Below are 101,164 nucleotides of genomic sequence, written 5' to 3'. Positions count from 1 at the left end.
ATGATGATGATTGAGCGCTTACTGAGGGCAGAGCACTGTACTAAGCGCTTGGGAAAGTACAATATAGCAATAGAGACAATCCCTGCCCAAGATGAGCTCACAATCAATCAATCGTATTTATTGAGTGCTTACTGTGTGCAGAGCACTGTACTATGCGCTTCGGAAGTACAAGTCGGCAACACACAGAGACAGTCCCTACCCAACAGCGGGCTCACAGTCTAGAAGGGGGAGTAATAATGGCATTTATTAAGCACTTACTATGTGCAAAGCACTGGGGAGGTTACAAGGTGATCAGGTTGTCCCATGGGGGGCTCACAGTCTTAACCCCCATTTTACAGATGAGGGAACTGAGGCACAAAGAAGTTAAGTGACTTGCCCAAAGTCACACAGCTGACAATTGGCGGAGCCGGTATTTGAACCCATGACCTCTGACTCCAAAGCCCGGGCTCTTTCCACTGAGCCACGCTGCTTCTCACAGACTAGAAGCGTCGCTCTCCCCTAAGTCCAGCACAACCTTTAGAAGCTTTCTGGGCCCAGAGACCCCGGAGTCCTGGGGCGGGCGAGGGAGGGGACCCCTACCCTCTCACCCTCCCACCCCCCCGCCCCGTGCCCGAGCCCCAGCCCCCTTAGGTTAAAGCGGCCCCGGGGCATTGAGAGAAGTGACCTCAGGGGCCCCGCAGGCAGGGCCTCCCCTGGCGAAGAGGCAGCCTCTGCAATCTAAGGAAGAATCAGCCTCCACAAGTTGAGGAAAGGTCAGCCTCCTCAGTCTGAGGAAGGGTCAGCCTCCACAATCTGAGGAGAAGTCGGCCTCCGCAGTCTGAGGTAGGGTCAGCCTCCTCAGTGTGAGGAAGAGTCAGCCTCCACAGGCTGAGGTTTCAGGGAAGACTTTTCCTGGCAGCCTGCCCCTGTCTGGGCTCCTGTCAGCCCATCCTGCTCTCCAAGATGCAGCTGGGCCGCTGGCTGGGAGGCAGTGGAATTTAGGAGACGCTTCTGGGCCTCCCTCACAGAACAGTCCCTGCCCCTGCGGCTGTGGAATGATACTACTGGTAATTATTATTAATAATAATAATGACATTATCAGTGACAGTGAGAAGCAGTATGGTCTATTGGCCAGAGCATAGGTTTGGGAGTCAGAAGGTCCTGGCTACTGATGTCTGTCTGTCCGCCTCTAGACTGTGAGCTCATTGTGGGCAGGGAATGTCACTGTTTATTGTTGTATTATATTCATTCAATCGTAATTATTGAGCGCTTACTGTGTGCAGAGCACTGTACTAAGCGCTTGGTAAGTACAAGTTGGCAACATATAGAGACAGTCCCTACCTAACAGTGGGCTCACAGTCTAGAAGGGGGAGACAGAGAACAAAACAGAACATATTAACAAAATAAATAGAATATACATGTACAAATAAAATAGAGTAATTAATACGTACAAACATATATACATATATACAGGTGCTGTGGGGAGGGGAAGGAGGTAAGGCGGGGGGGAGGGGGAAGGGGAGAGGAGGGAGGGGGCTCAGTGTGGGAAGGCCTCCTGGGGAGGTGAGCTCTCAGGAGGGCCTTGAAGGGAGGAAGAGAGCTAGCTTGGCGGATGTGCGGAGGGAGGGCATTCCAGGCCAGGGGAATGATGTGGGCCGGGGGTCGACGGCGGGACAGGCGAGAACGAGGCACGGTGAGGAGATTAGCAGCAGAGGAAAGAGCCCGGGCTTTGGAGTCAGAGGTCATGGATTCACATCCCCACTCCGCCAATTGTCAGCTGTGTGACTTTGGGCAAGTCAATTAACTTCTCTGCACCTCAGTTACCTCATCTGTAGAATGGGGATTAAGACTGTGAGCCCCACGTGGGACAACCTGATTACCTTGTATCTACCCCAGCTCTTAGAACAGTGCTTGGCACATAGTAAGCGCTTAACAAATACCATAATAATAATAGCTATTATTATTATTATTACTGTGTGTAGAGCACTGTACTAAGCACTTAGAAAGTACAATTTGGCAGCAGAGACAATCCCTACCCAACAAGGGGCTCACAGTCTACAAGGCGGGAGACAGACAACAAAACAAGTAGACAGGCATCAATAGCATCAATATAAATAAATAGAATTAGATATATACACATCATTAATAAAATAAATGGAATAATAAATATGTACATATATACACAAGTGCTATGGGAAAGGGAGGGGGTACAGCTGAGGGGGGGAGTAGGGGTAATGGGGAGGGGTGGAGGATCAGAGGAAAAGGGTAGCTCAATCTGGGAAGGCCTCCTGGAGGAGGTAAGCTTTCAGTAATAATAATAATAATAATGACGGCATTTATTAAGTGCTTATGCTTACTATGTGCCAAGCACTGTTCTAAGAGCTCTTTCCACTGAGCCAAGCTGCTTTTCTAGTTTCTGCTAGTTTGGCGGATGTGAGGAAGGAGGGTATTCCAGGCCAGAGGTAGGAAATGGGCCAGGGGTCGATGGCAGGACAGGTGAGAATGAGGCCCGGTGAGGACGTTAGTAGCAGAGGAGCAGAGTGTGTGGCTGGGCTGTAGAAGGAAAGAAGGAAGGTGAGGTAGGAGTGGGCACGGGGATGGAGAGCTTTGAAGCCAATAGTGAAGAGTTTTTGCTTGATATGAAGGTTGACAGATAAATAGAATTATAAATATATACATATATACACAAGTGCTGTGGGGCGGGGAGAGGAGGTAGAGCAAAGGGAACGAGTCAGAACGATGCAGAGGGGAGGGGGAGCTGAGAAAAGGGGGGGCTTAGTCTGGGAAAGCCTCTTGGCGGAGGTGTGCCTTCTAGGGCTTTGAAGCGGGAGATGTCTGATTGTTCTGTGCAGTCAGGCAGGACCTGGAATTTTCAATGGGGAAATGACCTTTTTTAGCTTCTCCAGGCCTCTATCCTGGTTGGGATTTCAACAATAAGTGAGTGGTATTTATTGAGAAGCTACTCTGTGCCGAACACTGGCACATAGTAATTGTTTAACAAATACCATTAAAAAAATTCAGGTCAGTTTATTGCTATTTAGGGTGCTTAGGGGTCAGGCATGGCACCTCATTATATCCCTCTTGAATGCCACTTCAACACTTCCATGGCCCCTAAGCACTTGGACCCTGTTGTGGAGAAAATCAATCAATCATTGGTATTAGTTCCTCAAAGGTCAGTTCTTGGTCCCCTTCTGTTCTCTATCTACACTTACTCCCTTGGTGAATTCATTCGCTCCCACAGCTTCAACTATCATCTCTATGCTGATGACACTCAAATCTACATCTCCACCCCTGCTCTCTCTTCTCACCTCCAGGCTCGTGTCTCCTCCTGCCTTCTGGACATCTCCATCTGGATGTCTGCCTGCCATCTAAAAATATGTCCAAGACTGAACTCCTTATCTTCCCTCCCAAACCCTGTCCTCTCCCTGACTTTCCCGTCACTGTAGACGGCACTACCATCCTTCCTGTATCACAAGCCCGCAACCTTGGTGTCATCCTCGACTACGCTTTCTTGTTCACCCCACACATCCAATCCATCACCAAAAACTGCCGGTCTCACCTCCACAACATCGCCAAGATCCGCCCTTTCTTCTCCATCCAAACCTCTACCCAGCTGGTTCAATCTCTCATCCTATCCCCACTGGATTACTGCATCAGCCTCCTCTCTGATCTCCCATCCTCCTGTCTCTCCCCGCTTCAGCCTGTACTTCACTCTGCTGCCCGGATTATCTTTGTACAGAAATGCTCTGGGCATGTTACTTCCCTCCTCAAAAATCTCCAGTGGCTACCTGTCAACCAACCAATCAAGCAAAAACTCCACTCTCAGCTCCAAGGCTCTCCATCACCTTGCACCCTCCTACCTCACCTCCCTTCTCTCCTTCTACAGCCCAGCCCGCACCCTCCTCTCCTCTGCCGCTAACCTCTTCGCTGTACCTCATTTTCGCCTGGAATGCCCTCCCTCCACACCTCTGCCAAACTAGCTCTTTTCCTCCCTTCAATGCCCTACTGAGAGCTCACCTCCTCCAGGAGACCTTCCCAGACTGAGCCCCCTTTTACCTCTCTTCCTCCCCATTCCCTCCACCATACTTCCTTCCCCTCCCCATAGCACTTGTATACATATTTGTACAGATTCATTACTCTATTTTACTTGCACATATTTACTATTCTATTTATTTTGTTAATGATGTGCATAAAGCTTTAATTCTATTTGTTCTGACGATTTTGACACCTGTCTACATGCTTTGTTGTCTGTCTCCCCCTTCTAGACTGTGAGCCCGGTTTGGTAGGGACCGTCTCTATATGTTGCCGACTTGTACTTCCCAAGCGCTTAGTACAGTGCTCTGTACACAGTAAGCGCTCAATAAATGCAATTAAATGAATGAATTGAGCGCTTACTATGTGCAGAATACTGTTCTAAGCACAAGAGAATTAGCAGACACGGTCCCTGCCCATAATGACTGTAAAATCTAGAGGGATAAGGAATGAAATGGCTGCTCCAGAATAGCAGGTGTTAAAAAGAACACTGTGACTCTGTATTGCTGAAACTGTTCAACATTTCCTGGTATCAGGGAGCAATAATAATAATAACTGTGGTGTTTGCTAAGTGCTTGCTGTGTGCCAGGCACTGTACTAAGCACTGGGGTGGATACAAGGAAATTGGTTTGGAAACAGTCCCTGTCCCACATAGGGCTCACAGTCTTAATCGCCATTTTACAGATGAGGTAACTGAGGCCAGAGTAGTAAAGTGACTTGCCCAGGGCCACACAGCAGACAAGTGGCAAAGCAGAGATTAGAACCCGTGACCTTCTGACTCCCATGTCCATGCTCTATCCACTAGGCCATGCTGCCCAAACAAGATGCCTGCCAAAATTGCTCAAGGCTCAAAACTGCTCCCTTTTACTATGATTAATCACCGGCTGAAGTTAGTCAGGATGATCATGTGACCCAATGGCCATCGAGTCCCCCCCAACCCCCCTCCGTGAACAGCGCTAAACCCTCAGCACAAAACCCACCGCTAGGACTGTATATAAGCCCCAAGCATGATGTTCCCGGGGTGATTTTCCACTTTTGCCGTGGCTGGGTCTCGTGATGCTCACGGAAAAGACTGACCCCCCCACCCCACCGAGGGCTAAGCTCGTTGTGGGCAGGGAATGTATCTAACAACTCTGTTACCTCGTATTCTCCCAAGTGCTCAGTACAGTGCTCTGCACACAGGAATCGCTCAATAAATACCATCGTTGATTGACTGATTGATAGATAGTGGCCTGTGCTCTGACAGTACCAGGGATGTCCCTGCCCACTGAATGTACAAGCCTCAGCTGAAGAGCCGGTGTTCCTCCGGAGGACCCGGAGACCCGAGAAGCCCCAAGTGTGACTCGGTCAGTCCAACTTTCCACCATCACCTCTCTTGATTACTCTCAGATTACTGCTCTCAACTCTACCCTTTCTACTCAGCTAGACTCACTCGCTCCCCTTTCCCTTCGCCGCTCTCGTACCACTAACCCACAGCCCTGGATCACTGCCACTGTCCGCCTCCTTCACTCTTATGCTTGAGCTGCCAAACGCTGCTGGCGAAAGTCTAAACACCATGCCAACCTCGTTCACTTCAAGTTTATCCTTTCCTGCCTTAACTCAGCCCTCTCCTCTGCCAGACAAAACTATTTCTCCTCCCTTATTGACATCCATGCACATCATCCCCGCCAGCTCTTCCGTACATTCAACTCCCTTCTCAGGCCCCCAGTTCCTCCCCCTCCTCCTTTCCTCACCCCCAACGATCTGGCCTCCTACTTCATTAACAAAACTAAATCCATCAGGTCCGACCTCCCCAAAGTCACTCCCCACCCTTCTCCAACCCCCTGGCTCTCAACACTCTCTGCTACTCTCCCATCCTTCCCAGCAGTATCCTCAGAGGAGCTCTCCTCCATCCTCTCAAGTGCTACTCCGGCCACCTGTGCTTCTGACCCCATTCCCTCTCATCTCATGAAATCTCTCGCTCCATCCCTTCTCACCTCCTTAACTTCCATCTTCAACTGCTCACTCTCCACTGGTTCCTTCCCCTCTGCCTTCAAACATGCCCATGTCTCTCCCATCCTAAAAAAACCCTCTCTAGACCCCACCTCACCTTCTAGTTATCGCCCCATATCCCTCTTACCATTCCTTTCCAAACTCCTCGAACGAGTTGTCTACACGCACTGCCTCGAATTCCTCAACAACAACTCTCTCCTCGACCCCCTACAGTCTGGCTTCCGTCCCCGACATTCCACGGAAACTGCCCTCTCAAAGGTCACCAATGACCTCCTGCTTGCCAAATCCAACGGCTCATACTCTGTCCCAATCCTCCTCGACCTCTCAGCTGCCTTCGACACTGTGGACCATCCCCTTCTCCTCAACACGCTATCCGACCTTGGCTTCACAGACTCCGTCCTCTCCTGGTTCTCCTCTTATCGCTCCAGTCGTTCATTCTCGACCTCTTTTGCAGGCTCCTCCTCCCCCTCCCATCCCCTTACTGTGGGGGTTCCCCAAGGTTCAGTGCTTGGTCCCCTTCTGTTCTTGATCTACACTCACCCCCTTGGTGACCTCATTCGCTCCCACAGCTTCAACTATCATCTCTACGCTGATGACACCCAGATCTACATCTCTGCCCCTGCTCTCTCTCCCTCCCTCCAGGCTCGCATCTCCTCCTGCCTTCAGGACATCTCCATCTGGATGTCTGCCCGCCACCTAAAACTCAGCATGTCCAAGACTGAACTCCTTGTCTTCCCTCCCAAACCCTGCCCTCTCCCTGACTTTCCCATCTCTGTTGACGGCACTACCATCCTTCCTGTCTCACAAGCCAGCAACCTTGGTGTCATCCACGACTCCGCTCTCTCATTCACCCCCCACATCCAAGCCGTCACCAAAACCTGCTGGTCTCAGCTCCGCAACATTGCCAAGATCTGCCCTTTCCTCTCCATCCAAACCGCTATGCTGCTCGTTCAAGCTCTCATCCTATCCCGTCTGGACTACTGCATCAGCCTTCTCTCCCATCCTCGTGTCTCTCCCCACTTCAATCCATACTTCATGCTGTGGCCCGGATTGTCTTTGTCCAGAAACGCTCTGGGCATGTTACTCCCCTCCTCAAAAATCTCCAGTGGCTACCAATCAATCTGCGCATCAGGCAGAAACTCCTCACCCTGGGTTTCAAGGCTCTCCATCACCTCGCCCCCTCCTACCCTTCTCTCCTTCTCCAGCCCAGCCCGCACCCTCCACTCTTCTGACGCTAATCTCCTCACCGGGCCTCGTTCTCGCCTGTCCCGCCGTCGACCCCCGGCCCACATCATCCCCCGGGCCTGGAATGCCCTCCCTCTGCCCATCCGCCAAGCTAGCTCTCTTCCTCTCTTCAAGGCCCTACTGAGAGCTCACCTCCTCCAGGAGGCCTTCCCAGACTGAGCCCCTTCCTTCCTCTCCCCCTCGTCCCCCTCTCCATCCCCCCATCTTACCTCCTTCCCTTCCCCACAGCACCTGTATATATGTATATGTTTGTACATATTTATTACTCTATTTATTTTACTTGTACATATCTATTCTATTTATTTTATTCTGTCTCCCCCTTCTAGACTGTGAGCCCACTGTAGGGTAGGGACTGTCTCTATATGTTGCCAACTTGTACTTCCCAAGCACTTAGTACAGTGCTCTGCACACAGTAAGCGCTCAATAAATACGATTGATTGATTGATTGAGTTGTCTTGAGTCTGCCCTTCCCTGCCAGCCGAATAGGGCGTGCACCAGCCACTCGAGACCTTGAGATCCACCATGATTGATGGTGAGACGCTCCACAGCCTGCCTGGAGACCTGAGATGGCTGCCTTCATAATAATAATAATGATGATGGCATTTGTTAAGCGCTTAACTATGTCCCAAGCACTGTTCTAAGCACTAGGATAGATACAAGGTAATCAGGTTGTCCCATGTGGGGCTCACAGTCTTAATCCCCATTTTAAAGGTGAAGTAACTGAGGCACAGATAAGTTAAGTGACTGTCCCAAAGTTACACAGCTGATTAGTGGCAGAGTCGGAATTAGAACCCACGACTTCTGATCCCCAAGCCATTGCTCTTTCCATTAGGCCATGCTGCTTCTATGTGCAGCATGTGCAGGGGAAGCAGTTTAGCCTAGGGGGTAGAGCGCCAGCCTGGAGTCCAAGGATCTGGGTTCTAATCCCAGCTCCGCTGCTTACCTGCTGTGTGATCTGGGTCAAGTCACTTCACTACTCTGTGCCTCAGTTCCCTCATCTGCAAAATGTGGGTTCAATACCTGTTCTCCCTCCTACTTGGACTGTGAACCCCATGTGGGATCTGATTATCTTGTATCTACCCCAGCACTTAGTACAAAGCTTGGCATCTAGTATGCACTTAAGAAATACCACAATTATACATGAAGGGGGAGGGGGTTCCAAGTCAGAGGAGGTGGGGAAGGGGTCAGCAGTGAGCAAGACAAGATCAAGGAACAGAGAGTAGGTTGGCGTGAGGAGGAGCCAAGTGGGCTGGGTTGGAGTCAGAAATCCAGAAGGTAAAATAGGAGGGGGTGGGATGAAATGAATGCTTTCAAGTCAATGGTAATGAGTTTCTGTTGGATGCAGAGGTGGACTGGGGACATGTGGATTGAACTTTTTTTGGAAAAATGATCCGGGCAGCAGAATTAAGCAAGTCCTGGAGAGGGGAGAGAGAGGAGTCAGGTCTGCGAGGAGGCTGATGCAGTGGCCAATCAATGGTATTTACTGATCACTTCCTGTGTGCAGGAAGTACTCAAGGGCGGATATAAGAGTTTGGCTCAACAAGGTGGTAACTGCTTAATAAATGCCATAAAAATTAAGGTCATCAGCAGCCCAAAGCGTTGTCCATGGGTGACCTATTTTTTTTTCTTTTTTTAATATGGTATTTGTTTAGCACTTATCACATGCCAGACCCTGCACTAAACGCTGGGGTAGATCAATCAACTACCCCACTGTACTGTACTAAGCGCTTGGGAAGTACAAGTCAGCAACATATAGAAACAGTCCCTACCCAACAGCGGGCTCACAGTCTAGAAGGGGGAGACAGAGAACAAAACCAAACATACTAACAAAATAAAATAAATAGAATAGATATGTACAAGATAAATAAATAGAGTAATAAATATGTACAAACATACATACATATATACAGGTGCTGTGGGGAAGGGAAGGAGGTAAGATGGGGGGATGGAGAGGGGGACGAGGGGGAGAGGAAGGAAGGGGCTCAGTCTGGGAAGGCCTCCTGGAGGAGGTGAGCTCTCAGTAGGGCCTTAAAGGGAGGAAGAGATACAAGCTAATCAGTTTGAATATAGTCCATTTCCCACATGGGGCTCACAGTCTTTATTCCCATTTTACAGATGAGGTAACTAAAGCAAAGCAAAGTGACTTACCCAAGGTCAATACAAGATAATTGGGTTGGACACAGACCCTGACCCACATTTAGGGCTCAGTCTTAATCCCCATTTTACAGATGAGGGAACTGAGGCTCAGAGAAGTGAAGTGACTTGCCTAAGGTCACACAGCAAATAGCAGAGCTGGGATTAGAACCCCTGACTTCTCTAACTTCCAGGCCCATGCTCTATCCACTAGGCTATGCTGTTTCCCTGCTCCTGCCCGTCTCCGCTCCAGCCACCCTCTCCTTCCTGTCCCGGCCGCTCTCCGCTCAGGCGGCCGTTCCGTCCTTCCCCTGCAACGTGCAATTAGAGGGGCCGAGGCCTCGCCACCTCCGGGGCAGTCGGTGGAGCTCCACGGCGGCGGGGGCGGAAGGCTGCTAATTACACAGCCACTGCCCCGCTGCCCCATCGCATCCTCTGCAGGAAGTGACCTCGGGGCTGGACAAGCAGCTGCCTCCCTGGCAGGGATTCTCATTGCAAAACCGAGAGGTGAGAGAGGGCTAAAGGTGAGGGGTTCTTCCCCAGGTGGGCACTGCCCATTTAGCGGGCACCTGCACGGGCCAGGGAAGATTTGGCACTCCCTTCAACCACTTCTTCCCTTCCCCAAAGCACCTGTATATATGTATATATGTTTGTGCATATTTATTACTCTATTTATTTATTTATTTTACTTGTACATATCTATTCTATTTATTTTATTTTGTTAGCATGTTTGGTTTTGTTCTCTGTCTCCCCCTTTTAGACTGTGAGCCCACTGTTGGGTAGGGACTGTCTCTATATGTTGCCAACTTGTACTTCCCAAGCACTTAGTACAGTGCTCTGCACACAGTAAGCGCTCAATAAATACGATTGATTGATTGATTCTTTAAACCAGGGATCATGGCCTTGTTCAAAGACCCCTGACCTGGGAGTCACACAGACCTACCTCTGACTTGTAATAATGATAATAATAATAATAATAATAATAATAATAATAATGGCATTTATTAAGCGCTTACTATGAGCCAAGCACTGTTCTAAACGCTGGGGAGGTTACAAGGTGATCAGGTTGTCCCTCGTGGGGCTCACAGTCTTCATCCCCATTTTACAGATGAGGTAACTGAGGTCCAGAGAAGTGAAGTGACTTGCCCAAAGTCACACAGCTGACAATTGGTAGAGCTGGGATTCGAACCCATGAACTCTGACTGGGCTCTTTCCACTGAGCCACACTGCTTCCCAGTGACTTTGGACAAGTCACTTAATAATAATAATTGTATTCGTTAAGCACTTACTATGTGCCAAGCACTGTTCTAAACACTGGGAGGGATACAAGGTAATCAGGTTGTCCCAGATGGGGCTCAAAGTCTTAATCCCTATTTTACAGATGAGGTAATTGAGGCACAGAGAAGTTAAGTGATGTGCCCAAAGTCACACAGCTGACAAGTGACGGAGCCGGGATTAGAACCCATGACCGCTGACCCCCGAGCCTGTGCTCTTTCCACTGGCCTCTCTAGGCCCCGGTTTCTCTATCTGTGAAATGGGAATAAGCCTGGCAGTGAATCCCATGTGTGACAGGGACTGTGCCTGATCTGACAACCTCGTATCTGCTCCAGGGCCTCTTGGCACCTAGAAAGTACTTAATAAAGACCATCGTTAAATGAATCAATGGTGTTGCAGAAGCTCCCTCATCTGTAAAATGGGGATTAAGACGGTGAGCCCCACATGGGACAACCTGATTACCTTGTAACTATCCCAGCGCTTAGAACAGTGCTTGCTACATAGTAAACGCTTAACAAATACCATTATAAAAATAGAAGGGGGAGCGGGCTGGGACCAGGGCTTGAAAGGGAGGGGGGAAGGGCTGGGGCGGCTAGAGGGGAGGAGAAAAGGGAGGGGCTGGGGCCTGGAGGGGAGAGGTTGGGTCGGGGGCAGCCTTACCCCCAGGACAGTGCCAGGCAGTTTCCAGGCGCAGCTCCGACTGAAATCCGGTGGCACCTGGGTCTCCAGGGCCCCCGGGCCGATTGCCCGGCCTCATGGAGCCATGCAGCCACTCCGTCCTTCGGTCTTGCCTGTCTGGTTCCATCAGATCTCTATAGAGCACAGTGCTCTGCACGGAATAAGTGGTCAGTAAGTACCATTGGTTGCTAACCGCCCCACTTTTAATCATCCTCTACTGCCACTTCTGCATGGACCTTTCAGTCCATGTGTCTCCACCCCTCAAAAACATCCAGCGGCAGCTGCCCATCCATCTCCCCATCAAATAGACACTCCTCACCATCGGCTTTAAAGTTCTCAGTTTGGGCCCTCCTACCTCACCTCATCTCGCCTCTCTCCCACTACAACTCACTCCTCTAATGTCCACCTACTCAGTGTAACTTGATCTCATCTATCTCGCTGCCAGTCCCTCGCCCACGTCCTTCCGCTGGCCTGGAACCCCCTCCCTCTTCATAGACGGCAAACCACCACTCATTTATGCATTCAATTGTATGTATTCAGCGAGTACTACGTGCAGAGCACTGTAGTAAGAGCTTGGGAGACTATGCTATAACAAAAAACAGATACATTCCCTGCCCACAAGGAGCTTACACTCTAGAGGGGCAACAGACGTTAATATAAATAAATATATTACAGTTATGTACATTAGTGCTGTGGGGCTGGGACTTTTAAAACCCTTTTGAAATTACACCTCCTCCAAGAGGCCTTCCCTGCTAAGCCCTCGTTTCCCCTACTCCCTCTCTCTTTTCTGCATCACCCTTGCACTTTGATCCGTAAGTACCCTTTAAAGCACTTGATATTCACCCCACCCTCAGCACCACAGCATTTATGATATACAAATCCGTAATTTATGCTACTTACTGTAAGTTCCTTGTGGGCAGGAACGTGTCTATCAACTTTGTTATTTGGTACTCTCCCAACCACTTAATACAGTGCTCTGAAAACAGTAAATTCTCGATAAGTCAGTCACTGGTATTTATTGAATGGTTATTATATGCAGAGCACTGTACTAAGCACTTGATAAATATAATTGTTTGATTCAACTGCACGTTCAGTTATTTATTTTGATTATTGTTTGTAAATACTTTTATGTATACCAAGAGGCTCCCCGTAAGCACCTTTCTCTCCCGCCCCACCCCCAGGGCTCAGGGCTGCAGGGAGGGGCATACTGATTCTGATAACCATCCCCATCCTCCCTGGACCCCACTCTCCCAGCCACCAGCCCCCATGGAGCTGGGGAGCCCCTCAGAGTGGGCGGACAACATGGAGGTGGGGGAGGAGTTAGTGCTCTGCACAGAATAAGCGCTCAATAAATACAATTGAATGAATGGGAGGGAGGAGGGCGAGAAAAATAACAATTGTAGCATTTGTTAAGTGCTCTACACTTACTATCTAGCTGCCTACTAGAGAAGCAGCGTGGCTCAATGGAAAGAGCGTGGGCTTTGGAGTCAGAAGTCATGGGTTCAAATCCCGGCTCCTCCAATTGTCAGCTGTGTCACAACTTCTCTGGGCCTCAGTTACCTCATCTGTAAAATGAGGATTAAGACTGTGAGCCCCACGTGGGACAACCTGATCACCTTGTATCCCCCCAGCGCTTAGAACAGTGCTTTGCATATAAAAAGTGCTTAACAAATATCATTATTATTATATGCTAATCACACAAAAGCACACAGAGAACCTGAATGGTTAAGTGGACAGAGTCCGGGCCTGGGAGTCGGAAGGCCCTGGGTTCTAATTCTGGCTCTGCCACGTGTCTGCTGTGTGGCCTTGGGCAAATCACTTCACTTCCCCGTGCCTCACTCCCGTCATCCGTAAAATGGGGATTAAGACCATGAACCCCACGTGGGACAGGGACTGTGTCCAACCTGATTAACTTGGATCTACCTCAGTGCTTAGAACAGTGCTTGGCATATAGTAAGCACTTAACAAGTACCATTAATAATAATAATAATAAAACACTGTAATGCTGAGGTACAGTATATGCAGGCAGATCAGAAGAAGGCATCCAAGGGCTGGGTAGGCCTTGAAGCTTGTGGTGGCAGAGGAGGAGAAGGGCCAGGGCCTGAAGGAGCCCATTCCCCTTGACTGTTCTGGGGTCCCAAGATGCCCAGAGAGGGAAGGGGGAGGTGGAGGGGGAGAGGAGGGCATAAAGCAAGCAGGGGTTGACCCCTGCTCCCCTCTTTCCTCCCATTCAAGAGGGCTTGATCCCAAATGGGTGGGGGTGGGTGAGCCACTAGGCAGCAAGAACCTTCCCAGCCCCCCAGCCCCTCCCCCTTGCTCCCCCTCCCACCCCTCGCTTTCCCAGTACAATCAAGCCCTTGTACTTCCTGCCTGTTTGCTTAGCCTCTGGCCCTGCTTAGCTCCCTTCCTGTAGCCAGCAGAGCCCACCCGCCCTCTCCACACCCATGTCCCTTCACCTCCACATCTCCCCACCCCCAACTCTCCAACCCTCACAAACACAGGCCCTGTCCACTCCCTTCTCTGCCCCAGGAGAACCGTAGACTGCCCTGAGGAGAATCAGGTTCTGAAGAGGCCAACAGCAGTGGCTCAGTCCCTTCAGAGTCCTTGGAAGATCCTAGCCCCTCCCAGAGTTCCCCTTTCCTGCCTCCCTCAGAAATCAATCAATCAATCAATCAATCAATCGTATTTATTGAGCGCTTACTATGTGCAGAGCACTGTACTAAGCGCTTGGGAAGTACAAATTGGCATCACATAGAGACAGTCCCTACCCGATAGTGGGCTCACAGTCTAAAAGGGGGAGACAGAGAACAGAACCAAACATACCAACAAAATAAAATAAGTAGGATAGAAATGTACAAGTAAAATAAATAAATAAATAAATAAACAGAGTAATAAATATGTACAACCATATATACATATATACAGGTGCTGTGGGGAGGGGAAGGCGGTAAGGCGGGGGGATGGAGAGGGGGACGAGGGGGAGAGGAAAGAAGGGGCTCAATCTGGGAAGGCCTCCTGGAGGAGGTGAGCTCTCAGGAGGGCCTTGAAGGGAGGAAGAGAGCTAGCTTGGCGGATGGGCAGAGGGAGGGCATTCCAGGCCCGGGGGATGACGTGGGCCGGGGGTCGATGGCGGGACAGGCGAGAGCGAGGTACAGTGAGGAGATTAGTGGTGGAGGAGCGGAGGGTGCGGGCTGGGCAGTAGAAGGAGAGAAGGGAGGTGAGGTAGGAGGGGGCGAGGTGATGGAGAGCCTTGAAGCCCAGGGTGAGGAGTTTCTGCCTGATGCGCAGATTGATCGGTAGCCATTGGAGGTTTTTGAGGAGGGGAGTGATATGTCCAGAGCGTTTCTGGACAAAGATAATCCGGGCCCCCAGATTACCTCAGAGGGCATCCTGCGACTTCTTAGTCCCATTTCCCTAGCTGGGGATGGGTTTCCCCCTCCGGTAGGCAAGGCAGTCTGGCAGGCAGGTCAAACAAGTCAGTAGGTTGGTAAGTCTTGGGTGGATAAATGAAAGGTGTAGCTACCCTGCCTTGCCTAGAACAGTGGGGCCTCAAGACAGCCACCCAGCTGAGTGGGAGTCTTCCCGGCCCACCCGACTACCATTTCCCAGTGCAGAGAACGGCTGAGGCCCTGAGGGTCTGCCCCTGCACCCACTTGCCCGCTCCTTCCTAGAGTTAAAGCCTTGAGCCCACAGCCCACCCCTCAGGCCAGACTCATCCTTGCATGGCCTCAAAGCCTAAGCAGCCACCTGAACAGAGAAGCAGTTTGGCCTAGTGGAAAGAACATAGGGCTGGGAATCTGGAATCCTGGGTTCTAATTCCGATTCTGCCACCTGCCTGTTGTATGATTTTGGGCAAGTCACTTAACTCCTCTGTGCCTCAACTTCCTATTCTGCAAAGCGTGGCCTAATGGATAGAGAACGGACCTGGGAATTGGAAAGACTTGGGTTCTTATCCCAGCTCTGCTATGACCCTGGGCAAGTTACTTCACTTATGAGAAACAGCGGGGCTCAGTGGAAAGAGCAAGGGCTTGGGAGTCAGAGGTCATGGGTTCAAATCCAGGCTCAGCTGCATGACTTTGGGCAAGTCACTTCACTTCTCTGTGCCTTAGTTACCTCATCTGTAAAATGGGGATTAAGACTGTGAACCCCACGAGACAACCTGATCACCTTGTATCCTCCCCAGTGCTTTGCACATTGTAAGCGCTTAACAAATGCCATTATTACTATTATTCTCTGCGCCTCAGTTTCCTCATCTGCAAAATGGGGATCAAGACTGTGAGCCTCACCTGGGACATGGACTGTCCCCAAAGTGATTATTTTGTATCTACTCCAGCACTTAGTACAGTGCCTGGCACATAGTAAGAGCTAAAGAAATACCATTCAGAATGATCTGTTCTCCTTCCCTGTTAAGCCCAGGGTGGGACAGGGACTGTGCCTGATCTACCTCAGTGCCTCGCAGTGCCTGGCACACTGTAAGCACTGAACAATACTACAATTGAGAAGCAGCGTGACATACTGGATAGAGTACAGATCTGTGAGTCGGAAGGGCCTGGGTTCTAATCCCAGCTTTGCCACTTTTCTGCTGTGTGACCTTAGGCGAGTCACAAGTTTCCTGTGCCTGGGTTTCATATATAAAATGGGGATTAAAGCTGTGAGCCCCACGTGGGACATGAACCGTGCCCATCCTGATTAGCTTGTATCTACCCCAGCGCTTAACTCAGTGCTTGGCACATAGTAAGGGCTTAGCAAGCACCATAAAAAATATATAATTAGAGAATGTTTGGATTGGGGATCATCGCTCATGCCACCAATAGCTCCCAAGCCAGGAGGGAACTGGCTGCCTCCCTTCTGGCCCAGGATTCACCCACTAAAGCAGAACAGGCCAGGAGTCTGGCAGGCAGGGAGTCCCTGGAGAGGCAATTCTCTGGGCCAGGTCTCCCTGGAGACTCTCATTCCCAACCTGTCTGCAACTCCCGCAACCAGCCAGTGAGCTGGCACTTTGCCTGTAGTGCCTGGCTCTTCTCTTTCCCTCCCACCCACCACCCCTCAACACACACACCCCCAGCAGCTGGAGGGGGCAGCCTGTGGCGAAATCAAGAGGCCGGGAAATTCACTTCTTAAAACTTATTTTAATATCCATGTTTTCATCTGTTGGGTAAAGTCAAAACAGTCTGGCTGGGTTGAAGTTACAAATTAATACACATTTATCAGTAAATGAACATGGTGGCGGTAAGAGACTTTCCTGGAGAAAGTGAAACCCATATTAACCACGTCGCGGGCACAAGCTTGCCAGGGCCCTGGACTGGCTTCTCCATCAGTAGTGGGAAAGGCCAACAGCGTCCACACCACCTCTGGAGTGGATGAGGAGACCCATCCTCCCCACCCGCCGCAGCCCCGCCCACTACACTATCGGGGGAGGTTCGGGGGTGCGCCCCCTCCTTCCGGGGCCAATGGAAGCCCAACAATTGCCCTTCCTTCCTCCCTAGATACCCAGAAGAACACAACGAGAACCCGGACCTGAGCGGCGGGCTGGTTTTCTCTGGGGACACTGAGGAGGCAGAATGCAGAAAACCACAGAGGAGCATTCAGAGACATGGCCCTGACACAAACAGTTCAAATAAAGGGTGGACTATGGAGTCAGCTCCGCAGATTAGACACAGAAACTGCTCCTATCAACACCCCCGGGGCCAGCTCTCCTCCGAGCGTCTCCCCCACCCCCACCCGTTCTTGGGGGACCACGGCTCAGGTCTGCCAGGCAGCGACCAGAGATATCCGCTGGCCCCAGCACCATCCGGGGGAGTAGCCCCTGCCCCGGGGACCTGCTGGAATCTGGCGTCCAGGATGTGGGTTTCTCCTGTGTTGCCTGAAGCCCGGTCCCTGACGGCGGTGGACACAACACAGACAGTATGCTGAGGGAATCTGCCCCCAGCAGCGTCCTGCGCTCGCTCGAGGACCTGGGGGCTGGGCTCTGATCCTTCCCCCATTGGCCACTCTCTGTCTCTCTCCCCGTGTCTCCTCCCGCTCCCGACGTCCTTCCTCTCTCAGCTCCTCCGGGTAAGGTTCCTCTCTCCCCGCCCCCTCCTGAAGGCTGCATCTTTAAACATTTTTGGCCAAGCCTCTTTGCCACATATGAGCAGCATTCCAACCTGGCTGCCACATGTTCAGGCGCCAGGCGCCAGGCCCCCGGCCTCCCGCCTTGCCTCGGTCTCAAGCGGGTCACCCAACTCAGAGGTGACCGATTCAAAAAAGACAAACGCCACGGCCCCTCTCCTTCAGGAAAAGCCATTTCTCCAGGGCGTGGGAGTGGGGAGTTGGGCCTGGGGATGGGATGGGGGAGGGTCTTGGAGAATCAGCCGGACTAAGGCCAGTGAGTCAAGCCCACAGACTCACCGCCGCACCGGGCACATAGGCACACAAACCCCTCATCACCCCCGAAAGCCGAGTGAGTGCCAGGGAGGCGGGGGGAGCCCAGTTTCCCTGCCAAAGATCTCACAGAGGAAAGCTGACGCGCTGCTCAAGTTTTAATAGCGAAGTTAACAAGAAACGTACAATGTTTAGTGAGCACAGAAAGATCATGTATAAGAACTACTGATCTTTCAAACTAAATGTTGCTCCCAGCCCGTTTTCTGACTGCCTTTTGAATATTCAACAGATACTATACTCACAGAATTCAAGAGTACTGCATGGACAGACCAACCTTTATTTAAAAAAATAGCACTTCAAATAAATTAAAAGGGACAACCGTCATGTGTTCCAAGTTGTGGAGAAACAGTTGCAAACCCAGAGAGGCTCCACGCTGCGGTCTTCCAACCCAGTTCTCTGTCCGACGGCAAAGACCCTCCCGGGCCCTGCTACCTGTGCTTCAACCCAAATCCCACTCAACTCTTCCCCCGCCGAGAGGAAGGGAATCGATCGCACACAGGCCGCGCCAGATGGAGGACGATGAGGAGGAGGAGGAGGAGGAGGAGGAGAAAGCTGCATTTGACTGGAATGAACTTTGCCACGTACCTGCTAATACGGGTTTCACTTTATGACCAAAGTCTGTTTTTATTTTTCTTCAAAATAAAAAAAAGGGAGGGAAGGGAGGAGAGAAAGCTGCATTAAAAAAAAATTGAAATCATTTGAGGGGGTAAAACACTACCTCTAGTGCCTTGAACGGACGTTAGCAACTTTTTTTATTTTCCTCCAAAGGGTAGAGTCTCAAATGCCATCCCCAGCTGAACCCTTGTGCTGTGGGGCTTCCCCGGAGATGTTACCTCAACTTTATTAAAAGAAAAGACCCAGTTTAAATAGAGGCCCTGGACTAGCCCAGTCCGTATGCCAAGTCCACATTCTTCATCTGAAGCGCTGCTCGCTTGCTGTCAGTGCCCCCCAAGCCCACTGCTCTTCAGTTCACAGTCCGGGAATCCGGTAGCCTTTTCTCCCTTAGAGCAGCCGGCGCCGGCGATCTGGACCGGTAATCTTGACCGGCACAGAGGGTGGGGGGCCGGAAGTCCCTCCTCGGTGAGAAATGATGGCTGTCATGCTCTATGGATGGGAACAAAGCAAGGAAAGAAAGCACCTGGTGCAGGTTCCGGGAGGTCCAATGGGATTCTGCCGGCCGGGGGGGCCCCCACTGTGTCCCAAGTCCGTCTGGGGGCCTCGAGGCCCGGTGGTTGGTGGGGAGCAGTTTTTGGCCCAGTGTCCGCCTCAATTCGAAGCGCTGTTATTGGACGCCCCAGAAGTAGACGCCAGGGCAGCGCCCGCGGGGCTGCTGGTGGAGACAGATTTCCGGATGTGGGGCAGCAGGTACAGGTCGCACGCCAGTTGCTGGACGTCAATACGGTCCTCCTTGCGATACGCCAGGCAGCGTCGGATAAAAGCCTGAGGCGGCGAGGGCAGACAGGGGGGCAGCTCAGCGAAAGCAAAGGGAGAGAGGGAGGGAGCGCGGAGGGGGGGCCCCAGGGGGCCGGCTGGAACCGGCCCCGACCCTTGGTACGAGAAGAGGTGTCGGCCGCCTGGAATGGGAAGGCCAGGGGCAGTAGCCCCGCTCCAGCCCACTGCCCCCCAGCAGGCCGGCCTCTTTACCGCTCTTCCCAGGCAGAGCCGGAGCCAGGGCTGGTCCGCATCCCTCCCCTCTCCCTACCTTGGGCTCCCTCCCCGACAGTGCTGCTTCGTGGCAAGCCCCCCCACTGACGATGACAACAGGAATGGGTCAGTCCCCTGCCCGGTTCCTGCTTGGGGAAACACTGACCTTTGCCTCGGGGGTGACCACTGGCTTTGGCGGGAATTGCACCTCAGTAGCTTTCAGAATGGTGTTCTCCTGTAGAATGTCTTGCTGGGACTGGTTATGGCCAAAGGGCTGCAAGACAGTGTGGAGGAGGGAGCGGCTGAGGTTCGGGGCCAGACCCAGCAAGCAACGGGAAGCATCTAAGACACGGATGGGCGGACTGGTGGGGTGAGGGGTGGGACGCTCAAGGGGAGGGTTAGCACGGCTGAAGCCATATCATTATGGACCTGCCCCAGCTCCTGCCTCCTGAAGCTCCTTCTCCCCTAGCAAGGGAGGAAGGACTGGAGATGAGCCCTTGACATTGCTCCTTCGCTCCAGAGACCAGCAACCCTCCCAGGTCTGGCTCCTTCTCCGGGTGGCAGGGGACACAGCCCACACCAAAGAGGTAAGGCCCGCTTCTGGGCAGCAGGCCCGGCCCAGCCCCCTCAGCGTTCCTGCCGAACCCAAGACCACAAGGGGCAACAAGGAGAGACTGGGAGCCCCATGTGGGACAGGGACTGTGTGTCCAACCCTATTTGCTTGCATCCAACCCAGCTCTTAATACAGTGCCTGGAACACAGTAAGTGCTCAACAAATACCACAATTATCATTATTATTATTATTAACACAAAGATGTCCTTACCTTTCTGCCATAGAGGCACTGGTAGAAGATAACGCCGACAGACCAGACATCGACTTTATTGGAGATCTTTGGAGGTTCCTTTCCCACCACAAAACACTCTGGTGGTAAATACCTAAGGAGGAGAACAAAAAGGTTCTTAGGGCCACGACCATTCAGGACAAGGGCCCCCGAGAGATGAGGCAGGCCACCATGGGGTAGATGCCCTGCTCTGATGGGGCAGAGGACAGGAGACTTGGGCTTGTGTTAGATTAAGCCCCAGGACTTGTACAGCTCGGGGCTTTGCTCCTGCTCCATGGGACACTGGGTCACACCCAGAATAGCAATAATAATAATAGTATTTGTTAAGCGCTTACTATGTGCCAAGCACTGTTCTAAGCACTGGGGGGAATACAAGGTAATCAGAAGCCAGCTGATGTGCAGACTTCAGTTCCCAGTAGTCCACACAAGGTGGAAGGAAGGCTCGTGAGCAGGGGCCCGGTCACCACTGTGCACGCTCGAGCCCCGGGTCCCGAAAGTCCTGCCTTTCCCCAGCTATAGGAAAAGAACAGTCAAGCTGAGTTCAGGACCCACACGTGGAGAATTAGGCCCAGGCTGGCTCTGGCCTAGTGGAGAGAGCACGGGGCTGGGAGTCAGGAGACCGAAGCTCAAATCCCGGCTCCGCCCCTGGCCCGCTGGGCGACTTTGGGAAAGTCACAACTCCTCAGCTCTCCTCTCCCTCCTTCTCAGAACGTGAGCCCCAACAGAGGGCAGGGGATGTGTCCGACCTGATACTGGGGCACCTGCCCCAGGACTTGGCACAATGCTTACCCACAGATAGTAAGCACCAAACAAACACTGTTATAAATGAATAACAGCATCTAGGCACAAGTGAAACTCCACCTAGGGAAACGTGAGAGGTGGAATCCAGCGGTCTCGCCCTTAAGCCCCAAGAATGGAATCTCTCGTCCTGCAATCTGAGGCTACCAAAGAGCTTCGGGCCTGTGAGTCAGAGGGGCCTGGGTTCTAATCCCAGCTCTACCACTTGTCTGCCGTGTGACTTTGGGCTAGGCACTTCACTTCCCTGTACCTCAGTTACCTCATCTGTAAAATGAGGACTAAGACAGTGAACCCCATGTGGGATAGGGATTGTGTCCAACTTGGTTAACTTGTATCTACCCCTGCACTTAGTACAATGCCTGGCACATAGCGCTTAACAAATACCATTAATTAATAAAAAGATGAGATCCCCATCTGCACCCCCCACGCCACCAGGCTGTGGCTACATCCCCTTTTTAGGCTCTGCCTCGGCTTCCTGGGATCTTTGCCAAACCGGGGGTGCCGATGGATGGGGGTCCCACAGACTGACCCCCTGGGTGATCCTTCTCACTGACTCAGGCCAGCATCTGGGGTTGCGGCTCATCCTGAGAGGGTGAGGGCAGGGTATGCCACAACCGCTGCCACTAGAGCTCAGCCACTGCCAGCCCGGCACAGCATCTATTTATAAAGTGGCTCAGGGACCAGGTCAAACAGTTCCGGCTTCCCTTCTGAAATGAGAGTGCACTGTCACCCCCGGTCTGCCCCACTCCAGCCTCACTCAGCCCAGTGCTACACGACGTAACTCTCCCCATTTTCTTAAGGGCAGGGGGCAGACACCCCCCCAACCCAGGAGCTGCTTCTCAGAAAGAAAGACCCAGGGCTTGTGGGCGCAGCTGGGTTTTCCACTGACCAGGTGCCCACCCAGACTGAGGACTCAGAACTGTCTTCCAGGAGGGACAGACGCAGCCAATACTGCAAATCCATCAATCGCTGGTATTTACTGAGTGTTTACCGTATGCAGAGCACTGTATTAAGCCCTAGGGAGAGCACAATACAACAGAATTGGTAGACATGTTCTCTGCCCAAAAAGAGCTTACAGTCTGGAGAGGGAGACAGACATTAATATAAATTCAAGATTCAGACATAATAATAATAATAATAATGATGGCATTTGTTAAGCACTTACTACATGCAAAGTAGTGTTCTAAGCGCTGGGGAGGTTACAAGATGATCAGGTTGTCCCACGGGGGGCTCACAGTCTTAATCCCCATTTTACAGATGAGGTAACTGAGGCACAGAGAAGTTAAGTGGCTTGCCCAAAGTCACACAGCTGACAATTGGCGGAGCCGGGGTTTGAACCCATGACCTCTGACTCCAAAGCCCAGGCTCTTTCCACTTGAGCCACCTGTGGGGCTAAGTGTGGGACAAATGAAGCGTACAAATCCATGAGCAAGGGCGATGCATAAGGGTGAGGGGACAGAGGAAACGAAGGCTTGGTTGGGGAAGGCCTCTCAGAGGAGATGTGATTTTAATGAGGCTTGGAAGGTGGGGAGAGTGGTCTGTTGTGTATGAAGGGGGAGGGAGTTCCAGGTTAAAGGGAGGACTTGCGCATGGGGTCAGAGTGCAGAAGATGCCTCTGAAGATTTTTTTATATCCATGTCTCCCACTAGCTCCCAAGCACTTTTATTAGAGTGCTCTGCGCACAGTAAGCACTTACTGGTTATTAACAGCACTGATTGAGTGATAGGGCACGGGCCTCAGGTTTTTGTTGCCCTTTCCCAAAGACAGTGCATGGCACCCAGAGGACGTTCAGTTCAGAGGCCCCCACACCACCCCCCACCCACCCCAGAGGAGTGGCCGCTCCAGACCTCTGAACAACCTGATCCAAGGCTCTCGTCTGCTCATCTCCAAGGTGGATGAGGGAGGGACGGTTAGGCTCTAGTTAGTGGTAAGAGCATGGGCTGGGGAATTAGAGGACCTGGGTTTTAAGCCTGGAACTACCAGCTGTCTGCTGCGTGACCATGGGCACGTCACTTCACATCTTTGTGCTTCAGTTACCACCTCATCTGCAAAATGGGGATTCAATACTACTCCCTCGTATTTAGACTGTGAGCCCTATGTGGGACAGTGACTGTATCCAAACTGATTACCTAATATCTACCCCAGGGCTCTATTCCATGAGAAGCAGTGTGGTGTAGTGGATAAAGCATGGGCCTGGGAGCCAGAAGAAACTGGGTTCTAATCCCGGTTCCGCCACCTATCTGCTGTTTGACCTTGTGCGAGTCACTTAACTTCTCTGTGCCTCAGTTACCTCATCCGTAAAATGGGGATTAATACTGTGAGCCCCACTTGTGACAGGAACTGTGTTCAACCCAATAACCTTGTATCTATCCCCGTGCACAGAACGGTGCTTGGCACATAGTATTCATTCAATCGTATCTACTGAGCACTTACTGTGTGCAGAGCACTGTATTAAGCGTTCGGAAGTACAAATCGGCAACATATAGAGACGGTCTCTAGCAACAACAGGCTCACAGCCTAGAAGATGGGCTCACAGTCTAGAAGGCACATAGTAGGCACTTAAATACCACTATTATTAGTACTACAGTGCCTGGCACATAGTAAGCATTTAAGAAGCACCCTTAAAAATTAAATTTTTTTTTTTTTTAATTAACAAGCACAGCTACTTACAGCTAAACTCTGTCAGTAAAGTCAGTCAAGCCCCACTGGCTTTGTCAGAGCAACTCAGTTCTGATGCAAACACCCTCACCGGGCCCCTGTGGGGACAGGCCAGAAAACGTCCCCCAGCAAACCGACAGGGGCAGCCGCCCAGAACCCCCAGCCTGTCCGGAGGCCAAACATCCCCGCATCCCCTTCTTTCCCCGGGCCGGTCCAAGCCAGAGCACAACTGCAATTCAGAACTCACAAAATGACCCATCGACCTCTGCCGACAGCCAGCTGGGAGGCTGATTCTGCCAGAGCCGAGGCCACTCCCAGCCACGAACACCAAAATGCGCAGCTGGAAGGGCAGGGAAGCTGAGGGGCGGGAGCAAAGCCGAGCAAATCCCTCACCCTTCCCAAATCAGCAAACTCTTAACTCTGTCTCAGACGACCCTGGAACTTCCCTGCCCCAGGGCTTCAAATATTCGGGAACAGAATCTGGTCTCTTGCTTTTACGTGACTTTTTTTTTTTTGCTGACCGAGGTGTTCAACTGCAGAACTATTTCACAATGAAAAGCTTCAGCCAAGAAACATGCTGGAAGAAAGAAACCTTAGATGCAGGGTCTACGAAGGAGGAATGGGGGGAATGAGAGAGCAAGCGAGAGATAAAGAGAGAGAGAGCGCACACGCCACTCTTTGCTCTCATGCCTGTAACAGACGTATTTCGAAACTAAAACATTTTACGTCCAAATCTCCTGGTTTGCTATTCTTTAGGACACACAGCTGAAAGCCACATTAGGAAAAATGAGGACAGTGTAGCTGTTCAAATGGAACTTTTTAGAAGCAGCGTGGCTCAATGGAAAGAGCACGGGCTTGGGAGTCAGAGGTCCTGGGTTCAAATCTCAGCTCTGCCAATTGTCAGCTGTGTGACTTTGGGGAAGTCACTTAACTTCTCTGTGGCTCAGTTACCTTATCTGTAAATTGGGGATGAAGACTATGGGCCCCAACGTGGGACAACCTGATTACCTTGTATCCCCCCCAGCGCTTAGAACAGTGCTTTGCACATAGTAAGTGCTTAGCAAATGTCATTATTATTATTATTATTAGTAGTATTTTGGGGAGGGTGGGGGGAGTTCATTTATTTGCAGAAAATATCAAGGTTGGGGGAGGCAAAAAGGTGAACTTTAAAAAAAATTAATGGCATTTATTAAGTGCTTACTACCTGCTGGGGATTGTACTAAACACTGGGGTACATAGAAGATAATCAAGTTGGACACAGTCCCTATCTCACAGAGGGCTCACAATCTCAATCCCCATTTTCCAGATGAGGTAACTGAGAAACAGAAAACTTGGACTTGACCAAGTTCCCACAGCAGACAAGTGGCAGAGCTGAGACTAGAACCCAGGTCCTTCAGACTCCCAGGACCATGTTCTAGTCACTAATAATAATTATTATTATGGTACTTAAGCGCTTACTATGTGTCAGGCAGCATTCTAAGCACTGGGGTAGACATAAGATAATCAGGTTGGACACAGTCCCTGTCCCACATGGGACTCACAGTCTTAATCCCCATTTTACAGATGAAGGAACTGAGGCCCAGAGGAGTGAAGTGACTTGCCCAAGGTCACACGGCAGACAAGTGGCAGAGCCGGGATTAGAGTCCAGGACCTCCTGACTCTCATGCCCATGTTCTACCCATTAAGCCATGCTGCTTCTCTAACCAGAACATCTAACCAGAAAAGAGATGACTTGATAAATGGCCATGGACCAGACACACAAGGCGATCCACTGCAGCTATCTGGCAATGTCGCAGCACAATCAAGAATCTCTTCCAACTCTATTGTCCTCTCCCCAAGTGCTCAGTACAGGTTCCCATCCACAGTGGGTGTTCAGCAAAATCTACTGGTCAGGATGGCGACAAGCCTCCTAGGGACTCCATGGCACCCCTTACATCCTGCTTTGAAGTTTTTCCATTCCAAGGGGCATTTTAATCATGGAGAAGTCTGCTGCAGTTGTCCACTACACAGCCCCCACCTCCGGTTCCTTCCCAAACAAGACCCCTAATCCCCGATCCTCAGAGGATGAATCTAGGGTCTGGCTGACCTTCCTTGCAGCTCAGCCATGGTGTCCGTTCACGACACTGGCCATTAGCTTCTCAGCTGTCGGTGGTGGCCCTGGGCTTTTACCCTCTTTCCTCATTACAGCAGCAAATCAGAGAGATCCCCAGACCAAAATGGACACTGGGCTTCCAAAGAGTGGTGCAGGAGGCAGAGTACAGCGGACACTAGAGCTCAACACGCAGTAACACCACAGGGAATAAACACCCGAAGTGCAGTTTCTGTTTTTAACCTGTCGCTTGGCAGTTTTACTTAAGTAACACTTTTTACTGTCAATTCTACGCCCACAAACCCTTTAGAATCAAACCTTGGTTAAAAGAGCCTCCTGGGGTGGGGTCGAAGGGAAGCTGAGTGCACACTGCCCTGATTATCATCAACAGACACGTGTTCAACATCTGCCTGAGCGAAGCACTGAATGGAGCGCTGAAGACCGTGACAGCCTGTGAGCCCCACGTGGCACAGGGATGGTGTCCGACCCGATTAACTTGTATCTACTCCAGTGCTTGGAATGGGGCTTGACACGCAGTAAGCGCTTAACAAGTACAATAATGATACAATAATGATAAGAGCAAGTTAAACAGACATGATTGCTGACTTCTAGGAACATAAACAAAGGAAATATGATGGAGTCAGACAAGGGGAGAAAATCTGTGAACTCCATTTTAAGCCCCCTGGGGTCTGGGATTGTGTCTTCTTCTATTATACTCTCCCAGAGTGCTTAGTGCAGTGTTTTGCACAGAGTAGGTGCCCAGAGACTATTAATGGTGGACTGACAAGGGACATAAACTAAATATCTAAACTAGTGGAAGGAGCATGGGACTGGGAGCCAGGAGACCCAGCTTCTAGATCCAACTCTGCCAATCACCTGCAGGGTGACCTCTGGCAAATCACTTAACCTCTCGGTGCCTCAGTCTCGTCAACTGGAAAATGGGGATAACATACTTGCTCTCTCTATCTCTAAGGCTGTGAGCACTCCCCGGCGCCTTGCCTCCCTCAAGTGGGACAGAGATAATAATAATAATAATAATAATAATAATAATTATTATTATAATGGCATTTGTTAAACGTTTTCTATGTGCAAAGCACTGTTCTAAATGCTGGGGAGGATACAAGGTGATCAGGTTGTCCCTTGTGGGGCTCACAGTCTTAATCCCCATTTTACAGATGAGGTAACTGAGGCACAGAGAAGTTAAGTGGCTTGCCCAAGGTCACACAGCTGACAAGTGGCGGAGCTGGGATTCGAACCCATGACCTCTGACTCCCAATCCCGGGCTCTTTCCACTGAGCGACGATGCTTCATCGCAGAGATGAGTCTGATCTATTTATCTTGTCTCTTCCAGTGCTCTAGCACATTATGCATGTTTAATACCCACCATTAATATTGATGAGGAACATTAATATGCAGTTGGATTCTCCCCTTGAAACTCCACCGAGTACAAGCCAAGAACCCTTTGCTTCCTTTTGCATTGTCAGTTTAAACAGCAGAGATGCCATCTCCAAGGGCCCGGGGGACGGGGGGTGGGTGGTGTGCTGCATTATTCCCTGGGAGGCTGGCCAATGTAGCGGCAAAGATCGGACCCTGTTGGTCATTTAGCTTACTCCAGCCTCCAATGAGGACCTCAGCAAGGGGAAGAGGACAGAGAAATGGGGCCAGTTTAGGAATAATAATAATGATAATTGTATTATTTGTTAAGCACTTACTATGTGCCAAGCACTAAGCACTGGGGTAGATACAAGGTAGGCGGATTGGACAAAGTTCCTGTCTCACATCGGGCTCACAGTCTCAATCCCCATGTTACAGATGAGGTAACTGAGGCCCAGAGAAGTAAAGTGACTTGCCCAAGGTCACACAGGAGGCAAGTGGCGGAGAAAGGATTAGAACCCATGCCCTCTGACTCCCAGGCTTGTTCTCTTTCCACTGGGCCACGCTGTTTCCCTAAGCAGCCAGTTTATGGAGAGACAGGGGCTAAATGGAGGTCAATGGAGGCTTGAAGTTGGTAGAAGAGGGCCAAGTAACCAGCCAGCAAATCCAGAAGTCTGGCAGTCTCGGTGGCTAACGGGGCTTCCACTGAACGGAGGCACCCTGGCTACCTGAAAGAAGGTTCTAGGTTACATACCAGTAAGTACCGGCCCCCTGGGATGTCAGCTCCATGCCATCCACTGAATTGTAGCTATCGTCATCCATGATCTTGGAAAGGCCAAAATCGGTGATTTTTATCTCCCCGCATGCGGTACCATTGACTAGAAGAATATTACCTGGAAGGGCAAGAACATTAAAGATTGAGTAGACTCAGCTGCATGTGGGCATAGAGAGAGGAGAATGACACCCGAGCTCCCAACCCACGGAGCCTCAAATCACCTGGATGAAGGAGCAAGACAGCAGGTCAGATCATAGTGCCATGCTCCACACCTCTAATTTCCAGATATGATAGGTCCAAATGTTGAAAGAAACAAAAGAAATCAAAAAGTCTGGTACAGTTGTTCAGAAGTCATGGGTAGTGGGACTATTCAATCACATGGGTAGTGGGACTATTCAATCAGTCAATCAATTTGTATTTATAATTGCATTAAGTGCTTGGGACAATACACCTAGTACAGAGTAGGTAGACATGTTCCTTGCTATTCCAACCAAACCTTCCAGAGGGGCCTCCAGAGAAGATTCAGGGAAGACAGAAGTGAGAGGAAAGTCCAGTAAAAATGAGAGGTCAGCCAGAGCTGGGGTCAGGGCCAGGGCCAGGGCCAGGCTGATGTGGGGCCGTCCCAGGGCAGGAGCTGGCCAAGCCCGGACCACAAAGTCACCCGCTCCATGGAGGCATGTGGGACTCCTCCAGCCCCTGGGGTGCCCTTGACCGGGGCTCAGTCGTTAGGCCGCTGGCGCCACTTCACGGCTGAGGGAATTGGGCAGAAGAGGCCTGCGGCCAGGACCGGGAGTCCTCAGCCCACATCCCCAGCCAGGGACCCCCAACCAGCAGGGACCATAGGCTTAAGCTGACGGTCTGGGAGGTGGGTCTGGGGCACGGGTCAGTGATCCCAGAATGGGGCATCTATCAGCCCCTATGGACTGGCCAGTCCAGAAAGCGCAGGACACGGTGCTGCTAATTAGGTAGAGATTCTGAATAACTGAGTGCTTCTGGTAAAGTTAGGCATTCACACCATCTCGACTCAAGAATAAGATGCCCTACAAAACCAGGGGCCTGGGCCCTGCAACCAGCCCCCACAATACCTGTTTAATACCGTCTCTGAGCCTGGCATAAGTGTGCAGCTCCCTCCCCTGCCTTACAGTGCCTTTTCCCCACAGGCTCCCCGGGCATTTCCAGTGTCTTTTTCATTCATTCATTCAATCGTATTTATTAAGCGCTTACTGTGTGCAGGGCACTGTACTAGGCGCTAAATTCACCTCCATAACAGTTGAACATGTGGCTATCCCCAGAAAGGGCCGGGTACCTGGGCCGCCTGGACACCAGAGTTCGTTCGGGAGGAGCGAAGCCGGTGCAACAGTGCCATCTATGGCAACGGTGGGCAGGCTGGGCGCCAGGGAGCCGAGCCACGCACGCTCTCCGGCTCAACGGAAAGAGGCTGGGCCTCGGGCTTTGCGTAGGCCTGGGTAGCACTGGTCAGGAAGGGTGAGCTCCGGTCAAGGAGCCAGAGGACAGAGGGCTGCAAGTGACCGAGCAGAAGGTCACCCCACCCTCCCAGCTTGCCAGGTACTCGTGCCCGGGGCCCCGCGTGCAGATGGTGGATGCTGGGTCTCAAAGTGCAGAGACGTGGCTCACCTGGCTTAAGGTCATAGTGTATGATGGGAGGCTTGATTTCATTCAGGTACTTTAAAGCATTGACAATCTGCATGATGATGGACCGGGCCTCCTTCTCGGACATTAGCTTGTGCTGTTTCAGGTAGAAATCCAGGTCGTTTCCCTCACAGTACTCCAATACTGTACAGAACCTAGAGGGAAAAAAGGGAAAAGAACCTAAAGGCACCCGATACAACCCGGTTCTAGTCTTCGCCGACAAAGGACGAGGTAGGGTCAAGGAGGTGCTCAGCTGGAGTTCAGAAGAGAAGGCTTCCTACTCCTCTTCCTCTGTCTCTCCCTCTTTTCTCCTGTTCTTGCTGCTCTCCAGGCCCCGGACCAACTGGGGAAACCAGCACCCTGCCGCACCCTCGCCTTAATGGCTGCCACTAGAGTTGCAATCGTTCTAAAAATGGAGCTTTGGAAAATGCCCCTCATTAGGTGGCTCTTTGGAATCCTGCCTGAGAATTCTGATAAGACCACATCTGACTTTTTTTTTTTTAATAGTGTTTGTTAAGCGCTTAATATGTACCAGGCACTAAGCGCCGGGGTAGATAAAAGCTATTCAGGTTGGACACAGGGCATGTCCCACAGTCTTAATCCTCTTTTTTAGATGAGGGAACAGAAGTGAAGTGACCTGCTCAAGGCCACACGGCGGAAAAGTGGCAAAACTGGAATTAGAACCCAGGTCCTTCCGACTCCCAGGACCGTGCTCTTTCCACTAGGTAATGCTGCTTTTCGTGATCTGTTCTGTAACTGAGTAGTTGGGGCAGACCTGGGCCCAGAGCAGATGTCTGACAGATATATGAGACCACCACGCTCTGGGGCAGGACATGAGAGGGTGACACCCTCTGGATATCTCTCTGGAAGGTCCGCTCACCCCCTGAGGTTTAGCCTGTGGGAATGCCCCAATCTGACATAATCTTAGGTACCGACAATAATGGGAAGCATCTATGAGTGGAAGGGTTAAGCTGCCAGGCACAGGGAGTTTCTCCTAACAGCCTTGCATCGCCACTGGCATTTGGAGGACACAAGGGTTACGCCTACAAAAATATACCGAAGCTATAGATGGACTCTATTTGCAAAGCAGAAGGTTTTTTTGTGGTTGTTTTGGTCCAAGCGTCAGCCCTATTCCCAAGAGGCCATCTGGATGCCCCTGGTCCAGAGCGGCAGTCCTGAATGAACCTCCTCTGGAAGCCCCTGCAAAAGGACTCCTCCCTCCCCCAACACCCTGCCAAGCCAGATCCTCAGTCCCAGAGGAACCCGAACACCCAGCAGGCACCTGTGAACTCACGCCCTTTCCAGGCCGCTTCAGTTCCGCTGTCAGTTAAGATTCACATTCGTGCCCCGAAACGATAACGTACAAATGGAAATGACACTCCGCCCTCCTGTGAGCCCCAGAAACTTTGACCCCCTGAGATTAGCTCCTGAGGAAGGGTTGAAGAAAGAGCTACTGCCTGCCCCTGCCCCACACTGCACTCCCTGCCCTGCCTGGAGGTTACAGTCTCCATCTTGGGACTCAAAGCCCATAATGAAATGGCTTTCCTGGGTCACCTCTGGCCATGCCCCTGGAGAAGCTAGCTGGGAGTGGTCTGGGAGGCCCAGGACTTACGAGTCGGTGTCCAGTGAAAAGTAGTCGTACAGCTTAACGATCCGGGGATGGTCCAGCTCCTTGTGAATCCGGTACTCCCGACACGCGTGCCTGTGAATGACGCCGGGGATTAGCAAGGAACTTCCTTACCTGCGGTTTCAAGACTTCTCCTCGGTGCAGCCCCACCTGCCTGGTCTCCCTCTCCCAAAGATGCCAGCTTCCTTCACTCTGGGGTACCGTCTTCTGCTTACCTGCTTCTGCGTGGTCTCCTTTAGGGTTTAAATGCTCAAGGTCGGGGACCGGACCTTTATTTTCTCTTATGTAGTTTTTTTTTTTCTTTTAAATGGTATTTGTTAAGTGCCAACAATGTTCCAGGCACAGTACTAAGCACTGGGGTAGATACAAGATACTCAGGTTGGACACAGTCCATGTACCACACTGAGCTCACAATCTTAATCCTCATTTTACAGAGGAGGTAGCCAAGGTGCAGAGAAGTGACTTGCCCACAGCAGACAAATAGAAGGGCAGGGATTAGTAGCCAAGTCCTTCTGACTCCTAGACCTGTGCTCTATTCACATGGACAAATTGCTTCCCTAAGCATTCCCAGGTGCATAGTGCACTGTTATGCCCAATGATCGTTCCACACCTGGCACTGAAGTCTGCATATATATGAAGTTATCCTTCAATCATATTTATTGAGCACTTACTATGTGCAGAGCACTGCACTTGGAAAAGTACGACGCAACAGAATTAGCAGAAGAAATGTGGCCTAGTGGAAAGAGCACGGGCCAGAGAGTCGGGGACCTGGGTTCTAATCCCAGCTCTGCCACTTGCCTGCTGCGTGGCCTTGGGCAAGTCATTTAATCGCTCTGTGCCTCAGTTTCCTCATCTATAAAATGGGGATTAAATTCTACTCCCTCTACTTAGACTGTGAGCCTGTGTCCAACCTGAATATCTTGTACCTACCCCAGAATTTGATACAGCGGTTGGCAATCAATTAATCAATCAATGGCTTTTATCAAGTGTTCACTATGTGCAGAGCTATGTACGTATTTTTTACTCTATTTATTTATTTATTTATTTTTACTCTATTTATTTATTTATTTATTTTATTTGTGCATATCTATTCTATTTATTTTATTTTGTTAGTATGTTTGGTTTTGTTCTCTGTTTCCCCCTTTTAGACTGTGAGCCCACTGTTGGGTAGGGGCTGTCTCTATGTGTTGCCAATTTGTACTTCCCAAGCGCTTAGTACAGTGCTCTGCACATAGTAAGCGCTCAATAAATATGATTGATGATGATGATGATGCACAGCACTGTTCAACAGAATTAGCAGACACGGTCGCTTCCCATAACAAGCTTAGTAAGTACTTAATAAATACAATTATTATCATCATCATTAAAGACAACACTTACTAATGGACAAATAATCACGTTGATAAAAATGGTAGTTGTTAAATGCTTACTATGTGCCAAGCATTGTATTAAGCGCTGGGGTGGATCCAATTCAATAAGATCGGCCACAGTCTCTGCCCCATTTGGGGCTCACAGTGTAAAGGAGAGAGAAAAGGTACTGAATTCCCACTTTACGGCGGCTGAGGAAACAAGCCTAGGGAAGTTTCGGCAACTTGTCCAAGGTCACCCAGCAGGTAAGTGGCAGAGCTGGGACTAAAAGCCATGCCCTCTAACTCCCAGGTTTATGTTCTGTCCACTAGGGTCCACTCCTTCGCTGATGGTAACATTCACTCATGGGTGTGTGGATGTGACTAAAAAGGCCAGAACGGGAACCACAGTCCCATTTGTGCATACAAAAAGGGGGACCCTTACACTGTCCCATTTAATGTTTACAGTTACTGGTGCTGTTTTCTATTTTGCCTCATTTCTTAAGAAGCTTTTGCTTGCTTGGAAAGATCCCGCCCTTTTTTGACGGCAGTGCTCCTTGTGGGTCTGTCCTCAGCAACTGACTCCCATTTTCTGTCTGGGATGCAGAACTGACGAGCCCTCAACACGCTTCCTCTGCCCTCCTGGTTTTCGAGTTTCTCCACTTCAGCTGTCCATTCGGCTTGGGTATCTTGCCGTTGTCTGTTTTCCTCAAGTGTCCCACTCAGCATGGCTCTGCTGAAGTGGGCTTTGCTTCAATGCTAGGAGATGTACTCTGCTGCAGATCGTCATTGCTTGGGAACTTATCTTGCCACTGGCTACTGAAGGGCTAGTTGGATTTCTTTCTTTCACATGAAATGCCTGCCCTTCCAGCCCGATGACGATGTGGCACCAAAGTGGAATCCGTCTGGTATAGCAGATTTGGGCTCTAAAGTCGGGCTGCTGGGGCAGGATTGGCTTCATTGCTCCGTGAGCTTCGTCTTACGTTCGGGTTGTGGGAGGAAGAAGCCATACTACATTATTGCCTGCCTCCTCTTAGAGGAGATCAATTTAAATCCACTGGGGAAGGGCACCTCAGAGCCTGCAAAGCAAATGATCTGTTCGTCTTCTTTAGTGAGCAGAGAGGTCTGGGGATCCATGCCTCTAGGGCAACCAGCCCACCATGACTACGGATATCGTGCAGATGGGATGGAGGGGACACAGGAGCAGCACAGCAGGGTGGCCCTTTTGTGGTTAGCCTCTAGACTGTGAGTCCCTTGTGGGCAGAGAACATGTCTATCAGGTCTGTTATAATGCACTCTCCCAAGAGCTTAGTAGAGGGCTCTGCACCTAGTAGGAGCTCAACAAATTGATTAGAAGCCATCCTCTCTGTTCTTTTAAATACAGGGGAGGGTCTGCAGTGATGGGCAATTCGAGAGGGAAGAGAGGCTGCTCATCAGGAGTGCTGGGTAGGGAACTCATGGCCCGCCGGGCTTTCTTCACAGAACAGAACAGTTTAGCACGGAACACTAAACAGAACAGTTTAGCACGGAACACTAGTGAGTGAGCTGGAGGTATGGACACAGTAGAGGCCCTGGCCTGTCACATGGTGGCAGTCACATCTGCTGGGCAGCTGCTGCCCGGCCTGTCCTCACAACAGCTGGGAGAAACGGCTTCTCTGAGCCGCTGTTTTACGGTGTAGAAGCCCGACCCCCTCGCCCCCTCCCCACCCCGCCCCCAAATTTTAAGCTGGAATATAGTCCAGAATTTTATAAATTACTCACTTGTGGTAATTCTCCTTTTTCTCATCCCTCCAGTTTTTGTTTAACTGGTGAATTTTCACAGCTACATATCTCTGTTCCGTTAAATCGAACGCCTGCAAAGAGAAGGGAAAAATCGGGTCAAGTCGCTGACAGAAGAGTTCCGACAGGAGCCACAGGTGTGGGCAAGGGCTTCCGAACACCCTCTGGCAGATTGGTCTGGTCAGGACGGAGCAAAGATGGAACCAGAGCCAAGGAGCATGAGGTCCTACTTTATAATACTCACTTGTTTCCACACTGCAACAAACTTGAGATGTGATAACAATTCAGAGGCCTCCAGACTTACTGGCACCAAGGGGTTCAGAAAACACAAACACCACACACACCACAAACAGAAAGACAGGCCATGGCCAAACAGCTATTACAAAATAACAATCCCCTTTCTGTACCAACCACCCAACCTTTATTTTTAGGAATTTTTTTTAAGCAGCCTCCTCACTAGGCAGACAGCTGGGGGCAGGAGGCTGGGGGAGGGTGTCGTAGACATCCGGGAATTGCCCTGTGGCCATCACCCCATGCTCTCACAGGCGGGGTGCAAGTTCCCTATGACTGCGGACAGCCAGAAGCACCACTAACATTCCCGCGGGTAAACCATGCTGTTAGAAAACCTCCCCATCGGGCGCTGCTCTCTCCGGAAGAAAGTGAGACGTAAAATGACTCTGGGATCTGCTTTACCACAACTGAAAAATCACCCATGCAACTTGACCCCCAAACTTCATTCCTGAAAATGCCCACTGAACACTCCTAAAGATCCCAAATCAGACTGAGCATTGACCCTGTGGCGGCCTGGCAACGACCCAATGCCCACTTCACGACTGCTAAGGGCAGGCAGGCCCCAGCTGCCCAGGGCCTCCGGTGCCCTCAAGGAGGCCCCACGACAAAGCGATGAAGAAGAGTGGACCAAATGCCCTGGAACCATTCCTCACGGCCCAGCCGAAACTGGATGAGACCGTCTGCGACTGACTCGCGATCAGTCCGCGTCCATTCTGGAAGGGGCGAAGAAATGTCTCATCCCAACCCCTTGGTGCTGAGTCCGAAGGGATGCATTCTCCGGGCATTGTTTGACTAGCCAGTGGGTCTCGCATCCTGGTGGGAGCCCTCGGGCAGAAGGCACCCAGTGAGGAGAGGGGATGGGGTGTCCCCTGGCATGGGAGCAGGAATTGTGATGCCACTGTGAGGGCCCACCGGCTTCAGCAGCGAGCCACGTGCTCGGGGCCACTGGGGTTGCGGCTAATGAGCCGAGCTCAGTTCCGGGGGCCACTGCGGAGAACCCGCTCTCACTCTGAAGAAACAGAGGACCGGAAAGCTGTGGCCCGGCTGGCCCCGGTCAGGGGCTATCGAGTGGCACAGCGAGACTGAGCTGGCTGCCTTACCCCGAAGCAGCCAGCCCCTTTAAGCTGCTGCTCTAGCTCAATCCCTCGATACCAGGGCCCTGACCATCAGTCGTGGGTTTGCCAAACTTGGCAAGATGAACATGTGGCTTCTAAGTCTGAGCCAGCAGCCACACGCATTCCTGTGGCTTGGTCTCTAACAATCTCACGGAGTCAGATTTTATAGTGCTTCTTCCGGTTAAAAGGTTTGACGGCCGACTTACCTTGTACACCTCACTGAAACCTCCTCTTCCCAGAAGATGTAACAACAAATATCTGTCATTTAGCGTGGGGTGATCTTTAAATCTGTGGAAATAAAGAGATGGAGAGCTCTAGGAAGGCAGGGACCAGGGTCCTGTCCCCTTCTCAAACCCGGGAAAGCCCCAGACAGCAAAGAATGGTGACAACTCACCAAGTGACCGCTCAATGGACATTTGGGGACAACAGGGCTCCCTCCCCCACAATGATCAATTGTTTAATAGATCACAGTGGGAAGGTCGAATGCTCTCATGAGAAAGTCTCCTGGGGTGCACCCGCCCAATATGTCTGTGGACACCACAGTAAAGGAGACATACCCTGGCAACAAGAGGGAAAATGTCATTATTTCCCTTCTGATGGCCAAGAAGTAAGAGAGGGCGAGTGTAGCAGGAAGAGAAAAGACAGGACAACATAACTCCCTGGTGAAGGGCAGGAAAGCAAGCAGCTACACAAAAACTCTGCTTGGGATTCATTTACTTCAGGAGGTAATGGGTTCCTCAGAGGTGCCCACAAGTTATCAGGAAGTTGAGCTTCCTCTTTCATCATCAATGTTATCTATTGAACACTTATTGTGTGCAGAGCACTCTACTAAGTGCACTTGGGACAATACAGTAGAGTTGCTAAACATATTCCCTGCCCACAACAAGCTTACAGTCTTACAACGGAGCTTTCATTTCATATTCTCTACCGAGGACTATATGGTCTTATTCTATTTCAGTCTCTCACTGCGCCATGCCTCCAGGTATTTATTTGGTATATGGCACTTTCAAGTTCAAATAAAATACATTCTGAGGGGGTGACAAAAAAAATTAATCAAAAAACCAGGTTTAAATTGTGAAAAATTTCAGGTTTCATTTTCACACCCAAGATCTCCCAAGTCAGCGTTTCTTCAGTAACGGGAGTCTTGTCTGGGGTACGCAAGTGATATAAGTGGCTAAATAGATGCCGACCCAAGGTACCCACCGGCCTGGGTGCACAGTCAGGTTGTAGCACCCTGGCTTAACGAATCTTGGCTCCAAGCCCAATCTACACCTGGAATATTCAAGTCTTGTTTTGGGGGGCATGGGACTAGATGGGGGAGCACGAATAAAGACTACACTCCCATAAAGACAAGCCAAAACCGTCCCCTCAGCCCCACAAGGGCACTCTGGGGTTCACAGGATGGAGAGAATCTAAACCTTCCAGAACAAGACATTTACCATTTGATGATGACCAATCCTTCCTGCCATGGCATTCCCCGTACACAGTGCTTCCACTGTTGACAGGGGAGAAAACTGTCCATTCACCACCCCCAACAACCCTCACCCCTCCACCAAACGTGCTAAAATCTGACTGTGGCAACCGTGACGGAATTAGGACTGATTCTCAAACCAGGAATGCTCTGCCAGTTAAAGCATTAAGAAAATTTAAAAGTGTCTTTTTCAAACTTAATCCTACTGACAAAGAACGATCTACGAGGTAGAAATAAGATAGAATTGGATAAACCCCAAGTCATGTCACAAGGCATCACAGGTTAAATGGTGCGGCCTTCTGACAGGCCGGTTAGGTCTTCTAATCACCCACCATGGAGCAGACCAGATTGGCAGAGATCCCCCCCCAAGACACTGCAACCCCAAGGGGACCAAATCTTGAGAATCTCAGGGCAGGCCTGGAGCTCCAGTGCCTCTGTCGTGGTGACTGAGAGCTCTCAGGGAGCTCCCCACCCCCCGCACCCCACTGGTGGCTTACTGTGAATTATCTTCGTTGTGTATCCTTTTTAATTCCCTGATGTGTAGATTTCTAACCCTCTCTAGTCTCTCCAGCTCCGCCTGGATCTCGGCTTCTTCCTGAAACAAGAGACAAAAAAGGCCAATGTGATTCAGTACGTGGGGTTTTTCTCAGTCTAATTCCCTGAGGAAGCAGCAGACAATGGATGGCCTAAAGAGGCTGCAGAATGTCCATCTGTTTGATGGCAGAAAAGCCTAGGCTTAAGTCCCCAAGAAGGGACAAAAAAAGATCAGGGTATTCACAACTCAGGCCCTCATCTGGGAACCTGAAAATTCACCTGCTGATGACCTGTGCTTCTCAGACAGGCCCGGGGTCCTCAGGGAAGATGGGGCTGAGAAATTGGGGCCGGGGGCCACCAGCTGTGGGTGTTGGCCTCTTTCAGAAGCACCCTCCCCCACCAGTAATTACATTCAGACAAAGGAGAGAAGCAGTGTGGCCTAGTGGAAAGAGCATGGGCCCAGGAGTCAGAGGACTTGGGTTCCAATCCCAGCTCTACCACTGACAGCTGTATGACCACCGGCAAGTCCTGAACTTCTCTGGGCCTTAAAATGGGGACTCAATACCTGTTCTTCCTCTGTGAGGCCCAAGTGGGACAGCGACTGTGTCTGGCCTGATTATCCTGCAGGTACCTCCGCACTTAGGACACTGCTTGAGCAAATACCACAGTTGTTATTATTATGACCTCATCACTTTATTTGTAGGGGACAGAAGCACAAGCCCCTAGGGGGCAGGGAATGTGTCCCTTCTTTGTTTTGTTTCTTCCAGTGCTTAATTCACTGCATTGGCCACAGTGGAGACTGAATGAATACCTTTCCTACTGGTAAAGATGACCCTAAGGAACCTGGTAGCAATCAAAACATAGTGTAACACCTACCTCCTCAGTCTGGGTTACCCAAGGGGAGAGATGAGGGCTGCTACTCTTTCATGGGGGTTGAAGGTTTTTGACCCATTTTATCACTTCTACTCCTCCTGCTCGTTAATTATCATCGCAGAGTCAACTGGGGGAAGCCCATTGGCAGCTGGTGGTACCTACTTCCTGATGGATGAATTTAAGGCTGGTTTTCAAATGGGAAACTGTATGGGTGAGAATTGGCCAAGGCTCTCTCTGGAGCTAGGCCATCTGACCTCCACACTAATTGTTAGAAGGGAAGGGGAGGGAGGAAGGGGTGTCCATTTTGCTCCCTTAGGCCCTGGGATATAATGCCCAGCCAGGGTTCCACAGATTCAAGCCTAAGGTGAGCCCCTACCTACAAGATTCTTTACCTTTTTAAGATGACCTAATCTGAGTTTGAAGATTTCTTCTTGCTCGTGGTATTCAGCTAACGTTAACCTGGGAGAACAGAGAGCAGAATTTTAGCATACGCGTCCACTCGCTGTGAACCGAAGACAGGATGACAGTTTACCACAGGTGCCGGGCCAGGACAGAAGACACCCACCTGCCCCGGCCCAGCTTTGGGCTTAAATCAGGCCAATGAGGAAATGATTCTGCAACAACTTGGGGAAGTAAAGAAGCACTGGCTAGGTCCAGGATGGGGAGGGAACACGGACTTAGCCTGGGGAAATGGGCAGCCTTTGGGACTGGGCCAGCCGGGAGCCCAGTAATCTCCATCTCGTTGGGCAGCGATAGTCTCCACTTCACACTAGTGCAGTTTCAAAGAGAATAGAAGAGTCGGTCTTAGGGCTGGGACTGGCCTCACGTTGGGTGAATATCTGGGCAGTCCTAGGGTCTCCAGGGAAGTGCTCAAAATTCTGGACAACCACAGAGGCTACTCCTGACCCCTATCCCTACCACGGATAAGCACGGAGATGCAAACAGTACAAGATGGGGGAGAGGTGTTGGGCTCTCCCCTTCCAATGAACAGATCTACCATGCCTGGTCGACACTCAGGGCTGCCGAGACCAAATACACCATGGTGCTTGGAAACGGTGGGCCAGGAGGCTGCTGCTTGCATTTACGTAGGCCCTTTAGGGCCAAGGGGGCTCCCGTCACCACGTACGTTTCGTTTTCAGCTCCGTTGGTCTTGCTTTTGCGCTGTTTCTGCTCGTTGTTGGCGGGAGGGGTCTGTCCCATGGCAGGCGGTTTCCGTTTGGCTAACATTTTTCGTTGCCGCTCAATCTCTTCCCTCTGTGAGTTTATCCTCTCCTGTTGCCTAGAAAGAGGAGTGCGGTCAGGGAGAAAGAAGAAAACCTTCGTTAACACATCTACGGAATAGATCAAGCGGATTAGGAAGCTGACGCAAATGCTTAGACTTGTGTTACGTTACAGCAAAAAACATAGAAAAGCCAACACTTTAAATAGAGATTATGCTTGATTAGCCCCTGTAAAAGGCTGGGGGTTCAGTTCGGGAAACCTTTGTACTGAATTTGGGAAAAGTGCAGGGATTAAAGCTGACAGAAGGGATATTTGGATTTGACAACCACTTTAGAATGAGAGATGGGAGAAGGGATAAGGGGGCGAGAAGAGGTGTTGGTTGGGCTTTTGTGGAGAATCTTTTGAGAGAAGAGACTTCCAGGGACTCCTCCCAGGACCATTCTGCGATCCAGTAGATGAGCTCAAAAGACAAAACAAACATGACTTCTTCTCTCAAGTGGAATCATCCTGTGGTCACTGGAGATTACAGCATGCTGAGCCAGAGCTCTGGAGACATGGGGAAGAGGCCTCAGTTTTACCATCCCTAAATACTAGACAAGTCACTCAAGCTTCTGAGCTTCCACTTCCTTATTGGTCGATTTGCCTTCCTCTCCAGACTGTGAGCCCCATGTGAAATAGGGGACTGGGGCCCATCTATTTACCTTCTATCTGCCTCCGTGTTTAGTATAGTGAGTGGCTGGTAGAAAACGCTCAAGTGCTCATCTTTCCCACTGCTGATCCTTGCCCACACCCTCCCCCTTCATATAAGCCCTCTTTTCCCCAACTCCATCTCCTTTCTATGTCACCTATACACTTGGATCTGTCCCTTTAATGCACTCCTCAGCCCCACAGCACTTACGCACATATCCATAATTTATTTGTATTAATGTCTGTCTCCCATCTAGACTGTAGGCTCGTGATGGGTGGGGAACATGTCTATCAACTCTGTTGTACTGTACTTTCCCAAGTGCCTAGTTACAGTGCTCACCATGTGGTAAGTGCTCAATAAATACTACTGACTGACACATTCTGCTCTTTCTCCTGTAACTTAATGTTGATGTCAGTCTCTCCAACACAGACTATAAACTCCTTGTGGGCAAGGATTGTGTATACCAACTGCATGAATTGTACTTTACCAAGCACTTAGTACTATGCTCTGCACACAATAAGCACTCAAATACCATTGACTGATTAACAAATGAATTAGTGTTACTGGTAAGGACGGATTATCCTTTTTTATTATTCTAGTATTTGGTAAGCACTTATGGCAGGTTCAACACTGTGCTAAGCACTGGGATAGACGCAAGGTTGGGTACATTCCCTGTCCCACAAGGCGCTCACAGTCTAGATAGGAGAGAACAGCTCTCAAGTCGAGGTCGAGGTCGAGAGAGAGAGAGAGAGAGAGAGAAACACATACACTTCAGAGAGACTGGAAAAACAATTTATCTGGTGAAAATGAAGCATGCTTTCCCACTCCCTGCACCACTTGTCCCCTCCTAACTCATCTCACTACTCTCCTACTATAACCCAGCCCACAAACTTTGCTCCTCTAATGCTAACCTTCTCACTGTACCTCCATCTCACCGCCAACCCCTTGCCCATGTCCTGCCTCTGGCCTGGCGTGCCCTCCCTCCTCAAATTTGACTTATTGCTCTTCCCTCCTTCAAAGCCTTATTGAATGCCTATCTTCTCCAAGGGGCCTTCCTCAATTAAGCTCCCCTTTCCTCTTCTCCCACTCCCTGTTGCGTTGTCCCGACTTGCTCCTTTTGTTCTTTCCTCCTTCCCAGACCCACATCACTTATGTACATATCTCTTATTAATATATTTATTTATAATAATGCCTGTTTCCCCCCTCTACACTGTAAGCTCGTTGTGGGAGGGGAATGTGTCTCTTTATTGTTGTACTGTATTCTTCCTAGTGCTTAATACAGTACAGGGAAGCAGTATGGGATAGTGGATACAGCATGGGCCTGGGAGTTAGAAGGTCATGAGTTCTAATTCTAGCTTCACCATTTGTCTCCTATGTAACCTTGGACAAGTCACTTCACTTCTCTGGGCCTCTCTGAAAAAATGGGGATTCAGATTATGAGCCCCACTTGGGACAGGGACTGTGACTAACCCAATTTGCTTGTATCCACCCCAACACTTAGTACAGTGCCTAGCACACAGTGAATGATTGACAATTACCATTAATAATAATAATGGCATTTATTAAGCGCTTACTATGTGCAAAGCACTGTTCTAAGCGCTGGGGAGGTTACAAGGTGATTAGATTGTCCCACAGGGGGCTCACAGTCTTAATCCCCATTTTACAGATGAGGGAACTGAGGCACAGAGAAGTTAAGTGACTTGCCCAAAGTCACACTGCTGACAATTGGCGGAGCTGGGAATTGAACCCATGACCTCTGACTCCAAAGCCCATGCTCTTCTCACTGAGCCACGCAGCTTTTCTAACCATTATTATTAGTACAGTGCCTAGCACACACTAAATTACTGACAAATACCACTATTATTGGTACCGTGCTCTGCATAAAGTGAGTACTCCATAAATACGACAATGAATGAATGAACAAACTTAAAATGGAGATGCAGGCTGGCTTCCGGCCTAATGTATAATAATAATGATGGCATTTATTAAGTGCTTACTATGTGCAAAGCACTGTTCTAAGCGCTGGGGAGGTTGCAAGGTGATCAGGTTGTCCCACAGGGGGCTCACAGTCTTAACCCCCATTTTACAGATGAGGTAACTGAGGTACAGAGAAGTGACTTGCCCAAAGTCACACAGCTGACAATTGGCAGAGCCGGGACTTAAACCCATGACCTCTGACTCCAAAACCCGTGCTCTTTTTACTGAGTCACGCTGCTTCTCATGTCTTCCCTTTTAGACTGTGAGCCCACTGTTGGGTAGGGACTGTCTCTATATGTTGCCAACTTGTACTTCCCAAGTGCGTAGTACAGTGCTCTGCACACAGTAAGCGTTCAATAAATACGATTGATTGATTCCCTAGAGGCCACAGCCTCTCCCAAATGTGCAGGGTCTTGCCAGGGGTTGGGGCCAGCATCAGCCACGGCTAAAGAGAGCCACCAGGGCAGCATGAGAAGTCTAAGGCTCCTGGGGGTGCCCAGAAGAATTCCACGGAGCCGGCTACCGTGCCATGCAGACGGGCCACCAAAACGTTAACGATGGCTGATTTGGCCAGTGAGAGGTCCTGGCAGGAACATGGCCCCTGCAGAAGTCCCCAGACTGGGCTGACACGCACGGGGCTTTCGTTTCAATTTCACGCTTTATAAACGAGGCCATAAGCAATAACAATAATAATAATAATTATGATGGTATTTGTTAAGCGCTTACTATACGCCGAGCACTGTTCTAAGCACTGGGATAGATACAAGGTTATCAGGTTGTCCCATGTGGGGCTCGTAGTCTTAATCCCCATTTCACAGATGAGGTAACTGAGGCACAGAGAAGTTAAGTGACTTGCTCAATGTCACATAGCTGACTCATGGAGGAGCCGGAATTAGAACCCACGACCTCTGACTCCCAAGCCCGTGCTCTTTCCACTAAGCCACGCCGCTTCTGAAGACCTTATTTCTGATCGTGACTGAAGAACAGTAACAGCATGCAGCATATTTAAAGGCCAATATCTGAGTTTGAGAAAAGTGACACAAGAGTGGAGAAGTGGTCTAAATAAATACATCAGTGCTAGAGGTGGCGGAGGGGTAAATATGGTTGGGGTGCTGGAATTACCTGGAAAAGGCGAGGTTTCAGGAGGCCTTTAAATATGGGCATATGGTGGCCTGCTGGAAAGGGGAAGGAGGGGAGGTCCAGGCCAGGGGAGCAGCAAGAGAGAGGAGGCAAGAGGCAGGGGAGTCAACAGCGCGGAGGTGAACTTGTGGGGTCTGAAGAGGGTGAGGTGGAAAGTAGTGAGTGAAGAGGTCAAGTGGTGAGGGTTGATACGGAGCATGGAAGAGTCCGCCCAAACCCTAATCCGGCTTTGGGGAACCCGGATGTACATACCTGTAAACTATTCCTTGCTATGTCTGTCTTCCCCTTTAGACTGTCAGCTCCTTTTGGGCAGGGAACGTGTCTACCGACTATGCTATATGGTAATAATAATAATAATAATAATAATAATGTCATTTATTAAGCGCTTACTATGTGCAAGGCACTGTTCTAAGCGCTGGGGAGGTTACAAGGTAATCAGGTTGTCCCACGGGGGCTCACAGTCTTCATCCCCATTTTACGGATGAGGGAACTGAGGCCCAGAGAAGGGAAGTGACTTGCCCAAAGTCACACAGCTGACAACTGGCGGAGCAGGATTTGAACCCATGACCTCTGACTCCAAAGCCCGGGCTCTTCCTACTGAGCCACGCTGCTTCTCTAGTACTCTCTCAAGCACTCAGTACAGTGCTCTGCATACAGTAAGTGCTCAATAAATGCCACTGATTAGCCCAACAACTACTTTAATGCAACAAATAGCTTCAGAACCAGATTCTGATCACCAAAGTCTCCAGCAAAACACACCAAGGCAAGGTTTTTCAATATATACCTCTAATGCATTAGATCCCGAGACCAGAATCTGATATCCAAAGGGACAGACTGAATCCCTACCATTTGATTTAAACAAAAACAAAGAAAAACAGTAAGGCTTCTTGTGGGGACCAGACCTCTCTTGGCAGGAGCGGCTAATTACAGAAGTGACTACCATTTTCCTGATCTGATCCGGTTCATTCCCAGACATCGCCTGGTTTCTGGAAACTGCTGGGGAAAAGGCTGCTTCAAGAAACACTGCTCATCAGGGGTTGCTTCAACTCCCTGCTTGAAGACAAGTTGGGCAGTTTGACATTCAGTCGACTGGCAGAGTGGCTAAGTACACAGAGCTGGGAGTCGGAAGACCCAAGTACTAGTTTAGGCTCTGTCAGTCGTTTGCCCACTTTGTGACCTTGGGCAAACCAGTTAACTTCTCTGAGCCTCAGTGTCCTTGTCTGCCAAATGGGGATTAAAATCCCCATTCTCCCTCCCTCAGAACTGTGAGTCCCATGAGGGATGAAGACGGTGTCCCATCTGTATCTAGCTCAGCGGTAAGTACAGTGCTTGGTAAATAACGAACACTTAATAGGTACCATAATTATTATTCATGCACCTACTCCTGAAGTAATTAGGAAAACACACATGTCCACCAGTGGAAATTCTGGAAGAGATGTCACTTGTTCAGCCTGAGGAAAGAGCACTGGCAGAACTGTACAGTTGTTCAGTGCTAGTACAGTGCTCTGCACACAGTAAACGCTCAATAAATATGATCGATGGATTGATTGGCAGAGGGGAGAAGACACTCTCAATCGAAAGCCTAAGATCATCATCATCATCAATTGTATTTATTGAGCGCTTACTATGTGCAGAGCACTGCACTAAGTGCTTGGGAAGTACAAATTGGCAACATATAGAGACAGTTCCTACCCAACAGTGGGCTCACAGTCTAAAAGATGACAATAGCATCTAATAAGCACGTGCAAGGTGCTAGGTGCTGAGGTGGGTCCACTGTTATGAGCCCAGGCACAGTCTCTTTCCCACACAGGGTTCATAATCTATCTCATTCCCATTTAACAGATGAGGAAATTAAGGCCTGGATGTGTTAAGTGATTTGGCCAAGGTCACCCAGAAGGTCAGTGCTGGGCCTTGATCCCTGGCCTCCTGCTTCAGAGTCTACCCTGCCTCCTCTTTCTCCTGGTTCTGCTGGGCAGCCCACGATGATCCACTGCTGTCTTCAAACCGTGCAGCTCAGAAGCTAACTGCGGGGGATGGGAAGGAGAGTGAGCATCAGGGGCAGGGCTGTTTCCTCTTTTACCCCTCCAGGGGGAAAATGCCCAGGACTCCACAATGACCACGATTTGAAAACCACCATGTTAGTAAATGTTTACTATAAAACATCCGGAGAACAAGCATCACAGGCAAGTTATCCTTAGAACTGCAATCCTGCTCCAGCACCTCAGGGACAAAAGCCCTGAGCGAGCCTGGGCCATAAGATGCCTAGGACAGGCACAAGGGGATGCCCTTGTTGGTTCCAGACATCGGATAACAGGGCATTTCTCTCATTCCAGGGTCACAGCAAGGAGGAAGATCGGGCCTGGATTCTGTGCTGCCTTTTCCTTCCCTTTGGGAAAAAGGATAATGGAGTGGAGTAGCTTTAGGATAGGATTCCTTCATTTTCACCCTCCCTCACTCCAGCAAACAGATGCCAGAGAGCAAGAAGTTCATTTGCTTTTAGACAGGACATCTTATTTGCACAAAGATTAAGTCCAGGCTCTGAATTTGAAAACGTAGGGAAAAAGGCCAGAGCTCCGGCATCAGCCAATAAGGGCAGTGGATGCAGTGAATTTTACGGTTGTGGAACCATTTTATTACTGGCAGAAGCCACAGGCAGGCGTCGAGGACGCCAAACGACTGGCTCTGGTCAGCAAGTGGAAACGGTCAGCAATGGTTTCGCTCTCCGGCCATCGGGCAAGACACCTACTTACTTGATAAGGTTCTGGAAAGCATAGCCATCTGTCCACTGCTCGGTGAACGAGGCCCCGTGCCGGACCGTCGTGAAGTGACCCAGCCTCAGGCGATCCTGCATACTCTTGTCCCTGCAGGCCATCTTCTCTTGTTTCGACTAGAGAAACGGGATCACAATGGGTAAGAAAAAATAGTCGGTTGCAGTCCCCCCGCGAGGAGCGTCAACTCAGGGGGGTTGTGGGGTGACCATGATGCTGCCCCACCCAAAACTTAAAAGCATCAGGGGTGGGGCCCCTGGCTCCAGGAGGATCTCGGCCCAGCCCTAATATAAACCGGGGCCCGGCCAGCTGTCCGGGGAGGGTGGCTAGCTGCTGAGCAGCGGAGATCCCTTTCTGTGTCCCTTAAAATTAAGTTCTTTCTTCACAAATCACCCCAACCAGCAATTACGCTTATAGGTAAAAGTTCATTTGACTTTCTTTCCTCCTTGGCTGAGGCTGAAATACACATATTGGGATTCCAAGTGAGAAAGAGAGAGACCCTATTAATCTAGTTCATCCGGGAGTTGAATCTCTAAAATCACTGGCTCAAATCCTAGTCTCGAAGCGGTAGCACGCATCCACAGGTAAACTTCCAGACAGTCAGGGTGGGGGGGTGGGGGTCCCTTTCAGATGCAAAGTCCAACTTTTTATACTCCATGCCTGTCCAAAATCTTCACAGTTGCGATGAAACACGCCCTAAAGCAAATATGCAAACTGGGAATTTGTGCCGGAAGTAAAACGTATCTAAAAACTGCATGGGATCCAATCAAAGCATACATACACATCCCCGATGATTAAATTCATTTAAGAAATGAGGATTATCCAAGTCATTCCTGCAGCTTTCCAAGATGGGTAAAATTAGTTCCAATGGCTTCCTGCGCCATATCTCCCCATCCCTGCCTGTTGTGGGGAGGGAATGCATCTGTTATATTGTACTATCCCAAGTGCTTAATAAAGTGCTCTACACACAGTAAGTGCTCGATAAATACGATTGTTCATTGTTGGGTAGGGATTGTCTCTATCTGTTGCCCAACTGTACTTTCCAAGTGCTTAGTACAGTGCTCTGCACACAGTAAGTGCTCAATAAATAAGATCGATTGAATGAATGAATGAGACACTCCGTTCTACATGTAGCAAAAGCTTCAAAGCCCACAGTGTAGAGTGATGTCCTTCAGTTCAGAGACGCAGTTGCTGAAGGCAAAACTGCGCCTGTGGGGGTAGTGTCTCTAGGACAGAGACTCTCTTGCTCACCTTGTCCATGACAATATGGTAATTCTCTAAACACAGGATTATCTTCTAAAAACTGGCAAATGCCAAGGGATTAAAGGAAAACTGAATCCGCTCTGGTGCCCGAGCAGAAGGAAAGTTCAATGGAGGAAGAAACGCACTGTCAAAATAAATATCTGAACTTCACATGCCGCTCTCAAATGACATTTGACAAGCTTGAGACACTTATGCCCAGTATGTAGGGGTGATGAAAAAGACCAGCGTCCACTTTGGATGCCACATGGCCCCAAAAACCGTACTTTCCAGGGCTTCAGCTGATACGGTGTCGAGCGGGGTTCTGGACTCGGCATTGTGAACATGAGACGAAAGGAGTTGGGGCATCAAGAACAGAACGGACAACTGGCCTTTGTTCCTCACCACAGAGAGCAGTTTTTCTACAAAAGGGGAAGTATTCTGACGCAGCCTTCAAATCACAAGTTATTGTGTTTCACCATTTCAATTAGACAGTCTAAAGTGGAAGATGAGGCTTACCGGTGAAAGACCATTCTGAATTACTCTTGGCAGGACACCAAGGAATGAACACGATCTCATGGCGTTTCAAATACTAATGGGTCCAAGGTGTTATTGCATGAGGGGCTACACTGTGAGTCACACAAGACCCCAGAAAGGAGAGATGGCTTCCAACCACTGTGGCACAGTGCTGGGGGGCCTGGGTGGGGGTTGGGGAGGGCATAGTCATCCCGGAAAGGCCTTGGAAATCCCAGGAATCCCTATTAATCCGCTTAATTATTTATTAAGTGCTTAAACTGTGTGCAGAGTGCTGCACTAAGCACTTGGGAAAGTAAAATATAACAGAATTGGTAGACTCGTTGCCTGCCTATGAGGAGTTTAAAGTCCTACAGGGGAAGACAGATATTAAAATAAATTATGACTATGGATGTAAGTGCTGAGGGGCTGGAGGTGGAGTGAATAAAGGGTATAAGTCCAAGTGCAAGGGCAATGCAATGGTTGACCTTCCTGAGCATGTCTGCTGTCACGCATGACCTCTTCCTTTAAGCACTTGATAGTCACCCACCTTCAGCCCCACAGCACTTACGTAGAAATCTATAATTTATTTTCATGTCCGTCTCCCCCTCTAGACTGAAAGCTCCTGTATACACTTCGATGGTCACCCCAGCCCCACAGTAGTAATAATAACTGCGGTTTTTATTAAGCACTTACTAAAGTGCCAAGAACTGTGCTAAGCACTGGGCTAGATACAAAATCATCAGGTTTCGTGGTTGGGTAGGGACTGTATCTGTGGCCGAATTGTACTTTCCAAGCGCTTAGTACAGTGCTCTGCACACAGTTAAGCACTCAATAAATATGACTGACAGACTGACTGACTGAATGAATGAGGTCTCATATGGTGTTACACTCCAAGAAGGTGGGAGAACAGGAATTTCCAGGCCTGCACTCTTTCCAGTGGGTCACACTACTTCTCACTTATATAAGTATTCTTATACTTTACTTTCCATATCTATAATCTATTTTAATGTCTGTCTTCCCCCATAGACTGTGAGCTCCTTGGCAGGGGAGATCACATCTACCAGCTGTTGTACTGTACTCTCCGAAGCACTTACAAGTGCTCTGCACATAGTAAGCACCCAATAAATATGACTGATTGACTGAGTCCATCCTGAGACTCCACTAAAGACATGGTGGGGGTTGGAAATGTCCTCTGACCTCCACCGGCCCCTCCCCTTTAACCCACCTAAGGGGTGGGTACCTACAAAATCCTTCTCATGAGAAAAGCAGAATATTGCCACAGGCTTCAGAGACTAAACACAGTTATGGAGTACAGTCTAAGTAAAGGCCGACTCGCACTCCTCCAGCCCCCCATGCATTGGCCTTCACTAAGGAAGCATTATTCACGAGCAACCTGGAGTTAAAAGTGGGGCCCTGGAATTCCGTTACCAAAACAGCACAATCACCCAGTGATGCCACAGGAGGAAAGACTGAAGAAGAACCAAGCCAGAAAGCAGGCCAGCTGGGAGGAAAAACCAACAGGGAGAGCAGTATGGGGTGAACCAACAGGTCCAACTAAAAGCTTTCAGGGCAGTGATGTTGTCCAACTTTCTAAACCCAGAACTTCCTGTCCCCAGTTGCTATAACCAACACCTCGAGTTGAGCCTCCAGCTTCATTTCTGGCTTAAACTCGACATCAAATGGCAGGACAGGTCCCCAGTGAGGTTCTGAAGAGGTGTCAGTCTCCTAGCCTTTTCGACCACACCCTCCATTAGATTATAAACTTCTCATAGGCAGGGAATGTGCCTCTGCTTCTGCTCTATTTTCCCAAAGGTTTGTGGGGGCGGGGGGGGGGGGGGGGGGGGAGAAAGGGAGGGAGGGGGAGAGAGACAGAGACAGAGACAGACAGAGAGAGAGAGAGAGAGAGAGAGAGAGAGAGAGTGTGTGTGTGTGTGTGTGTGTGTGTGTTATGGTATTTGTTAAGTGCTTATTATGTGTCAAGCATTGTTCTAAGCACTACAGTAGATACAAGTTTATTAAGGTTAGAGACAGCAATCAAATACACAGTTAAGTGAGATAAAAGGAAATTCAAGTTGCAGAATAAATATGGGAAGAGAGTACTTAGCACTGTGAACCTGATTAGTAGCCAGAGTGGAGTGGTTGGGATAGTGTAACTAGTTCTGGGCCATGAGAGTCAGGCAAATTTTCAGACAGAAGGCCTGCTTAGTTTATGGCCAGTCTAGGCCTGAAGGCATTAATCAATGGTATTTATCGAGTTCCCGCTCAGGGCTGCTCCTGGAGAGTTTCCAGTACTCTGTCAGTCTTGGCTACAGGAGGGAGAGCCAAGCAGAGGCCTACCCATTCCATTTCTAGCTTGGGCAGTGGCTAGCGGATGGAAGGCAATCTGCTACAAGCAAAACTCAACCACGCTCGGCAGCAGCGGCACGGGAGAGTCAAGGGCAGAGACTCATGTTTACTTCGTGGAAGGTGGTGATGGTAAACCACTTCCGCATTTTTACCAAGAAAACCCTATGGATACACTACCAAAATGACTGCAGTTGGAGAGTGGAGTATTCTGGGAGAGGTGTGTCCGTGGTGTCGCTATGGGTCGGAAATGACTCAACGGCATAAGCTTTACTGACTGTGCTGACTGTGCACAGAGGACTGTACTAAGCACATGGTATTCACACCTCTCTTTCACCCTCTCCTGAGCAACCTAAGTGCTCCCCATCACTCACCAACAACCTTTCCCTCCTGACCCCAAGGGCCCCTCGCTTCACCCACATATCCCACCTAACCGTGATTTTAGTGACAGTTCTCTCCCAGTTCTTATCTTACTTCTCTGGCTACACCTCTGTCTCTTTTGCTGGCTCCTCTTTCGTCTCTCCCCTCCCTTAAAGCTCCGGTCTGGGTCCCTAACTTGTCCCACTTTACACTGACATCTGATCTTGTGGCCCTCTATCAGGACGACTCCCAGATCTATCGTACTAGCCCGACTTCTCACCTCATCACCAATCCTGCAGTGCTTTTTGCTTCCAGGATGTCTCCACAGGGACATCCTGCTGGAATCTCTGTGAACTCACCTTCCCTTCCCAAACTGGAGTAGTCCATCCAAAACAGTGGTTGCCCACCCACCTCCACATCAATCCTGTCCTTCCTAACTTTTCCATCAGAGCAGAAGTATTTATGAAGCGCTTACTATGTGCAGATCAGTGAACTGAGTGCTGGGAAAGAATATAGAGGTGGGAAATTAGACCTGGTCCCTATCCCTCTGGGGGCTCAAAATCTAAAAACAGAAAGGGGGAGAGGGGCCTGGCAACGGGTATATATAAGGGGAGATTTAAAAAACCCCACAAAAAACTTATAGTGTATACTGTGGCAACAGGAGCAGAATTTCAGGCTCCTAGCAGCTCAGAGATCAGTCACAATGGCGGGGAGCCACAGTAACTGCTTCAGCTGCAGCAGCTGTGGGTGGGTAAGTATCAAGTGCTTAAGTGCACAAGCAATGCAGAGAAGAGGCCAGGAATGGGAAACGAAGACCTCGTCAAGAGAGGCCTCTCAAATGTGGGATCTGTACCCGCTGGCCCCTTGATATTCACCCCACAATACCCTTACACTGTCATTTCCCCTATCTGTAATCTGCTTTAATGTCTGCCTCCCCCTTAAGGCTGTAAGTTCTTTGTGGGCAGAGATTTCACTGTATTGTGCCCTCCCAAGTTCTCAATACAGTGCTCTGCACACAGTGAGTGATCAATAAATATCAGTAATTGATTGACTGTCCCTATGGAAGAGAGTATGGATGACTGGGTCTCACCAGAACAGGTGGACTGGAGCAGAAACTGGCCTTGGGACACTCAGAAAGGCATCTCAGTGGTGCAGGGCTCCTGCCCATACACTCTGGCCTGAGGGGAGGTCCAGGAGTGGAGAAATGGGATGTGAAAGACTGGGGTTGAGAGTCCTTAAGGAGTCCACAGGAGGTAATCAGGAGGATGGCCCGGGGCCACAGAGATCCCTGATGGGCAGAGGTACAAAGTGTGACTGCAAAGTGGGCGTGGGGGTATAAAGGTGGGAAGCTAAGCCTGACAAACTTGGTGGCTGGAACCGTTGTCCTTCCTGTTCTGGCTGCAGCCAATGGTCCGGTGGTCCATCCCCATGTGGTCAGCCTGCTTCTTTTATTTAACCACAAGGCCCACTGGCCAGCAAATAAACCACACCAAAACTGAGTCCAAGTGTTGGGGGTTGCTGCCGCAGGCAGGGGATTCCTTAAAACAACTGAAATCATTTCCGCTCTCCCTCCCTTTCTCTGAAGTCTGTCACCTTGGCAATATCCTTAACTCTCCAATTTAGTCTGTTGACAAATCTGGTCAGTTTTTCCTCCACCCTATATCTGGGATCAGCCCCCTTTCTTTCCATCCAAATGGTCACTCCCCTAATCCAGGCCTCTGTCAATCTCCACTAGACTTAACTGCATCAGCCAAGTTAAGCCTGCTGGCCCTGCTCCATCTCCTCTGTCCAGTCCACTGGCTGGTCAGATCTTTTTTTCCTAAAACGCCATTCTGCCCATATCTCTCCCTCCAACCATTTCCTATTCGTCTCAGTCAATGGTATTTATTGAGTGCTTTCTGTACGCAGAGCATTGTACTGAGCACTCGAGAGAGTGCAAGACAACAGAGTTGGTAGACCCATTCTCTTCCTGCAAGCAGCTTACAATCTAGATGGGGAGACGGACATTAAAATAAATTATGGATACGTACGTAAGTATTTTGCAGCTGAGGGTAGGGTGAATATCAAGAGCTTAAAAGGGTACAAATCCAAGTGCATGGATGACACAGAAGGGAGAGGGAGTAGGGAAACCAGGCCTTAGTCACAGAAAATCTTCTCAAAAGAGACGTGATTTTAACAAGGCTTTGAGGAAGTGGAGAACAGTGGTGTGTTGGATATGATGGGGGAGGGAATTCCAGGCCAGAGGGAGGATGTGGGTTACGGGCCAGCAGCAAGAGAGGCAAGATCAAGGTACAGTGAATAGGCTGGTGTTAGAAGAGGAAAGAGTGTGGATTGGGTGATAGTAGAAAATCAGCAACATAAGGCAGGAGAGGGAGGATTAACTGCAGGCCTTAAAGCTGACTGTAAGGAGTTTGACGCTGAGGTGGATGGGTGACCATTGGAGGTTTTTGGGAAGTGGGGAGATGTGGACAATGTTTTTTTAGAAAAATGATCCAGGCAGCAGGCTGACGTAGAGTCTGAGGTGGAGAAAGCGAGGAGGCAGGGAGGTCAGCAGACGGAGGCAATAGTTGAGGCAGGACATAATAAGTGCTTGGATCAACATAGTAGCAGTTTGGATGAGAGGAAAGGGCAGAGTCTAGAAAAACATTTTAGATGTTCCAAGTCCTCCTAAACTTTTAAATTTGCTTTCCCATTTCGACCAATTTCAGATTCTAAAATCCAACTTGGGTAATGAGCAAGAAGTCCCGCCACACATACCATCCACCGTTCCCAAAAAGTCAGTCCCAAAGCACTTGCCTAGAGTCTTGAACGGCGTCTGTGTCTATTACACACCCCATATAGTCCGGGTATATTCACGCCTCCTCGTGGATGTACCTCTGCAATGATACCCAGCGGAGGCTGAGGAGCTGGTGACCGACGACATAGGAATCCCGCAGTAAACTGATAATGGTGGTGGGGGCGGGGGGGGGGGGGGGTTGTGGGGGGTTGTGGGGTGAGAGAACAACTTTTGAAAGGCAGGAATGGATGGAGTTCCCAAACTTTTGTTTATGAGAGATTGAAAAAAAGGCCCAAAATACAAAGTAAACACCAGTAAACACCAATAGTCAACCAGAGGAGAGAGTAAACACCTGGGCTAGGAAAAGCTGAGTAAGTGTTGGAAGGGAGAAAGAAGAGTTTTCTGCCTGTTTGTTCTAAAAGAATCACCCTGCCCTAATCCTGTCCAAGCAGCTGTTTAAAATCTTCCCATTCCAGCATCCAAGACTAAACCTCCTAAGGACTCTTGCTTTCCCCTCAGCTCCCACCCTTCCAGCGGACAGCCAGGCTCAGAAAAAAGGCCCTGCTTTCACCAAACTGAATCTGATCTGGACTTTGTGTCCCCGCCCAGTCTGAGACTGCTTGCCCACACCCTCGAGAGACCTCAAGCTTGCCGCCCAGGGGTGCTGCCTCTATAGACTCTCCCCAAAGAAGGACTCCAGCCTGCCAAATCACCTGGAGCGTTTTCAGAACCCCACAACTTCCTTGGAGACTTCCCACTTGGCTTTGTGCCAGAGAAGCCCTAGTCCCTGACACAGGGAGCCGTGCCCTGGAGCTACGGTGATCCGGGCCGGGGACCACAGGAACCGCTCACCTTTTCTATAAGGAGTTTCTTGCTCATGGTCACACATCTGTTCAACCGTTCCTTGTACTTCTCCAGCATCTTCTGCTGCTCGTCGATCTGCCGTCTCAAATCACAGTTTGCCTGGAGAGTACAAAGGAAAGCCAGTTAGTATCAGGCATGGGACTCTTTCAAAATCAACGGTTACCGAGGAAGGAGAGTGCTGAGGGAGGCCGGATTAAATTCTGGCAACTCAAGCAAATCATCCTCATTGCCATCACGAAAGCATCTCTTGAGCATTTCCCGTTTACAGAGCACTGCCGAACTAGGCATCCAGGCCACAGCAGTTAAGTATCTGAGACAGAGACAGACAGTCTCTGTCTTTGAGAAACTTACTCAGCTATGGGTGTAGGGGGTCCCCCCTCATCTGCCACCCTCCCAAAATCACCTCTGCATTTCTCAATGCGTTGGATCTCTTCCCCCCCACCCCATCCTGCCCAGCCCCTCCTGGCCCAACCTTCCTCATTCGCAGCCAAAGGTGCTCTTGCTGACCCAGACTAAGCCCCCCTTTTCCTCAGCTCCCCCTCCCCTCCCCATCGTCCCCTTTGCTCTACCCCCCGCCCCACAACACTTGTGCATGTATGTACATATTTATAACACTTTATGAATATTAATGTGTTTACTAGTTCTGATGTGCATATATATCTATAATTCTGTTTATTTATACTAATGCTATTGATGCCTATTTACTTGTTTTGATGCCTGTCTCCCCTCCCCGTCTAGACTATGTGCCCGTTGTGGGCAGGGATTGTCTCTTGCTGAATTGTACTTTCCAAGCACTCTGTACAGAGTTCTGCACACAGTAAGAGCTCAATAAATATGGCTGACTGAATGAATGACCGGTCCCAGTCCATCGCTTCCACTCACGCCTCCACTCTGCTGCCCCCAACACACGTCCCTCCCAAACCTATGTGCCTAACGTGGCTCTTGGATTACTGACCCCGCTCTCAAAGACACCACCCCCGACATCGGCAGCCATGAATCACTGCTCTCATTTGAACATACTTATGTTCCCCATCCCTAAAATTCCCTCCCGCTCCAAAATGTCTCCAACCATTCTGGAACCTTCCAGTCTTGGGACCCCTTTCACCTGTCCCGGCTCTTCTAACAAATCTCAGCCCCTCCTCTTTAGATGCCGGGGTCTGCAATAGAGAGGGCAGCCCCCTTTAACTCTCTCCCGGGGCCTCCTGTTTCTTACCCCTGGTAACCTTGCTAACTATTTTGCTGCTGAGACAAGCTTGTCAGACAACAGCTTTCCCCAACCCTCTCTTCCTTTGCCTAATTCTCTCCCCAACCTTCCCTGATGACCCCACACAAGGAGCTCTCCCTCCCGCTCATAATCTAACCCATCCCCTCTCACCTCTTTGCAACTCTTGCTCCCGACCTACCCACTTTTCTTATTTCAACCTCCTCACCCTGGCACCTTCCCCTCCACCTTCGAACCCCTCCAAGTCTTTCCCTGACTGAGAAGCCACTCCTTTGGCCTCTCAAGTTCTCCCACTCTCCCCGCTTCCATGCCTGCGTATACACCAGCTGGCTCCATGACCTCTGGACCACTACTCTTTGTGACCCTTGCAATCTACACTTTGACCTCTGTACTGTGAAACCACACTCCTCATGGTTTCCAAGGACCTCCTCCTTCCCCTCAACTCTACTGGTTAACCTATTCTACCTTAATCCTCCTCGACCTCTCAGCTGCCTTTAGACATTCCTAGAAACTCGCCCGGGCCTTGGGATTACTGGTTCTCTTCTTACCTCTCTGCTCCTTCTCCACTTCCTTTGCTAACTCTGCTTTCCCCTAACTCTTTAATTGTGGGTCTCTAGGCTCTCTTTCCCTCTCTCTGGGAACTCACCTGCTCCAGGAGCTAAGATTCTTACTGTGTGCCCTTCTTCTGAATTAAACCTCCTTCCCACTCAACCTCACCAGAATGATGATGATGATGGAATTTGTTTAGCGCTTACTATGTGCCAAGCACTGTTCTGAGCACTGAGGTAGATACAAGGTAATCAGGTTGTCCCATATGGGCCTCAGTCTTAATTCCCATTTTACAGATTAGGTAACAGGCACAGAGAAGTTAAATGACTTGCCCAAAGTCACACAGCTGATAAGTGGCAGAGCCAGGATTAGAACCCACGACCTCTGACTCCCAAGCCCATGCTCTTTCCACTAAGCCACGCGGCTTCTCAGAATGTAGCTCCTGCCATCTTCAAAGCCCTCCTGAATGCCCAACTTCTCCAGGAAGCCTTCCCCAATTAAATTCCACATTGACAGTCTTGTCAATCCAAAAACCAGTCTTGACGCTAATGTGCTCAAAGACTAGCAATAACTCACGTAACCTGCCAAATTCCTACTATCAACAGTTGAAATGTTATGCTTTCTCCCGCTATTTGTAATTTGGGTCTGCCCATCTCCCACATTAGACTGTAAGTTCCTTGAAAGTGGGAATCATGTAGTTTCCTGGGCTATGTCAATCAATCGATGGTATTTATGGTACCTTCCCAAGTGCTTAGTACAGTGCTCTGCCCACAGCTGCTGCTCAATAGACACTACTGATTAACAGATGGCTCCCAGATCTTTATCTCCAGACCTACCCAGGCCCTTGCACCTTCACAATCAAAGGCAATTATTTATTTATTTTTAAATGGTATTTGTTAAGTGCTTACTATGTGCCAGGCAATGTTCTAAGCACTGTGGCAGATACAAGCTAATCAGGTTGGACACAGTCCTTGTCCCATATGGGGCTCACAGTCTTAATCCCCATTTTACAGATGAGATAACTGAGCCCCAGAAGTTAAGTGGCTTGCCCAAGAAGACACAGCAGACAAGTGATGGAGCTGGAATTAGAATACAGATCCTTCTAATTGTCAGGTCCATGCAATATCCAGTAGGCCACACTGCTTTCTGATTGCAGAGCACTGTACTAAGTGCTTGGGAAAGTACAATCACCAGGGTTGGCAGGCACTCTCCCTGTTCACAAGGAGCTTACAGTCTACAGGGGCATCTCTACTTGAATGACAAGCTGACATCCTAAACTCGAGTCGAAAGCTGAACTCGTTTTCCTTCTTAAACCTTTCTCCTTTTCCAAACATTTTCATCACCGCTGATGACAGTGCTCTCCTCCCCATCCCAGGAATTCACAATCTCGCCAGCATCTTTGTTATCTCTGTCATTTACCTCTCAAATTCAGTTTGTTACTACAGGCTGCCGCCATCTCCTCCAGAATAGTTCAGATCCCCACCCCTTATAACACTCCCGATTCAAGCTGCCTTGGGTCCCACCTGGATTTCAGTAATAACCTTTTGACTACCGTCCCCTCTTCAGTCTGCCCCACGTACAGCTGTTTGTATCATCTCCACAAAATGCTGCTCGGAACACATCACTCCCCTCCTCAAAAACTCCCTGTGGCTCCCCACTTCTTTCTATATCAACCAACTACGGGCTTCATGGTTCTCCTTCAGCTTACCCAACCCCAACCCCTGCTTACCTGTCTGTTCTCTTCCCCTCCCCAACCCCAAAGCCCTGCCCCAAAGTCACTTCCTCTAGAAGACATTCCCTGACCACACCCACATCTTCTGCATCTTGAGACCCCCGTCTGCTTAATGTTCTTTGGTAGATTAAACATTCATTTCATTACTGGCTTTGTTTTTTTAGCTACTTAAATTTATGGTCTCTATTTTCCATCCTTTTTTACATTTGTTCATCTTTGCCATCCACTGTCTTCCCCAATTGGCTCGTGAGCTCAAGAGCTGGGGGCTCTATCTTTGACTTCTATTTTACATTTTCAAGTGCTCTGCACCTAGCAGTCATTAAATACAAGCCCTCAATGATGACGGTGGGGAGCTGAGTCCAAAGAAGCCTCCTAAATCCTCTTCCAAGAAGAGACGGGTGAGAGTAAACTCTGGGCTCCACTTTCTGTTTTATGGGTCCCCTGAGAAGACAGAGCTGGTTCTGGGGACAGAAAGTGAGGGAGCTAACATTAAGATGGTGTAAGGAGACAAGCAGAAGTAGTGGATCCCCATCTTGGCCAACGTATGACTGTCCCTGGGAGGAGGCACACGCCTCTTCCAAAGCAACGAGGGCATCACGTTGTCTGTCTCCTGTGAACACCTGGCTGCTATCTCAATTTTATGCTGACCAAGCATCCAAAATAGAGAAATTGCACTCCCTTTTTTTTTTTTAAACACAGAATATGTACCTTTAAAAATTCTCCCAGAAAAGCTATTCCTGGAATGGTGGAGGGCCGTTGCCCTGGGAAGCCGAAGAAGTAGATGCCTGACATGAGAATGAATTTTTTTGGCCCCCGTCATGCTCCTCCGTCTTCAAAGAACAAGCAGTGAGCATACACACATACTCCTAGATTCAGAAACAGGGGAAGGGCGGGGACTCCGCCTGTCCTGGATGGGATCAGCGCAAAAAAAAAAAAAAAAAAAAAAAAGCCACCTCAGGGTCTTCGGGCCTGAGCCCAGGAATGCTAGAATGTAAACATACACTAAGACCGCGGTGGTCAGGAGGCTGGGGGGGATGAGCTAAATATCTGGAAAGAATTGGAGCTTTGGCTGGGGGGAGGGGCGGGGAGGAGACCAGCCAACAAAACAAAAACCTACTATCCATTTTAACCCCCAAATTTGCACTTCCCATTCCAGTCAAACCCCCACATTCTTATCTGTGGGTGAGTGACCATTCTCTGACGAGCCGCCCTGCAATCCAACGAAATCAGAGGAGCCGGAGATGGAAAAAGATGACTTCACAGCCAGCTCTTCCCCGACAGAGATTCCTCCAGTTCATCTTACAAGTCTCTCAGAAGAGAATGCTTATTCTGCCTGCATAAAGAGTTTGGCCTGCCCTTCCAGACCCTAATCTCCCATTAAGACCAGCACAGACTCCACCCGAACGGGTACCCTGGTGAGGACTGTCTTCTGGGAGGGTTACAGGGCAGAAGGAGGTGATGGGTCGGGGTCACACAATTTATCTCTTCAAGGTTCCTGCATGAAACCGACTGAGGTAGCACTAAGGCGTGCTTTGAGACTGAAGAGGCTCACTTGCAACACAGAGCTGAACTTCTTGTAAACTGACCCAATGTTTAGGTTTTGCTTGATGTGTTTTTTAACTTTCACATGATAACGAACATTTAAAAGGACACAATTAGTAAGTGTCCTGACCAATGACTCTAATCCTGATGGCCTAGGACGGGAAGCGTGGGCCTAACCCCGGCTCTACAAATGGTCTGCTGGGTGCCCTTGGACAAATCACTCAGTCCCATTTTACAGATGGGGAAACTGAGGCACAGAGAGGTTAAGACACGTGGCTTGATGGAAAGAGCATGGGCTTGGGAGTCAGAGGACGTGGGTTTTAATTCCTGCTCCACCATTTGTCCGCTGTGTAACCTTCGGCAAGCCCCTTAACTTCCCTGTGCCTCAGTTACCTCATCTGTAAAATGGGGATTAAAACTGTGAGACCCACGTGCTTACAACAACACTTGGCACACAGTAAGTGCTTAACACATACCGTAATTACTATTATTACCTCTTAAATTGTGAGCCCTGTTAGGACAGGGACTGTGTCCAATCGGATTATCTTGAATTGACAGAAGTGCTTGGCACATAGCAAACACTTAATAGCATAATTGTTATCTAAGAGTCAAATTTAAAAACATGTCGATTTCTACCTATAAAGAAAGGATAATATGTTTACTTGCTATACTATAATATAGTACAGAAATATATAATATACATAAATATGTAAAGGAAGTTATGTTTCATGCTTAAAGACAATAACCCTGGCAGTACAATTAATCTCCAGGTACGAGGCTGAAAAGGCCAACGCGGGACCCACGGTTCTGAGGGCACTGTGGTCCTGAGATGATTGTGGCTTGCAGCAACCGGTGCTGTTTTCGCCTTTGCCTGTCTTTCAATCTTTAACAAAGCTTCTGCTCGCTCAAAATGAGTCATCCTTTCTGGATTGCAGTATGCCTTGTTCAAGGGAGGGAGGGGAGAAGAGGGAGGAAGAGGAGGAGGAGGAGGGAAAGAGGGAGGGGAGAAAGGACAGGGGAGGAAGAGGCAGAGGAGGTGGAGGAGGAAGTGGAGGAGGAGGAAGAGGAGGAGGAAGGGGGTGAGGAGGAGGAGAAGAGGAGGAGGACAAGAGAAAGAGGAGAAGAGCAGGAAGGGGCGAGGAGGAGGAGAAGAGGAGGAGGAAGGGGGCGAGGAGGAGGAGAAGAGGAGGAGGAGGACAAGAGAAAGAGGAGGAGGAGAGGAGGAGGAAGGGGGCGAGGAGGAGGAGGAGGACAAGAGAAAGAGGAGAAGAGGAGGAGGAGGAAGAGGGGGAGGAGGGAGAAGGGGTGGAAGAAGATGGGGAGGAGGAAGAGAAGAGAAGGAAATGGACAAGGGGGAGGAGGAAAAGAGGAGGAGGAAGAAGGGGAGGAGGAGGAAGGGGAGGAGGAGAAGATGATGATGATTCAGGGTAATATCTAATGGACAAATTTCAACAGTGGCAATGTCCACATGACACTAGATCACAGCGGGTTAGAATGCCCTCAGGGACAAGCAAATGGCAACAGTCAAGCTGTGGTACTGGGTGCTGAGTATGACACACTCCAAGCACAAGCTCACACTGACTCTCTGACCACTATGTCAAGAAGTGGCCTCCAAAACACCAAGATAGCTAAACGGTGAGCTCTTGGAGAACACAGACAGCTGAAGCCCGGATACGACGGGAAACTCAAGCCCGAACTCGAATGTCCAGAATGAAAGGTCAATTCTCTGTGACGGTGGCTACCAAGCAGCCAGCCAGACATTGGGTGGGGCCAAACTAGGTCACCGAGGCAATGACTTCCAGTCAAGGAGTCCACTTACAGAAAAAATGATTCCTGGACCAACACCAGAACTCCGACTGTGTCCAACCTGATCATCCTGTAACTGCTCCAGCACTCAGTACAGTGCTCAGCACCTAGCAAGCGCTTAAAAAATACCACCATTTTTTTTAATGGTATTTGTTACGTACTCACTATGTGCCAAGCATTGTACTAAGCACTGGGGATAATACAAGCTAATCACAGGTTGGACACAGTCCATACCCCACATGGGACTCACAGTCTTAATCCCCATTTTACAGATGAGGGAATTGAGGCACTTAAAAGTGAAGTGACTTGCCCAAAGTCACACAGCAGACAAGGGGCAGAGCTGGGATTAGAACCCAGGTCCTTCTGACTCCCAGCCCAATGCTCTACCCACTAGACCACACTGCTTCTCAATTATTAGTAGTAATACAGTGTTTGCTGCATGGTAAGAACTACAAATTCCTCCTTTATTATTATTATTATTATCATCATCACCATGCACACCCTCAATCTGTTCAGAAATTTGCAGGCCTATTAGATCATTTTCTAGTCCTTCAAACAGGGTTTGTAACTGAGTCCTTGTTTGGGAGAGCTGGAACTCCATAAATGTTAGGAAGCTGAAATTTTCACCCAAAAACTTGGGTCTTAAACCTCTTCCTGTCACACGGTGAATCCCGGTACTGCCACAGCACTTGGGCTAACAGATGAATCAAGGAAAAGGCACCAAAAGTGAAATGTAGAGTCTCTTTACGTCCTCTCTGACAAAGGTGAGGGAAATCTAAGAGAACTAAATGTCTTTTTTTTTTTTAAACTTGACCACGGCTAGCGGGATGTTGGGTGATCAATTTTTCATAGGGTTTAAAGTATTTTGGTTTGTTTTTTTTTAAAACCTAGCAATAACGTTTTAGAGAAAAATTCTATCACATTCATCATGGTTAACACCCATATGCCTACGGGTTATATCAATCAATCAATCGTATTTATTGAGCACTTACTGTGTACAGAGCACTGTACTAAGCACTTGGGAAGTACAAGTTGGCAACATATAGAGATTGTCCCTACCCAACAGTGGGCTCACAGTCTAGAAGGGGGAGACAGAGAACAAAACCAAACATACTAATAAAATAGAATAGATATGTACAAGTAAAATAGAGTAATAAATATGTACAAACATATATACATATATACAGCTTGTTACATCTCAGCTTGTGGATTTCTGGTGCTAAAAGTTTCTTTCAGAGGGTGTTCGGAACATACAAATGGGGCAAACTGCAGGAGAAGGTGTTTGAAATGGCCCAACTTGGACAGAGAAATCCCAGAAGAGGGCTGGTAAGCCTGCTATAAAACTCAGAAGCACTAACAGTGAATTTGAGTTAGGGGAGTGAGGGTGAGGAAAAAAAATGGAAAAGTAATTTATATTACATCCACCCCCACAGTTCCTTCGTTGATGGAATGATTGGAAAATTCTACTGTGGAGACAGCCCCATTGGAGTAAGTGCTCAGTCCATGGGTGTGTCCTCTGCTATTGTTTCCTCCTGGCATGATTTGAGAGCCAACATATGAACCCGGCACATATCCCAGTCTGAGTTACTTGAACTCTGCCATCGAGTTTCTCCAAGCACTTCTGCGGGACTCAGAAACGCCCAAAACACATATGAATCACGGAAAAATTGGGGCCCAATGTCTCCTCTCCCAGTGTTTGCGTCTCATTTGTGCCTGGCAGAGGCAACACTTACTCGTAACAAGTCGTCTATCCTTCCCTCCTTCTTCTCCAGGTCAGAATTTTTGCTGTTTTCTAATGCAGATATTTTTTCTATCGTGAGGTCAGACTGCAGAGAAAGAAGACAAAGAGACAGTGACTCTCAAAACGTACATCTTTTTACCTACAATTACGTTATGGAGTGAGTACTAACTAACCTTTGTGGAAAGTCTGAGCAGCCTGGACTGTGGTGACGGAGGAAATTCAATTTCTTTTTCCCTCCAGCCCGTCCTCCAGCAATAAACTGGACACCTTGCATCGCACAAAATAACCTCATGTCTGACTCAAAGCCCAGCACTGTTTTTCGTTTTTTTTGTTTTCATTCAAATCCTGGACTCTGGACCTCCCCCGCTCCATCTCCCCAACCCCAGCCCACCACCTTAACTTGATATGCCAGGAATAATCCTCCAGGGAAACACATAAGAAGCAAGCAGTGTGGTCGAGTGACTTTGGGCAAGTCACTTCATTTCGCTTCTCTGTGCCTCGGTTTCCTCATCTGTAAAACGGGGATTCAATCACTATTATTACGTTGTTAAGCACTTACTATGTGTCAAGCACTGTTCTAAGTGCTGGGGTAGATACAGGTTAATCAGGTTGGATTAACTAAGTAGGAGGGAGAACAGGTACTGATCCCCATTTTACAGATGAAGACAATTCGATACCTGTCCTCCCACCTCTTTAGATTGTGAACCACAAATGGGACAAGGATTGGGTCTAATCCGGCTACAGTGAATCCTCTCTAGTGCTCGGTACATTCCTTGGCACATAGCAGGAGCATAACAAATATCACAGTTATTATCACTGGGGAACAACAAGGGAGCCCCGTTCTCTAGGAACGGACAACAGCTTAAATGGAAACGGAACCCCTGAGAGAAACGCCACAAACTTTTAAATTCAAATCTGCCATCTAGTGGGAGCAAAGAACCAAGCAGAAAAGGGGAGAATTGGCCAGTCAAATGCTGAGCCAATCTGTTCAGCCACCCAGTTGCCCATTAATAGTGCTTGCAATTTCATCTTATCATCGGGGGACATATATGGCTCCTCAGATTTGATTTCAAAAGTCCTCTGACTTCCTCAGGCGGGTCACTCTATAAGGCAGCAGAGCAAACACATGAAACTAGGGGAATACGCTTCCAAAACACGCCCACAAAAATAGCCTACCCGTCAGCCCGTCGGATACCGAAAAAAAGACACACTAACACACACTAACAAACAACCCCCACCACTTTCCCGACTGGGAGGCTTAAATTTTCATAATGCATCCCAAATCCAAGAAAGGAGGGGTTTCAGGAGCAGGTGCTGATTTTTTGAAGAACGAAAAGCTTCCTCGTCCGCCAAGGGAACCCGATGGGAAGGGACAAGAGGGTGTGAGCCGCACCGGGAACACGACCGGCAGGGTCATCGATTCCTGAAGTATCAAGACGGAGGCTCTTACAGCTGGTGGGTCCGGCCCTCCAGGCGAATCCATCATCACCTGGCACTTTGCGGTGCAATAACCTTTTAAGACTACTAGATAGACAGCAGATAAACTAAGCCTCTCCAGCGCTCCAACCCTAGATTCTCCGACTCTAAATTCTTGGTCGGAGTTAACACACTCTCCCATGGCCCGTTTTGCAATCTGGCCTTAATTTTTCTTGGAAATGCTAAGGGCTCTGAATCTTCCTCCTTAAAAGCACACAAGTGGAAAGTCAAACAGTCTTTCGAAGAAACAAGCGGCTTCAGGAGATGGAGGGGGAAGAGGAAGAGGGACAGAGAAATCGCACACATCCCGAGCAACGTCACCCATTCTCCAAGCGGCCCTGATCCCGTTTCGCCACCCCGGGATACCTGTGTCTGTCTGTGCTGGACGGAGATCTGTTTCTGGGAGCTGCAGGAATGCTCTGTGTTGCCGGACCCTGTAGAAGAAGGGCTGCCTTGCTGTGCCTGCAATCAAGTTACAAGAGGATTTACGACAACATTCCTCCCCTTCTTTGCTCAGCAACGGGACTGTTTAATGAATCCTGCCCACTTCACTACTAGTGTGAAAGCCTGAAAACTTTCTGCATGGTGTCCTGGGGTGTCAGAGATGCCTTTCATCACCCGGCCCAAGCCCTCCCCCTGGCTTGGAATGCCCTCCCTCCGCACATCCGCCAAGCTAGCTCTCTTCCATCCTTCAAAGCCCTACTGAGAGCTCACCTCCTCCAGGAGGCCTTCCCAGACTGAGCTCCCTTTTTCCTCTCCTCCTCCCCACCCCCCCCGGCCTACCTCCTTCCCCTCCCCACAGCACTTGTATATATGTTTGTATAGATTTATTACTCTATTTATTTTACTTGTACATATTTACTATTCTATTTATTTTGTTAATGATGTGCATCTAGTTTTACTTCTATTTATTCTGATGACGTGACACCTGTCCACATGTTTTGTTTTGTTGTCTGTCTCCCCCTTCTAGACTGTGAGCCCGTTGTTGGGTAGGGATCGTCTCTATATGTTGCCAACTTGTACTTTCCAAGCGATTAGTACAGTGCTCTGCACACAGTAAGCGCTCAATAAATATGATTGAATGCATGAATGAATGAATGAATCACTAGAAGGGCACAACTGTTGATGGGAATGTGCCCCAGGCCATGATATTAGCTACCAAAATACCGTCCACCACCACGAAGCTCACAAGAGAGCCAGCTCAGTTCCAACAGCAAACTTTCAATGCCATATCCCTCACTGGGGATGAGCCAATGCTATCTTGGGATTTCCAAAATATATTTAGCCCAGGTCCCGCTCTAAAGCCTAAAGAACAACACGAACCTCCAATGCTGCCATTAAAAATTGCTTTCCAGGACTCCCGCATGCAGTGGGTGGAACACGGGCCTGTTAAAAGCTTTCTATGAAAATTCTGGGACCAGTGGGGCGTAGGTGAGGGGTGGAAAAGTTGGTAAGTGTGTAAGCTGCAGTTGAGAGCTGAAAAAAGGAAGCACCGAACCAGGCCAAGGAGAGGCTGGAGCGGACACACGCACGGTATCACGACGGGATCGCCACACCAGTGCAGTCCCTGAACACTTGCTGAAGCTGCAGTGCCATACCCATGGGGGCAGCCAAGTCCTCCAGGAACTCTTGAATTTGGGCCACCACGCTTAGTGCTCAGCTCAGGCCAGACTGGGTCCCAGGCACCACCATTTAGGCCCAGGCAGGGCTCTACAAGCAGCGTGGAACTTGGGGACACAGCACAGGCATGGGAGCCGGAGGACCGGAGTTCTCATCCCAATTGTCACTTGCTGCTCTGTAACCTTGGGCAAGTCACTTCACTTCTCTGTGCCTCAGGTTTCTCACCTATAAAAGTGGGGATTCAATATCTGTTCTCCCTTCCACCTAGACTGTGAGGTCATTCATTTATTCCTTCTTTCAATCGTATTTATTGAGCACTTACTGTGTTCAGAGCACTGTACTTGGCGCTTCAATAGTACAATTTGGCAATAAAGAGAGATAATCCCTGCCCATACGGGGTTTATAGTCTAGATGGGGGGAGACACCAAAACAAGTAAACAGGCATCAATATGAATAAACAGAATTATAGACACACACATACACACGAGTGCTGTGGGGCTGGGGAAAGGGGGGGGAAGAGCAAAGGGAGCAAGTTGAGGTAACACGTAAGGGAGGGGGAGCTGACAAAAAAGGGGGCTTCGTGTGGGAAGGCCTTTTGGAGGCGGTGAGCCTTTAGTAGGGTTTTGAAGGGGGGAAGAGTGATTGTTTGGCGGATATGTGGAGGGAGGATGTTCCAGGCCACAGGTAGGACAAGGGCCAGGGGTCAACGGCAGGACAGGTGAGAACAAGGCACAGTGAGGTTGGCACCAGAGGAGCACAGTGTGTAAGCTGAGATGTAGGAGAGAAGGGAGGTGAGCTAAGAATGGGGGCAAGGTGATGGAGAGCTTTGAAGCCAACAGTGAGGAGTTTAGGTCCGTGGGGGAGGGGACCATGTCTGACCTGATTACCCCAGTGCTTGGCACACAGTAAGTGTCTAACAAATACTACAATCATCTATGAAAGTTCAGTGAGTTGGAAGACTGACTGATTGCCTACGGTGCCCACAGCACTGCACTAAGCACTTGGGAGAGTATAAGAGAGAATTAACACACATGATTCTTTGCCCTTACGGAGCTTAGAATCCAGTGGAGACAGACTAAAATAAAATGCAGACAGGAGAAAGAAGGAAAAGCGGAAATGTACATGAGTTTGTAAGAGCTATTGGAGGTTGTTGAGTACTTAAATGGCAACGAAGGGCTGTGGTGGCAATTATAGAATAAAAATCAAAAGAATTTATTGAGCACTAACTATGTGCAGAGCACTATACTAACCACTTGGGAGAGTACAATACAATGGAGTTGGCAGAGACATTCCCTGCCTACATCGAGCTTACAGTTTAGAGTGGGAGAGACATTAATATAATTTATAATTATATAATATATAATTTAAAGATATGTACTTAAATGCCGTAAGCGGGGAAGACCAGAAATTGATCAGGGAGACCACCTGGAGGAGGTGTGATTTCAGAAGAACTTTGAAAATGGCAGGGGGAGGGGGATTTAACAACCTGATGAGGATATCGTTTATGTCCTGGGATAAGTGCATGTCTGCCGGTAAGCTCAAAAGAAACTCACATTCAATGGGAGAAAGAGAGAGTTCCCAACAAGGGAGTCTGGCGTGGGCTCGGGATTGGGGAGGCCCGGGGTGCATGGTGCTCACCGAAACCAAAGTGAAGCAGAGGCCGGCTCCCCTCTGTGCCAGCTGCTCAGTGTCCAGCCGGGGTTTCGCCAGCATCACTGACATCAGCGTGGGCAGAGCGGAGTGCTCCTCCTGCACCTCCTTGGCCGTGCTGCCATCTAGAGCGTAAAGCGGCTGCTCTCCCCTCCGCTGGAGTACGTAGAAGAGAAGGAAAACACACACATACACACACATGAATCTCAGATGTGAAAGGCGGGTGCGGGGGTCTCGACTCTGCAGAAACACGTACCAGGTTAAAAAACACACAAGTGGTGGAGCCGCACACACCTGCACTGGCCTCCCACCACCTCCAAAATCCTTGCGGAGACTGAGGCGCTCTCAACTGCTACTGTTCACCCCGAGTCACAATCAGCCTCCGTTTGATCCACCCAAGGGGGGAAGCTGACAATCCCCATGTCGCTGAAATGCTCTTTAAGGTTATGCCAGCTTCCGTGACCCCCAAGAGTCCCTCACTCTCTCACTCACTCAACTGCTCAGCACGGTACCCATCTGCCGGAGAGATGCTGGCCTTGTCCTGCAGCTAAGGAGAGCGGAGTACATGAATCTGGTACTGGGACAAAGTTAGACGCTGAGCAGTCCTAAGCTCCACCCCCACCACAGTTCACCCTGAAGAGAACGCTCATGCCATTTTTTTTAAATCAATCAATCAATCATATTTATTGAGCGCTTACTGTGTGCAGAGCACTGTACTAAGCGCTTGGGAAGTACAAGTTGGCAACATATACAGACAGTCCCTACCCAACAGTGGGCTCACAGTCTAGAAGGGGGACTGTGAATAAGAAGCCACCCTCTTATTTTCCTTCTCTGGGGACCCTCGGTTCTGCCAGAAAGGGGGTTCGCACAATCCATTTGGGCAAAAAAACCCCCAAAACCACTGCTAGGGAACGACAGGGACCTCTTTCTGACTTCAATGAACCCATGTGGACTTGGTGAACCGCATCATCGGGAGAAACTGCTCTGTGCCCCGGCGTCATGGGTGAAGGTCAGGATGACTGAGCTTATTTGCTCTCACCCACCCATAAGCTTGAGAGCATGCACAGCCCTCGAGCTCTGGGAGAGCAGGAGACACCTCCTTCTCCAAACTACTGAGCCAGTTTCCTGAAAAGGTCATGGTAAGCGCCAACAACCCTGCCTCTGCAGGGGAGGGGGGGTAGGAGGGGTGACCTCTGGGGGCCCAGGCCAATACCAGCAGCTGCTTTGCAGCCATCACCACCCTTTTTACACTGGCCCTTCTCTCAGAGTGGCGGAGCCACCCAGGAGGCCCAAGACCGCAGCACAGGTCTTTGGGAGGGGGGCACCAACCCCGGCAGAGTTGCCCCGCTGACTATCCCAGCTTTCCCAGCTCCGTTCTCCCAGACCACTCTTTGTTGCTTGCTGATGCCTGGGCCAATGCATTATCCCTGTTGTAATTAGGCCTTTCTGAAAAGGACAAAAAAAAAAAATCCTAAAGTGAATTGCCCAAAATGTCCCTGCCTCAGATAAACGCAGTTCTGCAGACACTATAAAAAGGACTTGGGGAGAATCGGAATGACAACTCGTGACTCAGGCTACAGCTCTGTTATTACTGAGACTGGAAAGCCCTGTGTAGCCCCTGTCTGAATACAAACATGTCTGCAATAAGACTACAAGAGAACATACTTCCGTCTCTGGGATAAAAGAGAGTGCTAGAACCACGCTATGGAAATTGGGTCCCAGGGTTGGTCCAGTTCTCACTGCGGGGACTGATGTGCAGTGGAAACTGCTGCAGAGTAAACGGTGTTTATGGTCCTCCGTTACACATCACTGTTATTTACTGAATGTCAACTGTGGGCAGAGCACTGGACTGGGTTCTTCGGAGCGAACCAACCACGGGTCAGTATGGAAGCCCAGAGCTGGTACCAGGGTACCTCGGGCTCTCTTGAGCTTCAAGCTGAGATCGCCCCACAACTGACTCAGATCGATGACTTTTAGGCTGTAAACTCATTGTGGGCAGGGAACATGTCTATCAACTCTGTTGTACTGGACTCTCCCAAGTACTCAACTCTGTTGTACTGGACTCAACCAAGTACTTACCCACAGTACACTCTCAAAATATGCCATCGATTGATCAACAGGTGTTTCTCCTACTTCTAAAAGCCGAGAAATGACATTTCACCATGCCAGATTTCGTCAAAGAGATCTGTCCAGTACTGGAACCTCATTAACTCTTACACCTCTAACACATAGTGATTTTATACCTGTTTGCTAAGAGCTATGATAATTAGAAAATGCAAAGAGATTCAGAAAGAGGGACGGGACTCAAAGACCATCTGTGCTTAAACAGTGCCACAAAAAAAAAAAAAGAACGATTCGGAGCCGCGAATATCTCCAAGGCACCGGGCTAAACACAAGAACGATGACGCTCAAGTTTAAACATACTGGAATTTTCCACATCCCAAAAGTCACAGTTCTTTTGATTGCTGCATTTACTCCCCAGAATGGGTGGGTTTTGTATTCCTTTTCTAGAGGCTGGGAACACAGCAGCAGAGATAACAAGCCCTTAGCCAATGAGTTCAGAGCTCCCTACTCCCGAGAGGCCTGCAAATCCCACGTAAAGGGTCGAACAATTACCTATGCAGCGAGCCCCAACAGACCATTTGCTCCTTAAGCACGAAAATCGTCTCTGAGAGCTGAATGGTCTGTTTGGTCTGGCTAAACTAAGTACAGCTGCCAGAGATCAGCTTCTTCCTCTGCATCATTTAGGCTGGGCATACCAGCAGCTGGTTTCCCCAAAAACCAACTGTTCCCACCACTTCTCAAGTTGGGGGAGAGAATCTCTCAGCTGCCACTCGCAGGTTGGGAACAAGGAGCAGATGTCTGAGCTCCAACTACTTTAGAAAGGGGCAGTTGAGACGTCAACGGGCTGCCTTGGTTGGGCCTGGTGGGATCCCATCCAGATCAACTGGCCAAATGATCCCTGCTGTGACAGCTTTCGAAGCTGCTCCACTTAACTTCATTTCCTGGTCACCACCTCCAAGCCACAGAAAGGATGAAAACTCTATGCACCAATGCAGAACTTGATCTTGTAACATTGTCTCTCAACTACTGTGTGTCTCTCCCCACCACCCCCGAACCGCGAGAGAGGTCGGCTCTCTCCAGGTGAGCACTTACCGGTAGAGGGTTGGACAAGGAATGTTGCGGTGAGGACCTAGCAACAGGTGGAACGCTTCGGCCAGGGCTGGTTCCTGGCCCGCTGCCCCCGGCAAACTGGACAGTGGACAGAAAGAGAGAGGAATGAGACCTGGTGGCACGATGACACGCCCAGCAAAGACAGCAGAAACTGACCACCAAGGAGGCTCCCAATGACCACAACGTGTGCTCTTAAAGGGCTTTCCCAGTGAGCCAACAGGGACATTCACCATTCCCTTAAGCTGCCTGATATTCACTCCTCCCCCTGCCCCATGGTACTTAAGTACCCAATCAATCATATTTATTGAGCGCTTACTGAGTGCAGAGCACTGTACTAAGCACTTGGGAGAGTACAGTATAACAGTTGGTAAGCTTACCTTCTAGAGGGGGAGACAGACATTGATATAAATAATGATTGCATATAAGTGCTATGGGGCTAAAGGAGGGATGAATAAAGGGTGCAAATCCAAGTGCAAGGGTGACGCAGAAGGGAGGGGGACTTCCCTTCTGTGTTGCCGACTTGTACTTCCCAAGCGCTTAGTACAGTGCTCTGCACACAGTAAGCGCTCAATACGATTGATTGATTGATTGATCAATTGAGGGGGAGAAGAGGAAATGAAGGCGTAGTCAGGGAAGGCCTCTTGGAGTAGCTGTGCCTTCAATAAGGCTTTGATGGGGGGAAGGAGGGGAGTGATCATCTTTCGGATACAAAGACGGAGGCAGGTTGTGGGCAGGAGGTCGACAGTGAGATAGATGACAACGAAGTACAGTGAGAAGGCTGGCATTAGAGGAGCTAAGTGTGTGGGCTGGGCTGTAGCAGGAGAGCAGTGAGGTAAGGTAGGAGGGGGCAAGGTGATTGAGTGCTTTAAAGCCAATGGTAACGAGGTTCTGGAGGAGTCAGGAGACATGAACTGAACGGTTTTTCTTGTACTACTCTGGCACTTAACATCTAGTATAAATGATGAATGCCATTATTATAATTAATGTGGCACTGCGGCCACAAATGCCACTGACTGGAGAGGCCTGGCCAATGGAGATGCACCTCTTGGAAGGTGTTTCTTTGTGAGGGACAATAAGTAACCTGGGCAGACCCAGGTCCAGTGTACGGTCAGCACATTCCACAGTAGCAAACGGCATCCCAGAGCCCAGGTTACTTCATCAGAGCCTCAAACACAGAGGCCCTTAGAGAATCTGACAGTTTAGCAGACAGTGGTGTTGGGCTGGGTGGGGGGGGGGGGGGAGGGAGTTAGGCTTTGGGTGAGTAGTTTTCTAAAAGCTTAAAACAAAACGCTCAGAAAAATTTAGTAAAAATAGCATTTCCACACACAGTTCTGCATCAACTTACCTCAAAGTAATCGCTAATTTTATGTCCCCTAGAAGTGCCTTTCCCTAAAGGTGAAACCAAAATAAAAAGCAAAGGAGAAGGTTAAACATGGTTCTAGGCAGGCTAGTCACGTTCCCTCAATAACTTCGGACAAAAGTGCTGCTGTCATTCATTCATTCAATCATAGTGTGTGCAGAGCACTGTATTAAGCACTTGGGAAGTACAAATCGGCACTATATAGAGACGGTCCCTACCCAACAACTGGCTGTCATCCCAAGAGTTCATATTTCCCCACTACTACTTGGAAGCCTTTAACGGGTGCCAGTTTGCCCAAACGCTGGTGCCCAAAGTGACGGACCGGTAACCACTACCCTGGGCCCAGGTGCATGGAGCCCAGGAGAGACAGACCTGTTGGTGAGAATGAATGAGGTTCTCACAGTTTATCTTTAACTCTTTCAGATCAAACCTTTGTCTAAAAGCATCACTCCCCTTCCTCCTGATGTGCCCTAGAGATCAGGGCCAGAGTTTAAAATTTAAACTTAGCGGACACAGACCAGCTGCCTCTGTACTTCACTAGCCATCATCTCGATCTCTGATTCAAATTCACAGTGAACTAGCTGCAGGTTTTAAAACCCCATGATAGATACACTTAAACGTGACCTCTGTTTACCAGATTACAAAGGTGTGGGCAACAGGCCACTCAACTCATTTTCATCGATAAAGGCATTTGCTTTCTAGCCATTTCTCAGGAGATTTTCCATTCAAGTGGGTGCCACTGTTCAGCTAAACAAGGTTTAGGCCCTGGAGGGCTGGAACTGGGAAGGAACTGCCAAGTTGGAGGCCAATTATCAGCAGCCTCACAGGAAAAAAAAAAAAAAAGAACTAGCCAGTGAGTGCAAAGAACACTCCTTCCTCTTCTCAGGACACTCAACCCATGGGTGATAAAACCCTCCGGTGAGATGACGGCTTCCTCGCAAGAGGGCAAACGGGTGCTCCTGAGGGCCACGTGGGCTTCGTCAGGATACAGCAAATGGCCAGGACTTCACAAGCAGCCCGTTGTTCACTCTGAAGGAACAGTGGCCTGCTGGGATGGGACTCCCTGGACGCAAGCCAATTATCGATCGTCAGGAAATCCGGCGAGTAGCTGGGGGAGAAAGAGTTACCTTGACTCGTCTCGTACGGCTCTGCTTTCCTTTTCCGGTTCCGCTGATCATTCTGCTTTTTCTCCGGGGTCTGTTGAATGCCAAACAGGTCGCAATCACCGCGGTGACTTCACAGTTTTAGGGGTGGGGGAAGGGCAAGGAAAAACACCAAAGGCTTAAGGAGCTACAGCTCCCCAGGGGCAAAGCCAATTCCCAGACAAAATGTCGTTTCGACGCTTAGAAGCTCCTCAGTAAGGGAATCTCTTACTGCCGCCTCCTAGAGAGTCCTGGTGCGGTGAGTGCTTGCCTGCCATTTGAAACAGAGAGATGGAAGGGGCAGGCATGTTTACCTAGAGAGAAATCCGATCTCTTGCCTGTGATTGTTCACTGTGGCTCAGGCAGCAAATTCGTTTGCACTGGGGGGCGCCTGTCTCCCCGTCAAAAAGACGCTCAGCACACCAAGGTCACCTTGGTCAAAGCATGGACACTATGGAACCCTTAAAATCTGCATATCCCCAGAGGGCTGCCCTTTCCTTGGACTCTACCTCAAACAAAAACAAATCCATCTCATTATCTTCTTCTAAAGACCAGCTCATTCTACAGGTTTAAGGGGGGGGGGGGGCAGGGCTGAAGAATATCCCGCCCCAAACATCCAGAGACATTCCTAGCCGAATACTTCATCATTTAGCCACAACCGTACCAGCAAAGATTAAGGAGGGCTTACGCTTTAAGAGGTAGCTTCCTCCCCTTTGCTAAGAGAAGCCATTTACTCAGAGCAGCTTACCTCTAGTTCCTTATCACTCAGGGACCCCACACTGCATAAACTCTGGTTTGAAGACTCGCTATTGAGTGGCCCCTAGAAAGAAACAAAAAGCCATCAGAAGAAAATGCCATTTAAAGGGGCGATTCCAGGTCAAGAAGCCCAGACTTTCATCATGAGTGATGCCACAAAATAGTTCTGAGGTACCAAGAACAATTAGTTACAGTCGGTGACTCTTGACACTTTTTCTTACTACATCCTCTAAGTTCCCGTTAAAGTTCACGGTTCACCATTCCATTTTTATACAGGATGATGCAGAGAGTGTTTCCCAAAGAAAACGCTTTGGAATACGAGCATTACCCTGGTAAAAATGACCCGCATTCAGACGACCCTTGGGGCCTCTCTCCAGCTGCCCCACCTGCCCCCAGGCTGGATGCTGCAAACCAGCCACCAGATCCCAAAAGGTAGTCCAAACTGTACCCATCATATGACAGAATGGGCTTCCTGCCTTTGCTGCCCGGATGGAATTGGCAGTGGCCCACACCACAACGGGGCCCCACGGGAAGGGAACTAGGTCCAGCAGGAGGTGGCTAAAACTATGCCTGCCTTGGAGCTCCTGCAATCATTAATTCAATCATACTTACTGAACGATTATTGTGTGCAGAGCACTGTACCGAGCACTTGGGAGAGTACAATATAACAACAAACCGACAATTTCCCTGCCCACAATGAGCTGCAGATCTCCAGACGTATGTGGGTTAGCCATAGTTTTCTGTATCTGCATCACGGCTCCCTCTCAACCAGACTGATAAGGGAGAACACAAGGACCTTTTTAAAACAAATGGTATTTGTTAAGCACTTACTATGGGCCAAGCCCTTTACTAAGCGCCTGGGTGGAGAAAAGTTGTTCAGGTTGGACACAGCTGTGTCCCACACAGGTCTCATAGTCTTAATCCCCATTTTACAGATGAGGTAACAGGCTGAGAAGTGAAGTGACCTGCCCAAGATTAAACAGCAGACAAGTGGCAGAGGTGGGATTAGAGCCCTGTATATATGTCTGTACATATCTATTACTCTATTTATTTATTTTACTTGTACATATCTATTCTATTCATTTTATTAGTATGTTTGGTTTTGTTCTCTGTCTCCCCCTTTTAGACTGTGAGCCCACTGTTGGGTAGGGACTGTCTCTATATGTTCCCATCTTGTACTTCCCAAGCACTTAGTACAGTGCTCTGAACACAGTAAGCGCTCAATAAATACGATTGATTGATTGATTGATTCTGACTTCCAGGCCTGTTCTGTATCCACAGGGCTTGAAATCCTGCCTCGTATCTTTTGAGACAGGGAAGCATCATCATCACCATCAATCGTATTTATTGATGGTGTAGATAGATAGAGCACTGTACTAAGCGCTTGGGAAGTACCAGTTGGCAACATATAGAGACAGTCCCTACCCAACAGTGGGCTCACAGTCTAAAAGGGGGAGGGAACCTGGCATCCCTTCACCACAGTCAAGGTGTGAAAACACAGGGACAGTACAGTGAACTCAGAGAGTGGGTGGGGTCCTGGGGAAAGGGAGGGAGGGAGGGTCCTCCCCTTAAGATATAAAGGAACACTAAGGATTCTGGAACCCCTCTTTGGGAAAAGCTTGCCCCGGTAAAATCAACTAGCAGGACAGACGATCCTTGGGAAACCTGGAACCTAATTCATACCCAATTCACCCCGAAACATTTCCCTGTTTCCTTCACCTTTAAAAGGTCAGCTCAAAACAAAGGCTTCCGTCTGGGATGTTTATTTTCATCCGCTACCCATGGTTGTGGGGCACGGCAAGAACTATGGGAGAGGAGGACTGAGGACCAGGGAGAAAGGAAAGCAAGATATTTTTACACATGTTGCAGAATCCCCTTCATATACTAATTTCAGGTGATCCACTGCAATAAAAACAGTCATTCTCATGCAGATGTAAACTTTCAGGACTCAATCTGAACAAGGAGTAAAAATGCCAAGAGTTTCGTTTCTACAAAAACACAGAGGTAGTTTGAATCCCACCATTAGGCAGCTTGGTGACAGCAGAAGATTATCGAGACACAAGGTCCAAATTGGTCATTTTACCAATATTGAACCAGGAGTGACCTGACCTTGCAACACCCCTGCAGTAATCAGAGAACACCTTCCTCCCCTGCAGTGCTTGACTAAATGCACTCATCCATTTTTTACTCCAAACTTTCTAAGCATTGTCATTCCTCTTTTTAGAAGGGATGATTCAGAGGAGGGATGCTGCAGGGAACATTAAGACTGGCACTACCCCACCATGTTAATTAGCAAGTATTAATTATGAATTACGCTGTGTGACCGAAAAAGTCCCTTGAGGCCACAGTGGTTACTTTTGTTCATTAGAATCCTGTATCATAGCGTCATGGCGAAGGGGGAAACAACTTCATTCTGGTCAGTGGTATTTGAGAGAAGCAGCGTGGCGTAGTGGGGAGAGCGTGGGATGGGAGTCAGAGGACCAGGGTACTAATACCGGCTCCATCACCTGCCTGCTTCACCTTGGGCGAGTCCCTTCATTTCTCTGTCCCTCGGCTTCCCCATCTGCACAATGGGGATTTAATACCTGTTCCCTCCCCTGGCTTAGACTGTGAGCCTCATGTGGATCAGGGACTGCATCTGACTTGACTATCTTCTATCTACCCCAGCGTTTAGTGCAGTGCCTGGCACATAAGTGCTTAATGGATACCACAATTATTTATAGTTGGGTTCTGCTCACGTCTTCCTATTTCTCCAAACCCCTCGTTGGCTGCCCACCAGCCTCCGCATCAAGCAGGAACTCCTGACAGCTGGCCTTAAGGCAGTGGTCCATCAGCTCTCTCCCGGCTCCTCTCCCACTACCCGACAGATCACATTCTTCGTTCCTCCCGTGCCTTCCAAAGTACCATGCCTCACTTTCGTCTCTCCTGTCGCTGATATCTTGCCCACACCCTCCTCCCAGACGTGGGACTCCTTTCCCATCCGGCAGACGCCCCATCTTCCAAGCTCTACTGAGATCACATTCCCGGCAGGAGGCTCTTTTCCCTCAAATCTCTAATCTTCCCACCTAAGATCCTCAACCTCGGTCCTGCCGTGACCCCCTGAAATCTGGAAATTCCACAGCCCCCACAGCATTTTCAAGCAAATTTTTTGCCCTCTGTTAGTCTCTCCACCTGTTTCTCTCTGTTTTCAGATGGAAAGCTCTGGGAAGGCAGGCATCATGACTATTAATTCTATGGTACTCTACCTAGAATTTAGTATAGTGCTCTGCACCCAGCAGGCAGTGTTCTTTAGGTACTACTGATTGAGGATTTCTTGCTCGATTGTGAAGTCCTTGAGGGCAGAAACCTAACTTTATTGTACTATCCCAACTGCCTAGTAGAGAGTTCTGCACAGCAGACACTCCAAATGCTTTTGATGATGATGATGACAGGAAATTGTACTAATGAATTTAACATCTTAATCCTCTTTCCCACTCCTTGCTCGCTGAGACCGGCCCAAAGCCCCTGAACAAGAATTGCACCCCTAACAAACTTTAAATAAGTCCACTGGTCACTTTCTACCCAAATGACAACCTGTATGTCCCACATGTCAAATTGCAATTTTAAGATTAAATTTAAGTAAGCATCTAAGAAACTCCAGTTACACAAAACCCACAAACACAAAACTACCAGACTTTTTAAAAGACAAAGATTTGGAAAATGTAAGTGGTTGAAGAGGCATTAATAAAACGTCTCACTTTTTTCATTGCAAAATTTCAAACTAAGACTCTATCAGTTCCTTCCTCCCCGTGAAGTAATTTGAACTATTTGGACTACCGATTCCCACGGCCTTAATTCTCCAAATAAGCTAAGCCACTGCACACAGGGTACCTGTGGACAAAAGAAGTCAGGGGTTCTTTTAAAAATCCAATTTCAAATCAAATATAATTAGCGTAAACCAACCTAGACTGCAAACTCCTCCTCTAGGCTATAAACTCCTTGAGGACAGAGACCAACACTGTCGTCTTGTATTCCTCCAAGCGCTTATACAGCTTGGCTCAGTGGAAAGAGCATGGGCTTTGGAGTCAGAGGACATGGGTTCAAATCCCGGTTCTGCCAACTGTCAGCTGTGTGACTGGGCAAGTCACTTAACTTCTCTGTGTCTCAGTTGCCTCATCTGTAAAATGGGGATTAAAATTGTGAGCCCCCCATGGGACAACCTGATCATCCTGTAACCTCCCCAGCGCTTAGAACAGTGCCTTGCACACAGTAAGTGCTTGACAAATGCCATTATTATTATTATTATATTATACTACAGGGCTCTGCTCAAAAGGCTCGATAAATACTACTGATTGAGTGTTTTGTTTTCTAACCTTTTCTGGGTCAGTTTCTTGTTTTTTTTACTTGAGTTTACAAGGAGAGAAAACATTCTGGCCAGGTGATAACCCCTGGGACACAGCGGTGAATACTGCTTAAGGTCTAGCCTGAGCCTCAGCTCCAGCCACACGAGGGTAGCCTGGACCAACTCAGCAATCTTCCCTGCAAGGGGTGATCAAAGGTTAATCTGTCCTCCACGTCCAAGTTTCAACATCAACATTTGCTGACTTTCTAAAGCCTTCATTTCCTTCAAGCTGCCGGCCAGAGGGACCAAAGTGGAACCGCTGGAGCGGAGGGGAAGCCCCAGAACAACCAAGAGCCGTGCGGACGGGGTTCCAGTACCGAGCTCAACCGGCCAGTGCTCCCGCTCCTCGGCTGATCAATCGATCGGTGGTATCGACTGAGCATTTCCAGTGTGCAGAGCACTGTACTCAGTGCTTGGAAGAGCACGACACCGCAGTCGGCAGACACGTTCCCTGCCTCTGACGGGTAATGCGGGCTGTTCGTTCTACCCTCGAGACACTAACAATGCCTCCTTTTCACACAGCAACGCCGAGACAACAGCAAACCACTATTTCAGAATGCCCCACTGAAAGCCTAAATGGGTTTGCAAGAGCACCGAATCTGCTCCCGTTACAAACCTTCCACCTTGGAGTCGTGCCTACAAGAACGATCTTCATCGTCATCGACAGTATTTAGTGAGCACCCGCTGTGTGCAAAGCGCCTGAGCAAGCCCTCTGGGACAGTACAATAGGATTAACCGAGCTGATCCCTGCACTCAAAAAACCTACGGTCCAGTGCGGGAGGCGGACGGTGAAATGAGTGACAGCCAGAGGGAAGTAGGGAGAGGAGAGTTCTGCAGCAGGGCCCTTTCTCCCCACAAGTCCGGATCTACTGCTTCCTCCTTGTCTTAACTGTGGAGAGCCAAACGCCATCGGAAACACAACTTCCTTTTGCCTCTTATTTGTAGGCAGGGAACGTGCCTGCTCACTCTGTTGTATTGTACCCTGCCGAACGCTTAATACGCTGCTCTGCACACAGTAAGCACTCAATAAATACCATTTATTGACTGATGTCCATGAATCTAGAATTCTATTTATTTATACTGATGCCTGTTTATTTGTATTGATGTCTGTTGTCCTCCCTCTGCACTGTGAGCTCGTTGTGGGCAGGGATTGCCTCTATTTGCTCTACTGTACTTTCTAAGAGCTTAGTACAGTGCTCTGGACACAGTAAGTGCTCAAAAAATATGATTGACTGAATGAATGAGTCTGATTCCAAGGGGGTTCAGAAGGTGCTCGATAAATATGAACCAAAGAGGAGAACTGTGGGCATCCAAATCCTTGGCTCCTGCTGCTTTTCCCAGCATGGGGAGTCAAATCCCATCTTCCACTAAAACTCCCATTCGCCAGCTAAACACAGAGTTTGCTACACCACTTTTCTTTGTCAATTCCTTGTCTTCTAGTCATCCTTTTCCATCCTTCGCTTCCCTAGGTAATAAGAACGTAGCCTACAGCCACCATTCCTCCTCTTTCCTTTTCCCTGATCACAATTATGACATTCATGAAACTAATGCCCAGAGAGGTTAAGCAATTGGTCCGAGGTCAAGAAGCAGGCCAGCGGGAGAGCCGGGACTGAACACGGATCTCCTGGCTCCTGGCCCTGTGCTCTTGCCACAAAATCACTCCATTCATTCAATCGTATTTGAGTGCTTACTGTGTGCAGAGCACTGTACTAAGCGCTTGGGAAGTACAAATTGGCAACATATAGAGACGGTCCCTATCCAACAGCGGGCTTACAGTCTAGAAGGGGGAGACAGACGATAAAACATATTAACAAAATAAAATAAATAGAATATGTATGTACAAATAAAATAGAGTAATAAATACGTACAAACATATATACAGGTGCTGTAGGGAGGGGAAGGAGGTAAGGCAGGGGGGATGGGGAGGGGGAGAAGGGGGAGAGGAAGGAGGGGGCTCAGTCTGGGAAGGCCTCCTTCCCAGAAACTCAATGTTTCTTCGTGCCTTCAATAGCCCCACCCAGTGCATCGAGCAAGCTAACCTCCTCTCCTTCAAATCTCTCCCTAATTGACACAGCAGCCTGGAATGTACTATTACAGTCGCTGCTGAGAAGTCCTGCCGTCAACCAGAGCCAGGTGGTTCGGTGGGCCCCGATGACAACTGCCTCTCTGGAGGGGCCGAGGTGTGCACCCCACCAAATCAACGAAGCCCAAAAAACAAGCACCAGGCCAAAAGCCATGCAGTTTCAGCAGCCTAGACCATTTGATTTCAACCCACTGTATTTATTGAACAGTTACTGTCTGCAGAGCGCTGTACTAAGCGCTTGGGAGAGTACAATATAACAATGAAACAGACACAGTCCTGCCCACAACGATCTTACAGTCTAGAGGGGGAGACAAACAGAAATAAACGACATATATCTACATGAGTACTGTGGGGCTGCGAGGGGGGATTGAATAAAGGGAGCAAGTCAGGATGACGCAGAAGGGCAGAAGTGAGTGGTAGAAGTTGGCCACAGAGGTCGGCCAACTAACTATACTCCACCAGACAGAGCCTTGCATAGCCTGGGTCCTGTCCGCAGAACTTAGGTTGACAAGTCAATCAGTCGATTCACCACTGGTATTTATTGAGCGCTGAATATGTGCAGAGCCCTGTACTAAGCACTTGGGTGACTACAATACAACAGAGTTGGCAGTCATGTGCCCTGCCCACAATGAGCTTTCAGTCTCGAGGAGGAGACAGACCTTAAAATAAAAATAAGTGCTGCGGGGCAGAGGGTGGAGTGAGTATCTAGTGCTTAAACAGGATGGATCCACATGCAAGAGCGGAGCAGAAGGGAAGTTAGGTGGACATGGAGTCTAACCCAGGCTGTGTGTGCCTCCTCCCACTGCCTGGGCTAGGTGCCTGGGGTGGGGACTGTGATGGAAACATGTATTTGAATGTTCTTTTCTTCAGTTTTATCTCCCAGTAAGTAGAGATAAAGCTAGAACAAAGACGACCATTTTTATCTGGCTTACCTTTCCCCTCTTAGCCCCAGTAGCAGGGGCAGAGGTGGCACTTGGCCGCAGGGGAGGCAGCAGCAGCAGCAATCCTTGGGAATCATCACCTCTTAACCTGCCTTCTCTCCCACAGACTCAGACCCAGTCAAACGGTTCTTCCTGCCCTGAGCCCTCTTCCACCTAACACAGGTCATCAAGCCCCCTTCCCTGCCTCTGCTGAAAACACAGATCCCCTTCCTCGCAGCTCTTCTCAACTCCCAGGTGACCCTGTGCCACCCTCAACCCGGCATCTCAACCAAGCCCCTCCCCGGTCGGCATTTGCCGCTCCTGTGGCTGGAGAGCGAGGCCCTGGGTCCCCTTTGCCACTTCGAGACCAGCTCACTTAACTCTGCCCCCTCTTCCTACTCGGATCACTATTTCTCCTCCCTCCTCCCCCATGGGCTGCTTCAGTCCCTTATGTCCATCCTGAAGGCCCCGCTGCCCCCATCTCCTACTCCCTGGTCTCAGAAGGCCTGGCCAACTTCTTCACTGATGAAATCGAAGCCATCAGGCGTGACGCCCCCCCCCCCCCCCATTTCCAACACACACACATTCTCTCCCCCCCCCCCCCACCTCCACAGCTCCCTCCCATCTCCATCTCCACTCTCTCATGAGAAGGTCTCTGGCCCACTTTCAAAATCTATCCCCTCCCGCTGTGCCTCCAAACCCGTGCCTTCATACCTTTCTTCAACACTTGTGCCCAGCCTGCTTCTCTACCTCACCGCCATCTTCATTCACTCTCTGATGGCCCTTTCCCCTTCCGCCTTCAGAACATGTCCAAGTCTCCCCAGATGGGAAAAAAGATTCCACTGCACCAGCCTGCTATCTCTCCCCATCTCAGTCCTGTCTAAAATCCCCAATCGAGTTGTTCAAACTCGCTGCCTGTCTCCTTTCCTCCAACTCCCTTCTTGACCCTAAGAGCAATCTGGTTTCTGCCACCTTTGTTCTGCTGAAACCACTCTGTCCAAGGTCAGCAGTGACTTCCCTCCCTCTTCTCAAGTCTAAGGGGCTTCATCCTAATCCTCAACCTCTCAGCTGCCTTGGACACCGTGGATCCCGCCCCTTCTCCTGGAAATCCCAGCTCACCTTGGCTTGGCTGACACTGCCCTCTCCTGTCTCTTCTTTCACCTCCTGGTCGATTCTTCTTGGTCTCTTTTACCAAACGGCTCTTCCTTTCCCTCCCACCTCCTGATAATGGATGTATGTCTGGGTTCTCTTCTCACTGTACCCAGATTCCTCTGGGAAGCTCATCTGTTCCCATGGTATTCAAAGCCATGGGAGCAGATGAGCTTCCCAGAGGAATCTGGGTAAAGTGAGAAGAGAAGCAGGGAGGCCTAGTGGGAAGATCACTGGCCTGAGAGGCGGAGGTCCTGGTCCTAATCCCAGTTTCCCTGCCAGGTGACCCTGGGCAAACCACTTACCTTCTCAGTGCCTCGGTTACCTTATCTGTAAAATGGGGATAAAATACCTATTGTCCCTCCCTCATTTATTTTACTTGTACCTATCTATTCTATTTATTTTATTTTGTTAGTATGTTTGGTTTTGTTCTCTGTCTCCCCCTTCTAGACTGTGAGCCCACTGTTGGGTAGGGACTGTCTCTATATGTTGCCAGCTTGTACTTACCAAGCGCTTAGTACAGTGCTCTGCACACAGTAAGCGCTCAATAAATACGATTGATGATTTGGGGGAAAGACTGTGACCAATTAGCTTACACTGTAACAGCACCAACGGATAGTATGGTTCTTGGCTCTTAAATAGCACAATTAATATTATTACCACCTCAACCCAGATGATTCCCAAATCTACTTCACTAACCTGACCTCTCTCTTCCTCAGCAATCTCACACTCCCTGGTCTCCAAGACATCTCTATATTGACGACGCATGAGCACCTCAAGCAGCGTGGCCTAGTGGAAAGAGCACAGGCCTGGGAATCAGAACCTGGGTTTTAATCTCAGTTCCGCCACTTGTCTGCGTGAGCATGGGCAAGTCACTTAACTTTTCTGTGCCTCGGTTGCCTCATCTGTCAAGTGAGCATTAAAACTATACTAACCCAGCACTTAATACAATGCCTGGCACGAACTAAGCGCTTAAATACAATTATTATTACAATGCTCTCCACAAATGTGCCCAATAAATATGACTGATTGAGTGTGGGCAGCGTTTTTTGGCAGAAGTGCTTGGGAGAGTAAGATATAATAGCGCTAGCAGGCACATTCCCTTGCCCACAATGAGTTTACAGTCAAGAGGGAACTTAGAGTCTCATCATTTCCCTTAAACTAAACTTAGTCACTGTGCTTCATTCTACCTCTCCCCCTGCCAAACTGCTTGCCTGGAACTCTCCACTCCAAATTCAAAATGCCACAGCTCACCCCAACTTTTTTTTAATGGCATTTAAGAGCTTACTAGTTCATTCATTCAATCGTATTTATTGAGCACTTACTGTGTGCAGAGTAAGCAGTGCAGAGTACTAAGCGCTTGGGAAGTACAAGTTGGCAACATACAGAGACGGTTCCTACCCAACAGCAGGCTCACAGTCTAGAAGGGGGAGACAGACAACAAAACAAAACATGTTAACAAAATAAAATAAAGAGTTGTCCAACACGGTTCTGGACGGTGAGGTAGATACAAGTTAATCAGGTTGGACTCAGTCTCTGTCCTAGATGAGGCTCACAGTCTAAGTAGGAGGGAACAGTAAGAGGGAGACTTCTAAAGCCTTTCTGAAATCACAACTCCCCAGGGAGGTCTGTACCAATTAATTTCAAATCTCCCCTGCTTATATTGCCCTCACTCCCTCTTTTACGCTTCTGAGCTACCTAAGCATTTGGGTACTCTCAGCATCCTGTATACCTCGGGTACATACCTTACAAGCCTGATGAAGAAGTGTGGCCCAGTGGACAGAGCACGGACCCGGGAGACAGGAGGACCTGGGTTCTGATCACAGCCACTTGCCTGCAGTATGACCTTAAGCCAATCCCTTCACTTCTCTGGGCCTCAGTTACCTCATTTGTAAAATGAGGATTAAGGCTCTGAGCCCCACATGGTCAATGTCCAACATGATTACCTTTGTACCTACCCCAGTGCTTAGTTCAGTGGCCGGGACACAGTAAGTGCAGTGTGGCTTAGTGGAAAGAGCATGCACTTGGGAGTCAGAGGACGTGGGTTCTAATCCCGGCTCCGCCACTTGTCTGCTGCATGACCTTGGGCAAGTCACTTAACTTTTCTGTGCCTCAGTTACCTCATCTGTAAAATGGGGATTAAAAGTGTGAGACCTATTTGGGACAACCTGATTAGCCTGTATCTGCCCCAGTGCTTAGAACAGTACTTGGCACACGGTAGGAGCTTAGCAAATACCATAATAATGATAATTATTATTATTGTTATTAATAAATGCCATTTAATGCCATTTAAAATTTTAAAAAAATTACTTAAGCACTAACTCATGGGCATATCCCAGTCCCTTCTTCCTCTTACCCATAATTCGTTGTAGAACCAGTCTCCTTGCTAGACTGTAAACCCCGAGGGCAGGCCGCATGTCCACTCCCTTTAATTGCCCTCTCCCACCCACTAAAATACAGTGCTGGGGCCCCTGCGGCTGCTCAATAAATGCTACAGATTGATTGTTGTGTGTGTGTGTGTGGGGGGGGGGTTATGACAGTTGTTTTATGGTAATTGGGTTAGGAACCTCCCGGCTGAGCAGTCCTTTAACAGGGCCCCAATCTTCATGTGGGCCCATCAATTGATGGGCTTTGTTGAGCACTTACTCTGTGCCAAGCACTATACTAGGCACTTGGGAGAGAACAATGTTTGTAGACATGTTGCCTGCCCACAAGGAGCTAACAGCCATGTTTTAAATCTCCGGGTTCAGGTGGTTAAATGATGAAGTTTCAGACCCTGCTAGGGGTGGTTTGGACTGGGTTATGTTGGGTTGGGCAAGGCTCTTCCTGCCGCGAGGGAGATCTTGGGGTGGCTGTTATTCCCGTGGATTTGAGGATCCATTCCATGTTGGTGCTTCCCAATGGCCTCCACTGCTGTCCTCCTGTGTCTCCTGCCCCTGTCCCTTGTTCACTTGGGCTTCTGCTGAAGTGAAAGGAGCATAGAAGCAGCGTGGCTTAGTGGAAAGAGCACGAGCTTGGGAGCCAGAGGACGTGGATTCTAAGCCCGGCTCTGCCACTTGTCTGCCGTGTGACCTTGGGCAAGGCGCTTAACTTCTCTGTGCCTCAGTTACCTCATCTGTAAAATAGGGATTAAGACTAAGCCCCATGAGGGACAACCTGATTACCTTGTATCTACCTCAGTGTTTAGAACACCGTTTGACACACAGTAAGCGCTTAACAAATACCATAATCATTACTATTATTATCATGGGACGTGCAGGCGTTGGGGACAGAGGTCTCGGATGGGGAGTACGATGGGCACCAGTATGGGGCCAGGGAGCAGACATATCACCTTTTCCCAAGCAGCAGCTGTTATTCAGGAGGTAGTCCATCAACAGTATTTACTAAATGCTCACTGTGTGCAGAGCACTTACGAAGCACTTGGGAGAGTACCCAGAATGGGACAGAGACTGTGACTGATCCAACTGAATTATACTGACCCCAATACTTAGATCAGTGCTTGGCATAGAGTAACCGCCTAACAAATGCCACCTACGGATTGAGATTAATCAGGTAAGACCTCCTGGAGGAGAGGTGATTTCAGAAGGGCTCCAAAGACGATGGTCTGCCGGATACGATGGGGAAGGGAGAGCCAGGCAGGAGGGAGGGCACAAGTGAGAGTCAACGGTGAGCAAGAGGAGAATGAGGCTTGGTGAGCAGGCTGGCTTGAAAAGAGGGAAGCACGTGAGCTGGGTTGTTGTGGGAGAGGAGCAAGGATGAGTAGTGGGGAGAAAGCTGACTCAGTGTCTTAAAACCAGCTGAAATAAGTTCCTGCTTGATGCGGAGACAAAAGGACAACCACTGGCTAGCCAGTGCCCTGCCCATTTTCCCTACATGCCCTTCTCCACCGTTGTGAAGAGGCCTGGCGAGGAAAAAAAATCTTTGCTGACCCCTACGTTACCCTGCCATCTTCTCATCCGCCGTCATTCATTCATTCAATCGTATTTATTGAGCGCTTACTGTGTGCACAGCACTGTACTAAGTGCTTGGGAAGTACACGTCGGCAACATATAGAGACGGTCCCTACCCAACAACAGGCTCACACCCTGCTGCCTTCCCCTTCACCCCGGCGTTGTAACCGATTACTGCAGCGTGCTAGCGGCTCAGGACTGGGGAGACACGTTACTTGGCAGGATTGAGGAGATCCGGCTTTTGCTCTCAGCTCCGCCATGGAGTCCCCGGTGACAATCTCTCGACTATAAAAGGAGATAGCTTCATCTGCCTTCCGCATACCTTAAAAGGATGCCGAGGGGATCTGGTTATTTCAAAAAGAAACCTATAAAAGCACCTTGGGCCAGCAACGGAAGCGTCCCCCAGGCCGAAGGAGCTGCCACTTGGGGTGGGTATGGGCAAGTCCATGGTTAATCAGCAGGTGACAAGGCAAGCTTCGCTCCCGTTTGAGGCTAGTCAGTTTTTCTACTGACCCTGGAACGGTGCCTGCTGCCCAAGTGTTAAGTTACAGACTGTTAATTAATAAACGGCAGCCACCCCCCTGCCCCTCAGTGAGCCGGCGGGGACGCACGTAGGGGGACCACCTCCCAGGTGGAGCCCCCCTTTCGTACTCTATTCTCCATTTAAAATGAATCCTCAGCCACCCTATGGAGACGGCCAAAAGGACAGCGAGAGAAAGGCTTGCCTGTCGTGGCCATGGTCTGGGAGAGACCCACATGGAAACCCGCCTCCCCCTCTCCGTTGACCAGAAAGACCACACAGTGCCACCCGGTCCGACGCGGACTGTCGGCGGGAGCCTTCTGGGGGCTCGCTCGACTGGGACCTGAGTCCCACAGATCGTCATCGATCCCGCTCCGACAAGCTCCGTGTCAAGGTTGCCATAAGAACACAAAGTACAGCCGATACCGTTCTCTCCCACATCCGCAGTGCCTGGAACACTGTCCCAGCCCTGCCCCTTGAAAAACATAATTCTACGAATGTTTAACCATTTCAGAGATCCTTCACGCGAAGCCCGGTCTGAACTGGCGGGACAGCCTTCCGACTGACCAATGGGGCGACCTGCTCTAACTATGAGAGGCGACGCGGCCTCGTGGAGAGTCCACGGGCCTGGAAGTCCGAGGACCCGGGTTCTCATCCCGGCTCCGCCACGTGTCTGCTGTGCGACCTTAGGCATGTCACTTCACATCTTGGGGCCTCAGTTCCGTCATCCACAAACTGGGGATTCAAAAAAGTAAGAGAAGCAGCTTGGCCTAGTGGATAGAGCACGGTCCTGGGAGTCAGAAGGATCTGGGTTCTAATCCCGGCTCTGCCACTTGTCTGCTGGGTGACCTTGGGCAAGTCACTTAACTTCTCTGTGCTTCAGTTACCGTATCTGTAAAATGGGGATTAAGACGATGAGCCCCATGCAGAACAGGGACTATGACCAACTTGTCAACCTTGTATCTAACCCAGCACTTATTAAAGTGCCTGGTCCTTAGTAAGCACTTAACAGATAATGTTAAAAAAAAAAGTAATACTGGTTCTCCCTTCTACTTAGATTGTGAGCCTCAGGTGAGTCAGGGACTGTGTCCAACCTACCTTGTATCTACCTCAGTGCTTAGAATGGTGCTTGGCACACAGTAAGCACTTTACTAGTACCATTAAAAAAACCCAACACACTATATATGTCCTCTCTGCAACTAAAAGGGTTTCTCCACGCAGAATGTCACCGACCCCTTAAGCTGCTCAACTAATGAAGAGTGAGCGACTAACCAGAAAGAACCTGCTTGTTTCATGATTTGGAGGGGAAGAAAACAAGGCCACCAGAAGCCCAACCTCACTCCTTATGCGGACGGCAATAGCTGTTGATCTACTTTGAACTTCTACGTGAACTGTGGGACTAGAAATTTCTCAAAGGCGAAAGTGACCCATTTTTACTCCTCTCTGCCTGCCAGAGGCCTAACTTCACCTGCCATCCCACCCACTGACCACCCGCCAACCCACCCACCAACCGCATTTCCTGGCCAGGTATCATCAGTCGGGGTTACTGTTTGACCACAATCAGATTTCCTCTAGCACCAGGAATCTCCGGTCCATTCCACGAGGGCTCATCTCCTTGGGCCACAGGGCTTGTTCTTGTGGAACCCACCCCGGCCCAATATTGGGCTCTCTTCCCTCGGGGAGGGAGGGCTGCAGGACAACTCCACAAAGACAAGCCTCCGCTGAGCCAGCTGCCCCCAGGGGCCTGGACGACTGGAGTTTCAAGAACTTTCCTGAGTGCAAAAGAACATTCTGAACCTCAAAGCCTTGAAAATGGATTTCCTCTACTCTCCCATTCTGGATGACAACAGAGAGCATTGAAGCCTCTTGGTTCGTCCTATATTTATATTACAACTCCACTGAAGTGTTGAGCGTTTGGCCATATGCTCAAGTACAGGCAACATAAAGCAAGACACGATTGCGGTCAAGATAACCAGAAGCATTCTAGCTTGTCGATTTGCAAAGTGGCAAAATTCTGGCAAGTCTCTTCAACGGCTAGCAGAATCACAACCGGGAAAGGCCAAGTTTCAAAATTTGAAGGGTCAATTAACATCCTAGGCTGATATACAGGCTTTCCAGAGGTCCACTCTGGCTGGCTCAATCAGATGCTGAGAGAATGCACCAGCCTCCACTCTCCTCTCCTCTCCCAGCCTCCTCCTCCAGTCGGTACGTCCCTCTGCTGCCCAGATCACTATTCCAAAAGGTCGTTCTGGCCTCCCCGCGCCGAAGAAACCTCCAATGGCCATCCTTTCCTCTCCGCATTAAGCAGAAACTCTGGGCCATTGGCTTTAAGGCAGTCTGTCCAAGCTCCTCTCCCACACCGGAGCACCGTTCTTTTTTCTTCTCAGGCTCACCTATCCCCTGTGCCTCATTTTCGCTTCTCCAGTCTTGTTCCTGCATACCCTCCTGCCTGGCACTCCCTCCCTCGTCTCCGACAGACCACTGCTCTCCCCCATCTTTAAAGGCTCATGAATAATAATTACGTCATTTGTTAAGGGCCAGGCAGTGCTCTGAGCATGGGGGTAGATACAAGTTAATCAGGGTGGACAAGGCCCCTGTCCCACATGGGGCTCTCACTCTTAGGAGGGAGACCACATATTTCATCCCCGTTTTCCAGATGAGGGAACTGAGGCACAGAGAAGTGATGTGACTTGCCCAAGGCCACTCAGCAGACAAGTGGCAGAGCTGGGATTCGAACCCAGGTCCTCTGACTCCCAAGCCCATGCTCTTTCCCTTGGGCCATGCTGCTTCCCACTACAAGCATATCTTCTCCAGGAGGCCTTCCCCAATTCATTTCTCATCTCCCCACCTTATGTTCGCCAAATGCCATTTCAACACTGCTGCGTCACTTAAGCGCTCACTCCCAACCCCTGGTAGTATTTATGCATATACTTTATATTCTATTCCCTGCTCCTTGCTGTAATTTACTTTCAGGGTGAGTCTCCCTTAGTTGAATGTAAGCTCCCTGAGGACCCCCCTTTTAGACTGTGAGCCCACTGTTGGGTAGGGACTGTCTCTATATGTTGCCAATTTGTACTTCCCAAGCACTTAGTACAGTGCTCTGCACATAGTAAGCGCTCAATAAATACGATTGATTGATTGATTGACAGGGATGTTCCTAACTCATTTTACTGTTCTCTGCTCAAGCACTCAGAACAGTCCTTTGCCTACGGTAGGTGCCCAATACAAACAATGGATGGACTGAATGACTGCCCTTACACCACCTTTCCCTCAAACTTCAAAAGCGTTGCCTTAAGTAGCTAGGAGCAGAATTAGTCCCATGCTAGATTCGCTCCAAAAGACTCCCCCTACACCCCTGACAACTAAAATACCCAACTAGGGTCACGGCCCTGGACTGACATTTAATAATAATAATGATAATAATAATAATAATGGTATTTGTTAAGCGCTTACTATGTGCAAATCACTGTTCCAAGTGCTGGGAGGATACAAGGTGATCAGGTTGTCCTACGTGGGGTTCACACTCTTAATCCCCATTTTACAGATGAGGGAACTGAGGCACAGAGAAGTTAAGTGACTTGCCCAAAGTCACACAGCTGACAATTGGCAGGGCCGGGATTTGAACCCATGACCTCTGACTCCAAAGCCCGTGCTCTTTCCACTGAGCCACGCTGTTTCTCTGCTTCTCATTTACTGTAGGAACCATGATCCCTGTCGTCTTCTTCGGTCGGCATGGTCACGTGAGCCGCTGGGCCAACTATAAGGACCGGTCCATATGTGGGGGGCACTCATGCAGGATTTAAATCCAACAGGTGGAAGGTCTGGGGTTCAGGCTCAGCCTCTCCCTGCCATCTTGTTCAGCGTTCACAGCCAACATGGCCTCTTGATAAATGGGCAAACACTTAGGGTAAAGCCCTCTGAAATCCTCAGAGGAAAGAAGCTATGACAGCTGAAGCTACCTGCCCGGACCGTTACACGGCAGAGTGCTGATGGGTTGGAACAGGAGGTTCCGTCATCGGCCACCCGGCCTCGGGAGACTTCTCAAGTCCCCAAGGTATCGGGCCCCGAACTGCACTCGCTGGGACCCAGGACAGACAGACAACCAAACCGTGAGATTCGGTTGCCAGACATGTTTTCAGTAACTGAGAGAGACCAATCCTAAATTCCCAAATGGAAACCCAAAAGTTCCTCCAGGAAACAGAGATTTTCTAGACCGTACACTGCTTGTGGGCAGAAAATGCATCTACCGACTCGATAAATACTAGTGATTGATTCTTAAAGGAAACTCTGTACGAGAGGGGAAAATCTCCTCTAAAACAACCTAAGTGGCCTGAAATCTTCCCGGCATCCTGGGCAACAAATAGGGACGCTATCTGACACAACCCCGCCCAAGGAACAGGGGTTCCCCTTGGCATTATCCTACAGGTAAACCCTAAAACCAGAGACACGGCAACAAATCACCAGGCCTAGAAACTGAGTCTTGATCGGTTTCATCAGGTGGGGGGAAAGCTCTGTCAGTCAATCAAATGTACTCACTAAGCCATCTTTAATGGTATTTGTTAAGCACTTACTATGGGCCTGCCAGACACTGTACTAGATGCTGGACTAGATGAAAGATAATTGGGTTGGACACCGTCCCTGTCCCACATGGGGTTCACAGCCCTAATCCCCAATTTACAGACGAGGGAACTGAGGCCCACAGAAGTGAAGCGACTTGCCCAAGGCCACACAGCAGACAAGTGGCAGAGTCGGGACTGGAATCCAGGTCCTCTGACTCCCAAGCCAGGGCTCAATCCAATAGGCCACAAAGCTTTTCTACCCAGCACTTAGTACAGGGTCTGGCACATAGTAAGCACTTAACAAATACCACGATTACTATTATTATTATTGTGCAGAGCACTGTACTAAGCTCTTGGGAGAGTACACTACAATAGAGCCAGTAAACAATCCCTGACCACAAGGAACTTCCAGTCAACAGGGGGAGGCAGATATTAAAATAAATTACAGAAAGGGGAAATGGCAGAGTACAAGGATATGGACCTAGGTGCTGTAGGGCTGGGGTGAGTATCAAAGGGCTTAAGGGGTACAGATCCACAGAGGGGAGGGCGAGAAGAGGAAATGAGAGTTCTTGGCTGGAGAGGATTCACGGTGGACAGAGTGGTGGACTGTTGGCTACGAAGGGGGAGGAAGTTCCTGGACAGAAGGATGACGCGGGCAAGGGGTCGGCGCTAAGATACACGAGATCGAGGTACAGAGAATAGGCTGGCGTTAAAGTGTTTGGGCTGGGTTGTAGTGGAAAAGCAAGGAGGCAAAGTAGGAGAAAGAGAACCAAAAAGTCAATGGAGAGGAGTTTCTGTTTGAAGTGGAGGTGAATGAGCAACCATTGGACGCTTTTGAATAATAATAATAATAACAACAATGATGGCATTTGTTAAGCGCTTACTATGTGTGAAGCACTGTTCTAAGTGCTGGGGGGATACAAGGTGATCAAGTTGGGGCTCACAATCTTAATCCCCATTTGACAGATGAGGTAACTGAGGCTCAGAGAAGTAAAGTGACTTGCCCAAAGTCACACAGCTGACAATTGGCAGAGCTGGGATTAGAATCCATGACCTCTGATTCCCAAGCCCATGCTCTTTCCACTGAGCTATGCTGCTTCTCTTCCTCTTCTCCCTACTCTTTTGAAGAGCAGGGAGACACAGATTGAACGGTTTTCAGAAAGATGAACTGGGCGGCAGAGTGAAGAAAGGACCGAAGAGGAGAGGATAGAATGACACCAATAATCGTACCCACTAGATTGTAAGCTCCTTCAGGGCAAGGATCATACTGGCCTATTCTTTTGCACTCCCTCAAGTGCTTAGTACAGTGATCTGTACGGAACAAATGTTCAAATACTACTGACCGGTTGGCTAATTACGAGATCTCTCCCAAGCGCTTAGCATGGGGTTCTGCACAGGGTAAGCACTCAATACCTCTGATTCCCCCTTTTAGACTGTGAGCCCACTGTTGGGTAGGGACTGTCTCTATGTTGCCAACTTGTACTTCCCAAGCGCTTAGTACAGTGCTCTGCATACAGTAAGCGCTCAATAAATACGATTGATGATGATGATGACTGACAACTGGCTGCCCATCAACCCCGTTTTTTAGTTCCTGGCTACACGTTTCAATGGAATAAATGCTCAAAGCACAGAGGAAAGGTCCCAGACCCCATCTCTCACTGACCGCGTGAGTCCAAATCTCAGCCTGGTCCTGGCCACCCAGGATCACGAAGAGTTCCAGCGGAACCCAGTGTGGGGTGTTTTGAGAGCGGCTATGTCCTGCTCCCCCCACCCCCCACAACCCCAGGACCTGTTAAATTCTATCCCCCATCCCTGGGGCCATCAACTCCAATTCATCCTTTACAAAAACTCTCTTAGTTAGAAGCAGTGTGGCCTCATGGTTACAGCGCAGGCCTGGGAGCCATAAGAGCCTAAGGTTCTAATAGTGGCTCTGCCATTTGTTTGCTGTGTGACCTTAGGCAAAGCAATTCACCTCTCTGTGTCTCAGTTACCTCGTCTGTACAGTGGGGATTCAGATTGTGAGCCACTTGTGGGACACGGTCTGTGTCATCATCATCATCATCTTCAATCGTATTTATTGATCGCTTACTGTGTGCAGAGCACTGTACTAAGCGCTTGGGAAGTACAAACTGGCAACATATAGAGACAGACCCTGCCCAACAGTGGGCTCACAGTCTAAAAGGGGGAGACAGAGAACAAAACCAAACACACTAACAAAATAAAATAAATAGAATAGATATGTACAAGTAAAATAAATAAATAGAGTAATAAATATGTACAAACATATATACATATATACAGGTGCTGTGGGGAAGGGAAGGAGGTAAGATGGGGGGATGGAGAGGGGGACGAGGGGGAGAGGAGGGAAGGGGCTCAGTCTGGGAAGGCCTCCTGGAGGAGGTGAGCTCTCAGTAGGGCCTTGAGCAACCCAATGTCCAACCCGATTAACTTATATCTACCCCGGCACTTAGAACAGCACCTGGTACAGAGTAAGCACTTAACAAATATCATTTAAAAAAAAAAAAACAAAAACATTCCTTAGGCTGGTAAAATCTAATGACGTAGCAAAAGCTCTCATTTCCTGCAGTGAAAGCCCAGGTTTTTGGTAGATCTGGATCCCATTCTGTCTCTTGCTCAGTTTGGGGGCTGCCTAAGAAAAGGCACCTGGTCTTTCCACCTCAGGTCTCTTCAAAGGGGCAGCCACCAGTTTTGGGTTTTTCACACGAGGATCCAGGAGACATGCAGAGCAGTGTAGTCTAGTGGGCAGAGTACACACCCGGGAGTCAGAAGGACCTGGACTATAGCCCCGGCTCTGCCACTTATCTGCTGTGTGACCTTAGCAAGTCACTTCACTTCTCTGTGCCTGTTACATCATCTGTAAAATGAGGATTATGACTGTGAGTCCCACGTGGGACACGGACTGTGTCTAATCTGACCGCCTCATATCTACCCCAGTGCTTAGAACAGTGCCCGGCACATAGTAAGCACTTGAATACCATAAAAAAAAATGCCTTTGGGCACACCTGGGAAGCAAAGGCAGCGTGGCTCAGTGGAAAGAGCCCGGACTTTGGAGGCAGAGGTCGTGGGTTCAAATCCCAGCTCTGCCAATAGCCAGCTGTGTGACTTTGGGCAAGTCACTTCACTTCTCTGGGCCTCAGTTACCTCATCTGTAAAATGGGAATTAAGACTGTGAGCCCCCTGTGGGGCAACCTGATCACCTTGTAACCTCCCCAGCGCTTAGAACAGTGCTTTGCACATAGTAAGAGCTTAATAAATGCTATCATTATTATTATTATTATCACTGCTGCCAGGAACTACTGAGAGGAAACAACTGAGTCAAAAACCCGGGACAAACCACGCAGGAAGGGAGGACTCAATCAATCACCAATCAACAGTATTTACGGAGTGCCGACTCGTGCTGACCACTGTACTGTCTGGGGAGAGAATGCAGTAGAATTGATAGACATGTTCCCGGCCCACAAGCTCAGTCTGGAGGAAGATCAGCTTGGCTCGTAAAGAAAGAATCTCTTCAGTGGGTGCATTTACCCACTGAAGCAGCGTGGCTCAGTGGAAAGAGCCCGGGCTTTGGAGTCAGAAGTCGTGGGTTCAAATCCCGGCTCCGCCACTTGTCAGCTGTGTGACTTTGGGCAAGTCACTTAACTTCTCTGGGCCTCAGTTCCCTCATCTGTAGAATGGGGATGAAGACTGTGAGCCCCACGTGGGACAACCTGATTACCTTGTATCTACCCCAGGCTTAGAACAGTGCTTTGCACATAGTAAGCGCTTAACAAATACCAACATTATTATTATTATTATTATTTACTCCGTTCTCAAGGCATTCAGAAGTGCCCAGACCGTGACGCGGGGGAAGAGAAAAGCCAGTAGCCCAAGACTCTCTGCCAATCCCACTAGATGGCACTAAATTGGTAAGTAACTCTCTCCTCTCCCAGCTGAATGAGTCCACTCAGTTCACGGTGGTTTAGATTTTTGCCCTCAGTAACCTGCGAGACCTAATCCATCCGAGGTGCATTAACATTCTTCTTCTCGAACACTGACCTCCACGGGCGAGCAAGTTTGCCGAGGGAGTAGTTTCCCCCGACCACCCTCTCTTGGAAGGCGGCCACCTGCATGTCACATCTCTGACCGTGTGCTACTGAAAGGCCTTTAGCAGTCTATTGTCGGCACAAAATGGAAGTCTGGGGCCCTACGAATAATAATAATAATAATGATGGCATTTATTAAGCGCTTGCTATGTGCAAAGCACTGTTCTAAGCGCTGAGGAGGTTACAAGGTGATCAGGTTGTCCCACGGGGGGCTCACAGTCTTAATCCCCATTTTACAGATGAGGTAACTGAGGCCCAGAGAAGTTAAGTGACTTGCCCAAAGTCACACAGTTGACAATTGGCAGAGCCGGGATTTGAACCCATGACCTCTGACTCCAAAGCCCGTGCTCTTTCCCACTGAGCCACACTGCTTCTCGAATCTTCCAAGGGATTCACCCACAAACATGGATTTCTTCCGACACACTCGCTCTTTCCTTGTGCCATTCCATCCCTTTCCTAGCTGCACATCAATCAATCAATCGTATTTATTGAGCGCTTACTGTGTGCAGAGCACTGTACTAAGCGCTTCGGAAGTACAAGCTGGCAACATACAGAGACAGTCCCTACCCAACAGTGGGCTCACATTCTAGAGAAGCAGCGTGGCTCAGTGGAGAAGAGCACGGGCTTTGGAGTCAGAGGTCATGGGTTCAAACCCCGGCTCCGCCAATTGTCAGCTGTGTGACTTTGGGCAAGTCATTAACTTCTCTGTGCCTCAGTTATCTCATCTGTAAAACGGGGATTGAGACTGTGAGCCCCACGTGGGACAACCTGATCACCTTGTAACATCCCCAGCGCTTAGAACAGTGCTTTGCACATAGTAAGCGCTTAATAAATGCCATTATTATTATTATTATTAGAAGGGGGAGAATCTGATCGGGTTATGAAATTTCCTTAGGAGACAACTGGAGGGGTTCTTTCGCTGTCCGAGGGCAGCAGATAGGACCGTCCTCTATCCCAGCCAGAGGCCGGAACAGACACTTCTTCACACCTAGTTATCCCTTTGCACAAGATTAGGCCAAAAACCAAACCAGGAGGGGACGGGCCTTCTGATAACTAAATCTGATCAACTGGAATTACACACTTTGGTTCTATACCTCCATTGGCGATTTGCAAATTTAGGAAACTCAAGATTAAATTTTAGATCAAGGGAACAGCAAAAGAACATTCCTTAAAAAAGCAGAACTTGAGGATAATATTTTGCCCATTTAACGTTCGCGAACACAGACCCGCGGGCATGTTCCTCTCGGATATTTTCCTTGGGTGAAGACTATTGTCCTCGGAGAATTTCAAGCCACATAAAGCGAATCCAGTAACCCTAACAAAGAAACGCTAAAAGGCCAATTTCCCAGGGATGAGTCCCACCGCTAGGCACAAGTTTAAATACCTAGAGAAGTGATAACGGGAATAAACGCCAATTCTTGTGCGGATAAACGTTACAACTCGAGGAAACAGGAGAGTATTAAAATGACTACCTTTCTCCAGAAAAATCAAGCCGCGTGTTCTTAGAGGTTGAGAATGGATGGGAAAAAGCCCATTTCCCACAAAAAAAATCTGTCCTGTGCACAAATGACCGCATGTGCCCTTAGCTAAAAATGGCCACAAGTGCAAGCAGAAGAGACAAGTTTCTCACAAAGAGGCAAGTGCCTTCTCCTCCCTGGAAATCTGGGAGGGGGCGGGGGTGGGTTACATCTCTTCTCTGAAAGATCCTGGCTCTTGTGGCCCTTTGCAAATTGTGCCCCATGAACCAGGCAGGAGAGCTCTGGCAGCGCTCCCGGGCAGAAGCTGGTATGATGGGGTGGGTGGGTGTGATTGTGCAATGGGGGGTGGGGGAAATCTACCAAGTAGAGACTTTTAAAAGCCTGAGAGAGTTTGAGTACCACCGTTCCCGGTACGGCACCAGGGTCTCCAAACGCCGTGGAACGTACCTATTTAAAAATAATAGAAGCCGAGAAGAGGTACGTCTCGCTGAAGGTCAAACATGTTAATGACCCAACTGGGTACAGAATGGCCTCTCCGGCTTATTTTCTTCCACCGGTCATTCTCCTCACCCTTGGAAAGGGCAAGGGCGCAAGTTAAACCGGGTGCAGTATTCAAATACCGTCATCTGGACTGACCTTGGCCACACCTACTCCAGTAAACCGGGCCTCTAAGAGTTCCTGCCGTCGGGGGTCCAGGCTATGCAACTCTTCCATCATTTCTACTGAAAGAGAAGGAAAGAGATACACAGTGAGAAAATGAACACCAGGGCGTGAGGGGCCCATTTTCACGGGCCCCGAACGAGACCGTGCGCAAGAAAAACTCCACGAAATTAAATAAAAAGAAATTCCGCCCAGGGAGCCGACGGCACCAATAGGGCAAAAAGGCCATTCATTCTTATCTTCTAGCTGGAAGGCATCCTTTTCACTGTTCTAAGGGCCGTTTTACATATGCCTAAACCTAAGGAATTTTGACTGCGGGGTCGACCCGGCTCCACCTCGCCATTAAGACCCTTCCTGGAAGTTGCCCGTGAGGCCTAGAGGGAGGGTGGGGGCAAATCCTGAGGCGTGTCTAAAAGCCGGCCCTCCCTCAACCCCTGCCTCTGGGAGAAGCAGCCTTCGGAATTTCTTTCCAGAACAGTTCTTCAAAGCCAGGTATTAACACCAATTTCACGGGCGAGTCAAAAAAGAAAAAAAGCAGGAGCGCCCCCCGCGACTTCCAACAATCCTACTGAAGGACCGGCGGCTCAATCATCTGGAGAGAAGGGGAGGCATTTCTTCTCTGACACGGAATTGGAGGAGAGGGACGGACCCTGACTGCCGAATCACCTTCCCGACCGAATGGAGGGTCTACGTGTTGAGCTGCAAAACCATCCTTTTTCCGATTCTCTTTCCTGACCACTCCCTGCAGCAGCAGCAGCAGCAGCAGCAGCAGCAGCAGATTTCCCCAGACTCTACACATCTGTCTCTTAGCGCTCCTTCCAAAGCAGGGAGGGGCAGGAGGACACCATTTTTAAGCCGCTTCCACGCTCAAATAGCAGACGAGATAGTTTGGGCGAAGAATGCGTGTGTGTCTGGGTGTTTTGGAGGGTTGGGGGGTCGCCTTCGGTGAGCTGGGCCACCCGGCTGCACTCGCACCTTGGAACCCAGTGAACGAGTTGGGGGGCTATGAGGGAGTTGGAACGATTTCAAAGTTCACTGGAACGGTGAAGCGGCCGTTCCGAGCCCCGGTGCGGCCGGTCTCCGGGTTGAGGGGATAAAGAGGGCGGGTCGGTGCGGTCTGCTGGCCCCGGAGCCGCACCAAAGTCCGGCTTGTCCGCCCCCCACCCACCGCTCCCAAGTTTGCCCAAGTCCGGGCCCCACCTGTCACCGAGGCCGAGGCGCCTTCGTTCACTCAATCGTATTTAGTGAGCGCTTACTGCGTGCACGGCACTGTAGTAGGCGCTCGGGAAGTCCAAGTTGGCAACAAGGAAGGAAGGCAGGCCTTCCCTCCATCCCGTGGCTCAGTGGACAGAGCCCGGGCTCTGGAGTCGGAGTTCCTGGGTTCGAATCCCGGCTCCACCCATTGTCAGCTGTGTGACTTAGTGCTTAGTACAGTGGTCTGCACATAGTAAGCGCTCAATAAATACGATTGATTGATTGACTTTGGGCAAGTCACTTCGCTTCTCTGGGCCTCAGTTCCCTCATCTGGAAAATGGGGAATAGGATGGTGAGCCCCCCGGGGGACAAGCTGATCATCTTGTAGCCTCCCCGGCGCTTAGAACAGTGCTCTGCACATAGTAAGCGCTTAATAAATGCCATTATTATTATTATTATTATTATTATTATCCCTCCCTCCCCGCTCCCCCCGCAGGCCCGGCCCGGGGCGGGGAGGGCGGCCGAGCGGGCCCACAGGCCCTGCGCTGGGCCCCGGGCTCCCGCACCACCAGCCGGGCCCGGAGAGCCGGTTAGGCGGCGGGCGGGCGGACGGACGGACGGACGGACGGACGTCCGTCGGCCCCCGGGCCCCGCTCCGTCGTTCTCACCTGCCGCCGCCGCCGCCGCCGGTGTCTCCGTCCGCGGAGGGCCCCGACCCCAGTCGGTCCGGGCCGGGCTCACCTGAGCAGGCCGCGGGGCCGGGCCGGGCCGGAGCCGGGGCCTCTCCTGGGCGCCGCAGCCCCGACACCGGGCGCCCGCCGCCGGCCCCGGGCTCCACGCGAGGGCGGGGAGGGAACCGGAGGGAGGGACGACAGGGCCCGGCCCGGCCCGGGCCGGAGGGGAGGGGCGGGGGGCGGCCCACCACCTCCACCGCAGGCCGCGTATCCCCGGGCTCGCGTAGGCCCCGGCCGCCGGCGGGGGCGCGGAACCGGCCTCCCGGCGCCGGACAAAGGCCGGGCAGGCGCGGGGAGGCGCGGGGGGTCCCGGTCCGGGGAGCCGGGGCCCGCGGGGCTCGGGGGGCGGGGGGGGCGGGGGTCGCCCCGGGGCGGGGAGGAGCCAAGGGGAGGCGCAAAGGGGAGGCGGCGGGGGGGGGGGGGGTCGGAACCGCCGGGGCCCGGGACCCGCCTCCGGCCCCTTAATCCGGATCGGTTCGGTCCGGATTAGTAGTGATCGGTGTAAACACACTAGTGAAAACGCGTGTTTCCTCGCGAGATTTGCACGGCTGGGGCGGGCGGGGCGGGGCGGGGGGGGGAAGAGAGAGGGAGCGGGAGGGTGAGGGGAGTCCCCGCGGCCCCGCCCCCTCCTCCCCCTCCGCCTCCACCAATCAGCGGGCGGCCCTGCGGGGACCCGGCGGGGACCCTGCGGGGGCCCTGTGGGGGCCGGGGGGCAAGGGCCACCCAAAGGGCTACCGAGTGGGCTACCGAGCGAGGCCCGGACAACCCGGCCGAAACCCGATCCTTGACCTTGCGAGGAAAGCCGGCGGCCTCCATCGGGCCTCGGCCTCCTCTGCCCCGGCCTTCAAGAGCAAGACCACCCGCGCCTGGTGGGAGGCCCGGGCCTCTTCCTTCCTTTCTTCCTTCCTTCCTTCCCCGGTCCTGCCTCAAAACCATGTCGGGGCCTCGTCTCTCTAACCCCCGCCCGGCCCGGGTCCGAGTGCCCACCGCCTCTGGCCGCGGCGGAAGCCCTCTGAGGGAGAAAGAAATGGGTGCCAGGCCCCCGTTTCCCCCTAGCCCCCCAGTAGTGCCACACACACAGAGTCACATGTCCAGGGAACCGGGGTCTCGATTTCACTCCTCCTTGGGTTGGGGAAACTATCTCTCTT

The 101,164-nt window shown here is 49.8% G+C and overlaps 1 protein-coding gene and 1 non-coding gene across 3 annotated transcripts; one reads left to right on the top strand and one right to left on the bottom strand.

The window, feature by feature from the left end:
• Positions 1 to 17,837: 17,837 nt before the first annotated feature.
• TLK2 (tousled like kinase 2) lies at positions 17,838 to 100,107 on the bottom strand. Of its 2 annotated transcripts, none has more exons than XM_038753634.1 (22): positions 99,951 to 100,107; positions 98,065 to 98,150; positions 74,278 to 74,349; positions 73,515 to 73,584; positions 72,373 to 72,416; positions 71,010 to 71,105; positions 67,842 to 68,009; positions 64,950 to 65,045; positions 63,100 to 63,192; positions 54,504 to 54,614; positions 46,400 to 46,536; positions 39,750 to 39,902; positions 39,016 to 39,082; positions 37,714 to 37,811; positions 35,952 to 36,033; positions 34,322 to 34,413; positions 31,200 to 31,289; positions 29,573 to 29,742; positions 27,917 to 28,055; positions 20,226 to 20,337; positions 19,568 to 19,675; positions 17,838 to 19,197 (listed from the first exon to the last, which is right to left on the bottom strand). In XM_038753634.1, exons 2-22 carry the CDS (start codon positions 98,143 to 98,145, stop codon positions 19,024 to 19,026), a joined length of 2,253 nt encoding a protein of 750 aa, XP_038609562.1. In that variant the 5' UTR covers positions 98,146 to 98,150; positions 99,951 to 100,107; the 3' UTR covers positions 17,838 to 19,023. The 2 variants fall into 2 exon arrangements, with proteins under 2 accessions (XP_038609562.1, XP_038609563.1); XM_038753635.1 differs by having other exon boundaries at positions 98,065 to 98,147.
• On the top strand, positions 50,429 to 50,566 carry LOC119935333. Its single transcript, XR_005453218.1, has one exon. It is a non-coding gene; the product is annotated as a small nucleolar RNA SNORA7 (small nucleolar RNA).
• Positions 100,108 to 101,164: the final 1,057 nt, after the last annotated feature.

The sequence above is a fragment of the Tachyglossus aculeatus genome, chromosome 11 (genome assembly GCF_015852505.1).
Source record: "Tachyglossus aculeatus isolate mTacAcu1 chromosome 11, mTacAcu1.pri, whole genome shotgun sequence".
Taxonomy (NCBI): domain Eukaryota; kingdom Metazoa; phylum Chordata; class Mammalia; order Monotremata; family Tachyglossidae; genus Tachyglossus; species Tachyglossus aculeatus.
Note: the sequence above shows the minus strand (reverse complement) of the source record. Positions and strands in the feature narration are given on the sequence as shown.

Excerpts from the sequence above, each read along its gene's own strand:
- TLK2 (XM_038753634.1), bottom strand. The coding sequence starts at position 98,145 with ATGATGGAAGAGTTGCATAGCCTGGACCCCCGACGGCAGGAACTCTTA. Across the intron at positions 65,046-67,841 it reads TCTGCTTCACTTTGGTTTCG|GCACAGCAAGGCAGCCCTTC; the intron begins GTGAGCACCATG and ends ACTTGATTGCAG. Across the intron at positions 39,903-46,399 it reads GCTTTCCAGAACCTTATCAA|GCAACAGGAGAGGATAAACT; the intron begins GTAAGTAGGTGT and ends TCCTCTTTCTAG.